Source organism: Scardinius erythrophthalmus (assembly GCF_964197995.2).
Source record: "Scardinius erythrophthalmus genome assembly, chromosome: 18".
NCBI lineage: Eukaryota > Metazoa > Chordata > Actinopteri > Cypriniformes > Leuciscidae > Scardinius > Scardinius erythrophthalmus.
In genome coordinates, this window is record NC_138238.1 from 18,017,892 (window position 1) to 18,139,787 (window position 121,896).

At 37.0% G+C, this 121,896-nt stretch overlaps 4 protein-coding genes across 8 annotated transcripts; 3 read left to right on the forward strand and 1 right to left on the reverse strand.

Moving 5' to 3' along the window:
* Positions 1–5,967: 5,967 nt before the first annotated feature.
* On the reverse strand, positions 5,968–82,016 carry shisa9a (shisa family member 9a). 2 transcript variants are annotated; one of them, XM_081392664.1, is made up of 5 exons: positions 81,839–82,016; positions 54,902–55,216; positions 38,070–38,176; positions 12,919–13,044; positions 5,968–7,478 (listed from the first exon to the last, which is right to left on the reverse strand). In XM_081392664.1, the coding sequence occupies exons 2-5, from the start codon at positions 54,907–54,909 to the stop codon at positions 7,075–7,077; spliced, it is 645 nt and encodes a 214-aa protein (XP_081248790.1). In that variant the 5' UTR covers positions 54,910–55,216; positions 81,839–82,016; the 3' UTR covers positions 5,968–7,074. The 2 variants fall into 2 exon arrangements, with proteins under 2 accessions (XP_081248790.1, XP_081248789.1); XM_081392663.1 differs by lacking the exons at positions 54,902–55,216; positions 81,839–82,016 and adding an exon at positions 39,399–40,176.
* Positions 41,816–72,703, forward strand: cpped1 (calcineurin-like phosphoesterase domain containing 1). The gene is made up of 4 exons (XM_081392662.1): positions 41,816–42,031; positions 45,667–45,885; positions 54,843–55,265; positions 71,148–72,703. The coding sequence occupies exons 1-4, from the start codon at positions 41,968–41,970 to the stop codon at positions 71,369–71,371; spliced, it is 930 nt and encodes a 309-aa protein (XP_081248788.1). The 5' UTR covers positions 41,816–41,967; the 3' UTR covers positions 71,372–72,703.
* Positions 82,017–83,428: 1,412 nt separating the features above from the next.
* On the forward strand, positions 83,429–91,920 carry ercc4 (excision repair cross-complementation group 4). The gene is made up of 11 exons (XM_081393281.1): positions 83,429–83,937; positions 84,665–84,845; positions 84,951–85,146; positions 85,263–85,470; positions 85,604–85,784; positions 85,885–86,007; positions 86,113–86,220; positions 88,585–89,161; positions 89,435–89,527; positions 89,627–89,739; positions 90,662–91,920. Exons 1-11 carry the CDS (start codon positions 83,761–83,763, stop codon positions 91,390–91,392), a joined length of 2,688 nt encoding a protein of 895 aa, XP_081249407.1. The 5' UTR covers positions 83,429–83,760; the 3' UTR covers positions 91,393–91,920.
* Positions 91,921–91,936: 16 nt separating this feature from the next.
* Positions 91,937–121,579, forward strand: mrtfba (myocardin related transcription factor Ba). 4 transcript variants are annotated; one of them, XM_081393285.1, is made up of 16 exons: positions 91,937–92,109; positions 100,391–100,604; positions 107,582–107,647; positions 108,817–108,872; positions 109,142–109,217; positions 109,981–110,142; positions 110,237–110,406; positions 110,533–110,670; positions 111,018–111,268; positions 111,751–111,919; positions 112,718–113,500; positions 113,593–113,712; positions 115,136–115,303; positions 115,383–115,502; positions 117,454–117,514; positions 119,668–121,579. In XM_081393285.1, the coding sequence occupies exons 2-16, from the start codon at positions 100,469–100,471 to the stop codon at positions 120,159–120,161; spliced, it is 2,970 nt and encodes a 989-aa protein (XP_081249411.1). In that variant the 5' UTR covers positions 91,937–92,109; positions 100,391–100,468; the 3' UTR covers positions 120,162–121,579. The 4 variants fall into 4 exon arrangements, with proteins under 4 accessions (XP_081249411.1, XP_081249412.1, XP_081249413.1 ...); XM_081393286.1 differs by having other exon boundaries at positions 91,985–92,109; positions 111,021–111,268; XM_081393287.1 differs by lacking the exons at positions 91,937–92,109; positions 100,391–100,604 and adding an exon at positions 103,988–104,081.
* The last annotated feature ends 317 nt before the right edge of the window (positions 121,580–121,896 follow it).

Sequence of the window (121,896 nt, forward strand, 5' to 3'; positions counted from 1 at the left end):
GTTGTCATTATCATGTGACCTACCAGCATCAGTTATGCCACTTCACTGCCATTCATAAATCCTCTTCTGTGGCCTCATGGGATAGTAAAGTGTCCAATCTGTCCATCGTACACACACTTCAGAACACACTTTTTGCTTACTCTTTTATGAGTACTGTGAATTTGGACATCTTTTGTAACATACTGTTTTTCACCTACTGTATAGTAGGAAGTATGCAATTTCAGATGCAGCCCTTGCTTCATTACTGAATGAATCAGTGTGTCTTCTGAGAAACACACAGTAGCTATTTGTTCTTGTTTCAGTGTTTTTGAACAAATTGGTTCAATTAATGATTCAGTGACTCGCTCATAACAGTCACTTGTCGCCAACTAATGGTGTAGCAATGAAACCTGCAGAAAGAATTAGCACTCTTCTTCTTCATGTGAAATTGTTTGAAGTTGATGCTATGTGGCAGCTTTATTATGCTCAATCACTTGTATAAGAAATTAAACGACTTATCAGTCCTAAATAGGCCTGTTCTGCACCAAAAGTAATTATAAAACTTTTATTGCCCACAGGAAAACTTCTGGATTTGAAGACACAGTACTGCTTCAGGTTGTTATGAGTGCTCAAAATAAATGTAGGAATAAAATAATTGAAAAAAATGAGCCCTAGAAAAATGTAACTGTCGTCTGAACTTAGATGTGTACGAGTATAGCTGTACCTGTATAGCCGAAATGATCTTCTGCTATTATATTCATGTTCCATTATTAGATCTTTCCACAGCTTACACTGAGATAGGATCCTGTCTGGCTCGCATGAATAGGAAGATGTATTGTGCCGATGAGTATGTTTATGCGTTTGCACTTGTGTGTGTGTACCTGAGTCTCTTTGCGGTTTGCTTGATGCCTGCCATTCTAATTGTTTTCTGAGATAAGCAGCATCTCTCAGTGGGATGAAGCTTTATTGTCCCTGAGTGTGGAGCGAAGCTCGTGTGTTCTCAGCTGAAGTGTGTGCTGTTTGTGTACTTGCTGTTCTCTCATAATGAGAAACACCATAACATCAATTTAGTGTAATTATTGATATAGCCTACCTCCTGTGTCATACAGCATGATAGGGCTGTACTGCAGTGGTTTTTAGCTCTGCTTTGTTCTGTTCTGCTATGGTTAACAGATGCTCATAGCCAACATCCAGTGATTCGGGTTCAAATCTGGTAAGTAACAAGAATAGAATCCTTCAATCTTTAGAGCCCTGCTTGAACAAACTGATTTACAAGCCACGTGATTATTTTTTACAGGCTTCAAAACAGAAATAGTTCTTAGCGAAATTGACTCTCATTTAGTAATGAATGTTGGTAAGTGGTGTTAAAAGAGGGCTTGTCTGATGTTTAAATGAATATGCATAGTTTGTTATCTCTCTAGGTTCCAAAAAAAAAAGAAAAAAAATTGTTTGAAATTTAGTTTGCGCTCCAACTTTGTCTTGGGAGATCATTCTTGGTATTTGGACACTAAGTTGAAACTGCTGAGTATGATCGCTCTAGTGAATTCCAGAGCATAAACAATGGACGCAGCACTCCCTCCCACTCACTCCTCCATATCGCCACCCCCTCTCCACCTATCTACAGTCGTTGCTGTGGAAACATACAAAGAGATTTGTAAGCAGGCGGCTCAAGTTCTGTTGCCATGGCAACGGCTGGGTTTCATCAAGGCTTTGGGGGTCTAGTTCTCACAGTTTTTCCAAAATTTGTGACCACCGCCAGACTGTCGACTTCACATTAAACCTGCAGTATAAGCAGTAAATTACTCCTGATTGCGAGGAGGAAATATTCCTTGCTGAAATGGACCGCCGAGCGGGGGCTTATTAAAAGGCGGTTGTGGCGTCTTACTTGACCCAGCTTTTCTTTCTGGATATGCTGTGCAAGACTCATAATTTATCACTGATGAGAAAATTCCTCTTCCTCTGAACATTCTTTATGGGCATAAAATGAGAATGGGCTTTATGAAAACCTAATTGTTGGATCTAAAGGCATTAAAATGGCCCATGCGAGCTTCATTTCCGCTGAGCGCTCACCTGTCATAATTTCATCATAACATTATTCAGGAGCACAAATGAAGCTAAAGAACACCTGACAGTAACAAAGGGTATTATTAGAATTTCCAAAACTGCCACTCAGGTCTTAATTACTGCGGTAGACTAAAGGACCGCTATGAATATTATTACAGCTCAAGTCCCTCCGGTGATGACCTGTCTTACGACCCGTCATGGTTTATGTATCAATCTGAATCTCCGTGTTCTGAGCTTCTTCGGAGGTATACTTTAAAGGGCCGTTCACATAGGATGCTTTAGTGTTAGACAGAGTGCCGCGGAATGGAAGAGAATGCTTTGTTTTTTGCTTTTAAAAGACATCTTAAGAACTAGTGATGGGAAGACTGACTAATTTCTGTGAATTGATTCAGCATCATCATGTGGTCCCCTGACATCCTGGCATGGGCATATTACATGCACTAAAATGTTCAACGCCATACAGTATGTAGCAGCACATATTGCTGGTATAATTAGATTTTCTTCCTAGGATGAATTTTAGTATTGTTTTTGTAATGCTCAAGTGAAAATGTTTTTCACTTTTGAATAAAATGCTATTTTATTTGATTAAAAATAGAGAAATGGCAACATGATGGATGTATTCATACCTCACGCTTGCATAGTGCATACCTAAAGGACTTTAAAACGTAAGTTTAATCAAAATCTGTACATATTCTTAAAGTATTGGAATCAGACACAGATAGTGAGTTGTTGACTCTAGAACTGCTCACATAGATTCAGTCCCATTCATGAATATATAGTTCAAAACAGTTCTGTGAACCGTTCAACTGATTCATTTGAGAGATACAAATCAAAGTTGATGCATCGTATGGAAGCAATATCTGTTTCATAAATTACATTTTTTTTTTCAAAGTAAAATCTTTCCAATGACCCTGTTCACTCACGTTCTTAATGGTTCGTTCACGAATCAGACTTCTCCTGTGCATCCTATGTGATCTGCTTCTCAGGAGTCAGTCAGTCTAGGCAGCCATTTGCAGCCCTTTGACACAAACTGAGGCCAAAGACATGATGGAAATGCTCACATTCTCAGAATCAAAGATCTGAGCTCATCTCATTGGTGAGTCTCTTGTGTACCCTCCACTGGTTTATTCTCTCACATAAAGAGAAGCAGTGCTTTGAAAGTTTTTTATGTTCCACATGACCAATCCCAGGATCAGTCATTTGTCTCAGACAGGAAGTTAGTGTTACAGGGGCGAACACTCAGGGGGAAACAGTGGGAGATAAAAGTGTACCTCATACATAAATATTCATGTCAGTTGTGGATGAGGGTTGAGAAATTGAATCTCATTGCAGTGACTCACCATGTGACAGGCGCTAGATCTGCAGACTCAATGTGTTCGTAGGGCTTTCAGTAATTATGCCCTTAGACCAAGCAGAGGACTGGTGGGTGCAATGGCCCATCATCTCCATGAACCAGAAAAACTACGAGGACGGGCAGAATACAATTTTCAGGCTTTAATGTACAGAATCAACCGCAGCAGTGCACGCAGTCTCTGAAGAAATATCCATTAGAGATCATTGTCCGAGATGACAAATTGCATCTGTCTGTTTGTCTGTCTGTCTACACATGAAACAGAGAAAGACAGAAAACTTAAATGTAAAGAGCGGCACGTAGGTCAACCAAAACTGCATTTTAATTCAGATGCAGCCCTGTAACAGAAGCAACATCTTTCAATCACTCAGATGCAATGTCAGGTCATATAGATTACATAAACATTTATGTATTCTCAGTTTATTCAAGGGATAGCCCTAAACATTTCTAAAATGGACATTCACTTTGTGAGTACTGCTTTGCATACTTCATTAAAGAACAGCTTAGGAGAACATTGAACTTTTTAACAATATTGATAAACTGTTGCTTTTTAAAATAAACATCCTCATTGGTCCTAAGTGAACAAGAGATATGAATAATACAAGCTTAACATTGCACACCTGTAAAAAAAAAAAAAAAAAAAAATCTATAAGTGTGAATTTAACAGTAGACAATCATAAGTAACTAATGAATAAATCAAAGTACAATTAAATTAACCTTCACCAATGAGATCAGTTTAGTGTATCTTTATTAAATGTCATATGTATACAAATACACTACACAAAAATAGTATTTACATTACTGTTTTAAAGACAGCGTATCTGCCATGTGGTACATCCTAATGTAAACTCACTGTAAACAAAATGAATTGCATTTTACACTCATAGATAAGAACAAGTAGCAATACTGAAACATGAAAAGAAAAAGATAAGCCCTTGAATCTGATTAGTTTCTCAGTCCACATTATCATTTTCTAACTTCAAATTAATCATAACCTCATAACAATCAGACTTATCTCAGGCTCAGTCCATTAATCACAGTCAATACCATTTCTCAACCTCATTTCTCCCATAATTGAAATTAGGTTGTGCGCATAATTTGGAAATTTCTGACTGGAGTATAAAATGCAGTGAGTCAGTAAGTGCTTCATATTTGTGAATATGCTGTGATTTTTGGTCCTTGTCAATTCTTGTGCTTATGTGCATATGTGAAACGAACTGACATAACTAATATTCATGCATCGACTGATTTAGCCATGAACATTAATTGATAAAGAACGCATTTGAATAAATTTCATCCACAGAATTATATTGTCCTGTTGTCTAGACATTGTTGTTCCACTCTTTCTGTTCTGGCTCGTACTTTTCTGAACAGTTTTGTATTACAGCACATATGCTTAACAATTCTCTTTGTAAGTCACTTGGATAAAAGCATCTGCTAAATGAATTAAGATAAATATATCACTTTTTGCATTATATTTATATAATTTGAATTTTTAAAAATGTATATTAATCACACTGGTGTTGATAATATATAATGGAACTTGGCATACGTGACAATACTGTACATCCTATATAGAGAGCCAGATAAGCCTAATATAATAGTTTTTCTGTAGAAGAATATCTTTTGTTTTATCTCTCAAGTTCATATCGACATTGAAGCCATAAAATGCAATGCTCAGCCTGGGACCTCAACAAACAAATGCAATCGACCACCCGCTCTCCAGATACAATGTGTCTGTATACTGAACAGGCCGGTACTGATTCGGTTAACTAGGTCACTTGCACCCTCGATCTTAATTCGCCGAGCAGAACTTTGATTTCTGGCAGCTCAACAAGGCCCCCACAGAAACGGGCTCATTCAATCGCTGGCTGTTTCCAGGCACCTGTTCAGAGGTGAATATGTGCAGCTGAGGATTGGATTAGCTGACTTATTCTTGCTCAAAGTGCCTGAATCAAATCAATCAGAGCCCTTTCCTTCCCTGCTCCTCATCTGGGACTTCCTCGGTATTGCAGCAGATGAAAGACTTGCTGCCTGTTCCCTGGCTGTTTCTAACAAAACACCACAACAGCCTTTGATGGACCTCCGAATTTGGCGGGAGAGTGTGTGCTATGGAATATTTAAAGGCTTTACAGTGCAGAGTTATAGTCTATACTTTATTTATTCTCATGCTTCTTTTTTATTGTAGCTTTAGTGAGTGATGGAAGAAAGGCAAAGGAATTAAAAAAAAAACTACAGTGAATAATCTGCAAAAGTAAGATTTCACGATGCACAAACAAGCAGTTACGGCACTGCTCACTGCTCATGCACACAACATACAACAGAATAACTGAGAAGCATGGAGGAGAAAGAAATTTCACCAGGCAGTGAGGCTGACAGGATCCGTCTTAGACTAGAGTTATTCCACATGATCTGGTTCTCCTGCAATCAGAGGAGATGATTGCAGGAGAATTGCTGAATTAACTCAATTGGATACAACAAAGTTCATCGACCTGTTTACAAAAACCTCACAATGCAACATCCTGTTAGCATCAAAGACAGCGATGGAAGGGGAAAATAAGGATGAAGAGAATGAGGAAAGAAAAAGCTTTATTTTGTTTTCATCTCCACAATTACCACTCCATTAGAAACATTCTGTCTTGAACATACTATTGAATAAAACAAAATAAATCATTATATTTAAATAAATAATGCTGAACACAACAACTTCAACCAGCTACTTCTTGGCACAATGTACTGTATAATCTGCTTAAATATATTGGCAATGGTATAAATATACTTTTATAGTCGTATCTGTTTGGGGGGAAAAAATGAAATAAAATGCACCTTCTGTACGACACATTTGTAAAAGTGCAAAACAACCTTACATGTGGCAGCAGATACACCTACTGATGACATTTTGACAAATATTTCAACATGCTCGTATGCATTTGAGAGTACACATAAAAAAGTAATGCCGAATGTAACGCAAAAAGGAGACCAAACACATATTTCCAAAAACACAAGTTGTGTCCAAGCCTCCATGTTTTTTTAACAGTGTTGCTCATGGCATGACAATGCTACCTCCGCATTATTTTATATTTTCAGTAATGTGACCATCACTGCTAATACTCTTCTGACTCCATATTTCAAGCGTCATTTGTTTAGTTGCTTGACCGAGGTGTTTTATAATGAGAAAACAAAAGGCACAGCCTCAAGCCCAGTGTCTCCATGCCACCATCATCAAATCAATATCACACCCAACAAATTTTCAGTATATTATTTCAGATAAGAGCATCACTCTGTGTTTCCTACTCCACGCCAGCCCTTTAATATCTGGGATCGATAATCCGGTATGTTTCATTTCTGTAATGTCTCATCTCTCCAAAGCCATTCTTTCAGTACACATTTATTAGATCTTATTGCTATTGATCTGAATCTTATCGTGTGCCAATTCTTTACATCTGTTTCCTTTTACCTTGCCATTGACAGAACACAAACACATCATTGTTACAGTGGATATAAATTGTGGTGAACATTTCCAAGTGTCCCTGGTCTCACAGTCAGTGGATGTTATCGTGAGAGCGTAACATGCTCACCCCTGTTGTGCCTCCAGTCCACTAGGGGCAGTGTGGAGAGTCCTTTCATGACAATAATCACTTTTGGCTCTCTGCCACTTGCTTTGAAGCATTTTCAGCCTCTTACACAGTCACCTCAGTCTTACTGTTGGTTACAAAGTAGGGTTGCGTTGGTAGGTAATGATGACTGCGGGCAGTGTGTAGCTCATTAACTCGCTCCATCGTGCACACCTTCCTAGGGCCGTAGGTTTTGCGGCGACCCGCAGTCTCTGCGTTCTCCCAGCTCCTCAGCATGCCGGGGTTTGCGATTGTATTGGAGCTGTAGGCCATCGCGGGATGGGCCACATTGGCTTTAATGCTTTTGGGCTTCTGTCCATTTTGCTTGAGGCACGGGACCTCAGTGACATAAGAAGCTGTGGGCTCCACATGCTCCATTCTGACTGAATGAAGCGGCAGGCTTCCCTTAGCCGCCAACTCGACCAAGTGACGGTGTTGCTTGTTGAGGAAATCACCATTGGCTTTGGCCGCTGATGAAAACATAGAGAGGAAGAGTGAGGTTAGTTCAGCTCAAGGGAGATTGCAATTATGTGAAGTTGTCATACATAAAAGTTTCATATAGTGAGAAACTAAAAGTTTTACGATTTTAGTTGAAAAAGTCGGCGTGTAAACAGCCCCTAAGTCTGCCTGCTTAAACCCCGCCCCTTTCTTACAATAGACCTCAAGCTCACATTCAGATCTGTCTCCATCATGTCAACAACCGATGGATAGAACCAAGTCCCTGCCATTTTTTTTTTTTTTTTTTTTTTGATAATCCATTTCACTCAGATGAACATCACCATTTTAATTTTCAAATAAATTCAAGATTCATACTCAAGGGTCATACTTAATTTAAATAATAATAAAAAATATGATATGACACTTTCATGTATATTAATGATATATTATTTATGCCATGACCTCTTTAACATGTGTATAACATTTTCAACATTTATGCTATAACCTTTCAACCAAGAATAGCCATTAGAGTTGGTAAACAGTGTGCCACCTTTTTTACAGAAACAACAGCAATTGAACATAATGTTCGTTTTGTTGTGCCAAAACAGTCCAATATAAAATTTTAATTTAGGAGTAATAGCATCTATTCTACTTTTTCCTCAATTGCTCCCTGTGATAGGCAATTTTTGTAGCATCATTTCAAGTAATGGTTTTTTGGACTGGGTACATAACGCTCTTCTATCTGAAAGAAAATTTCGGTTCTGTGGGGAACAGCTCTTGAAGCACACCCAGTTCACAGTTGCTTCTTTAATCCCTCTCAAAGAAGAGTAGTGTCAGCTGTCTATCCTCACCCTCTTGAAGTTAAGCAAAAATAATTACCACTGAACACAATTTGGGTAAAGGAGACAGAATTTAGTCATATATTGTACTGGACACCAAAGAAACGTTCCCTCACTAAAAACCATAACTGTAATTTTTGCCCCTACCAACAAGTGGGAACATTCATGCATATGGTGTGGAAATGTGAGAAGGTTTGTGAGTTTTGGGAAAAGATTACATCAGTACTGTCTGATATGATAGGAAAAGATATACCAGTGCAACCAACTGTGCTCCTTCTAAAATGATGATTCCAATTTAGGTTTCACTGAGCTACAAAGAAAGATCTGTCTGTCAGGTCTAACATCTGCCAAAAAGATAATTGCGCAAAGATGGCTCCCTCCCAATAATTTATCTGTGCGACACTGGCTATTTCAGTTTCATGATATAGTAATGTTAGAACTTTCAACGGCTAGAATAAATTAAGCTAGAGCCTCAGCCCTTGAACAACCTGCTGCAGAAGAACTGACAGGAAAGCTTTAAGATGGAATAGTTTAACTTGTGGAACAATTTGAACTTGTAAACCTCTGATGATCTGTGTTATTATACTTATCCTAAGTTTCTCATACTGCAGTCTGTATCTGTGTTTTGTATTTATGTATCTATTTTTTTTTTTATTGCCATTTTATTTCACAGATCAGTGTCTTGGACCTGGGGGACCGCTGGGGGGTTGGGGGGTTCAGAGGGTCAATTTTTGTTCTGTTTATTGTGAAGAAACCTTTGGGTAATTGTACAGTATGTGATCCTATCTATGAAACATCAATAAAAAAATTATTCGACTTTCTCCTGCCGCAGTTTGCTGTACTTTCTGCATGTCTTGATTGACAGATGTCTCGTCCAATCAGCAGTCAGTATTCCATTCGCCACATATACCTACCTTTTACGTTTTGTCTGACTTGTCGTTGTGTTTCAGATTTTTCGTTGTGTTTTGTAATTTGTCATGCCGTTATTGTTATTTGTCTCCGTTTTAAGCATATCGTTGTCGTGTAAACGTACCCAAAATGATTTGAAATGTCCAGCATACATCACCAGAGAGAAGTCTGTCATTTCAATGGAAGATCGAGTTGATCAATGACATTTTGACGATGAACTATGAGCTCAAATTTAAATAAATAAATTAATTAAATAAAACATGCATTGATGAATGGTGCACAATAAGATCAATAACATGCATTTAGAAAATAGATTATAAATAGATTCCATTTTATGACAACAACATATTGGACATAATCATCCAGTCGAAAATAGCCATTACAGTTGGTACACAGTGCAATAGTAAAGTTAGAGTCCAACCTTTCCTGCAGAAACATTAGCATCTGAATCAAAGAGTTTAACAATCTGTTGTCAGTGTAAGTACTGTCTGTCGCGTTCCTCTGGGTTATGTGTCCTTTAGGTGATTCATGTTTGTAAGGGGATCATTACTCTTAGAGTACCGGGCATCCTAGTGTGACTTCCTCAATCTGCTTTTGATGGTCGGCTGCTTTGACGACCTTGAAGATCAACTTTTCACGCTTAAAACGAGTTTGGTCTGCGGTGTGATGATAAATCTTATTTATTGCTCGTCTGCCCCTGTGGGAGAAGACGGAGACGTTGTGCGTGGTGGACATTTTTTCACAGTTGCACTGCTCCCTGTTTCAGATACATGGATCATCACAACAGACGGGTGAATCAATTACAGTGCTCAACAGTGCACATCCTCAAGAGCCATAATCAAGATGAATCGTGGTTTTGTAACTAGTGCCCCCAGACAGAGTTCAAATATCAATCGGCTCGAAACTCAGTGACTCCACGCATGGAGTTAGTGTCATCAGATCTCAAAGGGTTTTGGTGGGAGGATTATTCTAGTGCAGGCCTTTATTAGAAGCTCCACTTTTCTATGTCGGGTGGAAATCCAATTCTGTGACCTTAGAGATGTATTTAGGGACTGAGAGAGAAGTATTGATTTGTAGAATTGGAACTTATCAGCTCTAACAATTCTGCACCTTTGGGAATTTTCATGGAGAAGGCAATTAAATAAGAAAAAATAACCATGATGCCAGACGGTCAGTTTTTCTCTGTTCGATGATCTCATAGTATACATCATCCATGATAAGGTGAAATCAGAACATTTAGCTGTCTGGTAGGGAGGAAACTGTATAAATGATATGCATCAGTGAGACTCTCTTTAGGCGTCACCACATTAATTGAGGAATTCTCAGGTGATCAGTTGGAGAAACAATAGTAGCAACATAATACAGTTAAACCATGGCATTACATGTATGCGTTTAGCAGACATTTTTATCAATTCAACGCAGGGTTATAATAAAGTCTTACATTTTTAATTTTGTTGTATTTGTCTTCAGTTTAGTGTGCACTATCATTGTTGGTTTTAGTTTGGTTATATATTGTATTTAGTTTTTATTTTAAATGTCTTTAAAGACATTTTAAAAAGTTGTAACACCTTTAGAATTTTAGTCTAGTGCTATTACTATCTAGAGGCATTTTCACATTTAATGCAAGGTGGTTGTAAAGATTTCAAGTTTTCTAATATGCCATTTCATATTATAACATTTTATTTGATTTAGTTTTGAAGTCATGCAAATTTATTGTAGTTTAGTTTCAGTTTTCCCAGTTATGTTTATTTTAATTTCCGTATACACTCATCTACAACTTTGAATGTGAAATGAATGTGAAAATGGATTTAAATGATGAAATAGAATAGACTATTTAAAAAAATTACAGTTGCCAAGTGCATAGGCTTTCTTGCATTAATATTAGGCTATAATAGAAACATTTAAGTAAAGGACAGTCTGTTTCGGACATTTGATTGGCACATTTGACACATTAAGCTACGAACTTCTCGTGCCACAAAGAATGCAACTCTATACTGAGTAGGCTAAAGGTATGAGATATTTTTTTTTTTTCATGTTTAGGGGGCTAGATAATTGATCGTAGTCAGTTCATTACTTCACTGTATTGTTATTGTTAAATATTGTTGTTTTAATAGCAAAACTGCTGAAATTGTGAATATAAGACTTGGTGAGTCAAAATGTTGAATATGTTGGCCTAGGCAATTTTCCTTTCTGTTTTATGTAGTGATATTATTCAATGCTCTGCCATCTGTATTTGCTCAGTAGATTTTAGTTTCATAGTTCTAGATTTTTTTTTTCATGTTTAGGGGGCTACATAATTGTAGCCTGACTACGTCAGACTTCGTACTTCCGCTCAATTTCATTTCGCTTCTGTACTCAGTCTGAGACAGCGTAATAGCTTTCCGTTTTCCTCCGGCCTGAAAACAGCCAGCCAATCAACGAACAGAGGGCGGGCTGAGAGCCGTGACGTAGACACTGATTGTACCGTGGATGCGTAGATTTACTTTACATAATCTGCAAAAGTCGTTCACAGCCATGTTCACTCCGGTATTTCGCTCGATGGTTTTGTTTTCGCATCATACATGTGTTTACAGTGAGTCGAAATGTTGAATATGTTGGCCTAGGCAATTTTCCTTTATGTTTTATGTAGTGATATTATTCAATGCTCTGCCATCTGTATTTGCTCAGTAGATTTTAGTTTCATAGTTGTTGTAGCGATAGGTTTGTTTACGGTCTGACAAATACGTGAATAGGCCATATACTGTAAGTTTTTCAAATCTGGGGATTGTTTGTGTTGCATCACCAGTAATCTTTTGTTACTTCATACACCTCTTCTTTAGTGCTCAACTGGTGCCGGCTCTGCTTGAACATGACAGTGAGTTCACTATACTCAAATGGCCTCAATATTCACCAGATCTCAATCCAATAGAGCACCTTTGGCATGTGGTGGAATGGGAGATTCACATCATGAACGTGCAGCCGACAAATCTGCAGCAACTGAGTGATGCTGTCATCTCAATATGGACCAAAATCTCTGAGAAATGTTTCCAGCACTTGTTGAATCTAGGCCAAGAAGAATTAAGGCAGTTCTGAAGGCAAAATGAGGTCCAACCCGGTACTAGCAAGGTGTACCTCATAAAGTGGCTGTGAATACACTACTGTTCAAAATATTTTTCAGCGGTGATTCATTAAAATTGATCAAAAGGAACAGTAAATACATGTATAATGTTGCAAAAGATGAACTGTTGAACTTTTTATTTGGGAATCCTGAAAAAAATGATCACGTTTTCCACAAAAATATTAAGCAGCACAACTGTTTTCAACATTGATAATAATAAGAAATGTTTCTTGAGGAACAAATCAGCATATTAGAATGATTTCTGAAGGATCATGTGACACTGAAGACTAATAGCTGCTGAAAATAAGCTTTGCCATTTAATGTATGTATGCAATATATATATATATATATATATATATATATATACACACACACATACGTGTATATTATTTGAAAACTCCGAAGTGAACTGTAATGAGGTTCAGTGACTCTCTTTCAATACAGATCCAGTGATAAAACAGCTCTCAAAGCCTCTTATTCTGGAATACATTAATCATTTCTAAAATATTCTGTGGTAAATGCTATGTTCAATAAGAGGAATAATTTATGAGTTTTGTACAGGAAAGATCCACATGAGAGTATAACACTGACATGCTAATAATGATCCTTTCGAGTGTGCATCCTTACCCACGGCCTTCAGTGAGGCGTATTTGTTGAGCTCTTTTGCCAATTGCTGTTGCTCATAGACATGGGACAGCTGGTTGAGGGCTGGATACTGGTGCGTTTGCATCATGTTGTTTATCTGGCCGCCTTCTGGAAACAAAACAAAACATTGTTAAAGGGTTGCATCATTATTTGGTCTTAATTTACAGATTTTTTTCAGTCATCCCTAATAATATGTCTTGCTTACAGCTGACTAGTGTCACTTGGGATTGCCATCAATAACAAAAAAGAAACAGACACCTAAAGGTTCTAAAACTTTTTGTACATACAGTAGGTCGCGGGCAGACGAAAGAAGAATCCAACTGAACGGATCTGATAATGAGCTGTGCGATGTGTGTGTGAGCGGCTAGTGTCACAACCTGGTCCAATCTGCCTCCTGTGATGTGACAGTCAAAGAATAAGTGATGGTATGCATATACAACCGCTCTCATTGATTTCCTCCCTTGACTTCCTCCTGTTCATAGAGATGAATTGTCAGCGGTGAATGACGATCAAAGAGGTGTAACCTGCGTGGCAGAGTTGTCAGCGCAGAGCTCCTGTTGTGACTAATTAATCACTTAGCCCTGCAGCAGGGTTGCTGACACACGTCTGTACTGAGCGCCACGCAGTGAGTCATACCACACCAGACATCACACAGATTACTGCTCAACAGAGCTTCGGAAAAACACTATAGACTATACTGTACACCCATTAGCACTTAGTACGCTTCTTTTCTCTAATGTTTTTGTCAAATAATAACAGATTATTTTCCTTTGTTTTGCCGAAGCGCGTGGAAAATATTATTTATTTGCTAATAGAAGTACATCGTTACATCATTTTATGTAATGTTCAAAATTGGATGACTCAGGGAAACGGATACTGAACACTTTGAGTGCACCAGTGGTAAAGTATTTGAGTGAATGTCATTAGTTACTGTACTTGAGCATCATTTTGGCTACTTCAAGGATATTAGCAACTTTTACCCTCTACATTTTTGAATAAGTATGTACTCTTTACTCCAATACATTTGTAATGAGTATTTACATTTTGCATGGCACCTAACTTTTTCTGCAGCATTTTTTTTTCTGTTACAAAAGAAGCAATATCGCCATCAACAGGGCATTGAAGCTACTATATTCTGTGTGTTTTGCCCTTACTCACCCAAACTTGTCAACAAGTCTACTTTACACAAATGTGAGTGTATTAGTTGGTAGCTGCTGGTTCGCAAGTGTTTTATATTTGAGATGAGGACATGGCTGCTGATGAGGCCAAAACCAGCATGTCCAGTGCAAGTGGGCTTTGACTTTTTAGGCTTTAATTAGAGTTAACATTATTTTATGTATCCATAATATTGAAGAGACCATTTTGAAGGATATTGGTTCACTTATGCCCTTTTTGAGGACTTGAGCTTGACTGAGTCAAATGCAATATTGAAGTGTTCAGTTTTATTTTGATAAAGCTTGATGTAAGAAGTTTTAAGTTTTAGTGCCATATCTCGTTGATCAATATGCTGTAGGCATTAATATTAATATTATTCCTATTAATATGGCTGAATTGGATCATCAAAGGTCAGCAGCGAAGACATTGGTTAATAAAGTGAGATTAAATACATAAAGTATATTTGTGTTATTTAGCATATTTAATTACTGCCAGTTTGAGTAATATTCTGAATTTGCATTTCACTGTTTTTATTCATTTGGAGGAATACTGAATCTGTTTTTGTGCAAATGAGATGAGTAAATAAAAGCTCACACTTACTTTAGAACTACAATAACCATCATGTTTACACAGCGCACACAACGCCTCTGCACTAAATCTCGATTTCTCTCAACATGGGGACAGGGGATAACTCAGATATTTTGTTGTGAATTTAAAAGCAATGCATTTCTTTACTAGTTACTTATTTAGAATTAGATATCTGATTACATAACTTGTGTTACCCCCAACACATGTGACACTGAAGACTGGAGTAATGGCAACTCAAATTTACTGTATTTTTGATCAAATGTAGCTTTGGTGAATATAAGTGACTTCAATTCTTCAGTTAGGGGAGCGATTTTACATGCCCTTTAAATACTTATTATACCATGGTCTGGGTGAATACTCGATTCTGATTGGCTGCAGGGTGTCCGTTAAAAAGTGATAATGTACACCTAGGAAAGGCGTCCCGTCAATTTGCCTGATGACAGTTCTAAATGATTGCGCTGGCTCAAACTCACTGATCAACTGCTGCGGTCGGGTCGCTGTGGCCACGTTGCTTGGCAACGCCTGTATACGGGAGATATTAAATAGTGCGCTCGACTTAATAAATAAAAACCCTCACGATTTTTACTCTAAAACACATTAAAGTATTATTAATTGATAAAATATTTCTTTCTTTCGTAAGTGACCATGGTATAAGCGGGTTAATGCCCTTCGAGGTGTCCATTGTCAGGTATTAATGGACTTCGGCGGAGGCAACCGTTCACGCCTCGCCGTCGTCCATTAATACCTGATAATGGACACCTCGTCGGGCATTAACCCTTACATATCTTATTTTAATCTAGTTTTAAACTGTTTATTGTGTCTTTTTAATTGATTTTTGAGTGTTCTGCCAAAGTCCCAATGAATCACTTCTGCTATTGGCATTTAATCTTTAACAGGCAAAGGGCAAAGGTCAGCAAGACATTATTAAGTGAGATGAGTGTCCTCAGATCTGTGACCTCAGGCAAACTGTAAGTGGCGAGCTGAGCACATAATGACGTGAGTGGCGAGCCGCAGCACACCAAGTATGTATCTCAAGGTTGGCGAGATCAAAAAGAAAAATAAACTCCATGAAGTCAATCAAAGCGAATATATAATAATACTAAAAATGGAGAGATAAACACCTCTTTTTTGAAGGACATTTGTCGTTTTCTTGGGCCAAAACGTTCCTGTTAAGTATACATGCTGTTCATTTTGTACACCACAGATTTTTCGGCCTACTCTTTTGAAAATTTGACAGAAGTAGCAGTAAGTGGGAGTGATCCCATGCTTGGTTCTATTCAATTTCCTGGGTATCTTAGTGTTTGTTTTGTTTTGTGTAAGAAGCTGACTCATTTCCACTGGGAGAACTTCCTCCCAAGTGTTTGGTTGCAAATTGCCTTTACACCATCTTCTCCTTGTGCTATCGCTCTCGTCATGGCAACACACGCGTTCATGCTCTGTTTGCAGTGCAAGCAGCCAGCCTCTTGTATGGGTTCCACCACCCACATGCTAAGCGAGCTCAGTGTTTGCAATTGATGGACCTTCGGTGTTTGTTCTTGTGTTGTTAAATACCCCATCTCCACTAGCCCGCCGAACAAGGAAACATTAACAAGCCCATTAATTAGCAATTGTTATCTGACACTGAGGAGAAAAAGGTTTTGAGGTTTTGCTGGGATCACATCCAACTTTGGTATTAGTGGACTGCAGTGTGATCTGCTACGATGGACCAGGTTTAAAAACGTGGATGTAAAACGGCCCATAACAGCCCACAGCGGATCATCCCTATAATGCAGACCTTAGTATGTTTGTCAGTCAAAGTTTAACGGTAACAGTGGCATCTGTTGTATTTTGTGACACTTCGCTAACAGCTGTGTGGGACAGCTTTTGATGTCATCTATATATCTATATCTATATCTATCTATCTATATATATATATATATATATATATATATATATATATATATATATATATATCTATATCTATATCTATATCTATATATATATATAAGCTTTGAGCTATCTATGTATATAAGCTTTGAGGGAAGGATGATACTTAATGAAATGAACTGTAAAACTATATCCTAAGGAAAATATTCAGTGAGACGACAGCTTACAGCAGTTGCTGTTTTCAGCAAATGTGAAGAGAGATACGCATAATCACTGATTTTTAAGAGTGGTGACAGCCGAGTTGATTACAGAGTTTTTTTTGTTTTTTTTGTTAGGAGGTAATGAAAGACTATATATATATATATATATTTATTTATTACATGGCTTGATTGAATTCCAATGTAGAATGCGGTCTGTTATTTCTTGATAACAGACCGCTGCGAAGTATAACACACCGTTGCCATGAAAAACAGAGCGTTGCTATGGACGCGGAACGGACTATTTTCTTTAGCGGAAGCAATACACTTTTTAAATCAATATTTTGTGTCAAATTATTTATTTATTTTGTAGGTAGCCATGTAATAAGTGGGATAATGTATAGCGAGGCAGCACATATATATATACGTACACACACACACACGCATTCACACAAACAGTTATGAATTTAAAATTAATGATTGGTATTTGGTTATTGGAAATTTGTTGATAAGTCATTGGTAAATCTTCATGCTTAATAAAAAAAATGGTTTGACTAAGTTAAAATCAGCCAATTGGCTTATTTTATATTCTAGCTTGTCATCGTTTTAACAAATGTTTTCATCTGTCACACTTCTGACTTGGCTAGATCAGAAATTTGAATATGAATATACATCATCAAAGATCACAAGCAAACACTAATCACCATTATATTGACTTAAAAACAATTACAGTGGTAAACAATTACATTTCTTACACTGGCATATATCTGGCTACGGTAATTTGCTGTAAAATAATACTCTTCAAATTTCTAGCAATTTTTTACTAGTTAAAAAACAACATGCTATTTTTATAATCCCTCTTAAAATTATAAACAGCTTTCAAGGTATATGTAAACTTATAACCACTACTATACTCTTTGTGCAGGGACAAATTTGATTACTATTTTACTGACTTGATTAACTTGACCAGTTCTATTTGGCACTATTAACAACACCCATTCAAACAGACAGATAGCAGCAGCCGGATAGAAGTATAAGCTGCTCTGAAAAAGTTAGGTCACAATTCATTTTGAATGTGAGAAGAGAGCACAATCCTGTGAAACTGCTGGATATGAGCGATAGAGAAGCAGTGTGTGTGTGTGTGAAAGCTGTTTGCTTCTATCATGATCCGCTATTGTGCTTTAAATGGGCACTAAATGAGAGTGGCAGAGCATTTTCTTCCTTTAAAAATGAGGTCAAAGTGCACTTGATCAAAAAAATGTGTTTTCTTGACTTCTGTGCACATCTACTCCACACTGAATGACACATGACAAGAGGAGAAATAGGCTATATATTGTATGTATATATACAGTATATATATATATATATATATATATATATATATATATATACTCCTAAACTAACATGATCAAATAAATGGGCGAATGATGATAAAAAGGTAGACAATAAAATATACAGTGTAAACCATGTTAAACATCCGTAAATGTGCCAACTCTTAGAGAGTGTGAGATTGGACTGCTTGGTGTTATAAACACTGATGTCCTCATTATCCACTCCATATGTTTATTTGCTCACTAGTGCTCATTAGACATGCAGGATGCTGCCTCTCATGAGAGAGCGCCACAGAAATCCACACAGAGTCATTACCAACAACCTACAAATGTCAGAGTATTGTTTCATTTCAAACTGCCTGAAAGTCAGACAAAAGATGTAGCACGATATATTTCAGATCCACTGAGCTGATATGAGAAAGAGTGTTAATTAAAAATGAGAAACTGCCAGGCACTCAAAATGAGAAGAGTATGTGGAAATCTGATTGTGAAAATATTGTATACAGGATTCAATGATAAGAATTTTTTAGTTCAGATTTTTCAAACCCACCACAAATATGAAGGATAACTAATAACACAAGATGCTATTCACACTAAGTAAAAATGGCAGTATTTTCTTTGCACAAAGTGTAAATAGTAGTTAGATGCTATTTATTCTTTGTGCAAATAGTGGCAGTATATTATAAAACAGTATGCAATAAAAACAACTTTCAGTGATTATATTTATTAAAATCATAAATGAATGCAGTCTTATTGGGACATTAATTTGCCTTGTTACCAAAGGCCTCCCCTACCCACCCTCTAACCCTACCTGATAAACACTTGATTCCCACAACTTTTGACACTTTCTTTCCACTTTTCGAATATTTTCTTCATTTTTATTTAAAACAATCGCCTCTTTGAGCTGATATGTGATGGGAAAGGGAGAAGAATGAGACTGGAAAAAGACGGATTCGTGTTAAAAGCTGACGCAACAAGGTGGGCTATTTGCCCTTGGTTTAAATAGACACTCTGATAAAAATATATGCACGTTTTTTCATTTAAAAATATTATAACTCAGTTAAATCATTTTATGCAATTTGTCTATCCTATTCAAGCCATTCTTTCTAACTGATGCTCCCAAAACTTATTGTAGGGTCTAATGATGGAATGAAACAGCAAAAAACTGGTTTCGCAATTAACTAATTAAAATTAATCTGAAAAAAGTGATCCAATCTATCTCTTGCATGACAAGCTAATATCTGATGAAGATAAATGAATATATGTCTCCATAAACATCTGTCTAGATTAAAAGCAGCCAATTGATCATTTTGATGGAGTGCTATGAGTGAAACAACATTGGATTTAGTTTTTAAATGCATTCAAGGCCAGGTAATGGACAAAGGTTCTGAAGGTAATCTATTACAGGTTTAAAATGCGACTACTCGTATTATGTAAGGAAAGATCCAGCCACCGCCTGAACACCACTGATAGTCTAAATGCTCCACTGAGTCAGATAAGGAACCCAAATATCATTCAGCCAACTAAATCCCCTTGAAAAGCACCGTCTTTTTTGAAAGAATGCAAGGGTTTGCAGAACAACTCTGTCATGCTACCCTGTCTCGCTCCAGCACCCTATAGTTAATACATTACTGGCCTGAAAAAGATGTAGCACCTTAAGTTATGCATGGGTGTTTTCCTTCTTGTATCTGGGTCAGAAGCCTCCTGTGTGTCTAAAACAGCAAACTGCCACTGCTGGACAGTGCTGTGCTATTATAATAGACGTCTGGTTAAGGAAAATCATTACGCTTCCATTTGACAGCTTCTACTACACAATTTCTGATGAGAAAAGTCAAAATTGCTCTGCTCTCCAGGAAACAATTAAATCAAGAGGATAGCCATCAACTGAATGGGACAGCAAACGCGTCGTATGTGCCCTGTGTTCACTGCAGCTGCTGATTCGTAAAATGTCACCACTTTGATTTGAGAGATCCATCTGTCCTTGTTAGACACATGATGGATGGACTATAACGCCTTTCACTTTGATTTGAGGCTTGTGTGTGCATGGATAAAGACAAAAATATGCTCTAAGAACATTTTGCTAACTTCCCATTAAGTATGAAAATGTTATTTCTAAATGTTCAAAACATCCAATTTTTTTAAATGTTTAAAAACTTTTTTTCTTGGTTATGTGAACATTAGAAAAACATTAAGGGAGTGTTTTCTCTATTTGATCATTTTGCATTACATTACATTTGAATGAGTACATACTAGTAATGTTTAAAAACATTCGACTTACGTCCAACTAAAAATTTTTTAACGTTATTAAACATCTATCTATCCATCCATCCGATAAACCTATAAACTCTGAAGGTGTCACGTCTGATCTGTGTTAGTGTTTTGCTTGAGTTGGACTTAGAGTTGGTTTTGCACTGTTCCTAGTTCAGTTTCCTGTGTTTCCTTTGTCGTAGTTCATAGACGTTTTTCAATTCTTTTCTGTACTTGTGTTCTTGTGGACTTGTGAAATGTCATCAGTCTCTGCCCAAGTAGTGTTTCAATTCAAAGTTCACATCTAAGTACAGTTTAAACCCCGGGTGTGTTCAATCTCTGCCTCTTTTATCAAAGATGCATGGAGAGGTGACTTGTGCGGACTTGAAACAGCCAGGTATCATAAAAAGCATCTCGGACCAACTATAATGCGTCAATGGTGGAGAAGAAAACCATCATAACTGTACCGTTGTACTATAGCGCTGACTTTACGTTTGCCTGAATTGTTTGCTTGTCTTTATTTTCTATTGTATAGCTTCTTATACTTTATACTTATACTTTTATAATGGCTATTATTGATAATTAAACTGATATTTAACAAAAAGACAGGGTTGTGTTTTATGTCATATTTCATATTATTATACATACAGTTGTCATGATGAAGACAGACAACAGGATTAATAAACAAGGTTTTATTAAACTAGAAGGTAGCAAATGTAACAGCGTGTATAACGCACACACAAACAATAACCGACAACTAAAGGCTGAACACAGAGGAACTAAATACACAGAGGTAACAAACTAAATGATGTGCAGCAGTGGTGGAAGATTAGTGTCCATGGGAACAGATGAGTGGTGGGAAACAAAGACAAAGAAAAGTGACTGATGACAATAAACTGAAAGTCCATGAAAGTTAAACTAAAGATGAGTGAGTCCAGATAACCGTGACTACAGTGAAGATAATCAGGGTATATATGCACATATCGCCTGAACCACATAGAGTATTAATATGTTTCATATATTGCAGTGAAGATAGTCAATGTACCTGTTGCCTGAACCACATTGTGTGGCTATTAATATGAAAATAAAAAGAGGCAGGGTGGTGTTGTATAACATATTTCGTTTTATTGTAAATATACATACAGATAACTGGAGTGTAGCTATAGAGCAAGCTGAGTGACGTTATCAATAGCGCTGCTGTACGATTTGCAGAATTAACGTACTTGCGTCCTCGGGAGTTAGTAGTCCTGAGTCGAACTTGCCAAGTCTAAACTACCAAGGACGCAAGTCAGAACTATTGAGAAACGCCTCATCAGTTTCCATGCTTTTTGATTTGGCCCTTCATGTGTCACACCTGTGTCTAGTTAATCATCTGGTTTAGTCCCTAGTTTGTCCCTGTGTATTTATAGCCATGTTTTGTCTTTGTCAGATCTCATCTTCTAAAATGTGTTGTTCTGTTTCCTGTATTTTTGTTTCCAGATAACCTGAACAAGTGTAATTTTGAGTTTGTTTTGATTAAAGAAAAGCAAATAGGGTTTTGAGTATCATTTGAATTTTAACGATTCCAAAATGGTAAAAATAAAAAATAAAAAAATATATAAATGTCAAACATTATTAAAGACAAGTACAGTCAGTAATACAACAATAAAAAATAAGCAAATTAGCAATAGCACAAATAAATACTGAGCAAAGTTCATAAATTGTAATTAAAAGTAAAATAACACAGCACAGTTTTCTTTTTTTAAATAAAATATAGATTAATCCTTATTAAATTTACAAAAGTTATTCAGTCAAGACCAGTGAGTGATTTCCTTTTGGTCTTTGATTAACAGTAATGACAGACAGCAGTAGGTTTATTAGGCTGCTGTCACTTTAAGACCCAATGCAAGTATACAAAATACTGTTACACGCGTTCTTAACTGTTTACGCTCACTTAACTCAAAACCGACTGCGTTTACGAGGATATTTTGACTTAATTCTGTGTGTATTATTTTGTGCACTATATGAGAAGCGGCTTTTTTGTGCACTGTTGACAGTGTGCGAGTGCTGAATTGAGATCTCTTTTGCGTCTTCTTGCACTTGAATGCAACACACAGGAACTGATAAGTGGAATAAAATTTTTCATTTTATAACAATTATCCAATTCCTGATCTCAAGTATTGAGAGTCCAGAATGGCAGCACAGATGAAAGGTTTGTTTGAGCAGCACCCTCTACTGTACAGGCGTGAATTTGCATTTTCTTTTGCAGTTGCACTTTTGGAGTGAAAGGGCCTTTTTACCTTACACTTGCCAAAAATAGAACTTTTGTTGCCCAGCCCAGATGAGAAAAAGTAACTAAAAAGTAACCAAGTAATGCAATTCAGTGCTTTGTAGGGAGTAAAGGAATAAAGGAATTTTTAAAGTAACCCCTAGGATCTTGTTTACATCGCTAGACCAAAGTGAAACCTACAACAAAGAGATCATTTTGAGATTTTAGCAGGTGGAGAAAAATGTGTTTACATCTGCTATACCAAATGTCTGTCAATCAAACCTGCGCCATCTGTTTTGATACCCCATTTATTACTATACATTTACTACGATTTATCTGTGTGGCATCCACTTCTAACCATGCACTGCAATAGCATCTGTCTGAAAATCCCCAGACTCCTCAGGGTGTTTGAGGTTAAATATGTCAAGGTTATCACAAAGCACATAGACTGAGAACAAGTCAACAATGTGACTATAAGATACCTTTCCAGTTTCTCATTAAAGATGCAGGAGGGTATTTCGGGAGCTGCACATCCCTCTGGGATGGAGATGGCAGAAGGGCATCTGAGCTCGCAAGTGATATCTTCTGCAAATCAGAGAGGACTATTCTCTGCGTGTCTCCCACTTGCTCTTGACATTAGCAAAGTGCAGCCATGGCAGGAAGAGGGAAGCACAGTGATTGCCAGATGTCAAGTATCAGCGCCCGTGAGACACTCATTGCCCTCTCTGGGACACCATTGTTTTGTGGCTTTTGTTGTACGCTGTGTGTACGACTGAGGATGTGGACAGTGGGGTCATATAAGGTTATTGCTAATTAAATCACAATTTGGCTTTTGTCTTCGGGTGTTTGAGAAAACAATGAATGGCAATTTTATTTGTAATGAATAAAGCATGATCTTTAGCAGTGAATATTCTGTAATATAAAACAGAATAAGCATTTCAAATGAAAAGGAACCTAAAACCTTTTCTTTAAACCTTTTAGTTCAAAAAAATGACTTTCATTGGTTTAGTGCAGAGGTTTTCAAACTGGGGTCCTCCGGGAGTGTGCGAGTTAAAAAATGTTAAAATAATATGTTGTTGTAAAACATAAAGTACATAAATAAAGTTTGAAAAGGGTCTCTTCATGCATTTTACTCAATGAATAGCTGGTTTAAATGTCCTGCAATTGTAAATTCATCACTCAAACTTCCTCAGATAGTTGCTTCTCTTTCCAAATGGGCGTATACGTCAGTGGATGGAAGTTTGGGAGCTGTGCGATTGAATTTATTTATATCAAATATATTGTCGAGATTACATTTTCACAAAGTCCAAAGTGCTCTAGTGATCTACACAGCTTCTTCCAGGCCTCCTCTCTTATTCTCTCATTTGGCATTATTTTCCAATAGAAGGATCATTCCAGGATATGAAACAGGGTGACAGCAGCAGTATTGGAGAAACGGTGCTGCAAGGCAATGGATCTCGTGCCGTTAAATGAAAAAGACTGATGCCAAGGCACGCAGTTCTTCCAAGGGTGAACAATCCATGTAAAAGGTAATCTCATATGGAACCTCAATATCCCTTTTAGCAAAGTTTGAAGCTCTTTTGCCAATGGAGAGCATGAGAACATGAGAGTTCAAGAGATGAGAAGCTTATAAATATCATACATCATGGCAGGATTACAGCGAAACACACTTGCAATGTTACAGCAAAAAACATCTGTTAATTGGATATATAAAAATAAACCTTTTTGTGTAATTTTTTGTAATTTTGAGTTAGTTTCATAATATTTAATGAAAATAACTTCCCTCCCTCTTACAACGACATCTCTTCTCTGATGACAAACTGTCAATCACATGAGATCACATAAAATTGCAAACCACAATGATCCAAACAGTACCCGATGGGCAAAATCAAGTCCCGCCCTACATTTTTGCATTTTTTGGAAAGCCGTTTCACTCCGTTTCAGTACGATTTTTCAATGTTTTTAAAATAAGTTTCTTCTGCTCACCAAGGCTACATTTATTTGATCCAAAAATACAGTTCAAATCTAGCCTGGGAAAACCCAGACTACTTCCGGCGAATTTTAATTCTCTCTTCAGGATAGTCTGGAGAAGAGCCCATTCAAACTCATTACTGTGCCGCTGAAATCGCGGCACCAATCAGAAACGTTTGGGGAGGGATTTACATGCAACGCATTCTCATCCTAGGGCGTCATAATACTGACGCTTTTGAAATTTCTTTAATATCCGACGCAAAGGGCACCCTTTAGCGTCAACATGTGACGCCGGTTGCCGCCGTGAAACATCACTCGTTTGAATCATAGACAGTATATAAACGAATCAATTATCGCGTCTGTTTTGAGCGATTTAAACTTACCGTTTTCGTTAAAACCGGAGCAAAGAACAACACTCGAAGCATACGTCATCCCCTTCATCGATCTGATTGGTTTTAAGACTATACAACTGCGCCCAGATGAATTTGAGCTACGTCAGTTGGTGACGCCCCTTTGGAAATGATTTGTATACATAGCTTCCCCAGACCCTATACTCAGTTTCAACTGAGAAGGGTCTGGTTTTAACCAGGCTAGTTCAAATCCAAAATACAGTCCAAATCTATTATTGTGAAATATTACAATTTAAAATAACTGTGTTCTATTTGAATATATTTAAAATATAATTTATTCTGGTGAATTTTCAGCACCATTACTCCAGTCCTCAGTGTCGCATGACAAATGTCTTTACTGTCACTTTTGATCAATTTAATACATCCTTGTGGAACAAAAGTATTACTTTCTTTAAAAAAAAAACTTACTTTTGAACAGTATTGTATAATGTTACAAAATACTTCTATGTCAGATGTTTTCAAATGCTGTTCTTTTGAACTTTCTATTCATCAAAGAATCCTAAATTATTATTTTTTCAACATTGATAATAATCAGATTTTTTTCTTGAGCAGAAAATAAGCATATTTAGAATGATTTCTGTAGGATCATGTGACACTGAAGACTGGAATAATGATGCTGAAAATTCAGTTTTATCATCACAGGAATAAATTACATTTTAAAATATATTAAAACAGAAAACAAGTATTTTAAATTGTAATAATATTTCACAATATTACTGTTTTTTTTTTAGTAAATAAATGCAGCCTGGGTGAGAATAAAGACTTCTTTCAAAAAATCGAAAAATCTTACAGACCCAAACTTTTGTGTACAACACAATATGAAAGTAAAGACTATTGCAACTTCTGCGTCGTGTCAACTTTAACTTTCCTGCTATTAGTTAGGTCAGTGGTTCTTAACTGGTGGGTCACAACCCAAAAACTGGATACAGCACGTGTTTGACATGCTCTCATTCATTTCTTGCATATTCTTTATTCCCTTTTGGTATTTTCAAAAAGAAGTAGGACAGGAAACAAGCACAACAACTGAGGGGATATCCTAACCAATAGTGGATAGAGACTCGAGCCTGATCGCATGTCTGGTTTGAAAGAAACATTTAATTCATCAACCTACAATTGTCCATACTTAGGATAGCAAAAATAAATAGGCTTTTAAAAAGGAAAAGAAAATGCTTGATATATCTATTGTTCCTAATGTCAAAGGCTGTGCATATACAATCAAACTCGGCACAGGATTTTGGTGCAAATTAATTTGTCACCTGGTAAATGCAGCAGCCAAATGAAACAGATGCCAATAGGTTGCCTGACATGCTCTCATTCTCGAAAAACAAGAACAAAACCTATGTAAAGAAAAACACTTGATGAAGATAATCTTAGGCAACTGTGGGTTCAAGGATAAATTGCACTTTGCTGTTTTTTTTTGTTTTTTTTTTACAAAATTGTTAGATTTCCTATTATAGGAAGTCCCTTATGCTCACCAAGGCTGCATTTAATCAAAAATACAGTAAAAACAGTAATATTAATCTATTCTCCATACCTCTTATCCTTTCTATGGCTCACACACCAGACACAGATATTCATACTCTCACTCATAACTATGGGCAAATTTTGTTTTTCCATTCCAATTTCAATATCCTGCATGTCTTTAGTACCTGCAGCAAAAAGCTCGCTGACACGGAGAGAACATGCAAACTCCACACTGAGCCAACGTGCCACCCAAAACAGTAATATTGTGAAATATGATTATTGTTTAAAATAACTCATTTCTATTTTAAAATGCAATTTATTCCTGTGATGGCAAAGCTGAATTTTCAGCATCATTACTCCAGTGTTCAGTGTCACATGATCCTTGAGAAATCATTCTATCATGCTGATTTGGTGCTCAAGAAACGTTTTTATTATTATTATCAATGTTGAAAATATTTTTGTGGAAACTGATCTTTTTCTTTCAGCATTTTTTTTATTAATAATTTCTAACTACATTACTATACTAATATATTAACTACACAATCATTGATTTGAAGGGAAATTATCTATTTACTTATGCACAGTTTTAATACTTTGGTGTTGGGTGGCCACTCTGTGCCCAATTTAAAATATCGGTCCTGAAGCGAAACCAGTTGAGAGCCACTGAGTTATATTGATTGAATGAATAATAATACAGCTATAATGATCTTTGTTTAATGTATTATGCTTCTGAGATGGCTGTCTCTCTCTCTCTCTCTCTCTCTCTCTCTCTCTCTCTCTCTCTCTCTCTCTCTCTCTCTCTCTCTCTCTCTCTCTCTCTCTCTCTCTCTCTCTCTCTCTCTCTCTCTCTCTCTCTCTCTCTCTCTCTCTCTCTCTCTCTCTCTCTCTCTCTCTCTCTCTCTCTCTCTCTCTCTCTCTCTCTCTCTCTCTCTCTCTCTACTTTTATACTCTCTGTGTTAAAATATGGCACTTTAAAACACTAGAGAGTGTCAAAGAGTCAAAATGGCAGGAGATGTTTGGGCTGGGCGCTTCCCCTAAAGGTAGCTGGCGGTCCGTGTACAAACCACCTCTTGAGAAGAGATCTCTTCAGTGGAGAATTGTACACGGGATTATAGCTACGAACAGATACAGACAGAGCACATTTTGACCCACAGGCAGGGAGGGGTTGTCCTTTATATGGAGAGCAGGAAACCGTTTTTCATTTGTTTTTAGAATGTGAAAGACTTCAACCACTTTTTTATAGATTGGAAGAGTGGTGTAATACTCTGGGGGAAGTTTTTACACTGATTTATTTCATTTATGGACCAAAATATAGTCGTAATAGAAGGGAAGTTCATGTTTTAATTAATTTTTTATTTGGGCTGGCAAAACTGGCCATATGGTTGTCATGGAAAAAGCTTTTTTGAGTGGTGATGGATTAACTGATGTGGTGTCCATTTTAAAAGGTTTATTAAAATCTCACATTAAAATTGAATTTACTTTTTTATAAACGGGTCAAAGACATTGAAATGTTTAAATATAAATGGGAATAAATCAATGCATTTGTGATGTTGATAATGATGGATGCTTGGAAATGTATACTTAAGTGTATCTGTGTTTGAATGGGATTTATTTTTCATTTTTTCTTGGAAACATTGTTAATGTGAAAAGTTAATGTTTTTTTTTAACAAAATGTTTTTTTGTAAATAAATAGACCTTTAAAAGTCAAAGGCTCTCTCTCTCTCTCTCTCTCATTCACTCACTCATTCACTCACTCACTCACTCACTCACTCACTCACTCACTCACTCTCACACACACACATCCACACACACCCACAAAGGAACCTATTAACAGCACTGATTCAAACCGCCGATCATCAGATACATCCACCGTCACACCTGTTTTACAATTAATGCCAGTCATTGCTTTTGGGGGAAATTTGCCATCACTATAAAATCAGAATAACATTGTAAGTCTGTCTCTGTTGCTCATTATACATTCAACCCTGAGTCCTGCCCCTGCTGTCTGGGATTTCACTTAATGAAGGAGAATTTAATCATAAACACATTCTCATTTTCACTGTGGTGTTTGATGGAGTGGCACTCATCCACAATCACTGCATTAAATAGCACATTCAATTGAATCTAACTTAATCTTGTCTGTAAAACTGCATTTGGATCTCCTTTCGCCCTCTTGGGGAGCTCATTATTATTCATTAGGGCCTCAACCGTGATAAAGAAAGCTGGCTGTCCACTTAAAGTTGAAGTTGAACAGACAGAGGACGGAAATGATTCCTGTTTCTGTCATGTCAAATGATAAACAGTCTGGAGGTGCTAAGTGTTCTGCAGAAAATACATTAATCTGTCATTTTCCCTCACTTCTGCATGCTACATGAAATGAATTATGCATTGTTTTTGGGCAGTGGTGTGTTGATCTAAGGATTGTGTGTTTTTGTGCAAGCATGAGCGTGTCCACCATGACAACAGACACACTCAGTCGCGTAGGGAGAGGAGAGCCACAAGGAATGATTCAAATCAATGCATACATGAATGGCATCTATAGGTAACCAAGGCAGTCTGGGATTGATGTGATTCAGTAGGTGCTAACAGGGGAAAACCCCTTCCAATGGTGCTTGTTCTCATTGTGCTGTCAGCCAATGTTGGATTTTGATTAAAAATGTTCCGTAACAGCGGAATTCGATTCTCTTTGGTGTCATTTCAACATCTTCCATGTGTGTGTTATCTGTCTTGGATGGTGGCAGCTATCAGTTTGAAACAGGACTGTATTTTTTTTCTAGGCAGATGGACATCTCGACAATGGGTATGGTGCAGTAAAGTGAAAAAGAAAAGATGTTTTCTTCAGCTCCCCTGCTTTGCTTGACTAGCGAGTAGATCAATAGCGTTCGGACAGCTTTCCTTCCCGTCCATCCGTCTTTGCTTCTTTAAATCTTCCCTGCACAAAAGCCTTCAGGATCAGCAAATCAAATTCTTGAGGTGCTCATAAGCCACTAAGTAACTGATAAGTAACTGTAAGGCTCTTGGTGTGATACACAATACTTGTTTATTGAGTTTTAAGATCTATTGCAATACTTAACACTTAGGTCAATAACAAATAAGAATCCCCACGGCAGGTAAAGAAAAGATAAAATCTTTGAAAAAGAAGGAAGAATGTAGTTTAAAACACGCATGCCAAGTACAGATTTTTTATATGGTTTTGAAAAAGTCAGTTGCTTTAGGCAACGTACATACAAGCAAGCGTTCACGAAAGAGTTACGTGGTTTTCGTAAGAGCCGTCTATTCTCACCTAAAACGATACACCCACATCATCAGGTCAGAGGTCACTCTTCTGCTGGAACCCGACTCTCTTGTGAACGTGCGTACGGCCGTTGCTAGAAGCCAGTGATTATAGTTTATGAAGTTTTAAATATGGATATTTAACACTAGTTGCCAAAATTGAAAGCCATCTGCAGATAGTGGGCAGTCGGAGTTGACAGATTTCACAGAAATCGCATAATGTATGATGGACACAGACTTTAGACTGTTATTCCATTAGTAGGTGATACATTTTTTATTTTTTTTTTGCTGATTTAATCGTACACTATGTAATTTTTTTCGCCGCTAGGGGTCACTAACCTCTTACAATAACAAAGGCGTAGTTTGATGACGCAACATTTGCTAATAATTATGGATCTTGTCGTCAACGTCAAGCCGACCGATCTAATAATGCTTATGGATGAGTAAATACATCGATGTTTTTATCATGACTGTGATATGAAGCAGGTCGGGATTGCTAAGAGACAGCTATCAGCTCCACACGCGACGCGAGTCCCACGGATATAAAAGGAATATGGACATTTCATTCTACCGAACTACACGCAGAATTACTACTCACAGGTCAGTTTATTAGACAAATTAAACTTGTGAGGTAACGCAGCGCTGTTTCACCTGGTCTAACATTTCACTAGCACACTAAACTGCATTTGAGTGTGTTGAAATTTATGTTATTCTGTGTTAGTTTGTCTGTATGAGACTATTAGTAAGCTAGATCAACATTAGAATAACATACAGATCATATTCTAACATTTTATCATTGTTGAACTGTATAACATTGATTAGTTTTATGTAAATGTGCTCACATGTTTAATAAAGTACATGTAGAAGCGGTCGTGGAGTCTCAGACGTGGAGCTCTCGTTTATATACTGTCTATGGGAGCTCTTGGCATCTCGAAAACACCGCGCTGATATTGATTCTCGTTTTAGTTCTTTTTTTTATCCAAAGTCTGCTTGCCATGGTCCATAATGTTTGAACGAAACAACAACAGTGTGCAGACAGACATTGCGAACTACACCGTGGTCCACGTCTGTGGCCTCTGGTTCATAGCTCTGGTTACTATGGCAATACGAGCGGAAATCAGGGACAACGCGGATATGACGCCATTGACGGCGACAAAACGGAAATAAAGAAACGGGACGTGTCTTCGAATTAAATTACAAATTTCTCCTGGTTTGAAAGTTGTTGGAAACAGTCGGGATAATGTAAGTACACAACTAAAAAATATATATTTATAACATAGATATAGTGATTTTTGCTATTTTTAAAGTAAAAAAGTTACATATTGTACCTTTAAAAACAAACAAACATTGTTTTTATTATTCATGCATCTCCTAGCTTGTTGTGTTCAGAACGACTTGAAAGTCTTGTAGTCTGTGAACCTTAGTCATTTAGTGTTGATACCCAGTTTTCTCTGTAACCATAAGTTGCCAAGTATATGATGTCTAGTGTTTTAAAATCTGTTCAGATTTTAAAAGTCGTGTAGCTTTTTGGGGGAGTCACAACACATGACATTTTTACAACCTGCATGTTTTTACATGTTGGTAGCACCACATGATTTTACAGTCAAAAGTTTTAAATAGTAATAAGCAGTGAACCACCCCCACTACCACCAAAAACCTAAATGAATTTTAATAAAAAAATAACAAAAATATGCTGATCATAGAAGAGGTGTATTTAAATCACTGTTTGCGTGAGATGCATTTGTAATGTATTTAAAAAAAGATTAAATAGGATAAAAGATGAAATCACATCATTGACCCATTCATGTATTCATCATTCATCATTCCAAAATGCAGTATTGTGAGCAATGCTTTCCATTTAGACCTTATGCCAACCACATACTACACAATTTTAGCTCTGTTTTTCCACTCTCTGACAGTTGATGAAGATTGCTGACAAAACCTCCAAATCCGAGGCAAAATAGTGCATGATTGCTATGTTTGAATTATCAAAGTCACGGTCTGAGGGAAGCGCTGATGCCGAGAGATATTTGGCAGGTCTGCGATCCAAGTCCAGTAGTGTGAAATGTGTTTTGACTGGAACTGACATCGGCAACAACAATAATGTACGGTCACATTCACCATAGTTCAATGCATTTTTGCTGGCAAAATCCAGTCATTTCACTAGACACCCACACAATAGGAAATTTTGCATGAAACGGAAAGATTTCTCTGCACAGATTTTGCAATGGGTTCAAGTTTGCCACGCATTCACCGTGTTGACCAAAAGAAAACTGCATGATTTGAAAGTGACTTATGTGTAAGCTGTGCTTTGTACATCACTTCACTATTGACAATGGGCCTTTTTTGCACACAACATTTCACTAATGTGACTTTACTCTACAAACTGGCAGTGGTGTGTCTGGCAAAGATTTAGTAAACGTCTTCAATTTTAATAATAAATCCATTTATGAATCCATTTAATAAATCCATTTAGGAGTTTTGCCATATCAGGAGAATTCATTTTCCTTTTGCATTTTCTCTTGCAAAAAAAGAATCAAACCTCACATTTATTCTTTACTAGGACTGGAGCATCAAAGATTGAATTTCCTTGTGACAATGGGCACCGGGGTTCTGCATGCGAAGTAAAATTAGCGCTGGCATCAAGTAACAGACCTGTGCGAGCCCCATTTCAGTGACGCACATCAGATGGCCACATGTCCCTCTTCCCCCAACGTGCTGGAAGAAATAGGCTGCCAGCCTGTCCTCTGGGTGTGAAATCAGAGCCAGTTCTCCTTGGTGGAGTTCTCTGAGTGTGGGGAGACCATGCTGACCTGAATGCAATCCCGGTGGGGGGCTTCTGCCATTGTAACATGGCAGCAGCAATGGTGGCTACGGTCGCTGAGCCAACAGAAATATGCTGCTTGCCTCAAGGACCGTGAGCCGTGGCCCAGTAAATGGGATTGGATGGTGCCTCAGGTGGTGGTGGTGGTGGGGGGTACGCAACGAGTACACACGCTCTCCTCTTACACATAGCCAACGTCCAGGGAAAATGGCTTGCGCTGTAATTGTAATTTATATTATTAATTATATTATCAATGAATTTATTGTATTATCGCTGGAAAAAAAAACTGCAGAAAGCACTACATGAGCACTCCAGAAATGCCAGAGATTAAGATCTTAACACAGTTAGAATCTCTGTTTTGTGATTTGTCTTGCATCTTATGCTTATATAAAACAGGATTAGCTTACAAAACTGATATTTTTGCATGCAGATCACAATTCATCATCTTGTCTTGAGATCTAAAATAACACTGTCTCCGAACAACATTTTAGTGGTGATCCATTCCCCAATGAATGACTGGCTGTGTCCAGAAACTGATTTCAGACAGACTTCTAAACCAGTGTAATGGATTAATGATCAACAACAAAATAGAGCGAGCTTTGGTGAAAACTAAGCAAATATTTAATTACTGCAATCAGAAGTGGAAGACGTTGGTCAAAAACTTACATTTACACACAAACTGACCACCAACCACAACTTTCAGATGCCATCTTTATTTCTTTGCTCAACAGTCACAGAATGGAAAGCACAGGATTGTGGGATATCAAAGGCAGCAAAGGATACATCTATGCTGCCTTCAAAAATCGATCAGATGAAGGTATCTCAGGAGACAGGAAGTGAAAGCTAGCTTTGGATTCAGACGTGCTTTGATGCCTTCCTACTTTGCAATGCATCCTACGAAAGCAGCAATTTTAAGCTTTCGGATACAGCCCCAGTGTTTCTGAACGAATTCAGTGATTCACTCATACAGGCATTCAGCTGTTTCATTACTGAATGAATTAGGGACTTTGAACGAATCACTTGACTGAGTGAGTCAATGACTTACGGGGGCAGTTGTGGCCTAATGGTTAGAGAATCTGACTTATAACCCGAAGGTCACGGGTTTGAGTCTCAGTACTGGCAGGAAATGTAGGTGGGGAAAGTGAGTGAACAGCGCTCTCTTCCACTCTCATTACCCACAACTGAGGTGCCCTTGAGTAAGGTACCTAACCCCCAATCGCTCCCCAGGCGCCACAGCAAAAATGGCTACCCACTGCTCTGGGTGAGTGTTCACAGTGGGTGTTTGTTCAGTAGTCGTGTACTAAAAATGCTCTGCATTTCACCCATCCGACCATGGGACACCATATGGCTACACGTCATGTCACTTTCACTTAAGCTTAAAGTATCCCTGCAAACTATCAATCTTAATAATTAGATAATTCCAATCTGATTAACCAAAGTGTAGTATTTTGAAAAGAGTATGCCAAACATCCCTGGATGGCCTACTCTTTCGGGAGATTTTTGAAGTGTGGATCCGTGCACACTCAAACGGCTAATATTGCCCACAACCCATTGCGCTTTGGAGGAGGATTTGGTTTAGTACTACAAACACGAATATAACATGTTAAAAAAATACAATTATGGCAGATGTGTGAGACCGAAGTTTAGACAAATGGGTTTGAGTGACTAATATTTAACATTTAAACTGATGAAAAAATATTAGAGACGGAACAAAAACAACAAAATACCGGAGACTGCAAAAACAACACACCCGCATTGACAAGCACTTGTGTCAAGATGTTATGAGATAGCCACAACTTTACTTAAAATAATACAATGTCATTTTATCGGTCATAACTTCTGGAGAAAACTAGAGCAGACACTGGTCATAGTTGAAACTTTCTAAAACGCATATGTCGACCATAGGTATAATCCTATGTATGATCCTATACGTAGATTCCTCATTCGACCACTCCAGACCCGCCATCTTGGAACGGTCAGCGTGTTGTCACTCACAGTAGGAATCAATGATGCCACAACATTGCACAGCTTCTAGTTGTGAACCAGTCGCACGGTTATATTTGTGGCAATAGCCAACAATACATTATATGGGTCAAAATTATCGATTTTTCTTTTATGCCAAAAATCATTAGGATGTTAAGTAAAGATCATGTTCCATAAAGATATTTTGTAAATTTCCTACCGTAAATACATAATCATATTTTTGTGAGTGGATGCAGCAAAATCGCAAACATAAATGAACGACTTTAAAGGCGATTTTATCAATGTTTCGATTTTTTTGCACCCTGAGATTCCAGATTTTCAAATAGCTGTATCTCGGCCAAATATTGTCCTATCCTAACAAACCATACATCAATGGAAAGCTTATGTATTCAGTTTTCAAATCTCAATTGCAAACAATTTACCCATGTGACTGGTTTTGTGGTTCAGGGTCACAAATGGGATAACCTTTCACAGGTGTTTTTATTTGTATTAATTTAATATCACAGCTTTTTACAATGGTACTTTTTAATGTTTTTACATATTCTATTGTGTTTGCCGACGCCTTCGTCTTGTATTGTGTTAGTTTTTCAAAATCATCTGCTGAAGTCTACTGCAGATATAGATTGCAAGTAGTGCCAACGGGAAGAATAATCACATGGATGAAGAATGTAATAGGTGAGAAATCCATTCTATTCTCTCCATTTAGTTTTGTATTAAATTATAGTGAGTTTGGTAAGGAAAACAGACAGGTTTTATTTCTCACTTATCTCACTTAAGTCCATACAGAACATGCAGATGTGTCATTTGCACCTGCATTATTGTAAGCAGATCTTTGTTCAGGTGTTTGCATTAGTGCACAGCTCGAAATAAATACAGCGTAATAGATTTCTGCTGTTTCTTTTGGGAAATCCCATTAAGGTAATTAGTTTGAGCTGTGGCTCTGGAAAAAGCTCCACTTCATCTGCAAGGTTCAGTTGCTCAGTACATGGTGGGAGGAAATGCTTTTGTTCCTCAATTCAGGTCACTGCCATGCAGAATTTAACATTCTATACTGTACTGTGATTGAAATCACACTGGGCTTAAGTCTTGATTATTTTCATGCAATGACCAAAAAATAAAGCATTCTGTATTCATGACTTCTTTCTTTCTCTTTCTTCCTAAAATCAGGAGTACTCTCGTAATGCCAAGCTGTGATGGTAATGGAGCACAGTACTATATCCTCCAGAATCCTCGATCATTTTGGGAAAAAGGCCTAGTAATTTTGCACTTTCAGTGAGGTAACTAGACTTAATCATTCAGCACACGGTGGGTGAGCATCTGGGTTGTGAGCTTCTCAGAGGATGAATATGAAGAATACTGGATCGGTTTATGTGAAAAAATAATTTCAGTCCATATGTCCATACGTGCATGAGCAAATCTGATTACCACAAGAAAATAAATTGGGGGTGGGGGGGATCCCGTCTTTAACTAGCTTTACATATTTAAAATAGGGCTGTCAAAAGATTAATCGCGATTAATCGCATCCAAAATAAAAGTTTGTGTTTAAATAATATATGTGTGTGTACTGTGTATAATTAAATTTGTATATATAAATACACACACATGCTTGTATATATTTAAGAAAAATGTGTAATTTATATATAAAAAATTTATATTTATATATAATATAAATTATATATAAATATATACAGTATATGTATGCAAATATTTCTTAAATATATACATGCATGTGTGTGTATTTATATATACAAAATAATTATACACAGTACACACACATATATTATGTAAACACAAACTTTTATTTTGGATGCGATTAATCTTTTGACAGCCCTAATTTAAAATAATAACAGCAATTAACATCCAGCACACACAGAGCCTCATCCAAACATCCAGTCTCATATCTGCCATTTAAGAGTGTATGAACTTCTATTGTGCAAGATTTGTTACAAAATCTGTTAAGGGGCTGTTGGCATTCAGCATCAAAAACTTTTATCAGGAATCTTAGCCTTTATTCTTATCTACACTCTTTGATAATTCATTAAAACAACCACATATTTAAATTATCTTTTAGCTTTAAAACACATCTCTATGTTTTAATTACAAGATCTTAAGGGGTCAATCCCAGAATTCAGAAATCTCTCATATTTAGGTCGCTGGAATTACTCGCTTATGCGGTGTCTGTTCTCCTGATTTCGGTTCAAATCATTATCTCATACGGAGTAACCCGGGGGACGGTGTTTTAAATCGCTCGGTTCAGAGGTTAAAAGCAGTCCAGATAATTACACTCAGGTTTATGGATTACAAGCCAGTACTGCAAGAATAAGGATCATGATCTGTGAATAAGAGGTGAGTAAAAACAACTCTTTTAATGACTTTTTTGTCTATTGATGACAGAGCTAACACTGATTTCAAGGTCAAATCTGTGAGTAAAGCTTGTTCATTATTTGATGGGACTTTCCATATCTAATGGTTGTCTGCATGTGAATAAGAAACATCATCCACATACTGCTAAAAATGTTTTCTATTGGGTTACTATTTTCTTTTCTTATTTAAAAAATGTAAGAGTCTATACGGTGCAGGTGCAGAGCAGGTGGATAAATAAAAAATAAAGCAAGAAAAAACATTCAGACTCGTATGAAAAGGCTCTTTCACAGCACCATTGAGGTTCTGGATATCACATGCAAAGGATGATTCTTTATGCACCCATAAAAAAGTTTTATTTAGCACCAAAAAAGGTTGTGCTACTGCTAAAAAAAACTAAATCCCACAAATCGAGTGCTCTAAGAATCACTTTTTCTAACATAGTCTATATATTATTGCTCTTAGTCTTTGTTTTTTTAAAAATAAAATAAAAAAAAAAAATAAAGGAAAAAAGCATAAAGTCATTTAAGCTTTCAAAACTTTCTTATGCAGATATCGAAGCATGAAAATAAGCATGGCAGTGAAGAAAGATTGACATTATCTTTACAATTAGATTTCCAGCTACTGACTCACTTCCGGTGTCAACCAAAATGGATCCCTCTTAAGGGGGCTTCAATACTCTCACTGTATTTTGTATTATTTCAACACAGATATATTTAGGGAGTAGATAACCACAGAGTGGGTGATGTAATCACTCCAGAAACAGAACAAATGAGAGTTTAAACATTTATAATGGAGCCATTCTTTCGATCCCGGCGTTAAACAATGCCATGCACACAACTGCAGCGGCAGCCCACGGTATAGTTGAAGTAAATAGGCTTATTTCACAAAAGAATTGTGCTCTAAGCATCTCCTTTTCTCTTATACACACACACACATAAATATATCTTTATATATGCTTAGTATAGAATAAGAAAGTGATGCAGAACCAACAAAGTTTTGCACCACAAGCAAAACTTTGAATGCTTAATATTCATTATATATGTATCATTTATATGTAATTCAGTACACAAGTGCATTATATTGCGTAGATGTATACTGAGCACTCGAGCCAGGAGAAACCATGCTTTTAGACTGTTTCAGGAGTATAAATGTGGTGCATAGTTTATGCTGAGCTCGTGGGGAAAGAGAGGAAGTAGGTTACAATCAACTTACGCATGTTGTTTGCTCTCGCTTGCACAGTGTCATAATGCTGTGTGTGCATTCCGATGGCCTCCTCATGCTGACCCTGACGGGCGCCTTGCATGACGCTTGCAACAGCTCTGTTGAAGAACAAGCAGTTTGTTAGCTTGTATGCATTGAATTGCCTTGCATTGTGTAATCATTCTGTATTCGGATATCAGAGCACAGCTGAACGGCATACAGTGATATAATGTCGGTAGACTGACATCTATTCATTCAGTGCTATTGGTGCCGCTGTCCAGAGTGCTGATTCAAAGAGTACAGGTTTTTCTGTGAGCCGCTCTTTCAGCAACCTGCACACTGTGGGCTGTGCAGCTCTCATCAGAGGTTTTGACCCACTATATCAGTAGGAACAAGAGATTTACACCTCCACCATCCAAGCTGAGTAACTAAATGGTAAAAACTGACAACCAAACGTTATGCAATATGATGTAATATCTAAAACGGTTTGTTCAGTTCTCTTGGTTTACATGTGCAAGCTAACCATGCTTTCATGTGAATCTCCTGAGATCTGTGATTCAAGAGAGCCTTTTAAAAGAGAGCTTGCATAACACAAATCCGTGAATTTAGAAACCATAATGAACATTCACAGGATTGTTTTTGCTCTAATTAGGCATGAACATGCATGGGAAGGATAGGCACAACAGTAAATGCAGAGCTATGGCAACCAACATTTTTGGCACAAAAGCTGCAAAATATTGAGTTAGTGAGGAGATTTTTTGTTTACCCGTTCTTGGATGGAGTAAACAATTTTCAGCCTATAGATGCCATTCACACAGAGTGCGTTTTTTTAATTAGCTTTTAGCCTAATTTTTGGTCAATGTACACATGCATCAGACCGACATTTTTTACTGTCTCACGCTATAAGCGCTTTCCCTCTTTCTCCCACTTTTCTTTTTTGTAACTTATCTCATCTAAATTATGTATAACAAAATAAATATAAATTATGACCAAAAAAATGGTCACCTGCGATTTGCTTCATTCAGTTTATAGTTGTTTTTGAATGCATCATGTGTGAATGGCCCCTAGCAATCACTCACAATGGATCGTTTGTTCAAAAACAGAGATATGCGCAATTTTAAAAGAGAACATCTCTTAACTAGACAAAAATGTAATGTCACCACACTCTGAAAAAGCAGCGAGATACGATGGAAAGTCAAAGACATCGGTCTAGCTCTGTTTACATGGGGAGGGAAAACATCTAAAGCAGTGCAGACTGGCACAACTGGCATACACACTGCTGACACACTAATATGAATAATAATTGACTTAGTCAAGCCAACATGACTATCAGTTACCTACCGAGACATGCTCTCTCTGTGAGGTCTGTGAGCCTTTTCTAGTCCAAGTTTGGTAAATATCCCGACAAGTGCCATGATTGCCACTACTCCACATATTATATATACAATCAAGTTTGTTTTATCCTTGGTTGGATCGTGTCTAGGGTCTATGGTTTTCTTATACGGTGTCTGTCCTGTTAACCATACTGGTGTATCGTAATTTTTACATGTGCTCTGATCCAATCGAGAGTGTTTAAAAGCGCAGCAAAATCGGAAGCCACAAGTGCCGCAACAAAATAAATAATTGCCTGTTTGACAAACGAACGGCGGATCCCACTGTCCCATGACATCATAGTAACCCCGACATTTGTCTTCAGTATGTGGAGGTTCAGAAACGCTCTCCTCATCCCGGGACCCATTGGATCCTGAGAGCATTATAAAGCCCTCGAGCTGCTGCGCTTCCCCGTCCGCGCTGCACAGCAACACCAGAACTTTCACAAAGAAGTATTCTAACAGCAAGACTGTCCATTTCATCCTGTAGTCTCCTGGGGGCTTCCTTGGAAGGACAAATTGAGACAGAGAAACGACTCACTGACAGCAGGGCATAAATCCACATGAGTGAACAAAGCCATTCGGAGAGGTTTGCATTTTCAAAAAGGTAAATTTAAACTGCAGTTTTTTTCTAAAGTCCACTCTGACAGCTGCTGATCGCTATCCCAATTGTTCTGCTGATTCTCAAGTACTTTTAGCCCCCTGAAAGCACTGCGCCAACTACCCTGAAGGCTGTCTTTGTTTGTGATGATGACAGGAGAGCTGAGGCAGAACTGTGGAGCGCGCGCGCCGAGAGTGGGAGAGACAGTGCGTAAAGGGAAGGAGGAGACATGGGAGGGATTGGACACGAAAAAGTGTTCTTGTAGTAAAGAATCACAATGAAAAGTTGCCGTCTGACTTGAGTTACTATGTGCAACTTGTAAAAGATTATACGTTCTTATCAGGTGCGTAAAATAACTTCTGAAGGCTCCAGCCTAAAAATAATAATAATAAAATCGCAACATAGGCTAAGTAGCCTAAGCAGCTCGTAAATCAATTCCATTACATGCAAGTTACTAGACTATGCATATGAAAAAAGACAATTTAAATGCTTAAGGTTTGTGGTTTCTTTGCGCAATGCATGGGTCTGCGCAACCCTTTTGCGAGATGCGTTTAACATCATCTAATTTAAAGGGGTGGTACAACGCCCCCTTTTACAATATGTAAAATAAGTCTCTGTTGTCCCCAGAGTGTGTATGTAAAAGTGTTAACTCAAAATACCCCAGATCATTTTTTTTACAGCATGTTAAAGTTGTCCCTTTTTGAGGGTCAGTAAAAACGCTGTATCCCTTTAAATGCAAATGAGCTGCTGCTCCCGGGTAAGAGGGCGGAGCTTCAAGAGTTCCTGTGTCAGAAACTCTTCTGCCTTTTATGTTTAAACTGGAGTCGGACAATGATGGAGAGACTCAAGAAGAAGTGACAACATGTATAATGCAACATGACGTTTCTGAATTGAGATGATGAATTATGTTGCTGATGTAGAGGAATGTCGTGTAGTCCCTACCAGTTTGTTGTAGTCCTTAAAAAACTATTTATTTTAAAGCAAATATCTTCCTTTGCTTTGAACTTTGAGCGTTGTAACTTTGCAGATGTTTATGCTCAAACAGCAACATTACACACTAACTAAAGTTAAAAAAGTGAAATCATAATCAACCACCTCTTTAAGTGCGTAATTAAGTGTGTCATCCCTCCAAACATGTAAGACAAAATGGATAGTCTATTTGGATTTTGCTATACAGTTTATTACGGTGTTTATTACTACTTTTTCAATTGTAATTATTTTTACTTATTTACTTTGTACAGCCCCTGATCCCAATCCATTTTAATTGGAAATCAGAAATCCTGCTAAATGTTTTTGTTTTACCAAGTCATTCAGGTTGCTAAGTAAATTATGACAAAAGTTTAATTTATGGCTGAATATGAACCAGAGTAGCCTACTTATAGCAATTCTTTTGTAGATAGCATACAACGTCTTCCAATAGAATAACTTAAGAAACAATTAAACTTTTTATATTAAGGACATAGCCTCTAAGTTTACTTTATGAATATGCAAAGCTCCTGACTATATAAATATGCCTACCATTATGAACCTATTTTAAGCTACCAGATGTAAACTACCTGTTTGCATGAAAAGTGTGCTTTATGTAGATATAGCCTACATCGCAAATATATACCGTGAACTTTTTAGTTATTTCTTCGTGGTTTGTTTATTTAAACGTTGTATCAATTTAGTAATACAGTCCATATAAGTAGTGTCGTTGTCCCTCAATTTGTACATCAGAAATTATATCCAAATTGAGCATTAAAGAGCCGATCTTCGAGTCAGGCATTGCTAATACATCCCCAAACGCATCGATTCAAGAACGCACTGTTATTAAGTAACCAATGCTTTTATCAGGTTTAGCAACAGACGCCCTCATTTTGTTGCCAAACAGAAAAACGAAACGCCATCGTAGGAAATCCAGATTGAACATTTTATTGTCATATACTATAGCGTTTCAATGGCAGAGGATGAAAGTGTCTTTCTGAGGGCGAAGGATCGGAGTTATAAGGGACTGACTGAAGGTACGGTTAGCTGAGGCTAGCTAACGTCGATTTACATTATAGATGATGCAGTGAAACTTTTATTATGACAGTATGTTTTGGTTTCTGGTCTTCTATTTATTTTATAAGCACTGCAATCCAAGTTTATAATTCCTTGTAAAGTCGTTGACCGAGGTGTACTTCCAACAAGTCTCACACTACCGCTTCTTTATCAACGTTACGACTATTATTTTGATAACAGACCTTTCAGTAAGTATTCTGTGACAAATAGGCCCATCAAACCACCTTGGGAATGTGCCGTAGATAGTTGCAGGTTAATTTAGTTAGAAACTGTAACGTCACATGACATGTATTAACCAGCGTTGACCTAACATAGGCTAAGTGGGTTAAAATGGGCTAAATCAGTGATTATCAACCGTTTTTTTTGTGCTTTAGGAGGACACAGATTTAAACATATCAAACGTTTATAGTAAACAAAAACCAACAATATGCAATTATTCACATGAAATTGGGAAATCTGTATAAATAACTGCACTGCACTGAAGTGATTACAAATTTGCACCACAGTACCATAGAGTTTGCAAGGACAAACCACCTTTGACAATAACTACAAAAGATATGGCATTTTCTCTCTTTGAAAACACCCTTTATTTTGCAGTCCTATAATAAAATATTTAAGTACATTTAGCATAGCTTTTCCATATCAGAATAATAGACATGACTGCTAGAATAAATCCGCTGATTTTCTTGTATAAAGTGCTGCAGTGACAACATATTTTTGTAGGCTAACCCAGAAGTTAGCATCACCCTGGTTCCCTCTGTGAATTTTTCCGTAGGCTTTCAGGTTATTGCAGAAAAGCTCTGTGACCAACAAAAGTTTATAATTCGTTCTCGTTTTGTTCTTCATGATAATCTCCGCAAAAGAACACAACTTTTATGATTTTTGAAGCCTAAATACAATCGGCAGAAGAAAAGGCTAAATGCCATGTCAATGTCACCACCCGTAAGCACCAACAACTCTTTCAGTCTTTATTTTAAAAACATTTTCCCTAAAAGGTTGACTTAGTATAGTTTGTGATTACTTATCATATTATATGTCGTAAAATAAATAATGAAAATATTTTGACCTTGTTTTAACCACAGACTTTATTTCAGGCATTTAATCAAAAACCCATTGACTTTGACGATGGAACCGGAAGTTATTTCTGGGTTTTGGCCTTCCAAAATACATAATTTCTGAAGCAATCTATTGCTACCACTAATGTTGGTAGTGTCGAAATCAAAAGTGCATCATGGGTGTTGAAGTTTTTGGCAAAAGGGAATGCCACAGCCATTTTTCTCTGTTTTCTCTAGTCACATAATCTTGCCAGTGGTGAATTCCCCCTTTAACTTAAAGTTGCGATGAAACAGATGTATAGACTGTACAGACCCTTTTTTTTTTTTTTCATTTTGTGACATACAAGTACAAGAAAAAAATGTGGTGTGTGACATTTTGATTAAAATGAAGAGGCCAAATTAAAAAATTACACAAAACAATGGAAATTAAAATGCATTTTAGAAAATAGATTTGAAATTTTTATTTCATGCAAGACTTTCAGTCTTTGGTTTTGGTGTTTTTCATTTGAGTTTGTTCAGGTGAGTTTCAAGTATTTTCTGTCCCTGTGTGGTTTCTCTGCTCACTGTTATTTAAATCCAGTCTGAAATCTTCATCCCAGACTAATTTCTTGCTTATTCTTTGCTTTGCACTGGCAGTGTTGACATCTGCAACTTTTTTTCTTTTTTTTTTTTAATGTGAAAAGCCTACAGCAGTGGCTGTTAGTGGATGCTGTGAGTTGAGTTGATATTTTAATGCTTTATCACAGGAGGCTTTTATCTTGACTTATGATTAGGTTAGCAGTATTTGAAAGCTCTGGGAGTCATCTGAGATATCCCTCTGATTTATGTTTGCTGAAAGAGGCTTGTGCTTATCGGCTGTCACGGGAGCTTTGTCTGCTCCTCTCAATTCATGTTGTTTAAAGTTGCCTGAAAATAGTTTCCAGTCTCTGGGGACAGTACATGAAAGTGTTTGACAACAAACAAGATTCCAGGCAGCAGATGGTACATTTTAAATGCTTTTTGAGTTGGTCAGATATCATGTGTTTTTATTATATTTATTTATTTTAACCAGGTTTTGTGCTTTCCCAAAGTGATGCTCGGAGCATAGCAAACACTTCATCTTGTTAGAAAGACAAAACGAATGGATTGAAACAACTTGGTTGGCCCATAGAGATTTGTGTTGAAACTTCATCCTGCATTACTAATTAAAATGTAGCTCATTCGAAAATGAAAAGTTATTTTAACATTGGTTCAATGACAAAATAGATTTGGAATTGAGAACCCATTCTTATTCAGAATTCCGGCTCATGCATTCTTCTGAAATACGCTGACAGTTTCCTACTTTACTTAAGGCACTGCAACACTGCCATCAAATCAACAGCATGGACAAGCATTGTCCAATTACTGAACAAATGACTCTTATGAGCCAGTACTTTTTAGTGATTTTAAAACATACTACACAATCTTGTCCAACTCCCAAATGAATGACTCTTACGAACTGGTTCTTGTAGTGAATCAAAAACATCCACCACAACTAGTGTAGCCTGGCCACTGAGTAGATGACTCTTTTGAGCCAGTTCTTTTTTAGTGAATTAACAACAAAGAGTACAACCAGTGTAGTCCGACTCACTCCCCAGTGGATGACTCTTATGAGCCAGTTCTTTTTAGTGATTCAAAAATACACTGCACAACCAGTGTAGCCCAACTCTCCAATTAATGACCCTTATGAGCCGGTTCTTTTTAGTGAATCAAAAACAGAGTGCAACTAGTGTAGTCCGATTCACTCCCCAGGGAATGACTCTAATGAGCCAGTTCTTTTTAGTGATTCAAAAATATACTGTGCAACCAGCGTAGTCCGACTCTCCAATGAATGACTCAGTTATATGAGGTGATTCTGTTTAGTGAATCAGAAACATAGAGCACAACCAGTGTAGTTTGACTCTCCAATGAATGACTCCTATGAGCCGGCTATTTTTTGAATAATCAAACACACACAGGTTACAATTAATTTTGAGACTTAAATCCTTCTTGGCTACACCGCCAGGATCAGGAACAGATAGAATTTCTCTTTTTCTTTTAGCTCTTGGGGCTTGCTGCTCTGTAAAAAATCTCTTCACACATACTCTACATAAGTGAGTATAGAGAAAAGCAAAGACCAGGCTTGTATGATGTTCCCAGCAGGGGTATCCTCTTCATTTATATTTTGACCGAGTTTTAATGCTGGAAGTTTCTCAAAGAATCATGGGTAAGAGCTGTGAAAATTGATATTTTTTTTCCAGCCATTTTTGTTTCCTTATAACACAAGAGCTGCTGTGAAGGTGTTATACAGCTGAAGTTTCTATAAGACACATTCCAGGTGTTAGGGCTGTGCCCTTAGCTTACTCTCACTTGAGATAAAGATTTTTATAAATACTTTAAAACAGCTTGATAGTAAACATCTTATGTAATGTTTAATTATGTAAAGCAGTGTATGCATTATACACAAACAGACCATTAATAATTGAGATTTTTTACAGTAGATAGTTTGTCAGCTTCATGTTTTTTTCTCTTGTCCTACCCAGATGAACAGAAGGAGTGGAGCGGGCCTTTTTATTTCATCCAGGCTGCAGACCCTCAGCTGGGTCTCATGAAGGCGTGGAGGATTGGTGACTGTGATTCAGGAGGTGATGAGTGGACTGAGGAGGTCCAGCTCACAAAGCAGGCAGTCCAGGCCATCAATAAACTACAGCCCAGACCTCGCTTTATGATCCTGTGTGGAGACCTGGTCCACGCTATGCCTGGTAAGCCATCTTTTCCTCTGAAACTGTTCGGATAGGTTTCTCCTGATATTTCAGACCACATCTTGGTGAAGTATTAAAGGGATAGCCCACCAAAAAATTTAAATTTACTCATCCTCATGTCGTTTCAAACCTGTATGCATGTTGTTGTTTTTTATGCGGAACACAAAAGAAGAATGTCGGTTACCTAAAAGGTTAGCCCACAGTTTAGGCCCGTTGACTTCCAATGTATGGACATAAAAGTGCAATGGTTCCTAAACTATTTGGTTACCAAAATTCTTCAAACTATATTCTTTTGTGTTTTCATTTTTGAGTGGACTATCCCTTTAAAGTAAACACAGTCGGTTGGGGTTTAAGTTCATCTAAAGCCCTATTCGCACAGGATACGTATTACCTGGTGACCTCTAGTAATTTGTAATAATTGCGGAGGTTGTCTGTGATCTTAATCCCGTGTGAATCAGCCATGTCTGTAATTTGTAAAGTACAAATTCCCCCGCAAATTACCTACCATATTTCGCCGAACACGAGGTCCCGTGATAATATTAGTCCCGTGCGAATCGGCATCTCTGTGATTTGGCGGGGTCGTTTATAATTTTTTCAAGGTTTTTGTTTTCTGTGCGCTTTTTTATCCATCTTTTGCGAAGAATGGAGTGTTGTGATAGTATTTTGGGTGATTACATTATTTCTGTAGTATTTCATACCTGCAAAAGACCATTGTATCTTTGGCCCTGTTTACACCTGGTGTTAAAGCAACACTAAGGAACTTTTCCTCTTCGGTCGCCCTACAGGTTGGAAGCGGAATTGTCCATTACCGCTGTCATAAATAATTTTACTGCCTGCAGCCTACTGTCGCACGCACGCTCGCTCGCTCGCTGTTTAACCAGCACCGGCTTTGGAATGAACGATGTCCACAGACAAGGTAGAGTATGTTGCATGATTTCATGAAAGTATGATGTATTGCGACATCAGAAACGAAGAAAAACTAAATAATGACTATTGTAGCGCTTGACGTAAAGCAAGTCAAATTTGTAGTTTTCCTACGTCTCATTCGAACTACAGAAACGCGACCCGGTTTGGCAAACTTGCATAGTGTGGTTATAGCATATATAGGGCTGCAAAGCAAATCCAGAAGTGCCTTTCACCCTGTTACGACTTGATGAACCACTGATACGATTTTGGAAACATTATTTTAAGGTAAAAAATGTTCCTTAGTGTTGCTTTAAGATGCATTTTGTTGGATCGGACCACAAGTAGACGAGGGAAATACATTCCCGTTTACACTTGGTATTTTAATCCGTCTCTTTTGTCCACTTCTTGACCACTTCTGTCCTGATTTCTTCGAGGGGAGGGTCTATAGGCGGATAAATGTAGGGCTGCCCCCTAATATTGGACTAAACGTTAGTCGACGAGAAGAGGCTTAGTCGACCAAGATTTTATTAGTCGGTTAGTTGCTGAAAAATAAGTCACAAAAAGTACAATTTAACTCTTTCCCCGCCAGCGTTTAAAAAAAAAAAGTTGCCACCAACACCACCAGCGTTTTTGTCATGGCCCCCACAATATTTTGTTGTATGAATGTCTGGACATGATACATATTAAAAGAAAGAAAATAGCTTATTGTAGTGTTTTTTTAACACCCATCAACACCCCTAATGCTTGCACAGTCCTATAGCACTTTCTGGGTCGACATTTCATTCAGTAGCATTAGGCCATTTTGATTTATATGCTGCTTATTGTTGATGAGAGCATTATTTATCATATGCATCTGCTTGCATATGAGATTGCTCTTTTCTGCTTATTTGTTTGCCTGTGTTTTGATCTAAAGATACTGTACTTGTTTAGGAGATGCATAATAGTGCCCCCTACCTTATAACAGTGAAAGCACAGAAAGCCGGCAGGGAAGCGTTTTCTCATAAATGGCGAGTTAACTCGTCAATGGCAGGGAAAGGGTTAAGGTTAATTTATTTTACAGTTATGATTGAAGAGGCAGGGTCTGTGCCGAGCAGAGTCTCTTTTTCGAGTTCTTTATTCTTCTATCGTCTGTAATCTTTGAGAAGGCTGTTCTGAAATGGAGCTGTGGACCATCTGCATGAGCCGACTATTCCTGCAATCTCGACACATATCTAATTGCCTCAGCTCAAACTGCAAAGCACACAGGGAAATAAATAAATCACCTCCAAAGATCAGGCGGCAGTTATCTACACACATGAATGTGTCGACTGGAAGTCCCCTTCGAAGGTGATGAGAGTGTTTATACATCGGGTTTCATGTGTCAGGTGTTTGCGCTAATGTCTTGCGCTTGAGTGCCAGTATCAAAGCGGCAGTAGATTTAAAGCAGTCGTAAATGTTTCTCACCACATGAATTTAAATCACCCAAATGTTGACAGTAACTGGGTTTTCAATGGCTGACTTAACAGATTATCCCCTTTTAGAATCTGAGGGAACTCTGGAGTGTCATATTTGCTTGATTCAATATGAGCCCAGGTTTGTGGCTTCCCCGCTGAATGTAATTTATAGGTCAGGTTATGATAAGCTGCCTGTAAAGGCACAGCCATGGAAGAGCGTCAACACCCATTAGTGTCAGGCCAGAAGAGCAGGCAGACGATGCCATATGCATTACACGCCATGTCCGTCATGCAGCCCGTCTCCCCTCTCTGCTCCACACGGGCTTCACCAGACCTACGCCACTTCCTCCTCACCACTTCTTCATTGAAGTCGGTATGAAACAGAAGCTGCGGCTGTCTTTTCTTCCCTTTTGTGATGTACAGTACCAGTCAAAAGTTTGGAAACGTTACTATTTTTAATGTTTTTGAAAGAAGTCTCTTATGCTCATCAAGCCTGCAGTTAAAAAAACAAAAAAACAAACAAAAAAACCCCCGTAATATTATGAAATATTATTACAATTTAAAATAATGGTTCTCTTTTTTAATATACTTTAAAATGTAATTTATTTTTGTGATGCAAAGCTGATTTTCATCAGCAAGTACTCCAGTCTTTGGTGTCTTATGATCCTTCAGAAATCATTCTAATATGCTGATTTATGATCAATGTTGGAAACAGTTGTGCTGCTTAATATTTTTTTTTATAACCTGAGATACTTTTTTCAGGATTATTTGATGAATAAAAAGAACTGTATTTATTTAGAATAGAAATCTTTTGTAACAATATACACTACCGTTCAAAAGTTTGGGAACAATAACTTTTTTTTTTTTTAAGAAATTAGTACTTTAATTCAACAAAGATGCGTTAAATTGATAAAAGGTGATGGTAACGATTTATATTGTTAGAAATGTTTTTATTTTGAATAAATGCTGTTTTTATGAATAAATGCTGTTAACGTTTTACTCAATGAATCCTGAAAAAAGTATTCCAAAAAAATATATTAAACAGCACAACTGTTTCCATCATTGATAATAACTGAGTATCAAATCATCATATTAGAATGATTTCTGAAGGATCATAAGACACCAAAGACTGGAGTACTTGCTGATGAAAATTCAGCTTTGCATCACAAAAATAAATTACATTTTAAAATATATTAAAAAAGAGAACCATTGTTTTAAATTGTAATAATATTTCATAATATTACTGTTTTTTTTTTTTAACTGCAGGCTTGATGAGCATAAGAGACTTCTTTCAAAAACATTAAAAATAGTAATGCTTCCAAACTTTTGACTGGTACTGTATATCTGAGTGAAAGGGCTTTTCAAAGAGGAAAAAATGTAGGGGGACTTGATTTGTTCCATGGAGAAATGATTGGATTGTTGGATGATTGTGATTTGCTACTGCTGTGATGTCATTTGAGTGACAGGTTGTCCCGCCCTCACGCCAGTAAACATTTTATTTTATAATTGATTACTCACCCAAGCTGCTGCACTGCTGGATGATAAGATGTTCTTTTCTACCATGGTGTTAACAGTTATACGCATGGCTGGGTGCTGAATAAACTCAGTGCCACGTTAAAAACAAACAAAAACTGTAGTTAGGGAGCAAATAAGTGTTGAAATACTGGGGTGTGAATTCTGAAAATGGGAAATAAATGGTTATTTTATGATATTCTGCATCTGCACAATCATAAAAATTGTGTGTGATGAAGTGTATATGTGCAAGATCTAGATCTCTGCTGTGTTGTTGGTGTTGCAGGCCCCTGGCAGAGTCCTCATTAAGTGTCTGGATAGCTTGGGTGCAGGAGCTCCTCCGGAACCTCTGAGGATTGACCCTAAGGCTTTGCTAGGCTATTTCTGACTGCAGCAATGAGAAGAGGCTGCTGTTTGGATGGCAGGGATCCTTAATGATTTTATTGGCCTTAGTCTCGCTCTGCGTGGTGCGGTTATCCTGCAGGTTGGGCAGTGAACTCTCAGTGATGCATTCAGAGTCAGACCATAACACCTTGTGCAGGTCCTGTGTGGTGCAACTCACACAGTAGAGCACAATACTACTTGACAGGAGGCTATCAATAGTGGACCTGTAAAATAATATCTGTACTTTGGGGGCCATTCTGAACTTCTCCTGGGAATAGAGGCGTTGCTGTATCTTCCTTATCGCTTTTTTCTTTCGACTCACATGGACCTGAAGCATTCATCCTTGTTTTTTACAGTTTAAGTGCTGGAGGCTTGCTGTATGTTTTTGATTGAGGGACTTACAGAGTTTGTAGATACATTCTACCATATTTCTCAATGGTGATATTTGTGAAATTTCACCCCAAAATCATTCACTCACCCTTATGTCATTCCAACCTCAAATGACCAACTTTATTCTGTGGAACGCAGATTGGTATTTTTCACACAATGAAAGTGAATGGTGACCAGGGACTGTCAAACTCCAAAAATGACCAAAGTTAAAATAGAAGTTATGTGTGTAAGCTACAAATTGTTATTTTTACAAAAAAAAAAAAAAACCAAAACAATCAAAAACACTTTGCCCAAACTCTGAAATGTCATTCGCATTCAAATACACTGGTTCAAATGTTTAGGGCTGGTAAGATTTTTTTTAACCCTTGTGCATCAATTTAAAGTTACTCTGAGGTCCTTAGAGGACAAAAATGTAAGTGTCAAAAAATGTTAAGCTTGGTCTCATTTTAAAGACCCATAGCATTTTATTGTTGAAATAAAAAACAAAAAAGTTAGAGGTTTAAGTTTATGAAAATTATTTATGAACATTATTTTATATAAAATATATATTTTACGAAACATGTTGAACTCTAAAACTGGTTGAAAATCAAAGCTGTAAATCTAAACAAGTTGTGTTCCAAATTTGAGGTTGAGTATCTCAAAAAATGAGCTTTTTTAGCAAGATTTTGTTTGGGCGTACTACCAAATTTTCCCCATTAGATCGCAGCAAAGCTCCACTGATACACACAGTGGTTGAATTTGTGATTTACAGTACAGGATAGTTTTTCTCTCTTAAATATTACACACACCCCACACTCGGACATCCATACCAACACACCTACACAATTATAGTGGAATAATTTGTCCAATTTGCTCTATAATATGCAGAAGCAGAAAACAGGAATAAAGCGAGAATTTGCTTTATAGGCCAAACCTGAGAAAATGGCACCATCTGGTAAAAAAAATAGTAACAATTTAAATTTTGAAGCCTTGCCAACAGAATGAAAGCCTATTAACAAAGACTGCATCATTTTATAGTTAAATGGCCCAGGGATTAAACATTGCAGTTTTAATGGGTTTAAATTTTTGTCCTTAAGGTCCTGAGTGTAACTATTTTGTGTACCTAGTGTCAAATAATTTTTTAAAGGAAATGGAGGCGAAATAGTCAAATTCTAACAAAAATACACACTTGTGCCAAAATGTATGCAGTAACACAGGCAAAATTATACTTTTTTTTAAAAGTCTCTTTTGCTCACCAAGGCTGCATTTATATGATTAAAAAATACTATAAAAACAGTAATATTGTGAAATAATTACAATTTAAAATAACAGTTTTCCATTGTAATATATTTAAAAATGTAATTTATTTCTGTAATGGTAAAGCTGATTTTTTTTGCCGCTATTAATCTAGTCTTCAGTGTCACATGATCCTTCAGAAATCATTCTAATATGCTGATTTGATGCTCAAAAAACTGCTCAACAATATTGATAATAATCGTATTATCAACATTGAAAATGGTTGTGCGACTAAATATTTTCTGTGGAATTTTTTTTTAGGATTCTTTGATAAATAGAAAGTTAACAGTATTTGTCTGAAATGGAAATCTTTTGTACATTATAAATGTCTTTACTGTCACTGTTGATCAATTTAATGCATCCTTGCTGAATAAAAGTAAAAACTTACTGATCCCAAACTTTTGAACGGTAGTGAATATTCATGTCACGTCGAGATGTGCCATGCCATAATTGACATTAGTTATGCAAAAGGAATTTATTTATGTGTCTTATAACCATGTCTGACACATTCCGTTTTAATATGTGCATATTCAAATCATAATAATTTAATGATATTTTTCAAAGAATAATGTAATTATTTTTCACTTCTTTTATGGACCTTTTTTGTCATTTTTGGAGCTTGACAGCATTATATGGAAAAGAGCTGCATGAACATTCTGCCTAACAAACCTTTTTGTGGTTTATGGAAGAAAGAAAATCATAGGGGTTTGTAACGTTTTGAGGGTGAGTAAAAGAATTGTAATTTTTGGGTGAACTGTCCCTTTGCATCACCATTGAGTCATTTTATTGGCAATCTCGGGTTTTGAACAGCCCTGTCAGTCAATATTTCCTTCATTAAACACGTGCTGTGATCTCTTCAAGCCTCATTGGTGACCAAATCTGATTCTATTCCAGCACTCTCCCTCCTGCGTTCTGCCAGCCGTAATGAACAGTGAGCGGCAGCATGTTGGACAAGCAAAGTTCCGCGCGATAATTGAAGGGCCGCTCCGTGATATCGACACACAATCCTTGCGAGCTTTCCGGTTCAAGGACTTCTCCTGGCTAGCAGCAGGAGAGATCATCGAGGGAGGTGATTAGATTTTGAGAGCACTGAACCTGATGCTTTCCTTATGGGGACTATAAGAACGTTTGCCTTGCGCCCGTAGCCTTGTGCGTGCTGTGGTGGGGGACATTTCAGAAGGTGAGGCGGAGGTTTTCTCTTCCTTCTGTTTCTCCTTTCACATACGTTAGGCTTTTAATTGCTGTTGAAAGCGGATAAAAGTGAAGTTCTCTGAGGAGCAGCTGCATTTCAATGGGCTGACCAGAGGGAAATCAGCTCTGAAAGAGCCCTCTCTTCTCTGTATGTTTAGCTGATAGAGATCTCTTCTGGGAAAGATTTTAATAGGTTTCTGTGGGATTTGGGACTGCTGGGAGAAGGGGGGACCTGTTGAGTATGAATGTTACGTAATTCAGAGAGAAAGTCGAAATGAGGCTCAGATTCAGATATTGGGAAATGGCATTGATCACAAAGTAAGACTAGTAATGGACCTATTCACACCAAGAGCACAGAAAAAAGAAGTTGCTTTATCGCTGAGCATTTTTTTGACTTTTATTTTATTATTATTTGTTGAAGTAATTCAAAATTATGTTATTTATTGTTAACCGATTCATTTATTATTAGGGGTGTAACAATACATCGTGTCACAATATATCACAATATAAAAATGCAACAATATGTATAGTGGATAGTTATATAAAATTACGGTGTGAGAAAAAATTCACATTAAACTGCTATATATAATGTTGAATATAATGTATAATAATGCAATGGGGGAATATTTGTGGGTCCTGATAATGTTAAATTATCTTATGTTACTAGTAAAAAGTGGCCTATACATTGTTTTAAATATATCTAGTCAGTGACAGAGTGCAAGCGTATTCGTCTAAAAAATGTATTCGTCTGATGTCATCATTGTCCTGTGCATTGGGTTACGAGGCCAAGCCTATTAATTTACACCCAATGTAATATCAAATTTAGCATTTTAATCAACAGTAAATTTTTGTCAACCTTTTACCATATGTTTTGGAGTATCGCAATAATATCGTATCGTGAGTTCAGTATCGTGATATTTATCGAATCGTGGTATGTGCTCGAATCGGGGTATCGTTGCACCCCTATTTATTATAGACTTTTAATAAATTATTTAGTCATCTTTATGTAATTTGAAACCTGTAAAAAAGTAGATCAAGATAAAAAAAGATATTGCACAGAGTTGTTGATATTCGCAGTTTTTTATTCTTCTGTAATCATGAAAATTATTTGCCATGGTCACTTTGAACTGTCTTATGGAAAATATCTGTGTGACGATTCTTTTTATAAAAATATCTTTAAAAAAAATGCATTTCTAAAATTTTATTTCTATAACATTTTAGTGAGGTGCTCAGTAGACTAAAACCATGGTCTGTTGGTTTAGTTTTCTTTGTCTAGCATTCACAAAACTGCAGTCACTAATGCCAGCTCTAATTTCAGCTCCGCTTCTCATTGAGTTTCAAATTCACAGCAGGCAATTAGCAAGATGCCCTACTTGTCATATTAGAGGTAACCTAAGGCTGTTATTAACGAGCTTCAAAACTCAGTGCTTGACAGTCTGCCTTTACTTTAGAGAAATGTGGTTAGGATGCTTATTTTCCTCAAGAAACGGAAACTTCGTTCTGAATCCTCAACATATTGCCTGCTTCAGTATTCTTTTGAAGATGGAAGGAGCCATTGAAGATAGTACTTATATACTATCACATGCCTCATGTCTGACGCTGTAACTCATTTTCCACGGAAAACCAACTGTTCCTGCTGTGCTCAATATTCCTCTTGAGGATTTAACTGTAGTTTTTTGTAATGTGTAGTCTTTCTGGTCCTGTTGTGCACAAATCATCTGTATATATATATATATAATATAATATTATTAAATATATAGAAATATAACTTTCTCTGCCTAAAATTAAGCTCTGAATGTCCTGAAAATAGGTTGCCATTTCATGTTGACTTTCTTAAATGAGGAAAAATCTCTTTTCATTTTTCAGGAAATGCGTTCAGAGAAGAACAGGTTAAGGACCTCAAAGAAGCACTGAGAGGCACTGACCCCGACATTCCTCTTGTGTTCGTCAGCGGCAACCACGACCTTGGCAACACACCCACTCCGGACACCGTGGAGCAGTTCTGCCGTGACTGGGGCGATGATTACTTCAGTTTTTGGGTGGGTGGGGTGCTGTGTTTGGTGTTAAACTCTCAGTTCTTCTTCGACTCATCAGGCTGCCCTGAGTTAATGGAGGCCCATGAGGTCTGGCTGGAGAGCCAGCTGCAGAGAGCCATCCAGACCCCCTCCCGCCACGTGCTTGTCTTCCAGCACATTCCGCTCTTCCTCCGTATGCCCGACGAAGAGGATGACTACTTCAACCTGCAGAGGGGAATCAGAGAGCGCTTGATCCAGAGATTCAAACAGGCAGGTGAGAAGAAAACACTTGAGCCTTCCACTTCAAACAAGACAAGTTGCAAGTGTTCGTACCTCATTTCATGAAGTATCAAAGTTTTTTCTTTCTCTGAGAATACCACAGTGTTTGTTTAGTCTGTCCCCAAAAATAGGCTAAATAGTAACCAAAATAGTTTTTTCCAACATGTTCTAATATATATTTTTAAACACATATTTTATACATAAATTATTTTTATTTTAGTTTACAGATTTAAACTGACTTAATTTGACAGTTTATTGCAATAAAACACTAAAACTGTTTCTTCATGTTGTCATAAGAACACCAGTAATTATATTGATTTCCAAATGAGCATTTTTCGTTTTTTTTTTTTTTGCTTTTACAAGGCATAAATAGCGGTTTTAGTTACTCATTTCAGGTCAGACTTGACCAAAATCAGATCTTGACCAAAAATTGATGCACCTCGTGATGGAAATGATTTCCATCACAACATTTATTTTCATCAAGAGATGCATCATTTTCTGGTCAAGATCTTGTATTGTAAGAGTCCATCACCGTAAAGTCTCCTCCAGCAAATCCTAAAGACTTTCAGTGAATTTAAGGTCTGGACTCAGAGGTGCCAATTCATGTGTGAAAATGATTCTTCATGCTCCCTCCCAACCATTCTTTCACAATTTGAGCCTGATGAATCTTGACATTGTCATCCTGGAATATGGCCATGATCTGTCTTTCTACATGGTTGTTTAAGATATGAAAAGCTACTGCAATAATGATCCATTCATAAACTCAAGCATTTGTCAATTTAAATCCAAACAGCAACTTTTTTTGTGTGACTTTGGGGCCTACTAGAATAGGTTGTCATTGGTGAATGTTCAAAAAAACATTTTTCACACATTTTACATTGTTGCAGCACCTCTCTTCCCAGTCTGTCAGTAACGCTCGGTTTAGTTCCGGTCTCTATGAAGCCCCTTCTTCCGAAAGCATAATGTGCTCTGATTGGTTGGCTGGACCAGTGATTGGACAACCACGTCAAGCTTGTTTTGTAAATGTCACGCCCTTCACGATAACCCCGAGTTTTAACACACTTCTAACACAACTCAACCAGGCCTCACCCCTTTTTTTGTGTATCCCATTCCCTTGGTATGGAATAACTTAAATGAGGAATATTGTGACATGTTCATTCATGAAAGAAAACACAAGACTACAACCGAGGCATTTCATGGGGTTCAGAAACAGTTATTATTGATATAGAGAATAATTCCCTTTGGAGTGACTTTGTGCTTTGTAACTTTGCAGATATTTTCATGCTCAAACAGCAACAATATTTACACTAAAGAAAGTTGAAAATGTAAAAAAGCATAAGTCATTTTTAACTAGTCTACATAACACATCAGAGTAAAGTATAGTATATTTTTTATTAGACATTTAAGATATGTTTGTAGAATAGCCTGCACGATGAAATGAATGAAACCATGATTTTCCGCCTCTGTGATGCCAACCACACAATTATTAAAAAGAAGCCAAAATGATAAGGAATTAATTAAACTGGATTAAGGAGGATGGGTTAAAGGTCCCGTTCTACGTGATCCCATGTTTCAAACTTTAGTTAGTGTGTAATGTTGTTGTTAGAGTATAAATAATATCTGTAAAATTATAAAGCTCAAAGTTCAATGCCAAGCGAGATATTTTATTTAACAGAAGTTGACTACATAAAACGGCTCGTTTGGACTACACCCCTCTAATTCCTTCTTTAGTGACATCACCAGAACCGTGTTTAGACTAACCTCCGCCCACAGGAATGCTCCCTCAACTCTACTGGCTACTTGCGCACTTCTTATAACTTAGGCTACTGTGTTTACTCAGCTCTTACGGTGATTTTCTGAAGTAAAACTGACGCTTCATCTTTTGTGTGATGTGCTCATGAAGCTCCACCCCCTGTGTCGTCCGGCAGCAGCTTATTTGCATTTAAAGGGCACATACTGAAACAGCTCGTTTTTCTGAGCCCCAAAAAATGTCAATTTAAACATGCTGTAAAAAATGATCTGTTGGGTATTTTGAGCTCAAACTTCACATACACACTCTGGGGACATCAGAGACTTATTTTACATCTTGTGAAAAGGGGCATATAACGGGACCTTTAATAAGTATTAAAGATAAGCCAATGAATACTCATCGGTTGAGCGAAGTTGTAAACAAGTAATAAGACTGAATAAGTTTTGAATGAGAGGGTTAGATGTTCTGCAGGCATCTCGGCTTTGTTATCTCCACCAAAAGCATCTGGAACTCCATGACTTGAGTGATTTTTTGCGAAGAGGGGAAGACTTTTTCCATGACAATTGTAGTCATACGGACAAAAAAGATCATTCAGATATTTATTTTTTTCATGGAAAAGTGAAAATTTGCATATTCAGCAAACCAATGAAAACTATAAACGTGCAGTTATCATTGTTTTTATTCAATATAATTGTTTTTCTTAAAAAAAAAATTATATATTAATATATATTTTTTTATTTTTTATTTTTTTACTTATTCCAGAAAAATCCAGAAAACAACTGTTTTTAACAACTGTTAATATTGTAAGTTTCGGTTTTCTTATTTGTAATATCTGTTAAATTAATTGAATAGAATTACCGGTAAGCAATTTTAGATTTCTCAACATTTTTGGTAAATACAAATAAAGGTGTACAAGACCATGAAACTATTGGTGCAAGAATGCTGCAGTAAATGGCACATTTATGGCCACATGCTGGAATAATGCTTTTGCCTTGCCCATGGCTCTTTAATTATGCTGTGAGTGCCCTGGAGTGCTTTTCCAGGATGTATAATAAAAGCTTTACAGACAAGAAATATGCAAGTTGTCCATATACATTTTGGGATTCTATTATGAGAATGGACTCTATAAGAGGCATATTGTGCATAAGTTAATTATTGATTTTAGATGGATCAGAGCAGATGTTGTTTTATTTAACAGCTGTGCTGAAATACACAGCATACATTACTCAATACTCTATTCTCGTGTTGATATCTAATGAGCATTTTTGGGGTTTGCAGTCCCTTTGCTTGAATAAAGATTTCCACTATTAACAAGCGACTCAATATTTTAGCCTTAAAGCATTAAATCTGATTGCTGTTCAAATTTGAAATTCCTACAGGATGTTATCATGTAGCTTCAAGAAGAGAGAAATGGCAGTGTTATTGTTACAGCTATCAAATGTTATGCTCCTCTTAATGTGTCAGATTGATTTACTCTCAGTTATACATAGTAGTTCTGGCACCACAAACTATTAAACAAGCTGTGCTGTTTATGTAGGAAAAGTAACAAGTAAATCCACTAGGTTGTGGTTTATGTTAGCCATGAGGGGGAAAAACACACATCTTCCTTTGTTCCAAAGGTTAGTGTTCAAAAGAAACAATATATATTGATCTTTGTATGGCCAGAGAGATGCATCATGGTGCAATGATATTGAAAATCAATTTAAAAAAAATGGGCAAAACAGGAAGATTCAATCTCTCTAGTCATGAAAGATGTGACATCTTTAATATTAGATTTGAACTTTCATCTCTCATTTTATACACTCTGTGTTAATGGAAATGGAGTAGTGTGTAATGTAAATAAGTCGGGCACTGCTGTGGGCGACAGAGAGGGGCTTGATGCACATGCACTCCACAGCTTCCTTCGAAACGCCACTTTTGCTATTTCTGTAATTGTTTCTATGATCAAAAATGAAGAATGCTAAAATGAAATAAATAAATAAATGTTTGAAAAATAAGCCAATCCTCCTGGATATCAGAGATCACTGTCAGAGGATAACTCAGCCACTGCCCACAAACTCGTTTTCATGGGCTCCTTGAGCTCGTAGATTTAATATCGTGCTGCAAATTATATTTTTTATGATTTAAACCACATTTTCTAAAAGGCAGCAAGGCTTTGAGAAGATGATCCTTTTTTGAGACATCTGCCTTGGGGGAAAACATGCTGATCACTCCAGATGTCTGTTAGCTTTGAGGTTTGTACAGTGGGTGGCATTTGTAATGAATACATATACAGTAATACACAGTTCCTGATATCCTGAGCTGTTTACAGACCTATATTCCTCTTGTACTGACACTCTAATGCCCTGTAATGTCTGTCTGTCAGGTTCTCTGTGCTTTGTGATAAGTTTTATGTTAATCATTTATTCTTTTGTTGGTGTACAATGAACTGATCTTGTTTTCTGTCAATCCTGGGACATGAGCATAGAGTCTAGAGGTAGATCTCAATAACTGTGCAAAGTTTATTGATTTTTCTTTTTCTTTGTGAGTTGACAATTTAACAATTTGCACTGTGATGTCACAATTCATTCTAGTAAGAATAATATCCAATCATAAGCCATTATGAGCATGTTTTATTGAATATCAGGCCATTCATTGAAATCTCATAAGTTCTATCGGATGTTCTCTTAGTGAAAGGTCAATCGAAATGCCCTTAACCTCTTCCGTGTTCTCTCATTTCATATTTTGAGTAATTGTGTGTATCTTTAGTGTAAGGATATGTTTAGAGTAAAGAACTCATATGTTTAACACATTTGTTTGTTACAATGAGTAAATACATTCCACACATTTTCCCTCGAAATCAGGCACAGACCCATAAGAAATGTATTTATTTATGTTTTGGTTTTACTTTGAGATCCATTCTGATTGCATCTTAAGGCTATAATCTGACTGAGCACAGAAGATTGAGCTAGTATTAAGTGAGTTTTTTTACAGAATGTTTGTGCGCTTTTTAAACACCCTTGATTGAATCTAAATTAGTACTCTTGACAACCGCACTAAACGCACAAGCAGAAAGGAAGCTTGTGCTATCTTAAAAGGCAACTTGTGTTTTTGAGCCCCCTATTGTAATGCAAACCATTTCTTTTTAAATTACCATTCAACGTTTCGCACACTGCCAGTGGTGCTATCTTGTAGTGTGTTAATTAGCAGTGATGAGCCAAGTGTTTCCTCTGCTATTTCAGCTGTCTTAACGCTCTCATTCAGCACACGCCAGTAGAAATGAGCGCGGGATTTGGTTAATCAACAGAAAGCTTGTCACCTGCTGAGAATTGTAGGTTAGCTGGCAAGCATGTTGTTTTTAGGTAGACAATGAAGAATAGTCTGTTTTGTGGAGGTTACAGTGTGATGGAGTACCTATTGTTATCAGATATCCTTTAGGAAAGGCTTGGCTGTGTTTTTGTTTATCTCAATGTCTTGCATCATTATAAGGAGTGTTTCAAGGGCATAGAAATATACTGTAACTAGCCCCGTTTGGCCATATCCATTTGGATATTATCTGTTTGCAGTTTCTTCAACTCTGATGTCTTTTATTTGTAATTTGGCTTAAGGGAAATTACAGATGGTAGAAAAATGATTTACTTTGTTGCACTCATAGTTTGTGGCTTGAATAAAAAAAAAAATTCTCTAAAATTGTAATGTATTTTCTATAACACTTATGATTCAAAACTCAACGAATATTTTACCATGAGCCAATAATTATGATATGTCCAAATAAGTTTATAAAAACTAAAATCAATAGTTTTACATGCTGCCGTTAATTTAAGCATCTCAACATTTTAATGTACAGTAATTTAAAATCTATATTAATCTGCTAAGGATTAATTTTAACAGTGTTATTAGTGTTCTTTTAAGATTAGGTGAATGTTAGGTGATGGCAAAAGTAATCTACATGTAAAATTTGATGAAATAAACATAATTAAAGGGGTCATGTCTTGATCTTTTGAGAAATAAGAAGTCTTTGTACCATTAAATAACAAAGAATTTATTTAATCAAGCTCCAAAAACAGCTCGTTTTGATATTGCGGGTAATCTGTGACGTCACATGGGCAAATACACATGCATATGACTGCCTCCAGTGCAAGACATCAACAAACAATTACATTTTATGGTGTTCAGTCGCTTAAAGGGTTACTTCACACAAAAATGAAAAAATATCCCTTAATTTACTCACCCTCAAGCCATCATAAAAGTTATCCATATGACTCCAGGGGGTTAATAAAGGCCTTCTGAAGTGAATCAATGCATTTTTGTATGAAAAATATCCATATTTATAACTTTATAAACTATAATCACTGGCTTCCGATAACGGCCATCTGCGTGTTCACGAGAGAGTCTTTGGTGAGAAGTGACGAACATCATACGCCTATGTCATACACCAGAACTTGACTCTCTTGTGAACACGTGGACGGCCATTACCAGATGGATGTACTTTTTTGGGCTCAAAATCTAAGGTACCATTCACTCCCATAATAAAGGGTATAGGATATTTTAAATATAAATCTAATCGTGTTTGGCTGAAAGAAGAAAGTCATATACACCCAGGATGGCTTGAGGGTGAGTCAATGGGATACAGTATACAGATGCGCATTCAGTTTCTGACATATTCCACGCACTTGAGTCTGTCAACAACAGAACAAATGGAAGAGTGAACAAACTTTCGCTTTGACGTGTCCAGTTTAAACGGCTAGTTTGTGTCTCTGTACTAGGGATGTTAACCGATGACCGTTTGACCGATGGTTGACCGTATGAACGTTAACCGGTCAAAATTGTCGGTAGTCGGTAAAAAAAAAAAAGAGATCTCTAAATTAGGCTATCATAGACAGTGGACTAAACGCTACTACAGTTAGCCATCTCATTCCAAGATATTTTTGTGTGAAGTGAACAAATCCCTCACACTCAATTTTTCATAACTCGCCTGTTTGTAGGCTACTTAATAAACCAATAAAAACATTTGGCGCAAGGTCACAGCGTTTGGGTTCGCGCGCTCACAAGGTTTGCGAAAAGTAAAGGCAACAGGCTAAAACACTCGAGGTTAGAGCCAGGGCAGACGACAGGATGAAGCGTGCAAAGAAAAGTAGTGTGTGGGACCATTTCACCAAAAAGAATGAGACAGATGTAAGTTGCAACTTGTGTGATACAGTGCTTAAATACAGTAGTAGCACATCATCTATGATGTATCACCTGAAAACGCGACACCCACGCTTCGGGTGAGAAAGGTAGCCAAAGCGGGAGCCAGAGCGGCAGAGAGATGCGACAGAGTTGCGAAATTGCAGGCACGATATTGCACAATATTAGGAAAATATTACGATATTGGGGAAAAATTACATTTCGATATTTTTTTCCCAACGATATATATTGCGAGCCATGATCAATATACTAAAGTCAATAATTACCATTCCATGATATTAATAATTTCACTAATAAGCAAGCTTCATTACAAGTGACAAAAAGGTCACTTAATATTTTATTCCAAAATTAGAACATATTTCTGTCAGAATTCGGTGAACGTTCTACGCAATCCAACGTGGCGGCGCTCTTAACAGATGTTTGTTTGTTCATTATTTCCTCAAAATAAGTAAAAAAATCTCTCTCTCTCTCTTTTCGGTGCTGATGCAGTGACGCGTTCATGTAAACGGCACCTAAAAGCTGCCACAAAGAACCAGCAAAATTAGTGATTATGAATAAGTAAAATATTGCGATGAGACATTTTAATTGTCTATTAATAAACAAGTGTCTTCTGTGTCGGCTGCAAAGATGAAGTCTGACTCGCGATCTTCGCAGTAGTGAACGCGCCGCAGAGAAATACACATTTCATACGGATTAAATCGTTTTATTTTGTTTTGAATGGTTCTGTTTAAAAGTAGAGATTTCTGTAGATAATAGATATATTTCTATTTTTTTAGGTGTGTGAGGCGAGAGTAAGCTACCTTATACGTTGAGTTTCGGTTCATGGATGATAGCTTCAGCTCTAGTTCAGGCGCTGGCGCCTCCGTGTCGTGATATCTATCTGCTATATTTACTTTTATTTATTAAATCGAGAAAATTGGATAATGATACACTGATTAAAATTAAGATACAATTAATACAAAACGAAATTCGTTTTAAAGAAAGGCTTTGTGCTTTCTGTTTGAGGTCTCTGTGAAAGTTTTAAAGCAGTCTTTTAGTGCCGCTTTGATCGGTCGCGTCCATAATGGAGAACTGTCACGTAAAATTGTTTTTTCCTCATAAATACGAACACGAAAAATAAAAGACAAAAGACTTTTTTAAAAAGACAACCATCCACAACTTTATAACACTCCAGTCAAAGTAGGCTACCTCTTTTTGGTCAACATCCTCCTTTTTGTAGACGAAATACAATAAAATGTTCCGGCGATGTGACTATTACTCATGCGCACAGCCCTACTAGCATATTTTAAACTAATCGGTTAACCGGTTTCAACCAGCTAATGAGGCTCGGTGGTCGGTCAAGAAAATTTTTAGTTTTCGCCATCCCTACTCTGTACAGAATTAAAAGGGATCCCATCATCAGAAACGAGTGGATGTTTTATTTTAATGGTGTCCTAGATCACGTCGGAGGATTATATATTTGTTCGGAGGATTTTGTTTGTAAACGAGGCACAGTGTAATGGAGAGTTCGCAAAGAAACTTTTGTTGAAAGATGATGCAGCCGACTATTGGATCTGACAGCAGCTCCATCATAAGACGCAAGTAAATTATTTCATAATGCTTTGTCTGTAAATTACTGTAAATTTTTGTTTTATGGATATACACTTACTCATGTGCAATAGCGAGTGGGCCTTGATACTGTTTCCTGCAATGACATTAGCCAATCATAACAGTGGCCGTTTACTGACAAACCCCTTAAGTGTCACAAACATCCTTAAAGTCACCGTGAACCGGAAGTTGCAAACGACTTTTCTCCAGTGTTATGACGTATTTCCAAGTGAAACGGAATATTGAACAGAGGGCAGGGTTTTACTCTAGCGCTCCTCCTCTCCATCTCTGCTCATAGCAGACTAACGGTTTGAGGGGAGTGGTTACGCGTTGCCCAAACCAATTCCTCAAACCTACGTCATCGGAGAAGGTCCTCCAATGCAGAGGGGAGGGGCATTTTCAGATTTTGATTAAAGATTACCATGGTAAAAAATTTTTTTTTTAAATATTTTCTTGCACGGATTAATTGTTCACCACAAGACTAGTAATATGCGCTAACAAAGTAAATAGGGTCAATTTTGATTTCATGGGGACTTTAAGCATATACATCTTTTAAAAGTGACAAACACATAATGTATTCTTTTTAAATATGTTTTCCCCGATGAGAAACAGCTTTGCTGTGTACAGGAATCAGCATGATTGAAATTGCTAAGCACTATGCCAGTCGCCTTTCATGCATATTTGGATTAAATCATAATTACACTACACAAAACTCTGTCCCTCATTTAAAGGATCTACAGTGATAAATGGGTGCGATATATGACCGGCATAAGCAATGTTCTCCCTGCACAAAATCATTTTGTACTTCCTTCTGTCATGCAAATTATTTTTGGCAGAGTTTTGTGAATAATGTATCCCAGTGGCCTAATGACAGCACACACAAACAGGCAGTAACACACAGGCACACAACCCTCAAACTAAACCGTTAATGCAGTCTGAGTAGTTTGAATAGACGAGACTTGAGGATTTACATATAATCCATATCTGGCAGATCCGTTAGTTCTGTGGCTGGGAATAGAGACTTCTAGAAGCGCGTTTAGTGTGTCTCCAGAGAACTGAACACAGAATGGCATCATACTTCCTTATTGGACTAGATTGCTGGCTTATTTTATGTGAATGTTTATTTTTAGTACGTACTATTCTCTCACATTCTCAGCAAATTTCACCTCTCTCAGCCAAAAGGCATGTTGATCCCTAGATACTACTATTCTTGCAGTAATGAGCGCATTAATTAACAGGCAGATAAATGGGATTTTCTCAAAAGTATCTTCAAGAAATGAAATAACGCAATTCATGAGATGGAAATAAGTCGCTGAGAGCAGTGGACAAAATTCAAGGGAATATACTGTAGAAACCGTACAGAAGGGGGCTGTGTTCATAGTACTGCTGTTGGCATTAGTGTAGAATCCCAGAATTTCCACAGGGATGACATTTTTTGATCATCTTTAGATGGACATCTTCTTATAAACATGTAGAAAGTGACTTTACATCAGATCTCCACAACTAAATCCATAACAGCACTGCTTGTTGTTAAGCGATCACAGCTTATTAATCAGCATGATTACAGGACTGGTGGGAGTATAGACACACTGAAATGTTCACAGCCAAAAATCACAGCCGAGAAAAGAAGCGACTGCAAGCGTGCACAAAATGCAGACATTTCTAAGGCATACAAAGCAAAACAATGTCCAAACAGAGAGACGCAGACAAGTATGATTATCTGAACAGAAGACAAAACTGTTTATTTTAAAACCTCAAAATGATAGTGGAAATAGACCTATTATAGCATTAAAAGCAAAAATCATGTTTTTCTTGTTGTAAGAACTATGTATTTGATACACTGTGCAATATGAAATAGGCTACCATGAAAAAATAGCTATTTTTATAGACATGAAATAGTCTAAACCTTTACATCGTAAAGGTTGAGAGGCCCATCTATCACTGTTTCATGTTTGTAGAGTTAGTTTCTGGAGTAAATATATAGGCTATAATCGGTGTCTGTACACAGCCTTTTTTTTAAATGGCGGGTGCTGGTACTTTCGGCCAATTAGCGCATACTAACATCACGGATAGGTCCTATAGCGCTGGTTGGGATCCTACTCTGAAGTAGGAACTAAATCAGTTCCTTCAAAAGCGTTCCTAGACCTAAAATAGTTCCTAGTTCCTGCGGTACGAACGCACCAAAATCCGGGGACTTCCGCCAATAGTTCTAGGAACTATGAAAAGGTTCCTCCGGTGCGAAAGCCCCTTTTGTGAATGTATTAGCAGTAGCAAGTGTCTGTACTTAATCTGCAGCAGCAGCAGCGTAGCAGATCTATTCCACCAAGACCAAATACATTAACATGGACACATCCATTACCATCAGAAATCACTTAGAAATTTCAGGCCCTGATTTTTACTGTATTTGTAAAGTGTAAAGGGGTATTTTGTGTGCTTTCGGCCAATCAGCGTATACTAACGTCACAGATAGTTCCTATAGCGTTTAGGTTGAGGTGTAGGTTAACCTAACAGGTTTAGGTTGATGTGTAGATGTGTGCAGTCATTAACAGTATTGCATGTCTAATTATTCTATCTGGTAGTGCAGTAGAGAGGATGTCCTTAGAGTAAATTGTTTTAGAAGTGCTTTGATTTTTCTTCCCCCTCCTCAGTTTCACATCTGACTTCCCCAGATAATTGGACTCTCTTTTTTATCCATCATGTTTCTGTTGCTTGCTTCCATCAAGTGGATTAGAGGTTATAATATGTGAAAGATGCTTGAAATGTGCATAATCGTCCTATTGAAGTCATTTACATGCAATTATAATTCATCCTAATGTTTTGTTCCTGTTGTTTTAATTGTTTTTGAAAAGGTGTCTCCTTTATGTGCTGCATTGTGTAAGTCTTTAAGTGTCAAGGTAGTTGTAATTGTGTTGTTTCTGTGGTTTCATTAGCAGTGTTCCTCTCTGTCCAACAGAGCATGCAGATAGCTATCATGTGCATGAGGAACAAGAACAACTAGTGAAATTTAGATGAACTCTTGACAGCAAGCAACAATCTGTAATTATACCTCTCAATGTTGTGTTCCTGCCATAATCAGTTTCTCCTTTCTTCTTCTTCTTTTATGTATTTTGGCGTTCCATCTCCTGTCTTACCATCATCCCTGTGGTTTTTGGCACCTTTGCTCTGTCTGAATGAAAAATTCATGTGAGATTTTGTTTCCTGCTTCCAAATGCATCCATTACCTCAGTATGGGGGTACCACCATTTCAGAATTCTCTTCAGAAATGAAACCTCGGCTGAACTGTGGAAGAGCCACCTCCAATCTCACTTCCTTCACAATAGAGAGAGCTTATTTGTGCCTTTCCCTCTGGGTGACTTGTTTGATGAACTATAGTGATTCTGCATTCGGTCCATTGCTTTAAATTCCTGAATGGCAGTGCCTCGGCCTCTGCTGCATGAGAGAGATGAGAAGCTTCACAATGGTTATGCAGATCAACGGGGAAACTGAATCTGAAGCGGCCCCCACCATGCCGATATGGATTTTCAGTCTATCAGTGTTCAGTCTATTTCAGTCTATCATGGTCAATCAGACAGGAAATTCAGTTGATTCAGTTGCGGTGTTGAGCTCATGGCCTCATGTTGGTTTGATCAGAGTCTTGTGTATTGTAAGCGTATTTACAGTCAAAGAACCAGATATGATCCCGGAGTCAAGAGTGTAGTCAATTGAAGAAAAGTTTTACTGAAGATAGTTTGTTGTTTCATCAGGCAGAAGTCAGCTTCAAGACTCACAAGGAGTTCATAGGCCTCTCCGCTTACAGTTACAAAGATCACAGCAATTATACCCTTCACCGAGGTTTAAGATACATCCTTGCTTCAGGTTGAATGATTCTGATTGGCTAAGAAATAGATAAACAAAGTAATTTTCCACACATGGACTGATAGGCAGTAGCACATCTCTATAGTCTGTACGGCTGCCACCAGGACCCTGAGTTAGGTACCAGTGGTCCTCCGAGGTCACTAGACTGTCTCTAGGCACCAGCATGTCAAAGGAAACAAGTCAGTCCATCTCCACTAATGCCAATTATTCCTTAACCTGTAACCAAGAATACTAACACACACAGCTTCTTCAAGGTTGGATTTGGCTAGGCTCTAATGATAAACAGGAGAGTCTTCTCAAAACATCAAGATAATACGTTCTTTCTCAATGAGAGGACACTTTAATCTAACAGTAAAGTAAAGACTTTAGCTAAGAAATGGTCACTTAAACTATTGGTTCCAATGACCCTTGTGACCTATAGTCGTCATGGTTCCCTAGAAGAACAGATACTGTAGATGTTTTAACACACGTTGAAGACCTTTCTCTAAAAAACGAGTCCATATTTCATTTCTGGAAGCCGGGCTAAATAAGCAAGCACTGTTGCTGTATTCCTAGCATAGACTAGACCCACAGTCACCTCTCAGATATCAAATAAAGACATTAGAGAATACATGAAAGGAACATTTCAGTAATCACACTGGTAACTTCTATAACAAAGTAAAATCTCATAAGCCTAGAGAAGTCATTCAACTCATTTAATATTTACAAGGAAAAATATTGATTAATACCTTGATTATAATCACTCATTAGATATTAGGTGTGTAACGATTCATCAACTACATCGATGTATCGATTTATATTCCTATGATCCAACTACATCGATCTGTGCTCGGCAAGTTGGCCTTCCGGACGACATATATCGATCTAACATCGTTTTAAAAGGTAATGAATCGATTGTATCGATACTAGGAAATAACGCATTGGATTTAAGCACGTCAGACTTTAAATGGATGTTTTCTTAGCACTTTTAATGATAAAGGAGTTAAACGTTACTCGATTCAGTCTACCTATCTGAGAAGTCATCGTCATGCGTGACGCGCCAGCAGAAGTGCAAAGACTTTCCTGTCCTCAGCCGCTATAGACCTTATGCGCCAGAGAAACGAGGGTGCCGCCATCTTTAGAATATTGTCTTTTAACTTCCGTTTTTGCGGTCGCTCTGTATATTTCTATGGCATTGCTGTCCAGGAGTAATTAGCTTTTGAAGTGGATTTACTTAATGTAAAGTTAACGAAAGTTATCATGAGGACTGTGATGTTTAAAGCAGATGACTTAACAAATGTCAGTCGACCGGAAATATGTTAAAACGAGCCGTTCATTAATAAACACGCAGAATCGCTGTGAAAATACAGACCAAAAGGCAAAAGACAACGAGCGCAGCGCTGAAAAGGAGCAGGGCTACATAAGGTCCTGCTATTTAGTCCTACGTTATTCAAATAAAATGTGAATGCATTTGACATTAATTGTTGTTTACTTGTTTGTTTATATTATTAATTGATACCTGATTCCCTTACAAGAATTTTTGGCTAAAAAGTCACTGAATCGATTCGGATCGTATCGTTCTAAATGAACCAATATCGTCCTTGAATCGTATCGACAACCACGAATCGCGATACGAATCGTTGTTAAAACGAATCGTTACACCCCTATTAGATATACATTGAAGCAGCAGTGGATTTCAATATAAATGTGGTCCACGTTGCAGCCCATAGTGGCCAAGAAACAGACTTTAGACTGGAAGAGACCATCTGACCAATGTGTATATACCGTTCAAAAGTTTGTAGATTTTTTTTATGTTTTTGAAAAAAGTGTCTTATGCTCAACAAAGCTGCATTTATTTAATAAAAAATACAGAAAGTCATATTGTGAAATGTTATATATATATATATATATATATATATATATATATATATATATATATATATATATATATATATATATATATATTATTTATATTTATTTATATATATATATATATATATATATATATATATATATATATATTTATTTATTTATTTAATTATTTATTAGATTATGTCTCTCACAGTGGACATGCACCTACAATGACAATTTCAGACCCCTCCATGATTTCCAAGTGGGAGAACTTGCAAAATAGCAGGGTGTTCAAATACTTATTTTCCTCACTGTATATACTTATATACACACACTTATATATATATATACACTAGATGACAATGAAATATTATAATATTATAGTATATTTTAATATGTAATTTATACCTGTTATGGCAAAGCTGATTTTTCAGCATTATTACTCCAGTCTTCAGTGTCTCATGATCCTTCAGAAATCATTCTATTATATTGATTTGGTGCTCAAGATTTTTTTATTTTTATTATTATTATCAATGTTGAAGACAGTGGTGCTGATTAATATATTTGTAGAAACTAATGTTTTTTTTTCAGGATTTTACGAAGCTCAAATGAACAGCATTTATTTGAAATATAAATCTTCTGTAACATTATAGATGTTTTACTGTCACTTTATTGATTTGATGCATTCTTGCTTAATTAAATATTAATATCTTTATTCATTTCGTAATGGTCTCAAACTTTTACAGTACACAAACCATTTAGCAGTGGTCACATTAAACGATATTGTATACAGTGGGGGAAATAAGAATTGAACACTTCATCATTTTTCTCAGTAAATATATTTCCAAAGGTGCTATTGACATGAAATTTTCACCAGATGTTGGTAACAACCCAAGTAAGCCATACATACAAAGAAACAAACAAAAAAAGTTCAGAAATTAAGTTATGTGTAATAATGTGAAATGACACAGGGAAAAAGTATTGAACACATGAAGAAAGGGAGGCGCAAAAAGGCATGGAAAGCCAAGACAACTGCTGAAAACTTACAGTAATTAAAAAGCAATCCAGTCCCCTGTCCGTGGAATTAATAACAGCTGGTTCAGTCCCAAATAATGGCCTACAAAAAGGTCTCATTGCCAAGGTGTCACACAAGACACATCTCATGATGGGTAAAAGCAAAGAGCTGTCTCAAGACCTTCGCAACCTAATTGTTGCAAAACATAATGATGGCATTGGTTATAGGCGCCATTCTAAGCTTCTGAATGTTCCAGTGAGCACTGTTGGGGCCATAATACGGAAGTGGAAAGACAATAATTTCACCATAAATTTGCCTCGACCAGTGCTCCTCGCAAGATTTCTGATAGAGGAGTGAAAGAATAATCAGAATAATCTCCCATTTATTGGGAGTTGAACCCTTGGCTTGACATTCGAGTTGCTACTACCATGCTCTACTGTTCGAGCGACAGGAAGTTGTAAAGAGTCAGCCAATCAGATTAGAGCTTGCCGAATTGAGAAAGTACCCTCCAGTTTTGTAAAAATGGACTGTGGGCATCTGTAGGTGCGAAGCCGAGACTAATGTGATCATGAAATGACTATTATGCATGATTTCACTGGGGAATGATTTTCAAATGATTGTGAATGATTGTGAATGAATGATTGTTAGTGATATCAACCTGTGTCTCATTTCAGGGGTGAAAGCTGTGTTCTCTGGTCACTACCACAGAAATGCAGGAGGATGCCATGATGGGCTGGATATGGTGGTGAGCTCAGCAGTGGGTTGTCAGTTGGGGAATGACACTCACGGTGTGCGAGTGGTGGTAGTTACTGAAGATGATATCGTCCATCGCTACCATAGTCTGGATCAATTAACCAAAAGAGGAATGGATGAAGACCTGAAGAAATTGTTGGTTTAAAACCATCTCCAGTTAAATAATCATGCGGTTGTGTCTTTATCTTCAACATTCATTATAGAAACTGAGCCGTTATTTGTACATTTAGAGATTTCAGGTGTTTTTTTGTTTTTGTTTTTACAGGAACGAACGTTCTTGCGTTACATTAACAATACATTAGCCACTTTTGATCTTTGATACTCACATCATCTGTCTCCACACTTTAATCATGCAAATGTGTCTGAGAATTCAGTTAAATCACCTCATCATACTAATGGAGTGAGGAAATGCTAGGGTACAATGGTAGTTTAATAGTGCTGAACATTTTGGATGACAGTTTGATGAGTTCACTCTTTGCTCCTCTCTGCTCATTACTCTGTTCCGTCTCTGAGAGGAGGGAAGAGGGAATCTCCATGGTAACTATTGAAAGACATGGCTGCGGTGACCGGGACATCGAGTCACTTGTACTGTGGGTGGATCACCGAAAACATAATTGCTGACCTCACCTCACACTTGGACGAACGCAACCAAGTGTGACTGAACAACTTAAACGGCAGGCGTACAGCAATAAAAACATTTTAAATGACCAAGCTCTTGTCTGAATTCAATCTCAGATCTTGTGTCTTCCTCACCAGTGTCATTCATGCTGAATTAAACTGGATGTTTTCCAGCTTTCTCTGGATCTTTCCATGTAATATTTATATGTAATGTCTAATGCTATGACCATGCAGAGGGGTTAAAAAGTTTAAAGTTTTCATGATAAATTTTGTAAAAGACATTCAGTTGGAGTGAAAACTGAACATGATTATCAGAATGTTTTAGTATTTTATTTGTGCTGCTTTTGCTTTAATAGCGGACACTTGAGTTGCAGGAACATTTGACTCACTGTACAAATGTGTTCACATGATCAATGTTGCAAATTTATGGTACTACAATAAGGTCTAATTTGTTAAGTAATGAGCAGTATATTTCTATTGCATTTATTAACCATTGTTAATGTTAGTTAATAAAAGTACATTTGTTCATTGTTTATGTTAGAGTTCATTATCTAATGTCGATGGACACTATGATTTATTGTAGTAGTAAATGTTCAAATTAACATTAAGATATTAATAGATGTAATATATATTGTTTGTTCGTTAGTAACTAATGGTAACAGATGAAACCTTATTGTACAATGTTAGCTAATTTACTTGATAAGTGGCCTAGAAATCTGACTGCAGAATCTGAAACATTTCTTATTCGTTTTATGGTATGTTTCTTTGTTTTAATTCTATAATTGACAGGTTTAATAGAATTAGATTTTGAATTCTGTACATGGTTGTATTTTTGTACTGTACTTTAAATAAAATTCATAAAAAAAAAGATTAATGCTTTGTTTGTTGTCTCTATTTTCACAAATGAGCTTTTATTTTTAAGAGGTTTATGATTTGAATATAGGGCCCCAGAATGCAACTACAATTCACACAAATATGACTGAAATAAATATTTGCAGCAGTTGTTAAAAATCGAATCGGCACTAGCGAGATTTGGAAATATTTGTGCATCCGGATAGTTGCCATAGTTACTGTAATACACTCCTGGGCCAAAAATGGCAAAATATTTAGGTCTTTTAATGGTCTTAACCATTTATTCGCATATCACTGGTCAAGAACTTAGCAAGAATTACACTAATACTGTAGATAAGTAACTTAACACAGAATATCCTTCCCCAACTTGCAGACGCCTTTTTACAGGACGAAGAGTCAGTGTTGTTGCACTCAGTGTAATGGCTTCAAACAGTTCATGAGAGGCTGAAAAATGTCTCCCAGTTCAATTGAGTTCATTTGAATATTCACTTTAGGATTTAAATCTGGACTCTGACCCTGCTAAAACATGAACCTGATGAGCTTGTTCTCAAGCCACTTCTTGGTTTTCTTTGCAATTTGGGCAAAAGCGTTGTCTTGTTGAAAAATAACATCCGATCATTCCTCTTTATATAACATTATTCAGCAATATTCTCCTGTACTACAAAGCATTAAATGACTTTTCACAGTGAAGCAGCTCACCAATACCAATAGCTAAAAAGGCTCCTCGAACATTGACACCTCTTCCTGTGGTAGAGATGCATTTATTATTATTTCTCAGCAGATTTTTGAAGACGCCGCTCTGGATCATCACCATGCAACTCATATTTCATTGTGATTCATCACTCCACACATAACTTCTCATATTCCGCCAAAAACTTCATACTGTCTTGGCTTTTTAAGTAGTGCATTCGCTTACATTTTGCTTTTTCATACCAATAATTTGTATTTTAGGAGTGTACAGCTAAAGAGTCTGCACATGTAATGTCTGATTCACGAAGCTTCAAACTGACTGGCTTGTGAGTTTGCGATTTGAATCAGACTCACTCGCTTAATAAATAATTAGAGCTGTTACTGAGTTCACAGCTGACTCCCTTACTGAACGGGTCATTTTTCATTTATGTCAGATTGAAATTAACCAGAAACGGTCACTGTCTTATGTAAGACTTAAATTATTCTATTTCCTGACTTCTTGTTGACTTGACACTATAGTGGCAATATATCAATGGTCAAGACATTCAAGAAATTCTTTTTACTAAAAATATTTTTGGTCATTGCTTAGAGAGGTCCAATGGTTGAAAAAAAAAACTTGGGTTGGGAATAAAACTAAGGTAGGTGACATGTTGAAACACAATATTTCACTTTTTTATTCCAACAAGCAGGAATATTGGTAACACAATAAGGTTTCAATTGTTAGCATATAACTACATTAGTTAACATGAACAAACAATGATACTTACTGCATTTTTATCTTTATCTTAATGTTAGTCTCAACATTTAGCCTACTAATACATGTTTAAGATCCAAAGTTGAATCTGTTAACATTAGTTATTACACTATGAACTAGCAAGAACATGAACATTTTTTATTAACAAACACTGACAAAGGTTGATCAATGCTTTATGACTCTATTGCACATTGTTAGTTCATTAGTCAATGCATTAACTAATGTTCACGAGACCTTATTGCAAAGTGTTACCAAAGTATTCTCATGATGATATAATGATATTTAAATGGCACAAATACAATCAGAATCACCAGAGTGACAGATTGGGGGAAAAATTGTAATAAATGAATCGGCAATAGAAAGAAACACGTTTCAGTGTTTCATCCATTAGACAAAACAATCTTTCCCATTGCTAGTAGCAGCTCTACAAAGACCTGATTCAGTGAACCTAGGCATAAAATGTCCCTTGTCATGTTTCCTTATGTTCTCTCCAGCTTCTTCCTGTAGCAGCTGTTGTATATTGAAAGCATCACCCTGTGCTTTTTGTTCTGATCTCAAGCCTGAGGGCAAGTAATCAGCATGTCATTCTAAGATAGCATGCAGTACTCAAGGATGTACAACATAATACGATTTGTCCAGGTCAGTGACTACAGTCGTAATGCCCTCTGTTCTTACATCGATAATTTGGATTTCACAGTAAGTCAGCTGTAAAGAGTTGTCTCTGTTACTGAGTTTTTAACTTAAGAAATTATTAGGCCATTTGTCAGTTTCTAAAGCAGTTTTTCTTGCCCATCCCACTTCTGACATAGACAGGCAGCATTGCATGTAGATGAATTCAGCTTTAGAACAGGAGGACATCTGACATTTAGCAGGTTGGTTTTCTTCACACAGCAGAATGAACTCCTACACTGAGTAAATCACAGGGCATCAACAGCCTGACATATAAACCACCAATAATAACCACCTGCCGAATGGCCAAAACTTTGGCCAAGGCTTTATAGCCGCCATATTGAAGAGTAAAATATCCTTTAAACAACAGTTAATTCCTGCTAGACCAATCAGATTCGTAGAAACAATTACATTTAATATTAAATCCATCAGTTTGTGAGATTCTAATTTGTGACTTTTCTGCAGGTTACAGCAGACGCCAATAGGTGTTGGCAAGTGAATGGCTGCATCCAAAAGCTATATAGTTATGTACTATATAGAGGTATGTGACAAAAGATGTCCAAAAATGCCAGAAATTCACAGTATTCATAAAAGAGTAGGCAAAAAGTACCCGGATGACCTACTTCTTCCATACTACTGCACACATTCATACTATAAAGAACGTACTTTTTTAGTGGCCATGAAGTAATTATTCAAAATAAGTACCTACTCAAGAGAGTATACGATTTCAGATGCAGCCAATGTCTTTATGAGTGAGTTACTCAACTGATTCGTTCGAAACACTGATTCAGAACGTCACTGTCTTTATGAATGAGTCAGTGAATCATTCAGACAGATTATTTAAATTCACCATGAAATCAAAAATGGACAATTCTTGTTTTTTTATGAAATATTGCAGTAGTTTAGTAATTCTAAATGATTTACCCGTTTACCTTGTAATCTTTAATCAAAATAACTTTCCCTCCCTCTTGCAACGACATCTCTTCTCTGATGACACGTTTACTGGTGTGAGGGCGGGACAAACTGTCACTCACATGAGATCACCGCAACAGAAAATGACAATCCAATAAATTCCCGATGGTCAAAATCAAGTACCGCTCTACATTTGTTCTTGTTTGAGAAGCCGTTTCACTTAGATACACTTCACAATAGGGACTAAAAGACTATTGCAACCTCCATTTCATGCCAACTTGAAAAAAGCAATGATTAATTTAGGTATGAAGTGAAATATGAGTCCCTAAATAACTGGCACTGTTTCATTGAAAAAATGCTGATTCAAAACACCACTGTATGTTGCTCTGAAACGTGCAACAGTTCTGTTAATGCTTAATGCTAAAGGAGAGGAAGTTATTGTGATTAAAGATTACAAGGGCTCATAATTTTTGTTTATTTTTATAATTATGTGCATGCATGGATAAATCGTTTATAATAAATCCTCCAATATTCAATAACATTTTTTTTTTATTTCATGGTGATTTCAATACCTCGAAAAAGCCATCCTTTAGCATTCTCATTCAGCCAGCCAAACCTTGACCCCTCGTTGTATTCTAACTAAAGTTCCCTCTTTTCCATCAAAATAAAGTTTCTGAAGCGAGAACTTTCCACAAGCCAACACTTCAGGTTGTCAGTCAGCCCCTCACACAGAATTTGACAGATTGCTGCACTGTCTGCCCATCTGCACACACTATTTCAGAGTTGGACAGTAATAGAGTCATTTTCAGTATGCACATTAGCAAAAACACACAGACACACACTACATCATTAAGATGCCTCATTGGCATTGCAAAATGACTTGGCCTATAAATACCTGTCAAGATAAGCCCAGAAAACCCTATTAATTTTAGATGGATTGAGATGTTTAACCTCAAAACGTGCTTCTAATGCTGTGGAATGTGTGAACTTAAATGTGACCTTGTGTATTTATCCTTCTAAGCTCTGAGATTAATTTTGTATCTTTAATTGGAATTTCAACTCATTTTTAACATAGAAATGACTTGTCTTATTCATGTAGAAGGTTTCTATATTTTACACTGTATGAAAATTAATCCCTTTCTTACTGGTTCTTTTAAAATCCAGTAAGAATGCTAATGCGGATAATCTACCACCATATTTTCTCACACCGGGCAGCCTTGATTTTCATCCTCTGCCTCAATTAGATTATTACACATGATATTAATATTTGAAATAAAGGGAATTGCAGAAATGAGCTAATGTTTTTTAAAAGCGCCTCTAGACTTATCAGCCACACTGCAGTTTGGTTTCAACACTAAGAGCTCTGTTTTTAAATTCATTGGCACAAAAACGGTCTCATCAAATGGAGCAGCTGTGGTAATTTGTAGAAATACGAAATGGGTTTCCACTTTCAACCACAAACTATTTTTTGTTTTTATTTGTTCTACTGAAATGCACTCTCTCTATTAGTGACTCACAGCAGTTCATTTTGAATGTGTGAGATTTTCCCAAAAACACTCTGTATTACTGATAGATCATTTATCATGTAACTAGCCAGTGTATTTTGTATGAAGGCTTAAATTCCCACAAGAATGTTCCCTCAGTTGTTTTGGAGTTTACTTCATCAGGATCTCACTGTTCTCACCGTAACTTCATTTGGTGATGTGCAAACCAAATATACTGCAGTGTTATTCATGCACCTTGGTGACTTTAATCCAGTTTTTAGTAGACTCTGTCTTAAAGTTGATGTATCCTTTCAACTGACTCTCAGTCTCTCCCAAACCCTACTCTCCAAACATTTAAAGAGAAAGTTCACTGTAAAAATGTACACTCTGTCATTATTTATTTACTCACCCTCATGTCTTTCTAAACCTTTATGACTTCTTTCTTCAGTGGAAAATAGCAATAGGGATTCAATGTTATTTTGGACCCCATTGACATCTTGTATGGACAAAAACCTCTTCATTTGTGTTCCACAGAAGAAAGTCATACAGGTTTGAATTTTTTGGGTGCACTATCCCTTTAACCATATAAATCCTACTGTATCATACTTGATATGCAAATATCTAAGGCCTCTAAATTATCAACACGATAAAAACTTTGCTGAAAAACCTGCTGTCCATAATCTACTACATGCCTTCTGTTGTCTGATTGATAGTTTATACTTTTTTAGCAAGCCAAAGGCCTAAAAACATCCTCTGTCGGGTCATGGTACATGTGTCTTTTCGCTGTGAAATCTGATTTTTAATGAAGTAAATGTAGGAATAAACTTTTATATTGAAATATTTTAAGATGAACATTTACTGGATTGAAGCAACTTACAGATGTGTTGGCAGTGACATAAATGTTGTGTTCAGTTGGTGTGGCATTTTATCAAATTGTTTCTAGGTTAGTGTGCAGAGTGCAATTTTAAATAATTGCAAAAAGCTTAATTGGCAACTTTATCACAAAAACACAAATTTACCCTGGCACAAAATGACCAGCTAACATAATTTCACTAATCATATAATCAGCACATGGGAAACTGTGAACAAGTACTGGTCAGGAGAAATTTCTCTATCATTCTGACTGGATTACAAGAACAGAATGACTGCTATAAATGGAGGGAAGAAGAGCTTCCATTTCACTGTGTTAGCAATGGTTACCTCCAAAGACAGACAAGCAGGGAATATCGCTCTGCATCAAAATGGCCTCACATGCAAAGAAACTACTGCAAAAATATTGCACCTGAAAGAACCATTTACCGGATCAGAGAACTTCAAAAAGAGAGGTTTAACTGCAGCGAAGAAGGCTTCAGTACGTCCCAGAGTGTCCAGCAAGTGCCGAGACCGTCTCCTCCTGAGGAGTCTGAGGATTCGTGTCACCACCAGTGCAGAATTTTTTCAATATTGAAAGCAGGTGTGTGTGAGTGCATCCGCATGACAGTGCTTTTATGTCAAGAAGGGCAGTAAAGAAGCCTCTCTCCAAGAAAAACATTAAGGACAGACTAAAATTCTGCAGGAAGTCCAAGGATTGGACAGGTTCAAAGTTAGACTGGTTCAAAGTTATTTTTTTCTGATGATTTTTTGTGACACGTGGAAAATTGATTGTCCGGAGAAGGAAAGGTGAACGCTACCTGTGTCGTGCCAACAGTGAAGCATCCTGAGACCATTCATGTGTGGTTGCTTTTCATCCAAGGGAGGCTCTCTTACAATTCTGCCCAAAAACACTGCCATGAATAAAGACTGGTATCAAAACGTCCTGCAAGTGCAACTTCACACAACGATCCAGAAGCATTTTGGTGATGATACGTGCATCTTCCAGCATGATGAGGCACCGTGTCACAAGGCAAGAGTGATAATGAAGTGGCTTGGAGATCATTATAAAATTTTGGATCAGTGGCCAGGCAACACCTCTGATCTTAAAGGAGAACTCCGGTCAATTTTAACATTGAGCTAATTTTTTTGTACATTTGGAGTGCTGTCAATACAGAGAACAACGGCAAAAATCGGTGTTGCCTACACCGAGTTATTCTATTTTTAAAATTTGCACCCTGTTGACTTTAATGGGGCAAGTACTAAACCTGCTTTTAGCCTCTTAACATCCTTGATGTGTCATTACAAGTGCACAGAAAATGTGAGTGATTCCTTCTGAGTGAACACGAGTGAATCTGACTGCAGTAGATGTGAAAGATATGTGTAAAAATGATGTTATTTAAGCCAGCGCAAATACCTGTGTTTACATCCTGTTTTTCGGTTGAAGTCCAAAGTAGTCGATTGCCGAGTTCACGTGCATAGGTTTAGTTACCTATGATCACGCGCGTGAACTCGGCAATCGATTACTTTGGACTTCAACCAAACGAACTAAATTAATAACTTGTGTACAACAAAACTGAAACATCACTGAAGCTGGACTGTGATGCTATTTTCTTCTTGAAACAAACTTTGTTGCATTAGTTTTCTGTAAAAGCTGCTTTGAAACAATCTGTATTGTAAAAAGCGCTATATACATAAATGTGACTTGACAATAAAAAAACACATAAGCAGACTTTTTAAATATTTTGTCTAAAGATTCAATAAATTGTTTCATTTCAAAAGATTTTTCTGTTATTTGATACGTCAGGCTTTACAGGGTTAAAGCGGCAGAGCAGGAACCCTGTTTACAGTGAGTGGAACATTTGGACTTGTTTTTAATGAGTCATTGACATAACTCTGTTTAAGCAGCGCACCTCATGTCACCCTTTGAAAAGACTGATGAAATCCAGCTGCTCTCTGAGTCGCCGTCTTTTCCTGCCTCCATTAATCTCATGCGTCTTGACATGACCAGTCAGTCACTGCAATACTCCACTACTGATTGTTTGTTTGCTTCTTCTCTCTCCCCTCCACCTCATCATTCTGACATGGTTATGCTTGAGAATGGCTCATATTAAACTTTGAACCAGGTGTAATAAATGGTTCATCCTTCCTTACTTTCACTTCCACCATTAGGGCTTCCTCTCCTCGAGTGCTTAGTCAGTGACCTCAAAAAACAAAACAAGCTCTCTGAAAAGCGGGACTCTTATTTTTTGCTTTCTGCCCCTCAGAACACCCAGTTACAAAAAAATGGACCAGTGGTACTCTTTCAAGTTATTTGAGGTTACTTCGTTTCAAACTAGAAACCAGAGCACTTGATGAGATAAGGGCTTCCTGAGAAATATTCTGTACATGTTTTCCCCTTTCTATTCATCTTTAACAAACAGCAGATATGCAAAATAAATAATGAAAGTGTCAGGCTGACAGAAGAATGCACTCAAGATTACTTGATTAACCTTGAGAGATGCAGACCTGGAATGCACTATTATTTTCATCTTGACAAGATATCAATATTGAAAGCTGAATGTCACACCTTTACATTTACATGGATAAATACTGTATGAGTCTGGCATGTGTGGTATAGCAGTTAGCCTATACATTTCACATTCATAACAGTGTTCAGAGAGGCATGGAGTCCAACTGGAGTTGGTGGATATGGAGAGTTTCTAACTAATTCATCTGTTTGCATAGATTTTCTGTATTTGCTACAGCATATTATTGAGTAATTATGTTGACTTGATAGCAATGTGAAAATGTTTTTCTCTCTATTTTCTCTGAATGAAAAAAAATGATCTATAAAAACATCCTGGTACATGCTATATTCTTCATAATAAATCTTTAAATCCATTTCCTATTTATTTTGAAGCATGCCCCACTTAAACTGTGATAAATACTCTTTCAGCAGCCCTCTACACAGAAGTGCTCTACTGCTCTCTCAAGGCCATTAAGTAGCAATGCACACACTCATAGTGATTCATCATGATTTCTTCAGCCTTCTCAAATATTTGCAGGGGAATAGAATAGAATAGAATAGAATAGAATATTGCAGCTTTGGGACACACATGAGACATATAGGGTCTGATGTACTAGACATACAATAAATGCTTATATAATCCGGAGAGCTGGTGGGGTGAATGAAGAATATTTAAAATAAACATAATAAATAAGGAAAAAAAAATGCTTGGTAAATCATAAGAATGACATAAACAAAAATCATAGTTCTGATAAAAATGTAAACTTCATAAACTTTTATGTCATCTTATGGTTTTATCTATTATTTTTCCCTCATAAAGACTTGGTTTCTCATAATATATGTGATAAGGTGGTCAATTATCTCATATTTGACTTTTTATGTCAATGTTGACTGGAATAATTGTGCCTTTTTATGTAATAAGTTAGCCTATTTTAACATTCTCGTGAGTTTATATCTATAAAGTAGGCCTATCTATTTTTCTCACAGCTAATTTCGACTATTTATCTCACAATAATGACTTTTTATGTCATAATTATGGCTTGCATACAGGGCCTAAAATTAACACTCACCACGTGCGAGTAAAAGTTGGCGAGTATATGAAACTGTTGGTAACACTTATTTGAAGTGCAATGTTGTGACAACATGAACGTGATCAAACGTGCACGACGCTCTCTACAGTGTATGTTTCAGAGTGCTGCGTCATCATGAAATTTGCAGCCTTTCTAATGTAAATATTCAAGAGCTGGAACAAGCGAAAGTGAATATGTTACTCACGAGCTGTGTGGGAAGTTTGACATCCGAAGCGCGCTTGAAAGCCGAGTCTCTCAGGCAACGCGTGAAGTTGAGCTCTCTTCCATGCCTTCCTGCGCTTTAATGGACAAATTCACTCAAAATTTCGTCAAAAAATGCCCGTCTTGGCGAGTATCCTAATAAACATAATCGGTTATGTCTTAAGTGAACACGTGAGTGATTCGGTCTTAAAGTGGCAGCATCCTAATAATCCTGCTACTGTCTGCTTTTTTTAATGTTAATCAAACAACAAAGAGAAAAGGGGGGTAAAATTATATATAAAGGATATAAAGACCATGCAGTATTATTTATTAGATTAGCCTACTTTATATAATTCTGGTACCTGAAAACTAAACCTTCCTGAAGAGCACTGTTTGTTTCATTTGTTTCATTAATTTGTTTCATTTGTTCTTTGTTGTATTGTATTTATTATGTGCTTTTGCCTGTAATTTGATTTTGTTCTTATTTTATTACTGACTGTTTACTTGTCTTTAAAAATGTTGGCTATTAAATGCATATTAGTTAAGCTAATAGTTTTAGCTGTGGTATCAAATTGAAATAGAGGATTGTGAATTTTCTAATCTTTTGGTGTCATAACTGCCTGATATTTTTGGCCGGTATTGGCAGGTGTGGCAAAAAGTTTAACCCTGCTTGCATTCATAACAGTACTTTAGGAGTAAAAAATAAAAATACAAATTCCAAGCAGGAAGCCATAAGCACTTTCTATGAAGTTCAGCCTCCATAATAAATAAATAATTAAGTTCAAAACAATTTCTAAAACATGGAATATTAACTTGCTTTCATTTTTAATGACATGGACCCAGTTGTTAAAAAAATAATCTGATCGGATTTGGGGGATTTTGGGGGTCCCCGGGGACTGCGGATGAAAATTAGGCTTTGGCTAACTCTTGTACAATGCATGAAATGGAAACATTTATGTTAAAAATTGTACATGGTCCCTTTATAAATAAAATAAAATAAAATAAATAGATTTCGGCTATGGGATTGGATCAAATCCTGAAAATGGATTGTTTAAAAGAAAAAAAGGATTCTGAAAATTGGATTAGATCACAAAATCCAATCTTTGATCGGGATCAAATTGTCCGTTTGTGTTGTTCAAAACTTTTTAGTAAGATGATTGGGATACCTTTGATAATAATTACAGTATAAATAAAAAAACAGGATTGTCCTAATCCCAGCAGAAGGATGGATTTCAGTGACAGAAATGTGATGGAATTTTTTGTCATTCATACATATGAATATGTATATTTTAAAATATTTTGTATTTTATTTTGATTATTTTAACTGTTAAAGTAATAAGAAGTAGACATTAGGCTAAGCCTTTCAGAACAGTAAACTGCTAAATCCACTTTTTTATTTTGCTTTGAAAAATCGGCACAAAAGTAAGATGGATAACCTGGTCCTGGATAGCAAAACATGATCCAGATTAAACTTTTTGAACAACTGGGCACTAAACGCAAGAAATAACTGCAAAAAAAAAAAAAAAAAAAAAAATCCTTCTTGGGTTTTTTGTTTTTACCTCCAGTGCAGCAGGTGGCGCTACTATAAAACATCATTCTAAACAGCGCGAAATCACGTGACACAATACGCTTTATTTTGAAACCGTATCGAGGACGAGTCAAACTCTATGGTCAAACTTGTGTGATGTAAAGTAATATTAAATAATGTAACCAAAATACGTTGTGCTCAATTCTTTTTGTGCGCACTACCGGCAAAATACAAGCAGTAAATAGTAGGTTTATTCCTCGGCTCGTCCTGTTAAAATGCAGTAGATGAACTGCAAGGAGTATCGTTATGTCTTCATGTCATCCAGCATAACGTTAGCTACCAGACAGAATCAGTAACGTTATTTCCGTACCTGAACTCTAGATCATTGCTTTAAAACGATGTCGAGTTCGCTGCTGGAGTATGAGACGGAGATGTTTGTGAGTGTGTTCAGCACAGACGGGCTGCTGATCACAGCTGAGGGACTCGGGATCGACCGCATCCTCTTACACTTCATGAGGGTGTATTCAGAGGAGGGCAGTCTGGTGCTCTTATTAAACACAACCACTCCTGAACAGGTGAGACAGGCCGACTTACCCTGTTATACTGCTACTGATCTACAGAAAGAGAGGATAGAGTCTGTTGACATGGCAAATCAAGAAGTGACAGTAGTGTGATATGTATTTACATTTAGCTAATTCTTTTATAATATATATGCATGCAGTTTTATATATTCATAAGTGCCATGTAAAGAAGCTAAAAGGTGATACAAGTGGTTGTATTGAATGAAAGGTTAGAAAAGTCTTACTTTATCTCACAATTTTGCCTTTTTATGTAATACTTTTCATTCATAATTATGACTTTTTATATCATAATTATGATTATGCAAAGCATGATTTTTTCTTATTGTTTTATTTGGAAATAATAGGCTTGCATGCATACATAAAAGTACTTTAGGATTTTTAAATAATCCAAGCAGGAAGCCATAAGCAAATTAAGTAGCCTATCACTTCATACAGAAAATGCTTGTATTGAATGAAAGGTTAGAAAAGTTACAGCGTCTACAATATACACTAATCATTTTCATTATATGCACTGCATTTTTGTACTTTACCCATTACTTAACTCTGACATATGAAATGACAGTTTGTAGAACCCTTAGACAAAATATTTTTTTTAAATAAAAAAAGTTTGAATATGTTCACAGCATCGGTGCTCGGGCCGCTAATATGATACAGTAGGCTTTATAGGGTTAAAGTGATTCAATAATAATGATGAATGCATGAATGTGTATGCCTGTTGAAGGAGTATTTTACAGAGCAGCTCCGTGCTGAAGGAGTGAGCCATCTTCCCCAGACTGTGACCAGTGATGTGCAGAGCGCTGACAGATATAATGTATACACTAAAGGAGGAGTTCTCTTTGTGACCAGCCGCATCCTAGTTGTGGACTTCCTTACGGACAGAATTCCTTCTCACCTCATAACAGGTCAGAGGAAGGTTGTTGGGAAGATGAAGCTGTTTCCATTACAATTGAACTATAAAGAAGTTGTGTTTCTGGACTGAATGATACTATTATTGTGTATTTGCACAGGAATATTGGTGTATCGCGCCCATAAGATCATTGAGTCTTGTCAGGAGGCCTTCATTCTAAGACTTTATCGGCAGAAAAACAAGACTGGGTTCATCAAGGCCTTTACGGACAAGGCCACATCCTTCTCTTCTGGCTTCTGTAAAGTCGAGCGAGTCATGAGAAACCTGTTTGTGAAGAAGCTTTTTCTTTGGCCAAGGTATGATGGCTTTATTTTTTGTTTTGTTTTCATAGATGGTACTCTGAGTATTTATGATTTTTGGAAGTGAATGTTTTCTAAATCTTTTGGATTTGCAACATGATTTTATTTGCTAGATTCCAAGCATCAGTTAACACAACGCTAGACAAACACAAGCCGGATGTGGTGGAGCTGCATGTGTCTTTGACTCCAGCGATGAGAGCCATTCAGAGCTCTATTTTGGACATCATGAATGCCTGCTTGAAAGAGCTGAAGCGCTACAATCCCACTCTGGAAGCAGAAGACCTCTCTCTGGAGAACAGCCTGGGCACTTCCTTTGAGAAAGTGAGAAATCCTCATATTTACATTTTTGACTCCATACCTTTTAGATCTTACATCTTAAATGATGACTTTGGATATTAATAATGACTATACATAAATATTCTAAATGACAATAATCATGTTTTTCCATATGTAGACAATTCGCCATTACCTTGACCCACTGTGGCATCAGCTTGGGTCCAGGACCAAGTCTCTCGTTCAGGACATGAAGATTTTAAGAACTCTTCTTCTCTACCTCACTCAGTATGACTGCGTCACCTTCCTCAATCTGCTGGAGTCTTTGAGAACCAGCCAGAAAAGCTTTGGTAGTAATTCAGGTACAGTCAGCTGATCTGTTGCTCTATTTGAACTCTTCGGACATGGAGCAAATCATAGTCTGAAAAGTCACCTGATTCTTTTTGTTCTATTCTGAATCAGGTTGGTTATTCCTTGACTCAAGCACATCAATGTTTGTAAATGCTCGCAGCCGTGTGTATCGCATTCAGGAATCAAAGAAAAAACTGAAAGTTGGAGAGACTGACCAGAAACTAAGTGCCCTAGGTACAACATGTTTGATGTATAATGTTTCTTTTAAAAGGTGTTTACATATTTCCATTTTTAAACACACATGCTTGTATCATCTTTTCTATTTGTGTATAAAACTAGCCCCTCCAAAAAGAGAGCTTGTTCTTGAGAGAAATCCAAAGTGGGAAGCGCTAACAGAGGTGCTACAGGAGATTGAGAAAGAAAACAGCAGCTCTGAGCGTGAACCAGGTAAAATCATTTAACAGTAAAGCGTTTCATGACTAGCATTCGTATGCAAAGCATCAAGGCCTTGTTTACACCTGCTATTAAGATGCATTTTGGTTCCAGTGTAAACGGCGTCTAAAGCGTTTTGAGCTTGTCCACTTTCAACCACTCCCAGAGGATTTCGACCGGATTGCTTTCATAGTGTAGACGCTCATGTGGTCGAATGCGTTCGAACAGCAACAAAAGACCTAGGGCCCTATTTTAACGATCTGAAACGCAAGTGTCAAAGCGCAAGTAACTTTGTGGGCGGGTCTTGGCGCTGTTGTTATTTTCCCGGCGGGATAAATGACTCTTGCGCCCGGCGCAAATCTAAAATGGGTTGGTCTGAAGTAGCTTCATTATTCATAGGTGTGGTTTGGGCGTAACGTGAAATAAACCAATCAGAGCGTCATCTCACATTCCCTTTAAGAGCAGGCACGCTTGTTCTAAAGCGGATTCCTATTATAACGGCGGATTTGCCAGGCGCGCGCCAGGAGCGGTTCACAGCCGAGGAGAGCAACGCTCTCGTCAGAGACGTTGGGGATGGAGAAACACACCCAAATTAACTTCGGTTAAAAAGGCGTATGATAATTTGGGTAAATGTGTAAGCTAGATGTATGCTTTTATAATAAATTGTCTATCTATCTATCTATCTATCTATCTATCTATCTATCTATCTATCTATCTATCTATCTATCTATCTATCTATCTATCGTAATAATGTATGATTTGGAAAAATGAAAACTGCTGCTTCTGTGTAGATGAGAGAATCAAGGTGCGCGTTGTGCACACGCTACATTGATTATGGCCAAGCATGCGCCCTTAAAATAGCATATTAATAACATGCGCAACGCGCCACTGACTTTAAACTATTTTTTCCTGGTTAGTGGCGCAATTGTTTTCTAAACCTGCAAAATAGCATGAAGGAACATTTGTGCTGGAACACGCCTCCTTTTTTGCGCTGAACCGCCCAGGGAGCGCAAGTTCATTCCCTAGTTTAGCGACGTGCTTCTGTGGAGGGAAAAACGCGCTTTGCGCGGGTGCAAAATAGGAATGATACATGCGTCGGTGTACAAAGTCAATTGCGCTGGGTGCAAGATAGGGCCCTCAATGCGTAAACATTATGGGAAGCGTGCGAGCCAGACGGGATTTAAACTTTGTCGGCTGAAGACCCAAGTTTAGTTTGAAGACGAAAAACATACCAAGCACAATGTTCTCTCACCATTCCTGATTTCTAACACACTCTCAGAGTTCGGTGTGGTCTTGCGGCTTTCAGAGCTGCTGCTGCTCTCCATATGTTTTTCTACATACATTTACCCACCCATAGACCCTCCTCTCAAAGAAATCAGGACAGAAGTGGTTGAAAGTGGACAAAAAGAGACATCATGTGTAATTAGTAGGGGTGTAACGATACACGTATTCGTATTGAACCGTTCAGTACGAGGCTTTCGGTTCGGTACGCATTACAAACCGAACGGTTCGTTGGACCATTTTTCCTGCCGACAAAAATTACGTTATTTCAAATGTAGGTATAGAGCATTTAAGATGTAAGATCTAAAAGGTATAGAGCACAAGCGTGCTCATAATGTAAGAGACGCTGGCGTGACCACAACATTGCCCGACATCAAATGACAAACGTAATGAAAGCGGAACGAAACTGCGCTACTCATTATTTTGTGCGTCATCAGTTTGGACCAATACAGCGAGCAGATCTTGATCAAGCGACACTGTTACTACACAGCGCTAAGAGATCCAGTAAAGAAAGCATTTGTATTCGCCACTGAAGTAATAACATCGCTGTGAGATCTAGTGAGAAGCATTCACATTTCTCCGTTATTAACAGATCAAACAGTGCTGATGTGGAAACCAGGAAGAAACAAACATTGTGCTTTCAAGTAACGTTGGTTTTATTTCGACATTATGAATAAAATTGCTGCCCTCAAATGTTAATCTGAAATAATATAAACCTTTGTTTATTACTACTACAATATTAGATTTTTTTTTTTATATAAGGAGCTGTATTTGTTTTATATGCTCCTAAGAAGAGTCAAGTATTGCTCCATCATTGCTCAAAGTAAAAAAGGATCATACTTTATGATGTTAGTTTTAATGAAAAAAATTAAAATCAAGGACATTTCTCTGGCATTACTTTCTTTTTGCTGTATCGAAAACGTACCGAACCGTGACACCAGTGTATCGCATCGAACCGAACCGTGAATTTTGTGAACCGTTACACCCCTAGTAATTAGGAATGTGTCTACCTCAAATCCTTATGATCTGATCGACCAAATTGCATCTTACTAACAGGTGTAAACAGGGCCTAAGTCAAATTTGTTCTCTGTACATCAGGCCGTGTGTTGATATGTGCCAGTGATGACCGAACATGTGCTCAGCTGAAGGAATATATCCAAAAAGGAGCAGAACACCTATTGAATCGCCTTTACTCACGCACCATTGGGAAAGAAGATCCTCATCCTGATCTATTGAAGCTTGACAAAGGCTGGCCCAAGAAGGACTGCGCTAAGAGCAAGGGGAAGAATGGCCGGCCGAAAAAACCCAGAGCCAACTCAAAGAGACCAACAAAGATCGAGAGACCGTCGAGAGTCTCTCAGATGGAGGGGCAGGAAGCTAGAGCTGAAAAGGACCTGATTGGAAACAGTGAAGATGAAGGAGGACTGGCTGAAGAGGTGGAGGAGGAAGAGGAAGAAGAAGAGATTTTTCTCGATCTCTCTTCGGATGACTACTATGGAATTCTTAAAGAGCCTCTGACTGTCATTCACCCACTGAAGGGTTGCAGCGACCCCTACAGTTTGACACGGGTGTTGCATGAGGTTGACCCCATGTTTGTTGTTTTGTATGATGCTGAACTCAGTTTTGTGCGGCAGCTGGAGATTTATAAAGCTTGCAGGCCAGGAAAACCTCTACGGTGTGTATATTGGCATGGAGCAAATGAATATTCTGCAACATTATAAAAGTCTTTACTGTCACTTTTGATCAATTTAATGCATCTTTGAGGAATATAAATTAAAAAAAGTATTAATTTCTTACAAAAATCTTTTGAACTTATATATATATATATATATATATATATATATATATAATTTAACTGATTTATTTATATAAATCAATCATATAAAAATATGTACTATTTATATAAATATAAATAAATATTTAACTTGAATTCTTTTTTTCCTCTTAGTGTGTATTTTCTTATATATGGAGGCTCGACAGAAGAACAGAGGTATCTTACAGTCTTGAGCAAAGAAAAACAAGCATTTGAGCACCTCATAAGGTTAGCTGAATATATCCTGTTTTCATTGAGAGTTCAATGCCATTTATATTTTTTGTGACACCGCTCATTTTAAAAGCTGCTTTTTTCTCTTTAAAATAGGGAAAAAGCCAGTATGGTTGTGCCAGAAGAGAGAGAAGGTAGAGAGAACACCAATCTAGATCTAGTCCGCAGTCAGGAACCCGCCAGTGCCGCCACCAACACCCGCAAAGCAGGTAAACCTCCACCATTCAACCTGAAATATTCACACAATACATTGTACTGTACATAATGTTGTGATGCCTAAGTTCATTTGTAGAATGTTTTTAATTTTATTTGGAATTGAAAGGGGTCATGAATTGGAGGATGAACATTTTCCTGGATCTTTTGACATGCAAGAGTCATTGTACTATAAAAACTTGTTACGGATTTTGTCACATTATAACGTAATAGTGCACTGAAAAACCACTCTCGCCAAAACTCCTGTTATAATCAATGCCACTGTCTACACTGCACAATGAGTCTTATTTACATTAAGTTTGCACTGTTAATTATGATAAAAGCATTCGTGATGGGGCAAAAATCAAGTTGCAACGATGAGATCACTGCATTCATGTGCTCAACAGACATGCCTGTCATCGACGGGATCTAATAATGCTATAATCAACACTTTTCAAGATTAGTTAATCCTGACAGCTGTAATAATAAAAACGTGCTAAAAGTTTTTGAGAGAGTTCCACATGTAATAAAATCATATGCAAAGATGTTAGCCAATCACAGCAGTGGGCGTTTACATTGATGTCTCACAGCATACACACCCTTTTCAACATAGCGTTCAAATCAGAGGGCTAAAATCAGGGTTGAAAATGGCCTTTTATTTCTAAATTATGACCATTTTTGATGTACAAATCATACTAACATTATAAGTGCGCCTCAGGAAACATTATAAAAAAAAAAAAAAAAATGCCATTCATGACCCCTTTAATTTAGACAAAATAGTCTAGAAGAGAATTGTAATAGAATTGAAATCTCAACCATTTATCGGTTATGGGCCAACACATTAATGTTGTTATCAGATTATTGGTTCCTGCCAGAATAACAATTGTGCATGCTTGAAGTTGAATACCTTTTGCAAACAGTTTTTTTTTCTTTAATTAGGGGGTCGTGAAGAGGTTAAAGAGCCTCATCGAATCATAGTTGACATGAGAGAGTTCCGCAGCGAGCTCCCTTCCCTTCTGCATCGACGTGGTCTCGACATTGAACCGGTCACCTTAGAGGTCGGCGACTACATATTGACTTCTGAGATCTGCGTAGAGCGCAAAAGTGTCAGTGACCTCATTGGTTCCCTGCAGAGTGGGCGTCTCTACACACAATGCCTCTCAATGTCTCGATTCTATCGTCGCCCTGTGCTGCTTATTGAGTTTGACCCCGCAAAGCCTTTCTCCCTTGTGGCCCGCAGTGACTTTCGTCAGGAGATCTCTGCCAGCGACGTCACCTCCAAACTGACCCTCCTCACCCTCCATTTCCCTCGCTTGAGGCTGCTCTGGTGCCCGTCTCCCTATGTGACAGCAGAGCTGTTTCAGGAGCTCAAAAACGGCCGCCCAGAGCCCGACGCCGCTGCAGCTCAGGCCATTACGGCGGAGTCGGAGACCGTGACGGAGTCAGCAGACCTGTACAATCCCGGACCTTACGACTTCTTGCTTCGTATGCCTGGAGTCAATGTAAAAAATTTCAAGAGCCTTATAAAGCACGCTTCCTGCCTGGCTGATCTTATAACATTTAGCCAGGAAAGGCTCAGTGAGATATTGGGTAGTAGCAGCAATGCCAGGCAGCTTTATGAATTTCTGCACAATTCCACGAATGTGGTGCCTGTTCAGAAGAGCAAGTAGACATCGTAAAAAAAAGAAAAGAAAAGTATTTTGCTCTGTATTCTCAAGTTTGGTAATTGTGCCTTGTCAAAGGGGTTTTATATTCATATTTATTATGAAATTGTTGTAAAAGAAGCAGTGAATGAATTATTGTATTCCTGAATATTTAAATTTTCAATTGTAATTTTGTAATGATATGTGATGCAGTATGTAGTTTTGTGTGTGTACTGTAGATAACTAGACAATTTTGGCATTGGCTGGAGGGAAATTTCTACATATTTCCACACTTAGACAATTTTAAAATAAAGTATTTCTGCAATTATTTCTGTGTAGTCAACATGTAACTTAGGTATAGTCCAATTCTGCCATTTACTCGTCTTTGTCTTTGACTACTTTCATATCAACTCACTATTTCTATACAAGAAAAGATTAATAATTTTGGGGGTTAACTGTAACTTTAACTAATATTATGTAAATGATCATGTTTGTATTATAATACATTCATATTCATATAAAAAATATCGCCCTCTGATGGCGACTGGCTCTCACACCTCTGTTTTGCGTCACTGAGTTCAGACTAACATACCAGCAGCGGCCATCTTACTTCCTCAAAAAAAAAAGTCCCAAAGAAAAACAGAATCAATCCTTGGATACATGGGTGACCACATCAGGGACAGTTATGGAGCATTAAATCAAGGGGCTACGACAAGCAAGCTAGACGCAGCTATAGGGAACAGGGTAAGAAGTGACATCTTTTGACAGTAAATGATTTAGTGTGTAGCGCTGGAGTTTTTATGATAGCCTGTTTGATGATGCGAGAATTGAGCCATTGACACGTGACTGTAATATAGTGATACACACGCGAAAACAAAAACATTAACGCGATATAGTTTAAATATTCTTGGCTGAGCTTTAAATTACTTGTATATCGCGCAATATTGGATACTTGCAGTAGGCTAGTAACTTAGCATGCTAACTCACAGTATAATATTGTCTGTAAACATTGTGCTGTGTGTAGATCAATACTTGATGTTTAAGGTAAGACAGTGAGGTTTACATGTTGAGCACTTCAGTGTCAGATACTGCCAGGCCCAGGAGGAAGGGTCTATTGATGATCTGATCATCTGCATGCCAGAAAGGTTAAACAGATTGCAAGTTTCTGCATCATGCTTATATGTCTTTGACTCTCTCGGTGAAACTGGAACTCTTGAATGAGCGTAAACAACCTAATAGATCTGCAGTCTTCAGACAACTCGTGAGTCATACACAGCAGGTGTAACTTCATACTGGAAGCTCTGTGTGGACAGTCTAGACTCCTCACATTCTCCACTTCATGTCATCGCAAGTGATGAATGTCTGAAATCAAATTCTGTGATACTGATTGATTGTATGCGAGATTTATGTTCTCGTGAAGTGTTTTTGATTTGAAATGAATTGTCGGCAACCAAAACAATATTTCACCAGCTAAAAATGTTTCTATGATATGTAAATGTTGTTAATCCTTATGTGGTGTCTAGCATTTCATTTTATTTTTTTAACAATTACTAAAAATTAAACTAAAATTAAAATATTTATATATATATATATATATATATATATATATATATATATATATATATATATATATATATATATGGATTAATAGTATAAAGATATATTAAAGATGCACAAAATCTAGGCTAAGCATTTTTAAATCCAACCTAAATAAAACTTTTTAGGTTAGCTTTTTCCCAATGGTTTTAATTATTTTGTATTCCAGTGTGTTCTTTTGTTTTTTGTACACTTTGTATTTCTAACTGTGTATTATTTATATATATATATATATATATATATATATATATATATATATATATATATATATATACATTTGTATTTTAATTTTTTTCAATAGTTTGTGATATAATAATTGGCAGACCCCCAGTAGTACCGCAATGGACCCCTTGGTAAAGGTTTACACCATGTCTTTTGACCTCACTTGACTTTGGCGTGTGCGCTGTGGCAACTGAATGTAAATAGTAGATTTATACATATCTACAAACAGCTAGGATTGATTGACAAAACTTTTTATAAACGGACGGTTTATTGATTCCCTACAGGTAGATTAATGGACCATTTGTAAATAAGTCATCTTAAAGTTTGCCATTAACCCTCTTTGAGGAAGTTGAGCACAAGCGCTGGGCTGAAGTAAACTAAACATTTATCCTGTTCCAGGCTAGCCCACCTTGTTACTTTCCTTTGATGAACACATGGAAGTCATTGCTCATGTTTTCAGCACGACACATGAAAAGGATCAAGCATCTGGGTTTGCTTTTTAATTGGAGTTTGATATTTTCCAGAGTATTTAGTCATGGCTCATAGTATGCTTTCTCAGCAGAATCAGATTTAGATCCTCGACATTAAAGCCACTTGAGACACTGAAGGAGAAGCTAATGTGCTAATAGGTTGAATGAGGAACTAGTGCTCCAGGGCACACCTTCCTTAAGGAACACCAAGAGTTTTGTAATTTCCTCACTAGAACAAAGCTTATTGCAACAGATATGAAACAAGAAATTGTTTAGTTATTAAAGTCACTTTGTGGCCAGTTGATGTTTGATCAGTATGTTGGTTCAATTGAAAATCAGAAATCATCAGGCTATGATATATTTCATTGTTGTTTTTAACAGTGTTGTGTTGAACAGTGTTCCTGACTTTGTTACACTGGTAGTCATGTAAAATATAATCCACTTTAAGCTTAAATGTAATCCCTGAAATGAAACGTTGAGATTTAGCAATGCCAGCTTTTTGATGCTATCGGCTATCAGTCTCACCCTCGTCATTTCAAACCCATAAGTCGTTTGTTCTTTTTCAGAGTGCAAATTAAGATAATTGTAATATTTTCTCTTCATTTTGTCCATCCATTGAAAGTACATGCACACACTACCAAAATTTCCAGCTTCATAAAGACATTGTAAAAGTAATCCAATCAGTCTTTTTTAATTTAAGTCTTCAGAAGAGACACAATCAGATTTATTTTATGCTTTTATTGTCATAAACATTGATCAACCGACATACAAAGAACTCATCAAATAGGGTAAAGATGGAAGCTCAAACATGCTTGCTTGGCGCGCAAAAAAACAATAAGGTTTGTTCTCCGTTATCAAGTATGGTTGAGCAGTGTCTTTATGTACTTGATACTTGAAATTTTGGTTATGAGGACAAAAATGTTGAGAGAGTGTCAAAAATACTCAACATTTGTTTAGTAGAATACATTTGTTTTCAGAATATGAGCAAAAGTATGGAACGACCTGAGGGTGAGTAAATGATGACAGAATTAAAATTTTTGATTGAGCTATCCCTAAACGCAACTACTCTTTGACATGTCCTGGCGTAATTTTTTTTAAGTTACATGTTTTTTATTTATATTAATTTGTATTCATTTATTGTATGTTTGATTTCTGTTGCTTTAGATGTTTTGTGAATTTTTAGTTCACTCTGTTTACTTGCTTGAAAATGTCATTTTTTGCCTTGCTCTTGAGTTTCTTAAAATGCTTGTTATAAAAAAAGAAAAAAGAAAGAAATGTCCTGGTGTCATTGTGAAGTCTGGTCATTCTTAGTGAGGTGCCATTAGCATGACATCTCTGAGTGTTTGGCATGAAAATGGATATGACAATGTTTAGGGCCCTATGATTTCCGTGAGGCGGAAAATACAGACGGAAATGCAGAATCCAGCCAAAAAAATCTACTGTAACGCGGAATTTGTAAAATTTTTGATATATAGCCTACATAAAAAGCAGGTCAGTACACTTAAATCAAATCGCGATATAGTCCAGTGTCTGTGAATATTAAACCACAAAAAGACTATTTAAATATGAATTCTGGATGTTCTGTTTGTCTCTGTGTGAATGAGTGGTTTCATCTCCCACACACACACTGAAGCACACGACGCTCGCGGTGTTTTCAGCGTCTGCCGTCTCACTATATGAGGACATGAATGCTTGAACTTCATCTCCAGAGCCGCTCTGAGAGTCACTTCATGAGCAATTTACTGTTTAATTTGAGAAAAGTAGCCCGTATTCTTAAAACTTCTAAGAATCCTCTCAGAAAGCTCCTAATTTATCTTAAAAACTTCTACGTAGGAGTCTTAGCTTAAGAGCGATTCGGGGCCGATTTGAGAGCAACTCAAACTTTCAAGACGACAACTTTCATCTTAGTGAGGAGGCGGGGCTGACCCCGTTGCTACGTATGACACAGTCTTTTGAAGACTATTATTGGTTTTCCAAGAAGGGGATATCTTTTAAGTAAGCCTTCACTTTGAAATTAAAGGCGTAATTTTTCCTGTTTCATTGTACTCACACACACATTATATGTATATATATTCTTTAGTTTTTATTTACAATGTTGTTAATGTCGTACTTAACGTTTTTGATAGGAAATGAACAGAGAAAGTACTGTAATTGTGTGATCACTTTGCTTATAGAAGGTTGTGACATAACCAAATCATCACTGGTGTATAGTTGCATTTTTCCAGTTGCCGAATATGTTAATGTAGTGAATACTTCTATTTCTGGCGCTATGGCATTTCTGCGCTGTGTCGGAGATGTTAGGTGTCTCTAAGATCGGTCACAAACAGCACAATCTAATATTTAGCATCTCATTAACTCACTGTCATGCATTGTGCGCAACACATTTCTTCCTCCTCTTCACGTTTCACCCATTTTCTCCGCTGCTAAAGAAACTCTTAAGCCTCTTAATAGTCCTCATCGGTACTCCTAACAATTTTGAACCTTAAGACCTCTTTTAAGGGTTAAGATGCTTTCTGAATTACTTTTTTCTTTAATTTTAAGAGTAAACGCCCACATTTCTAATAATGTTCTTAGAAGTTTGTCACTAGGAGCTACTCTTTACATTAAGATTTTTCATGAATACCGGCCCTGGTCTTTTGGGTGTACTGTTTCTTTAGCAGCGGAGAAAATGGGTGAAACGTGAAGAGGAAGAAGAAATGTGTTGCGCACAATGCATGACAGCGAGTGCTACACCCTTAATCATGATAATTACCTTTGATAACTTTACTGAATCAATTTTGATAGATAGTTTGCCATTCAGTGGTATAGTTTGATGTGTGTGTGGTTTGAGGCTTGAATGGGAAATGGTTTAGCCATGAGCTTGCCAGAAACAGCAGACCACAGAAGTAGCACAGCCCCTAGCTCTATTCTTATGTAAGATTTACATTGTTATTGTAACTGTCCTTAGAATGGAGAGATGAATTTGTATCTCGTAGATCACTGTACCACACATGTAATGTGGTGTAAGCCAGATGTGGACTGTTTGGATGTTTTTCTTTGACGCAGTGGATCCACAGTAATTTTAAGCTTTGTTTGATGGCCTGGGTTGTATGGATGACATGCTTTTGTACAGTGCCACAACTAAAATATTTTTATTATGACTGAAGAATATACTGATATTTATTTTATTTTATTTGAATATACACAAACATAGGCCCTATGTTTTCTTAGAAACAATTTAAAGTGTAAAGGTACATTTTGCCATGGCAAATTCACAGTTCACGGTCGGCTTGTTGCTCTGCGTTGCGTCACCGTTGCTCTTGGCAGTGGATATGCCACAAATTAAGCTAATCATATGCAAATATTCACATGTGACATTAAATAATTTGCTCATAAATACAGTATATTTTTTTTATTTTAAAATAAGCAGCTACACACAATATTTAGTATGACATTACAAATGAACATCAGGTTAAGAGATTGGAGTTGAATTAATTTTAATTATGTGACAAGTTGCAAAAACATAATATTCTTTACCAAGTCATCAAGAGTGTATCTAGGGCTAGTGAATTTATAGAATATATTCATAATGATTTCACTCTAATAACTGTTAAGCATTATTGTGAATATCGATATGCAAAATTAAACATTTGCAAAATCGATATGCAATATTAAACATAAATCAGAACTCAATCTGTTAGAAAACAATGGCTGTTTGGTCAAAAGGATTGTTCCTTTGAAAAAAAGTTTTGAGATTGCAATTTGAGAGCAAATACATTTAAATGCAGCAAATATTGTGTTTTGGCTGAATATTATGGAAAGTTTGAAAATGTATGTATTTTTAGCTGTAACACCCAGCCCTATGTACAATACGGATATAAAAAAATGTTGTACAAAATGTTTTTAAATAATGAAGCCATTTAGTCTGTCAATACTTTACTCATCTGCTAAAATAATGTAGGCTAATGTTTGATCTAAATTTGTTTGATTGAACAAATTGTTAAATTTATTTATATTTGTTTAAATATATTTGTAAAATACGTTAAATAGAAACATTTCCTTCTTTGTCAAAAGTGTTACAATTGTTTTTTGCTTAAAGGGGTGGTATAATGCCCTTTTCACAAGATTTTATCTCAAAATACCCCACAGATATTTTTATATAGCATGTTAAAATTGTAAATTTTTGAGTTTTTTTTTAGGGTGCCTCAGAACGCACCATTTTGTGACTGTTCCTTTAAATGCAAATGAGCTGCTGCTCCTGGCACCAAGGGCGGAGTTTCAAGAGCTTGCACTCACACAGACATGCACTGAAAATTTCAAAAACGTTTAGCCTTTTATGTTCAAATCGGATTCAGACAATGATGGAGAGACTCAAGAAGAGGTTACAACATGTAGAATGCAACAGGACGTTTGGAATGGTTAGTTGATGAATTTATGTAGCTTTATGCGTAGTTATCTTCTAGTCACTGATTAGCATATTCTGTCTTGATAATCTATAAATCGTGTTCAGGGGGCTAATCCTGGAGGAATGCCGTGTAGTCCCTACCAGCCGTTTGTTGTAGTCCTTAAAAAGTGATTTCTTTAAAAGCAGATATCTCCCTTTGCTTTGAACTTTGAGCGTTGTAACGTTGCAATATGTTGTTTATTATCATAATCAACCACCCATTTAATCTTTTATGCATACATATTCAAATACACACTAAAACTTTTCAATGTAAGTTTATATTTGACCCTGTCCTATATGATTGACTGATCACTAAACAGTGTACTAGAGAGAGAGAGAGAGAGAGAGAGTATGTTTATGTGGGATGCTGCTGTATCCTAGCAACACTGACAACCAAGGACTAATAGCAGACTTCATTACACATGCAGTGTGTGCTGAATGTTTGCACACTGCCTTTCAAAACATAATCAGTTTGTGTATTGTGTTGTCTTTCAACCAAAAGATGTTACAGTGTTGAGAGTGTAAGAAATTCAGAAATAAAGAGGATGAGTAGATGACATTTGCTGGTGTGTTATGTAAAAATACACTGAGGCATGGCCTGGTTATTGTATCCGCATGCTTTTGTGTGCGAGTGTTTGTTTGTAGTAATGTCATGTTCAGATCCTTGGTTTGTTATCTCGATTTGGGTCATTACTCATTATGTATATTTAGGGTGCAGTGTATTTTATTTTTATGCACATGGATAACATCCTGTTTTCTCTTATGGAAAGATTTGCTAATGCAAAAATTTATTTTGTTAATAAAAATACGAACAAAGTAGCAAATTACAAACAATAAGACTAAGATAAAAATCAAAGAAACAGTGCTTTTCAGATGAATACTACAGAATTTGAATATTTCAGTTTACAAGTTCTTCGGTTAATAGCAGTGAGTGATTTCTCTTTTTTTATCTTTTTGATGAACAGAAAGGACATAAAATATACTTTGTGTATTTGACCATTTAAACGCCATAAGCCGCAACTGAGAACTTAATTCGGGACTGCAGGCTGACATGTCCCACTCTTTCTCATTCATCCATGTTTCTTATCATTTATGTTTCACTCTAACTTTAGGTAGTACTATTATGACACTTTATTATACAATTAAATGACAAATTATGCAAGAATGGAAACATTTTTTGACCGTTGAGTTGTTTTAGTCAGTGATTGCTGAATCAAAAAAATGGGAGGACTGGTTAATAAGTAGGCTATGCTAACGGTCTCTTTACTTTAGAGAGGTTATATCAGGCCATGCTGTTTTCTTCCAATACTATCCGTCTCCATGTACAAACATGCTTTTGGATCTTTATTAGTTCAGTGACCGCATGTCCCACAATGTTTTACTCAATACATTTTTGTGTAAATGGCCTGAGTCATTGATAACGCAGTAAAAACAGCTGGCATTCCTATTTAAAAACCTGCTTTTCCCTTTGAAAAGCTTGATCAGATCTTATATGCAGCTGAAAGGGACAATTATCTACAATTTTTATTTATTTAATTATTTTTTTTGTTTGATGGGGGTTGAATTTAGAAAAGGTTGGGGATCTTTTCTTTTTAGAAGCTGAATCTGTTTTGTTTTTTAAATCTATTTTATTACAGATGGCAGCTAGAAAACCTCATTGGCAAAATAGAGTTTGTTAGCTAAACAAAACCCATCACTGATCCCTTGTGTGGAAATACTCCTGCATTTATGTTTGAGATCAGTTGCTGAATTAATCTGCCACTGAAATTTGTATTTGTTAAATTAGCAGCAGAAAAATTAGCCTATAAATTTCCCATGTGACTGGAGGTTTTGAATGTCGGATGTTTCATGGGAATGAATGATTGTGGTTTGTGCTGATGTGGTCTCAGTGTATTCTGGCATTTTACAGCACCATGGTGAGCGCTGTGTTTATGTTTTTATTGGCTTCACGTCTAAACCACTGAGATGATGTAAAGTTGAAGTAATGATAGGCTAGCAAACACAACGTCCATTCATTCACCGTCTGTGGAGAGGCTCATTTTTATTATTTGTTAGCACTTTGATAGATGTTCAACAGCAGCCACTGTATATGCCGTAGATTCAACACATCCTCTGTATTTTCGGTTGTTCCTAAAGTGATATTACAGACCTTACCACATCCTTGACCTATTACATCGTTCCCAAAAGCTCCATTTTAAATATGTTTTCAAGTGTTACTATTTTACACAGCCTGCAAACCTTGGACTTTTAACTTTAAGATTAAGCCGTTCACCTTTTTCTTCTCCTGAATATATACTGAATTTGTCTTTTGCAGAAACTGAAGTGAGGAGCTTCCTGTGACCTCATCTTCTGCTGATCCCCAGCGAGACCCTTGACTCCTCACTGAGGAGGCATGGAAGTCCAGGGGGATGCTGGGATTGGGGGTTTGTTGGCACCCAGTCCACAAAGTGAGGCTGTAACCCACGAGATGGGCGAACTGACCCTGCACCCCGGCCAGAAGCTGCCCCCACTCAACGAGCGCAAAAATGGTAAGTAAGCTGCGAAAAAATAGTTGGATTGAGTCTTTTAAATGAATTAGGGATGCATAATATAGCATTGAGATTTTGCTTATTAGCCAATATTTAATAAATATTGGCTGATATTGAATATTTCATTGTGCATGTTTGCCGTCATCAACGCTTATATAAATGTTTAAAATCTTAAAAACGCTAATAATTTAAAGGCGTCATATAATGCTTTTTAATGTTTTCTTTTCTTGTTTAATGTATCTATGCATGCATACGAAGTTACAAAGCTCATAGGCTCACACAAAGCGATTTATTCTATCTAACACTGATCCAGACCTGCCTAAAACGCCTCGATCGAAGTCCAGGTATTACTTCCTCAAACGTCCATGTCCCAGTGTGAAATGTTAGCATAATGCAGGGCTTAAAGTATTCCGGCACCATGCCGGATCTCCGGCGTGCGGCCGTGAGGGGAAAAAAAATTGGGAACTTGCATGCGGTTTAATATTTTCGAGTCAATTGATTTCACCTACCAATCATATGAGAGGATCGCTGCTCTAACTAACGTTACAAGCCTATCAGAAGCAGAGCAGGGCGGGTCCTGGCAACACAATGTGATCACGATCCATACGTTAGCGTCGTCGGTGAAAGCATGGAGCGCAAGTTCATAAAGCCCGGGGATGATGTCTTACCCACGGGTATAATTTCCTATGCGGACGGGGGGGTATGTCCCCCCACTTTCAAATTCGTTTGTTGTGATTTTTAACCGCACGCCGTCATTGCCACAGAGGAGCAGGACCGAGCCTGTAAAATTAGTTCACTGAAAGTTCTAATGCGCAGGTATAGCGGTTGCGACCATAGACTATAAAAAAATAGATTGCGACACAGTTAGTGATGAAACGCGAGAAACAACAACAGGCTAATGTCATTATGGATGAAAAGAAAGAAAGGAGATGTTAGTTGGTTGATTCAGGAAATTAGCTCAGGTCAGGATAATGGGTAACTTCAGACTGTTAGATAAATATTAAATGTAGAACATTCTGTGTAGCTTACTTCAAACCGCAGTATTTTCTGTCAGCAATGTATGAAAAGTGCTGTCAACGTCAACGCATGCGATTCATTTTTGTCCAGCTTTAACGTTTTAAAATATTTAACGCAATTAACGCAGCATCCATCCGTTCTTTCTTTCTGACATCCTTTAGCTAGGGTTATGATCACGCTCTTATTCACGCAAATGCTTTAGAACCATTCCTGCGCGACAAGACAAAGAGAACGCGCTTTCAGTGAATGTCCTGACACGTACGACGCACAGAAAGATGCGCGCCAGTATCGAGTTCTCTTTCGCGCTTGAACGAACAATAACACACACATTTATGCCAGAATGTCCTCTTTGTCGAGTATCATCACAAGAACAGTCTTAAATGAGTTAAATAAAATCTTAAATGGTAGAGAGAATGAGATGTGAGATCCTGTCAACAGCGGCAGATCTTAAAGTGACAGGAGCCATTCATTCTGTCTGTCAGTAAAGTTGACCTAAAGAACAGAGGGAGCAGAGAAAATTACTCACTGTTCTTGACTAAAGAACGCTTGTAGCTTTGATAAGGATTAATCTATATTTAATTTATAATTTATGCAGTGCGGACTGTTTTATAACCTTATTCAATTTCTGTATGGTACAGATAAATATGACATATGATGTATTATGGGTTTAATGATGATTGTCTTAAGTTCACTTAAATTAAAAGTTTTTATTTTTTTGAAGCCTAACGTTTAAAATTTTGGGGGAAATCATTTTCATCGAGATATCAGTAGCTATAATATTAGTGATACTGGCTTTCATTCATAAAAAGATGCCATTAAGATACAGCTGTAATACTTGAAAATAAGTACCCCCCCCCCCCCCCCCCCCCCAAAAAAAAGTTCAGGCTCAGGAATTTTTTTCACTTTAACCCCTGATAATGCAATAGACAATAACAAAGGCATAAACAAAGAAAGAAGTTTAGGTTTTGGTGAATTCAGATGTTGTCATGTCGCAGAGACGCTGCGTGTTTGGAAGCTAAAGCTTGTGATTATGGTAAGGGCCGTTACATTTTTGACACACGCTTCAAGTGTTCGGCCAATCACAACACGCTGGGTCAGCTGGCCAATCAGATCACTCTTGAGTTTTTCTGAAGGAGGGGCTTTGTGGAAATCAGAGCGTTTAAGACAGTCTGGGAATAGAGGAGCTAGAATAATTTGTGAAAAATTATGTGTTTTTTGAACATTAAACTTAAAGCATGTTAACCTGTTCTGTTACACCCTAATCAAAATAATGAACTTTTGAAATAGCATCATATTACTACCCCTTTAATAACACTGTTAAATGTAGTCCTTTCACATATCTCAAAATAAACATTTTCAGACTGTTCATTATAGTGTTGTAATGCTTAAATCCACTTATATATTATATATAAATAATTGATTTTATTTATTTGTTTGTTTTTGTTTCATTTTTTATACACTCGTATAAGTTTGGGGTCAGTAAGATTTTTTAAATAAGTCTGATTTAATAAAAAATATTTCAGTTCAAAGTATCTGTTTTATATAATATATAAACATATAAAAAAAAGTATCATGATATTTCGGAAATCATTCTAATATGCTCAAGAAACAGATTTTTATCAGTTGAAAATGTTTGTGCTGCTTTATATTTTTTTAGACATTTTCACAGGATTATTTAATGAATAGAAAGCAGAACAGCATTTCGTTTTTTGGGAATATTCATTTGTAACATTATAAATGGCTTTACTGTCATATTTTATCAATTTAATGCAGCAAGGATGCTGAATAAAAAAAAAAAAAAACTTTTAAACTTTAGTGTATATTTAGACAAAATAGTATAGCATTTTAATATCAGCTTTTTATCAGTAATAATGTGAAAATACAAAACAGTTGGTGAAGATATTAGTTTACCTACAGCTCTGACAAATCAGTATCTGAAGCCTGTTTTATTCTTGGCACATCTAAAACTGGGAAATGGCAGGCTTCTGAAAATTTACTAAGTTCTTTGTCGGCCAACAAAAAGATATTTAGATTTAGATGTCCCTCTTGGCTAAATGTTCATCGTCAGTTTTTTTTTTTTTTTTGCCCATTTTTGGTGAAGTTGCCCATGTTCTGAAATGGTATTCATTGCCCAGTTGTAATCACATTCTGCATACATTCCGCTATTTCATTTTGGCAATTCACGCCACATCCTGTTTAGTTTTGCCTCTATTTCCAGGTGATTAGATAATGTTTTATTTCTGTACCTGTTGAAAAAGAGAAGCTATTTTTCCATTCTGTCACCCTCAGTCCTCCGTGCACAGAAGCAGCCTCCACAATCCTGACGTTTCTTAGTTTGGGTGCAGACATTTGATTGACATGTGAAAGGTCACAGGACAGCGCTGTGTGCATGCGGTGGCTCGCAGCTCTGTGAGGGCTGCTCCTCTTGGTCTCTAGCTATGCTGAGGTCACACCGTCACAGTGAGTGGAAATGTAAACCAGTTTGGCAGAGCATGGCCCGTGTCAGTTACTCATCCTCTGGTTGTCTGTCAAACAAGATGCTTACTGTTTTTTTTGCTGCTTTCAAATCTTAATAATAAAGCATTCATGATCCATTTGACCTTACAGAGAAAGTTAACTGTTCTTCTATAAAACTTTAAAAAGAGAGGTGCACTTTTGAGTGGTTTAGATATGAACTTTTAGTGGCAGGGAGGGGTTAAACCTAGTTTGGTCTTTGTGCTCCCTCCTTGCTGCTGGTGGAGCAGAGATGTTGTCTTTTCTGAGGGAGCCCCAGTTTCGCTGGAGCTACTAACGGTGAATGGAGAGTCCTGAAGAACGAGGTCCTTGTGCTTTTTTCACAAAGCTCTGGTGCTGTCAGGAGCCCACGCTGAGATTCTCTGAGCGCACGGCGGGACGGGCGGACGGCATGGCCTGCTTAGGACTGGAGGCTCACAACACCTGCAGAGGAAACATCATATCAGGTTCCGCGGCTTGCTGCTCGACTCTGAGAGGTGGTTGTCATCCTGTCGCTGAGGGCATATAGGTTTAGTTTATTTTTACTGGCTTCATGATGCTTTGTTTACTAAGCTTAGGTCTAATGGAAATTTGCATGATAGCATTAGAAAAAAATAAAGCTAGAATTGATTGGCTGTTCATGAGAGAACTATGGTAATTTCTCTGCGGATAATCAAGGTTGAGTGCCCATCAGATGCACAACAGGAAAGTAAGAGATTGTTCTAGATAATGGCATCTTCATCTGAGCATTAGACGCGGCATAGATTGGCACGATAGGGATGTATAAAGCTGCTTATTTTCGAAATCAACAAGTTGACTAATAGGTCTTAAGGAAGTCCTGTATAATTTGGCTGGTTTCACGTTCACCTGAGTCTGATTGGGTGCATTTCGTAGTGGTTGTTTACATAAGATGTATTTCTTAATTGCTGAATGGAATGCAGGAGTCTCGAGATTAATCATTTTTCACGTGACACTTCATCTTAAAAACATATAATGCTCAAAACACAGTATTAAATGTGATGCGACAACCAATATGTCTGTCTGAATGTCTGTTTCTGTAATAAGGATTAAGGAATGAAAGTAAAGAGGGTTTTACCATCCAAACTGTCTTAACAGGTAAAGAGCAGTACACTGATTAAACAACCACACTAAAGATATCAATATCAGGATTTTTAATATTATATAATATATTACTTTCAACATTCTGGGTTGGTAAGTTTTTTGGGGTTTTCTTGTTCTTTTATTCTAACCTAGGCTGCATTTATTTGATCAAAAATACAGTAAAAGCTATACATTTTAAAATTTAATTTATTCCTGTGATGGCAAAGCTGAATTTTCAGCAGATGTATCAGCTATATCCTGTCTTCAGTGTCGCATGATCCTTCAGAAATCATTCTGATATGATGATTTGGTTTCCAAGAGACATTTATTATTATTATCTTTGTTTGCTGCTTAATATTTTTGTGGCAACCGTGACACGTTTGTTTTTCAGGATATTTTTATTAATATAACGTTCAAAAGAACTGTGTTTATTTGAAATTGAAATCTTTTTAAAAATGATAAATGTCTGTACAGTCTCTTTTGATCAACTTAAAGGAATAGTTCACTTAAAAAAAATTGTCATCATTTACTCGCCCTCAAGTTGTTTCAAACCTGTATGAATTTTTTGCTTCTGCTGAACACAAAAGAAGATATTTTGAAGAATGTCGGTAACCAGACAGTTGATGAGATATTTTTTTTCCCGGTAACTCTTTATTTCGATAGTCCACTTTAGGCATTCGACTAACTATAAGTAACTTTGCAATTACATGTCAACTAACTCTCATTAGAGTACTAGTAGACTGTATGCTTAATATCAGCTAACACTTTATTGTGATGCTCCCCCAACAGACATTCTACTGACTATAAGTAACTTGGCAACTACAAGTCAACTTCTTCTACTAACCCGAACCCTCACACCTAACCGTAACCTAACAGCCTACTGACAGTCTACTACAGTTTACTAATACTCTAATGACAGTTAGTTGACATGTAGTTGCATAGTTACTTATAGTTAGTAGAATGTCTAAAGTGGACTATCGAAATAAAGTGTAACCCTTTTTCCTACTATGGAAGTCAATGGGGTCCATCAACTGTTTGGTAAAAGTACTAATTTCTTTTGAAAACTTTTGAATGGTAGTGACATATATAATATTGTCACTGTTTTCAAACCACTGAGTCACTTTGTTTGCCATGTTTAAACAGACTCTGACTGTCAGAACTAAAAAAATCTTTGAAAGGATCTGAAACCCAAGAAATTATGATCTCAACCCTCTTTCAGATCCCTTCAAAGATTTACACCAAGATGATGTAAGACGTTTTGCTCATCATGTGGAATAACCCAACCTAAAAAGCTGCAATGTTATGTTGTGCAGTCAAGGGGACTAGATGATTTTTTTTTTGTGCCCTAAGTGTAGTCAGGGCACCGGGAATGCAGAAGCCCCCATTATTATCTCCTTCATGGTACATTTTTTTTCCTCTCAAAGCTGAAGTGTGTCATTTTTTTAGTGCAACATAATTTCTCAGTCATACAAAGTATTTATAACTATTAATACAGTCATTGTTTATACAGTTCCATTTGGTGTCACAAGTGGTGCAAAAAGTTGTAGTGCAGATTCATAGTGAAAATTATAGACAACCAGTTATGTGTCCTCAGCTCCCTCCAGAGTTTCGTTTGCTCGACCTCACCTGACCTTGTTAGCAGTTAACTGACTCATAGTGGGTGAAAAAAAATATTTTTCAGTCAGACTTAACCTCTTTGTTCCTGCATTTTCATTCTCATTTTACATTTATGCATTTGACACTGGCAGACTTAAAGTAAATATTTTATCAGTATGCATAATGTATGTGCATGATGTTGCTAGTGCCATGTTGAGCTACAAGAACTGTACATTAACAACAACAAATAATTGTTTAATCTTTGACTAAAATTATATCGAGCTATTGGCACGTGTGACGCGCAGCTGTGTTGCACCAGCCGTCATACATTTATAAATTCTCAGCTAATGGTGCTCATGATTGTTGATTAATGTCAGACGTTATCATGTTGCCTTTCTGACCAATTTGAGCTGTTTTTATAATCAGCCAAGTAAATCCTGGAAGCTCAGCCAAGAAGGCAAAGAAAAATGTCTTGAGAATTTTCCCAGGAAGTCTTCCAAACAGCACCCTTCAAAAAAGGGTCGCTCAAGAGCCTTTTGTTTTGGTAGCAGGAAGAACATCTAGTTTTTTTAATGGATGCTCTTATGTAATGCTAGAAAGGAAAAGTGTGTGATTTCGGTTGTGCAAAAGGTTAGATTTCCCTTTGTTGTCTGTGTTGGTGTGTAGTTGTGCTAATCAGGTGGAAAAGTCCCATTCTGTGTGTAGTGTTGAGAAGCCTGTTCTAGAGGTTGGGTCAAGAACATAACACTGCTTCTGCTTCTCTCCAACAGTTCTCCAGCTGAGGCTACAGCATAGACGCACCCGCGAGCAGCTCGTTGATCAGGGCATCATGCCACGTGAGTACGGCCCCTGCCATCTTACACTGCAGCGTATACCAGCCTAGAAGGGAGAAGATGATTCATATTTACCCTTTGATGAAAACTAATACTAAACATCACTTGTTTAACTAAATATGTTAAAATGTGAACGTTTTATGCCCTGAAATGCCATTTTGCTGCCCATTTTTCCTTTATAATCAGAAAAAAATTATGGTGGACTTAATTTTATCCATCATGAATTCATTGGATTGTGAAAAGTGGGTTTTAAGTGGGTGGAAAGTAAAAGGGACTCATGACATCAGCTGAAAAGGACACTTTTAATAGGCAAAGCATACATTTTTATCGCAGAAAGTTCGCTTTGGCAAGTTGTTTCGATCTCCCGAAATGAACACTGAACAAACTTTGTTTTGGCCTGATTTGTTCGAAATGACATCACACCAGTTCGTTCTTCGACTTTCAATTATAAATTTTACAGACCCCAAACTTTTGAATGGTAACATGGCCTTGTGCCCACATTACATGTTATTACATATGTTGTATTGTGATTATTATTATCTTTGACAGTGTCCCTAAGTTGAATGTCCCTACACAAAACGAATCATGCTTTAAGTCGTGTGAGTAAACCTTCCTGCTTTTGTGTTTAAGAGAGGAAATCAGTTGGTGCTGTGGGTATTTTTTTGCACCACATCTGCTTTTGAATCAGTTGTTTATTCTTCGTAGTTCTCAGCCGGGCATGGTTGACCAATGCACATGGTATTTTTTGCAAACGCTCACCTCAGCTCATTCTGTTATTGCTCATAACCACTTTTTCCGTTCAGCTAAGTCACTGAGCAGTGTGTGAGATCTCTCACACTCAGGCTGAACATAATTTTTTTTTTCTCTGGCCATCTCCGAGCTGATTGATGGGATTACACTGCATTCTGTCTCATAACTCAGTGTAATATCAGGCACAGATTCTGCTGGGATTAAGAGGTAGCTGTCTGACCTGAACGGCACAGTGTAGTCTGTGTGCTAATCTCTGTGTGGGCCCTCCACATCCTTTCTGAGTAATATATGAGACAAGGCGCTGCAACATTAGAAAGACTGGGGGAGATGAAAGAGCCGTGTCTGTTTGAAGTGTGTGGGTGATGGCCTTGTGTCCTCATGAGACTGATTCTCTTCTTGTGTGTATCTGTGTGACTTTACAGCCCTGAAGAGCCCTGCGGCGTTTCACGAACAGATCCGTAGCCTTGAGAGAGCCAGGGTAAGAGCAGGGCACCGAGCCCCAGTCCTCCTCCACTTTCCTCAGCCATCTGGGGTCTCTGATCCTCCATGAAACCTCTTCAGGGGTTCCCCAGCTCTCAGTAATGGGACACATGTGAAACCTTTCAGTTGATTTAGTAGCTTAAGCTTTCTGTAAATGTGTTTGTTATTTGCAAAGCACAGAGGAGATTATTATAATGGTCACTTTATGATCCCTGAATTACTGAGGGGTTTCGTTTTTCTGAAACTCTGTATCCTTTCTTTCTGTAGACTGAAAATTTCCTAAAGCACAAAATACGCAGCCGCCCAGAAAGGGCCGAGTTGGTCCGCATGCACATTTTACAAGGTAATCCTCCATTCATGAGACATGTAATGGCTGCTAATCTGCATGCTGGGAATGTTTTTGTTGAATCTATTATTTTCTAAACAAAGCGGTAGCTTTTTAGTAGAGCCAGGCATCAATACAATTAATTCAATTCTGAATCCATAACTATTGATTCAGTTGATTTGATTTTAGTCATTTCTGATGCATTTGGGTATATTTCATTTATATGTCCATTACAACAAGTTATGAATACGTTTACTCTAATGCTGATATATATATATGAAAAACAGTAACACATCTTTTTGAAATATTCATTAAAAGAATCAGTTTATAATTGTCTTTTGTTTCAGGAATCTGGTTAGCAGTGGCTACACTGGCTGCATTTGTGCATAATGAAAATTGAATAGTGAATGGTTTTGATTCACTAAAAGGAACTGCAAAATGTTTCTTGCCATTATTTTGTGGATTCAACAGCAGTGGCATACATTCAGTAGTTGTGAGAGTGCTGAAACTGATACAGGGAGCCTAACTTGGTACATTATGAACATATTAATTTCCCTAAACTATGCAGATAAGTTTGTTCAGCATAAAGCAGTGAGAAAGCAGCCTAATTCCATGAAAGCAAGAAAAATGTATGTTCAGAAGGGTCAGCCAGGTGCCGTATGTGTCTTGTTTACTGATGTGATTGAGTTGACCATTGTGTGATTGTTGTGGTGTTTGAGGACAAGTGTGGGTTTGAGTGATTGTTGCACTGATTGTCATTGGTTTTTTGGTGGTTTGGCAGAGACTGTGGCGGAGCCTTCTCTGCAGGCCACCCAGCTGAAACTGAAGAGAGCTCGATTGGCTGATGACTTAAATGAAAAGATCTCTCAACGCCCCGGCCCCATGGAGCTGGTGGAGAAGAACATCCTACCTGTGGACTCCAGCGTCAAGGAGGCCATCATTGGTGAACTATGCGCACTATGATTAAGGAATTAAATTGGGGGTAAAATTGCATGTTTATGAATTATGCTACATTTTCCTTTGTGTTCATCGGGTAGATGGTCAGATGCAGTACCCCAGAACTCTAGAGGAACAACTAGATGAGGACAGTGGAGATGCGTTTTCACCCGAGCAGCCAGGAAGTCAGGAGTCCCAGGGTTCTGCAGCCTCACCTGGGGAGGTCCGGACCATAGAGGGATCTTCACCAGTGCCCAATAACTTTTTACAGGTAGTTCTCTCTCCTTCTTTTGACTTCAGGGATCGAACACTGGGAGCTCATGATGCAAAAATACAGAATTTGGTGATTCAAGTTTTGCAGTATACTGAGATTTTTTATTTGTTTTTTTTTTCACAGCACTTTCCTGCAGTCGCCACCACTTCGACAAATTTCTTCAAGCCTTTTTCCAGCAATGAGCAATCATTTAGCCCTCCAGCACCCGTGCCACAGCTAGTCACCGTGGCCCATGTGAAGTCTGGGCCCACCCTAGTAAAGGTCAGTAAAGAACTGTGGCTTTTATAGGAAGGGAAAAACAACAAAAATGTATTAAACCCCCTTGATCAGTGGATCTCAACCTTTTTTGACTTCAAGGGCCCCCATTGCCCACAACAATATTTGACCACCCCCCCACACACACACACACACATAAAATAACCTAGTAATAAAAATGTTGTTTTTTTAGCTTATTTTAATGCTTGTTTTGCTTTGTTTTAAAGTATTTTAAGTCATCTTGAGGCCCCATTTGGCAGTTTGTTGAGGATCCCTAGTGGACCCTGGCCACCTGGTTGAGAACCACTGATTTAGATGTAATGCATAATGGGAAATCTCTGTTCAATCTACAGCAGAGTCAGCCTAAGCTACCTGGGGACAAGAGCCGTAGCAAGAAGAGCAAGGAGGCCAAGCCACGTGTGAAAAAGTTGAAATATCATCAGTACATTCCCCCAGACCAGAAACAAGAACCCGACCAAGCCCCGATGGACTCTTCATATGCTCGATTACTACAACAACAGCAGCTATTTTTGCAGCTACAGATCCTGAGCCAACAGCAACAGCAGCACTACAACTACCAGACCATCCTTCCTGCACCTCTCAAGTAAGCAAAGAAATCCAGTTCTGTGTGTCTGTAATCTGTGTATCAGGCTCTGTTGTGTTCGCTATCCACTGCTTTGCCAATCGGTGAATCCGAACCATTTGGCAAAGGTCATATTTTGCTTTCGAAGCTAGCCAGGATGTGTTTTGTTAACCATTAGTATAATGACTGCACAAGAATGGTTTTAGGTGGAAAATGTCTAAAAACATTTTTGTTGCTGGTGGCACTCAGGACCATTACCTGTTTTCCAATAACAAATCCTGTTTAGTGATTTACATTAATGGTAGGAAGTCAATGAGGTTATTCCTCTGCTTCCTTTTCCATCTCTTGTGCAATATTTATTTTAACTGTCATTGTTTTCTGCTGCTGCTTTGTTCAGTGGTGTTTATTTTTTTGAGAGCTAAGGTCAAAGAAACAAATAGTTTCTGCTGTGATGTTAAGTGCTGTTCCTCCCCTCTTTTCCCATCTGCTTCCCTCCTCGCCAGACCTGTGATAGAGGGCCAAAACAGCAGTGCCACAGTCGCTATTAACAGCACCAGCAGCCTTCCTGCCTCAATCGTGTTGTCTCTGCCCACAGCAACACCTGTGCGGCCCAATAGCACCCTTTCCAACCGCAAGGCTGGCACACTACCAGCCAACCTGGAGGAGATGAAGGTACAGAGAGATTCTAATTATACACAAAAAAATATCATCAATAATAGAAACACTACTGTTAAAAAAGTTTGAGAAATAAGTCTCTTATGCTCCTCTAGGCTGGATTCATTTAATAAAAAATACAGTACAACAGGAATAATGCGAAATATTACTACAATTTAAAATAAATGTTTTCTATTTTATATATATTTAAAAATTTCATTTCATATTAGAATGATTTCTGAAGGATCATGTGACATTGAATACTGGAGTAATGGCTGCTAAACATTTTCAGCATCTATTACTCCAGTCTTCTATGATTTGATCCTCAAGAAACATTTATTATCAATGTTGAAAACAGTTGTGCTGTTTTTTTATTATATTTGTGGAAACTGTGATTTCGTTTTATCAGGATTTTGATGAATGCAATGTTTAACAGAACATCATTTATTTAAAATAGAATTTTTTGTAACATTATAAATGTCTTCACTGTTACTTTTGATAAATTGAATACACCATGCTGAATAAAAGTAGTAATTTCTTTTTTTTTTTTTAAAGAAACATTTGAGCGTTAGTATATAGTAACTAAAAGTACAGTAAATATTTAATAATAATAATAATAAATTAAAATTAAAAAGCTAATATGACTTTTCCATTATGCAATATTTTATTATTATTCATTTAGTGTGGTGGAATTCAGATTATTTTGAACAGTTTATATGGTGATATATTTGGTAATCCAAAAATTATAATTTTTTCTGTATTGAGCTAATATTTTACGAGTTAATAACTTCACTAATAATGGGTGTGTTTTGGTAGGTGGCAGAGCTGAAACTGGAATTAAAGTTACGTGGTCTTCCAGTGTCGGGAACGAAGACTGACCTTATTGAACGACTTAAGCCTTTCCAAGAACACCCTGTCACTACTTCACCCAACAACTGCAAAAGACCTAACACACAGCCCTGCAGCACACCTATGGAGGTGTCCAGCACCACTACAAGCCTCTCCCCCATCCAGCAGCCCCTTGAAAATATGAGCTCCACTCCGCCTGTGTCTCCTGGTTCTTCAGAGCTTCATCGCAGAGAAGACACATCCATGCAGGGACAGGCAGAGGCCCAAAACCACAGTTTAGTAAAGGCAGCTCCTGTTCCTGAAGAGCAGGACCGGAGACTACACGAAAAGGAGCGACAGATCAAGGAACTGCTGCGTAAACTGGAGCAGGAGCAGAAGCTGGTGGAGAAACTGAAGATGCAGCTAGAGGTGGAGAAAAGGAGTGGACAAGTCATTCCACCTGCAAAAAATGTTTCCAGTCCAACCACCATGTTGGCACCTGTCAAAACAGAAAACACTGTCCCTTCCAACTGTACACGGGGTTCACACACTACACCAACTCTGGTGAAGCTCGAGGAAGCCCACCCCAGCCAGGTGACAGCTACCCCTCTCCGTCAGTTCATTATCAGCCACCAAGGGGTGCCACAGGTCATAGGGCAGCCCCAGACTCTGCTAACCACTCCGCATGGGGGCACTCAGATCCTTCTTCCAATGCCCCTGGCGAATAATACCACTACCATCCAGCTGCCCAACACTAATGTCAAACTACAGGTAACAAAATACATACAGACTGCTTTCCATATGTTATATACTTTATAAACTTATGTCAATACTAAATATAATTTCCATGTCTTTTTTTGTAGCCAGTCTTGCGGGCTGTTTCTCCATCAGGCACAGGTCTAATTCAGACCCCCCAGCAACAGCCCACCAAAGCAGAGAGTCCTACATCACAACAGATGCTCAGTCACAACCACTTAGTTCAGGTCAGTCTCATGATTGAATTTAAAAATGTTCTTTCAGAATATATAATGTAACAAATATAAGATAATTATTATTATTATCTAATATTATTTATTTATTCTATTATATAATCTGTAAATTGAAAGTGTATCACAGTTTCCACCAAAAATATTAAGCATCACAACTTTTCCATTAGAAGAATAAATTACATTTAAAAATAATAAGCAGTTATTTAAATTATTTCACAAATTATATTCCTGTTTTACTGCATGCAGCCTTGGTGAGCATAAGAGACTTTCAAAATATAAAAAATCTTACAGACCCCAAACATTTCAACTTTAGTGTATGTGTAATTTTTATATTTTATTTTATTAACTTTACTTTTTTATATTATATTATACTATATTGGTAACACTTTACAATAAGGTTCATCCTTAGTTAACATGAACTAAGAATGAACAAGACTTCTACTGCATTTATTAATCTTAGTTAATATTAAATTCTACATTTACTAATACGTTATGAAAATCGAAGGTTGTATTTGTTAATGTTAGTTAATGCACTGTGAACTAACATGAACAAACAAGAGTAGCTGTTTTTTTATTAACTAACATTAATAAAGATTAATAAATAATGTAACAAATGTATTGCTCATTGTTAGTTTGTGTTAGTTAAAAACCTTATTGTAAAGGGTTACCATTATATTGTTAATTCGTAGCGTCATATGAACATAATTTTATGTAGTTGAATCTGCTCTATTTAATCAGTATAATTGAGCTGATATATCTACAAAATGTCCAACCACTTACCGGAAAAAAAAGTTGCAGACATTGTTGTCAGTGATGTTGATCTCAGAATTACCAAATGACAGCCAATTAATCATCCTGGCTAATATATCACAACTTTTATCCACACTACAGAGTTTGTTTTTTAACAGAGTATTGAATGACTGTGGAACCTGAGTGAGAACAGGATCAGTGCCAGCAGGAACAATCAGAACAAGTGAACATTATCTGTGAGCTCTGGGATCATCAAGTTTTTGTCTGTCCAGCAGAGTCATTCATCAGCGAGATGGATGGGAGTCACTGCTCTCATTTCTTTCTAGGCTTTCACTCTACTGTAATTGGCCTGTCCTGGCAACAGTGCACCATGCTAAGGTTTCCCAGCTAGATGCCCATTCCTTTGGCATAGTGAACGAACCTGGCCTGATTCCTGGATGACCAGAGTAACTAGAGCTCATTGGTTGTGATGAGCTGATAACATTTTTTATTGACAGCTGTGCAGTACGAACGCATGCCAACGTGACCTGAGGTGGCTTGTTCTTGTACCGAGCAGCCTCTGATTAAGGGCGGACTGAAGATAATAACATAAACCAGGCATATGCTCTCTATGATGCTAGTGGGTGTTTCTGAATGCTCATGGCCTATTGGTTTACTCTTCACACAGACTCTGCCTGTGAGCCCCGCCGAAAGGTCAGGTTTCCAGCACGGTACCAGTGAGAACCCAGCAGGCCTGGAGATACCTCAGTGCTTCCTCAGCAGCTCCCCAGAGAACAGGATCTCGCCTCAGACGTCCCCCATCCCATCAGCCCTTATCAATGGGCCACTAAGCAAGGTAGCGCATCCTGCTCTTATTGAGATGTTTAGTCTGTTGCTGTTCTGCTCTGCCTTAAATGTTCATTCACTTTTTTTAGTCCCAGACCTACATCCAGCAGTCCCCAGTTTTCAACCAGACGCCCAAGAACAGAGAGCCGCCCCGCTATGAGGAGGCCGTCAAACAGACCCGCAGCCTACAGAATCACGCTGTCTCAGAGGTGATTTTTTCTACACATCTTAGCATTCTCGTACACATACTGTGTTGGTTACTTGGTTGTTTCAGCAGGCAATCTTATACCTCAGCCAATGATTAACTCATGTTGTTCCAATCCTGTATTATTTTCTCAAATTCTTAAGCGAATGTCTGATCCTCTGTTTTTCATTCATGGTTTGGGGATGGTGACACTTTCAAGCTCCAAAACATAGAAAAAAAGCACAGTAGTCCATGTGACTCATGCGCAAAAGGGTCAGTTCATCTCAAGGGGTTCCAATGGAGGTTGCTTGACCATTTTTAACTCTTTCATTTGGAAATTTAAAATATTCTAGCATGAGTATTTTAAGATGATTATTGTCACATTACTTTTAAGGCTGGTAATCTTTATGCACCTCACAATCTGACTCAGAATTAAGATCCGATTCTGAAACAATTGTTTAATTTTACCGACTTTGAATATCAACTTTATGAATTTTATTGCATTACTTATATAATTACAAGTACTTTTGAAAATAACTACAAATTAATAATAGATCAAAACAATTGAATGTCAATAATTATTTCAAAGCAAATATGAAGTAATAAAGGGGAACAAAGAAACACATTACAAGCAATAAACAAAAAGTTCTTTCAATATCAAATATTGTTTTAAGTATCTGAAAGTTTTCCAGATGAGGGCAATGAAGGATTTTCCCAGCAATATTGGCGTTTCATTTTTATTGATGACATCATAAACAGTTTAATAGGCTGCATTCATACTAATGCACAGATCTGTTTTAAAATATCAGTCTTTAAGGCATGACTAAAGTTTGTATGACTTTTTAAATTTTTTATTCAAAATATTCACACACTTGTTGACTGGATTATGAAATATCTGATATTTTGATTCTCAAATATTTGTAAATAAATGTATTTTTTCTTTTAAACACATTTATAATGATCATTTTAGTTGATCAGCACCATCATGTTAATTTACACTTCAATGTACTGTATAGAATCAAGAGTCTGTCGGATTTACAACAGGTAAATTCACCCACTCCTCCCAAAAGACAAGAAATTAATTGGCCTTCACAATAATATTCTGACAAAACACAACATCAAATAACATTTGCAAGGTTTTTCCCCCCCAATTATTTGCCCCCAATAATTTCTGCTTCCATAGACATCAATGTGTATTTTACAAAGTATACTTTCTTTTCTTTTTTTTTTTTTTTTGCTAGTATTTGTATGTAATCAAATGTCTGAAACCTAAAATAAACATTATGTGGTTGAAAATATTGAACAGTGACATTTGCCAAGCGCTAGGTGAGTCTCTCTCTGGCTCAACACCAGTCAAAGTGTGAAAGCAGGTTTGAATTTAGCAGTTCTAATCACACTGTCTTGCGCTCCAGGGACCAGGAAATGGAAAAGTGCAGTATGTAGTATAGTAGTATATTCTACCTAAGCTCTCATTTCTCTCATTTTCTGTTACTTGGAAGAAAAGAAATAATACGTGGTCAGAATGAAATGAGGATGAGTTAAGGTCTTGTTTAACCATTTATATTATATAGGAGGATAGGAATAAATCACAGAGGAAAGATACTTAAGATAAAGAGATAAATAAACCAATATGTATGAAAGTATTTCAAAGTATAAGGATCTGACATATTCAATGTTTTTTATTTTAGTATTCTTTTAGTTCTGTTTTATTTTCATATTTAGTTTTTTCTTGTGTACTATCATATTATTGTATGACGTTATGGTTTCTGTAAAGAATTCTGTTAATGCTGGTAAGGGTAATACTTTTTATTTAATGAGAACTGTCCCTTTAAGACTCTTTGTTTGCATTTAACCAGAGGCACTACTGTACTTGTCCATTGTTTACTGCTGTATTTTAGTTAATCATTTGTTTGCCCTTTCTTCCGTGCTGTCCTTGAATTGGAAAGTCATTTTATTTATTTTTTGTCGGCCCACAGATTCCCACAGCGACAAGTCAACAGATGGATGATCTCTTTGACATTTTAATAGAAAGTGGCGGTGAGTTTGTCATATTGTTGCAGACTACTTCCATTTCTCCAAAACTCTCACTATAAATCCAGATTCAGATTTTTTTTTTCACGATTGATAATCGTGAGTATGAAGAATGAGAAGGTAAGACTCATCTTGGCAGTCCGGGCAGCTACATTTCCCAGAAGCCCCCTTTTCAGCGCCGTAACAGCCTGATGTCTCCAAGATTCAGGGCCAAATAGACTACCATTAAAAAGTTTGAATAATATTTTTTTTGGAAGAAATTTATATTGTTATTCAGGATCATCAAAAGGATGCATCAAAGTGACATTAAAGGATGCATTAAAAGTCTCATTAAAGATATTTGTAAGGTTCAAAAGATTTTTATTCCAAAAAATGCTGTTTTATTTTTAACTTTCCATTCATCAAAGAATCCTGGAAAAAAAATGGATCACAGTTTCCACAAAAATATTATTCAGCACAACTGTTTTCAACATTGATAATTTATCTTGAGCACCAAATAATTTTAAAGGATCATGTGTCACTGAAGACTGAAGTAATGGCTGCTTAAAAATTCAGCTTTGCCATCACTGCCAAAAAACTATATTAAAATAGAAAACAGATATTTTAAACTATAGGTATTTTAAAGAACTACCGTTTTCTTGTATTTTTGGTCAAATAAATGCAGCCTTGGCAAAAAGCATTGACTCCTTTCAAAAACGTTGGTAACACCTTTACAATAAGGTTAATTAGCTAACTTTAGTTTACTACCTTAGTTAACATGAACTAAGAATGAACAAGACTTCTTCAGAATTTATTCATCTTAGTTATTATTAATTTCAACATATACTAATACGTTATTAAAATCAAAGTTTGTATTTGTTAACATTAATGCACTGTGAACTAACATGAACAAACAATGAAGAGCTGTATTATTATTAACTAACATTTACAAAATTATATTGTTACAAATGTATTGCTCATTGTTAGATCTTGTTAGTTAATAATGTTAAATAATGAACCTTATTGTAAAGTGTTACCAAAACGTTTTGAAATCTTACTGAACTTAAACCTTTGAATGGTTTGATGGAGATTATCTATTAAACATATTTGTAAAAAAAAAAAAAAAAAAAATTATATATATATATATATATATATATATATATATATATATATATATATATTAGAAATAAATAAAAAAATAGTAATGTTTCCAAACTTTTGACCTGTACTGTGTATATATATATATATATATATATATATATATATATATTTGATGTTTTTGAAAGAAGTTTCTTCTGCTCATCAAGCCTGCATTTAATTGATCAAAAATACAGAAAAAAAAGTAATATTGTGATATATAATTACAATTTAAAATAATTGGTTTTCAATTTATTATACTTAAATTATTTAAATTATCATTTATTCCTGTGATACAAAGCTGAATTTTCAGGATCATTACTCCAGTCTATCACATGATCCTTTAGAAATCATTCTAATATGATGATTCATTGTCAAAGTTGGAAACAGTTCTGCTGCTTAATATTTTTTCATAACCTGTGATACTTTTTTTAGGATACTTTGATGAATAAAAAGTAAAAAAAAAGAAAAAAAGAAGCATATTTTTTTAAAATAGAAATCTTTTGTAACAACAACATACACTACTGGTCAGTAATTTGGAGTCAATAATTTTTTTCTTTCTTCTTTTGAAATAAATCAATACTTTTATTCAGCAAGGATGTGTTAAATTGATAAAAAGTGATAGTAAAGGAGATTTATATTATTAGAAAATATTTTTTTATTTTGAATAAATGCAGTTCTTTTTAACCTTTTATTCATCAAATATATTAGGCAGCAGAACTGTTTCCAACACTCATAATAAATCAGAATATTAGAATGATTTCTAAAGGATCATGTGATAGACTGGATGTCACATGTGACACTAAAGACTGGAGTAATGATGCTGAAAATTCAGCTTTGCATCACAGGAATAAATTATTTTTTAAAGTATATTCAAATAGAAAACTATTATTTTAAGTTGTAATAATATTTCACAATATTACTGTTTTTTTTTTTCTGTATTTTTGATCAAATAAACGCAGCCTTGATAAGCATTAGAGACTTCTTTCAAAAATATTAAAAAAAACGTATTGTTTCCAAACTTCCAAACTCTGTTTCTGCAGAGATTACTCCCTTTAGTCAACAGGACCCATCTGTGCCTAAGATGATGCCCGTCACGGCCAACATCACCACCTTGCCTATCAACACCGCCCTGTCCCGACCGCCCGCCCAGGTGCAGATGGCACCCCCTCCGGCGCTCATGGTGGAACCCCTGCCCAGCCTCGCCTCCCTGGACTCCGACAACCAGTTGGAGGCTTTGCTGGAGGGCACGCTGGTTGGGGACACAGAGCCGGAGCAGAGGACTTTGGGCCTGTTAGAGGAGCTGCAAAACCAGATGCTGGAGCAGCCAAACTCCCCAATGGACACTTGTGAGCTGGGTTTCACCGACCCGCCTCCACCTTCCTCCTCCGCCCTGTCCTTTAGTCTCCAAGACACCTGCCTGGACAACATGGAGTGGCTGGACATCACTATGCCCGGGTCCATAGGTGGACTCAACCCACTGGGCATCACCTCTGAATTCCTGGACACTCATGATCTGCAGCTGCACTGGGACTGAGAGGAATCGCTTCAGACACGATTATGCTTTCACTCGCACAACAAGCCGTTTGTCTTTGGGGCGTAGAGAAGGGGAAGTAGGGATCATCTTTGTGGCAGTGGTTCACATCTGGCAGCTTCATGTGACTAGACTGCAGCTCAGCTGTACAGTTCACTTATGCTGGTTCTATGTTCACCATCTGTTCTCGTTCACATTAACGCTCTTGTTTGATCAGAATAGACACAAGAGCCTTGTGGGTAATGCTGGCTAGGTCCTGAATGTGCTCTCTTTGCTGTGCCATACTGAGAGGGAGCTGCTTTCAGGCAGATTGAATTCTGCTGTACTGCTAATTTGTTTAGATTTTTATGCATGTGCCATTGACATCAGATTGGTTGCGGTCAGTCTATAAATATGGCTAGTTATAAGGAAGGGAAGGCTGTGGATTCCAGACATAGTGGAATTACAGTAGACTTTGCTTTGTTTGCACAAAATTGAAAATGACCTTGATCAACAATGCCATTATTATTAACAATGCCCCTTTTTCAGTGCTGACTGCAAGATTTGGTGGCAGATATACACTACCGTTCCAAAAAAAAAAAAAGATTCAGCAAGGATGCATTAAATTGATCAAAAGTGACAAAGACATTTATAATATTGCAAGTAATTTCAATTTTTTTTAAAATGCTGTTCTTTTGAACTTTCTATTCATAAAAGAATCCTGAAAAGAAAAATTTTATACATCACAATTTCCACAAAAATATTAAGCAGGATAATTGTTTTCAACATTGATGATAATAAGATAATAATAAGTTATTATGCATCAAGTCACCATATTAGAATAATCTCTGAAGTATGTGACACTGAAGACTGGAGTAATCACTGCTGAAAATTCAGCTAAATATAATAAATTACATTTTACTAGAACTATTAACTATACTGACATGAAAAAAAATCACAATATTACTTTTTTTACTGTATTTTTGATCAAATAAATGTAGCCTTGCAGACTTGTTTTAAAACATCAAAAATTACCCTACATGTTTGAACGGCCGTGTAGTTTGATGGAGAAGATCTATTTAATATATATATCTTTTTGGGATTTTATTTTAAAGACAATCACATTGTTTGAAGGATGATTGACTGCAGACCAGATAAATCGATTCATGATTTATGTAGCTGGAATTGCAGATTTTCCTAAGCATGAATGGCCAATCTTGGATGAGTTTGCAAAGAGCATTTGGCTTGATATGGATTGAGATTCGCAGTAAGATTAATTTCTTCAGTCCTAGACACATGAAAACATATTTTGAAGACTTTCAATTTCAATTTCAGCCAAAAAAAAATAAAAAAAACACGTCCGATTTTGATTAACAGGCGATGTTGTTAAACAGTCTGAAATCAATCAAATTTTATGTAAATAATCTATGAGAACAAATTTTTGTATAAAAAAGAAAAGAAAAGCTGCCACGTCTGACTTGTTGGATGTGCAACACCTTATTTGTGTGTATGTGAATTGTGAAGTGTGTCTGTGTGTGATTGTTCGTCACTTCAGTGGAATGTGTGTGTGTTTGCGTTGGACTCATTTGATTTTAGGTGCATCATACTGTAATGAAGTTCCTGTTTTTTCCCACACTTTTCTCAGTTCGGTTCGCACAGTGGTCACTATATTTTGCGTTATTTGCCATGATGATGCCATGGAACAAAGTTCCGTTAGAGAGACTGCTTTTAGAAATGTAAATTAAGCCAACAGAAGTGA

Bases quoted from the DNA above. Each gene is read 5' to 3' on its own strand.
- shisa9a (XM_081392663.1), bottom strand. From the start codon at position 39,910: ATGAAATGGACAGTCTTGCTGTTAGAATACTTCTTTGTGAAAGTTCTG. The intron at 38,177-39,398 runs GTAGGTAACTGA...GTTCTTCAACAG, and splicing joins CACAGAGAGAGCATGTCTCG to AGCTGTTGCAAGCGTCATGC. The intron at 13,045-38,069 runs GTAAGTTGATTG...TTTTGTTTCCAG, and splicing joins AGCGAGAGCAAACAACATGC to AAGGCGGCCAGATAAACAAC.
- mrtfba (XM_081393285.1), top strand. From the start codon at position 100,469: ATGGAAGTCCAGGGGGATGCTGGGATTGGGGGTTTGTTGGCACCCAGT. The intron at 110,407-110,532 runs GTAGTTCTCTCT...TTTTTTTCACAG, and splicing joins TGCCCAATAACTTTTTACAG to CACTTTCCTGCAGTCGCCAC. The intron at 110,671-111,017 runs GTCAGTAAAGAA...TTCAATCTACAG, and splicing joins CTGGGCCCACCCTAGTAAAG to CAGAGTCAGCCTAAGCTACC.
- ercc4 (XM_081393281.1), top strand. From the start codon at position 83,761: ATGTCGAGTTCGCTGCTGGAGTATGAGACGGAGATGTTTGTGAGTGTG. The intron at 85,471-85,603 runs GTGAGAAATCCT...TTCCATATGTAG, and splicing joins TGGGCACTTCCTTTGAGAAA to ACAATTCGCCATTACCTTGA. The intron at 85,785-85,884 runs GTACAGTCAGCT...ATTCTGAATCAG, and splicing joins AAGCTTTGGTAGTAATTCAG to GTTGGTTATTCCTTGACTCA.
- cpped1 (XM_081392662.1), top strand. From the start codon at position 41,968: ATGGCAGAGGATGAAAGTGTCTTTCTGAGGGCGAAGGATCGGAGTTAT. The intron at 45,886-54,842 runs GTAAGCCATCTT...TTCATTTTTCAG, and splicing joins CCTGGTCCACGCTATGCCTG to GAAATGCGTTCAGAGAAGAA. The intron at 55,266-71,147 runs GTGAGAAGAAAA...GTCTCATTTCAG, and splicing joins CCAGAGATTCAAACAGGCAG to GGGTGAAAGCTGTGTTCTCT.